The 144,179-nt window shown below is 35.8% G+C and overlaps 1 protein-coding gene across 1 annotated transcript; it reads left to right on the plus strand.

The window, feature by feature from the left end:
- Window positions 1-22,584: 22,584 nt before the first annotated feature.
- On the plus strand, window positions 22,585-85,283 carry LOC131079724 (purple acid phosphatase 2). Its single transcript, XM_059216071.1, has 8 exons — window positions 22,585-22,758; window positions 23,343-23,543; window positions 28,481-28,592; window positions 52,489-52,712; window positions 79,947-80,085; window positions 83,716-83,936; window positions 84,439-84,560; window positions 84,742-85,283. The coding sequence occupies exons 1-8, from the start codon at window positions 22,585-22,587 to the stop codon at window positions 84,935-84,937; spliced, it is 1,389 nt and encodes a 462-aa protein (XP_059072054.1). The 3' UTR covers window positions 84,938-85,283.
- Window positions 85,284-144,179: the final 58,896 nt, after the last annotated feature.

Raw genomic sequence — 144,179 nt, forward strand, 5'->3', positions numbered from 1 at the left:
AGAATCTTATCTTGGCAGACAATCCTCATACAATGGAGGACAAAGATGATGTTGTTGATCCTAAATATGTACAACGTAAGATTGTCGAGACTCCTCTTCCTAGGATCCAATGGTCTCAAAAGAAATCAACCTCCAACAAAGAAATATTCTAGTGCATTCTTGCCAATACTAACATTTGGTTACAAAATAGAGGGATCAAATTGAAGCCTTTCAAGATAGGATCAAAAGAAGACACTGTAGGACCTCTTGGAAAAAAGTTAGAGAGCTAAGGATTGAAAATGGAGAAGATCCCTCTACCCCATAGAAGGGACCTAAGCTCAAACTCATTGTGGGAAAAGACAAGAGGAAAGGAAAGGGTGAAACGTCTACTTAGGCATCCAAACAAGTTGAAGTGTAGGAAGTCGAGTAGAATATAGAGCAAGAATAATAGGGAGAATAATACCAAGAAGGAGATCTCTTAGAACCTCTTGCAATAATAGAAATAGAACCTACCAAGGAAATGGTTTTAGAGGCTTCAAATCCTCTTACTACAATCACTACTTCTTCTATGGTCAACGTGCAACATTTTCCCCCAATTTCTATTGTTTCTTCTTCTCTTGCCCCTTCTATTGTTGTGTCCAGTTCCATTATTCCTACAGTTTCAGGAGTCATTCCAATAATATCTTCCCACTCTTTGACTCCAAGTGAGTCAATCCTGGATACCCCTCAAGATAATGTGACAAATATTTTTTGTTCTCTTTCCTCTTTTCCTAGTTTATTAGAAGTCACTACTTATATGCTTGATGCAATTGTAGACACCTAAATTTGACTAAATAATTTAATCAAATTTAAATTCCTATTCTTCTAATTAATTAACCTAGTTAATTAACCCCCTTTCCCCTTTTGATTAATTATTTTAATTAATCAAATTCCCTTCTTCCAAAGTCCATGTATTAATTAATTAATTAATTTCAAATCCTATTTGAGCACATGGCTCCTACTTTTAACCTGCCATCTAACCCTTGTCCTAACCCTGGGATTCCAACCAACCCTATCCATCCAAACCTACCCTATCCTAGTCATCCTCGCTAACCAACCTTATCCTATCCCTTCTAACCTCCTCCCTTCTCACACATGTGTGCACATTCTAACTAATTTTTCTATTTATTAGGAAGATATTACTTTATTTGGGTGGTTATTCCCTAAAAAGACACGTGTCCTTGAGGACACATGTCATTCCTTCCCAAGAAATGTATCCCTCCTTTGTGACACTTGTCTTTTCCCTTTGAGTCGTGAGGACAAGTGTGGAATCTTCTTCCACTTGGCTCTCTTTGGCATGCCACTTGTCTTCTTTGAGTATAAGAGTTGCATTTTGAGATCACCTCTCCTTCCTTTCATCTCCTATTTAATCCCCCTCATTTTAGACAAAATCATCCACTTTCACTCAACCATATCATCACTCTACCAAAATTATCACTCAACTCACACTTCATATTTTATCACTCATCATTCATCATTTTGCATCAACATCATGGAGAAATATTGAGCATTTGAAGCTACGTCATGAGCACACATCCAATCACAGAATAATCAAATTAAAGCAAGAATTATGGTTTGTATTTGTTTATCATTTTGTTCTCCATTTTAGTTTTACCATTCTAATCTTGAGGTGTATGGTGTATTGTGTTTTCTTGATTAATTAGCTTTCTTTTTAGTCCTTAGTATTCGCACACACATTTTTTATCACACAACAACCTACATTGATTTTGATAAGTTCATGTTAGATGCCCTCCCAAGTACTTCAACTTCAGAGAATCCATCTGTAGTCATAACACACATTGAACCAATTGTAGCTATTATTGTATCACAATAAACCATGTGTATCTAGACTACAGGTGCCACAACAAACCATGTGTATCTAGACTATGGATGCCACGCTTCCTCCTTGGTTGCAATTAGTGGCATCTAAAAGGGAAAAGAAAGCCATCTCTCCAAATAACTTTAACTTTAGGCAACTAGTTCCTACAAAGCCAAAAGTGTTAAGAAGGACAAAACACTCTCAAGAGTGAGGGTGGATGAATCAAAGAACAAGTATGTAGAGGTGACAATTTCACCACAAGATAAACCTGCTGATGAAGTACAATTGATAGATTATCAAATATGTAGGATTGAGCTAGGGAAACAGACACATGAGAGCACCAAAGAAGATGCTTAGGTGACACTTGAGGATTTGATAGTATGATATGATAAAGATAAATCCATCAAGGACAATCTCAAACTACAAGTGGAGTAACTTACTTCAGTGTTAATCAATATTACTTAGACTTCTGGGGTAATTGAGCTAGTTGGTTCTTGTATTGATGAAGAAGTTGTTAAGAGGGCTAAAAAAATTGTAACACATGGGAGAGTTGTTACTGCATGGGTAGACCTAACGTTGTCACAAGTAACATACCTTGTGAGTTCTTTAGTCAAGTTGCTAAATAACTTGGACAATGTGTAGTCTAAACTAGACCAAACACTTGATCTATTAACACAAGAATTATAGTTACAAGAAAAAGACCTTGATTCTTAGCTCAAACTACAGGATTTTTAATTGGACATTCTTGTGGACAATGAAATTATTCCTACCCACAAGTTGTATATGGAGAAATATGAAGGATTTAAATGCAGGTTGGATTTTTTTGAACAATTAATTAAGGATTTTCGGAAATCCCATAAAGAATGCAATAATAAAAGGCTTAACATTGTTAAGAAAGTCTCCAAAATTCTATGCAAGTTGTAGGATGAGGAACAAAAGGTTATACATGTTGAATCCATTATCTAGGAATTCAGTCTGCTAGTTTGTTAATAAGATGAGAGGGGGGGGTGAATCATACAAACTTAATCTTCAATATATTCAACAGATTCAACCTCGGTAGCTTTAACCAAAACTGTAAAACATGTAAACTCATAAACAGATAACACCACAAAACACATAACACCAGATTTAACGTGGAAACCCAAATAGGGAAAAACCACTATGGGATTTCGGACCCACTAAGAAATATACTCTTCTAGAGTATGCTCGGTTAAAAGAAAATCCTGTTAAAGATTACAAACACATTGCTAGATGTGATCTGGTTAAGGGATTTCCCTCAGATCTGTTAGGATCTTCACTTTGTTAGAAGTGACCTTGTTAAAGGGTTTCAAACACTCAATCAGAATGTCACCTTGCTAGAGGGTTTACAAATAAGACTGTTAAGTCCACTCTGTTAAGAGATTTTCTGTCACTTACAAATAAACAACAGTAATGAGTATGTCTGCAACTTTGCATCTAAAATGCTAAAGCATATTCTTATTTTCTCAATACAATCTAGTCTTAGGACTTATCTTGTCCCTCTGCTGGGCTCCTTACTCTATTATTCAAATAGGTCTTCAAGCTTCTATGCTTGGTAATCACTATGTAGCATCTCTGTGCTTACACTTGCCCGCATACATTGTTTATCAACAGTTCCTTATTTATAAACAATTTGCTAACCGCTTAATCTCCTTGATCACATTTCCCATGATCAATCATAGCCATTAGATCTTCAATCTTGACCAGGTTCAATGTATCCTTCGATCTGAAATATTTTACCTCGCCTTGGAACTTGTGCTAGGGTATTGCGGTTCAATCTGAGCTGTAGATCTTCCTGTTGATCTTTCAATGCCATAGATCCTTAACAAACTTCATATACATTGTATTAATCATTTAATCATATCTAGCTCATCAGCTTCCATCATTAAATAATGCATGTATTCATCCAATGCATTCTGTTATTACTCGGTTGCAACTCGGTAAATACTAAACTTCACTCGGAAGACATTCTGCCTTCATTAACCGATAGCGATAACCTTAGGGTTTACCGACTAGGTTCTTTAGGGTTTACCGACTAGGTTCCTTGCTCGGTAACATAGTATAGTATTAACCTTACAAACAATAGTATATGTAGGATATCAAAACAATCTAAACAACATGATCTCATCATTGTCTAACTCGGTAATAGTTGCCCATTGAATAACTTATTCCTCCCCTTATTCATCACATTCTTTCTGTGTCTTTTACCGACATCTTAATTCTCTTCAAAACATACTTCTTAAGATATGGCAACATCATACTAAATCAGAAAATCAATTTCTTGACTTCAATGACAAAATAATATTGTTAAGATAGTAAAAATCCTTAATCAGTTATATCCATAATCATCAACAACCTTCTCAATATCCTTATTGAAAGGCCAACAATCTCCCCTTGTCTGTTATAATGCCAACAACATAGAAATGGATAAAGAAGAATTTATAGTTTCTTCTCTTGACAAACTAGTAGATTTTTAGGTAATCTTGGATAATTTAGAATCTCTTTTGAAGAAACATAAGAGAGGATGTGTCAACATAGGTGATTCAGTTACTTGGGTTCACGCTATTGTCAGGTACATTAATGGACCTGATGAATCACTGATGAGAGAAGCTATTCACAAATTTGAATAATTTTTGAAGAATAATTTTGATGAAGAAGTGTCCCCCGACACTAATAGGTTATTTTATATCTTTTTAGTTTGTAATTTTGTTTTTGTTTTCAACATTTTACATGACAATTTGTACATACGTAATTGCATGTATAGAAAGTACAAGTCCTAAATCAAATCGGATTGTACTTTGAATAAGTCAAATTGGTTGTAGAATCCCTAGATTTTCTGAAGGCTCTTCTCTATATAAAGGAGATACCTCATTGTAAATAATTATATTTTGGTTAATGCATCAAAACTCTACTAGATTGTAGAGCTATCAAAGAATTTATGCTTTTTTAAAAATTTGAAAATTCTATCAATAAAGGAGTAGAGTTGTTTTCCAATATTTGTCTTGGATTCACTTTATTATATGGTGAGAGTGTTCATATGTGATTCTTATCATATTTTCATTAAGGATTGAATTGTGCAGTGTGAGAATTTGTTAGATTAAGGGATATAATATTGTGGACTTTGTGTTATAGTATTTTATTGAGAACTATTTTCCTGTGATTGATAACAAGATGGAGACTTTGTGCTACATCAGGTTATCTATTTAGAGTAGTGAAAGCTGTGATATATGTGAAAGACTTGGAGATATCCACATATCATAATTTAATTTCAAGAATTAGTTAGAGAGACTATGCAAGACTTTGGGCTTAAAAAGGTTTCTTAGTTATTATAAATTTACTGTTACATCTTTGGGACATTATTATGTTTGGCTCAAAGTTATATCCTTTATTAATGTTTAAATTAGTATGTTTCTATTTGTGACTTGTTGTGAAAGATAAAATCCACTCTGTAGTAAGAGATTTGGATAAACACTTATTCTAAAAAAAGATAATATAGAGTAATTGTAACAGCTTTGAAAATAGTTTAGAAAACAAAAGTTAGGTAGATAATAGTTGGTAGAGTGCAATAAGAAGGCAACCTCCCCTTTGTGAGGAGAGATTCAATCTCATCATACTGTGGATGAAAGACACATTTTGTAATCATACTCTAATTACAAATTTTTTAACCAACACTATGGAGGGTCTTTTGTATTGTCTCTTCATGATGGATGTTGTTCTTGGGGGGTATTGATGAGCCATCCATACATTAATAATTCTATCACTTGTACATGATTTTTAATTTGCAATCTCTCTTTTGGAGAGGTTTTTATCCTTTATTCTATTTGTTAGAGATCTTTTGTTCATGGTTACCTGAAATGGCCTCATAGTTGAGATTAATTCTCGTATATTGCATCATTTGCATGATGATTCCTTCTCACTAAGTTGCACGAAAGGGGGGGGGGGGGGTGGTGTTTGTGTGAATAAGGCATTGTACCTAGTAAATTCCTAATGGGGACTTATTCACATGTTAACTTAGGTCCTAAGTGTTATTTTTAGAAGTCTTAACTCTCTAGATAAGCTCTTATCCATATCTTATTTTTTAAACTTGCATTTCTTTATTTTTCTAGGTCATTTAATATTTATGTCATGTTAGTTGATCATCCCACAACACACCTTGTCTATATAAACAAGGTCCCTGTACATTTTTAACATATCTCATATCTCAAAATTCAAGAAAGCTCATTTCTTGCATACTCTCTTATGGAAGGTATCTTTGTTCTTGTAGGTGATCCTAGAATTTGTAGCTCCTACAACACGAGCCTTACAAGGAGATATATTTATCAAGTAACAAGAAATACTCACTAAGTTGCACTGAAGGGGGGGGGGGGGTGTTCATTTGCATGATGATTCCAAAAAAAATTTTCCAATCATGCATCACTCAACATACTTTTGGTTCCTCCCATAGTAATTTAGTTCATCCTTTCTACAACACCATTTTGTTGTAGTCTATATCTTATAGTACTTACATACTTGTAGAACTCATCAAAATTTTTAGAGAAATATTCCCCTTCATTATCAAATCTTGATACTTTTATCTTAAGTCCTAATTATTTTTCTACCAAGACTTTAAATTCCTTAAACTTAGTGAAAACTTCATAATTTTTGTCTCATGAAGTAAAACCATGTAAATCTAACTTTTTATCAATGAAAGTAAAAAATAAAAATATTTTCTAATTGAATCATTATCCATTGGACCAAACACATCCGTATGAATATTTTCTAACTTATTCTTCACATTTTTTTCTTTCTAAAGAATATGATGCTATTATTTACCAAACACATAACTCTCATTAAAATAAGAGAAACTATTCAACACTTTTTATTTAAAATAGTTTTAAAAACTTATTTACTATTGTAACCTAGTCTATGGTCCCACAACATACAAGTATTTTCGACCTTCTCTGTCATATAGGTTGATTTACAAATAGTAGTGACATCAAGCCTAAATAGGGTTCCCATCCTTGTTTCCCTTGCTACCACCAAGCTTCCTCTCACTAATTTGCAACCATGCTTGTTAAATGTTATAAGCATAATTTAATCATTCAATTTTTAAACAAAAAAGATTTCTAGCAATCCAAGAATATGTAAAACACTAGGGAGGGTTTTAATCCTCCCATCTGTTGGAGTATAAAATACATCAGTTGAAGTGACAAACCTTGTCATTCAAAAGTTCACAAGTTAGTATGAATCCCATGTCATTGTGTCCATATAATTTTCCCACTACTATCCATATCAAGGGTTAATCGAAAACAAACAAAACCTCTTTGTGTTCATTTTCATTGATAACAACATTACTCATAGCCAATTTACCTTTTGTGTCATAATTCAATGTGTTTTCTAGCCTAAATTTTGAAAAATTAAACATTTTTGGTATGACACCAAATTGCTTGCAAAATAATGAATCATTCTTGAATATTGTAGTAATAGAAAATCACTAATAGAACATAAAACTTGATCAAAAGGTTAGTTTTGATATATCGAGAAGACATCATATTGTCTGCTAGATTTGACAGTAAGGAGTCCCATAGACAAGACACCGATGCCACGAGGAGACATTTTCAAAGTCTCCATGATCTAGTAAGTATGAACAGATTAATTTATATCGAACAAACATTGTAATGTCTATTAGATCACACAATTAAAATCTTCATCGATAAGAAATTTACAAGAATTTTTTGATGTCTCGGTGATCTTATAAGAATAAGATACATGAACTGCATCGAACAAAGAATAATAGGTCTCATCGATAAGACAAAAAGGGACTTAGCAAGAGTACATTGAGGAGATAATTGCCATCTAAGAGAGATTACAGAAGTATTTTCAAAATGATGGTGATGATATAAGAAGAAGTGCTCGATAGTGTGATCGAAGAGAATGAATTCAGGTTTCCTCGAAGTAGTATATTGTAGAACTCATCGAAGAGACATTTGATCTCGATGAGACTTTTTTAAGGTCTCTGTGAACTTACAAGGGTAGAGTGACTAGCTAGAGATACATTGAGTAAAGAGTGAAGAGTCTTCTCGATAGGTCACAAGATCAAATAAAGGGTTTCATTGAGGAGACATTCAATATCGATAAGAGAATCTTTTTGTCTCCTCGATAGGATATAAAGATACGAAAGAATTGTGAACAAGATGATTCCAAATAAGAGATAGCATGATTGAAGAAAGGTCATCCTTGTCTTGTCAATGAAAATTGTCACATCAGATGGACAATTAAAAAAAATGAATGCATTAATGACCGTCTACTGACATAAATGTTTGCATGAGTGAGAGATTATACACAAGTCTAGATTGAGGTAATTGAGACAATTTGAAAAACACAGAGAAATACATGGATCACTAAATATTAAGTGGGAGGAATCAAGTCGAGAACTGAGGTGATCATTTCAACATTGAAATCTCAAGTAAGTATCCATTGTGAAACTTTGGTAATTGAGGAGGATTCTGCTTTAGGGTTTATAATTCTGAGCTAAAAGGAGATAATAGAAATTCATTGAAGAAACTTTTGATAAACCTAGGGCCAAGAAGCAAAAGAAAGAAGGAAAGTAAGAAAAACGGGACTTAATATACCAATTATCTGGTGCAGGTCCTAAAATAAACAGGACCGCACAATTAAACCCTAGTGCAAAGAAACTAGAAGGTAAACAAATGCATTTAGGAAATGTATGGACACCTGAAAGAGGGTATGACCTATTCATGTTCCACTACAAAAGAATGTTCAAGCATGAACTTGTGTGCAATCCATGGCAATTAAATTTAGAGAAGTTGGTTGTGCCTAATGTATATGTAAATGTGGATTTGATGAAAGTAATTGCTAAGAATTACAACCCAAAGATCAAAAGAATCTGTGATTCTCAAGGAACACCACTTGTAGCAATAACCTAGGAATATATTTCCTTAGTCTTTGATTTAGATAGCTGTGATAAAGAAATCATTCTTGAAAACCTTGAGAAACAATACCATAGAATGGTTACTGCTTACAAGAGATGGAGATTTCCCTTATACAAACTTAGGTTAGAAGGAAACCAACAAGTAACAAGTTTGAATTTAATGACAAACATCCATTCTCTATGGAATTGTTTGAGTATTTTCAGTGTACCTATTATTCAATTTGCCAGGTCTTGGGCATAGATGCTCCTCCTCTCATGTCACTTGCACCAATGATTTTAGTAGAAGACATACAAAGTCATGGTGCTCGCCCATTTGACTATGCAACACACTTAACATATATATTTGACACAAGCTTATGTTCAATTTAAAGGAATAATAATTGTATATGTTTCAAACATTATTCTCTGCTTATGCATATGATTCTAAATGTTTTCCAAGAAATGGGCATATGGATATAACATTTCAAAATTGTAGATTATGATAAGACCAATAAATTAAATGCTATACAAATATGGATCGTAATATTGGATAACAGGTATACCTAGCCCCATTACTTATATTTTGAAGAATACTTTGTTAAGCCATTGTACAAAATTTTTGGCCATCCCTATGATTACACATTAACTTGAAATTCAAAAGTTTCTAACCACAATTAGGGAGATTGGTATCCTTTTGAGGATTGTACAAAGATTCTAGAGTATATGGGTTTGAGGATACTCCTTTCCTTCTACCTAGAAAAATGCCTAATTGAGTAGCATATTATGAGATTATAAGGCAATTATCTTATTCCACTTTTATGAATCTGAGATCATTTGGAAAATAGACTCTCATGCTAGGAACCCTCTACTTTGGGGATTTCACTATAGCTGCCATGAAAGGATATGATTTAATTGATAGAAAGCTGGCACACTATAGTTTGCCATGAGGTAAGAAAAGGGAAGAATTTGATCCTAAGGGTTTTATTAATTTGAAATCAAAATAAGGAAAAATTTGAGTGGGTATAAGCATAAGCCTTATGTGCATGATGTTCTTATCAAGAATCTAGATGAGTCTCGAGCTATTCAAAAGATTGAAACATATAAAAAAGTTATGCAAGCAGAGGCATGGAAGGAGAATCATGATTCATCCTATTATGGTTCTTTCTTGGAGATTGATGATCCCATTTCCAGGACCGAGGCACTTATCTCACATGTTGATGTGTTCCATCTTTTGTATTCAGGGCTAGAATAAATGAACCTAGAGGGGAAAGTATTCAAAGAACAGAGGCAGGGAGTGAATCCCCCATTCAACGTATTTCACCATAGTCCACTCTTGGAATTATCTTCTCCATGGAAGAAGATGCCCCACAAGAAGAAGATGTAGCAAATAGTGCTCAGTAAGAAAATTCTCAAAGCAGAAATTGGTGAGTATTGTGCCCCACTAGATCTGATGATGACAATGGACCAATCATTAGGAGATTTAATTGATGATGTGAGACAATTAGCTTGTAAACAATTTATCTCTGACAATGATTTTGTGAAGGCTTCATAATTCAAAGCCTTTTTGTATGAGTATAAAGGGAAGCAAGTTAGAAAATGAGTTGTTGATATAGTACCTATCAATGAGTCTCAATTATTATAGGAATTGTAGAAGAATATTGATTTAGAAATGAGTAAAATGACTCCAGAGAGGGGAAGAGAAATTTTGCAAGAAGCGGATGTTATGATCTTCCGAGGGTGGGATATAAGTTCTGCTCTTATTTTTGACAACTTTGTAAGAAGCCAAGACACACTGCTGAAATTGATCTCAGAATCTATGGATGAAATATGCAGTGGATCTTGTAATTTCAACTCGGATGAAAAGAGTTTTCTTACATGGCCACTAAATCCCTCGGATAAAACACCAAAAATCATTGATACTGGTATAGTTTTTGGACATCTGATGGTGCAACGAGTTGGAGAAATTGATCCAGTAGAAATTGCTGATCTGAACATCAATATAGAAAAAATCAATAAGGCTCAGGTTGAACAACTGATTAAGGAAAGAAACATGTACAAATCAAAGAATGAACTTCTTGGACATGAAAGTGCAAGGCTTAAAGACAAAGTAAAAGATATGTCCAAGGAGTTGACATATGAACCTGATAAAGTCCTTCTAGTAGCATAGGAAGAAGCATACCATTGTAAGAAAAAATCTCATGAGTCTCAAAGAGAAGGGCAACAACTTGATACACAAATTAAAGCTTCGAAGTATGAGATAGATTCAGAGCTTGTGAAAAGGATGTTCAATAAGTTGATAGTACACATAGATAGATTTTGGCTGGCTCACATGAGAAACTATAGTCCCCTCAAGGAACATACAAGATTAGAAGATAGGATCAAGGAGAAGCTTCAAGAGCCGCAAGGAACGAGGACTATTAATGAACAAATTTTGAAGGAGGGCAATACTTTACTGCAAAATCATTTAAATTTGTATCACATCCTTGAGGCCAAGGTAAATGAGTTTGGTGGAGTTGCAGGAACACGTCTACTTGCATTATTTAATGACACATGAGATATAAAGGATCAAGCTTAATGGAGGGATGAATGGAAGCTCACTCTCAGAGGCTCTTGATGATATCAATGATGAAGATTATGTAATAGACAACACATTTGCATGGCTGGAGAAGATGTATGACATTGAGTTCTTAGTGAGCAATATCATTGATGATGCTGATGAGTACACTACACTAGGTTATATTGAGCATATCTCATAGGTGCATCTTTTCCTTGTCAGAGCAACATAATGGTAGCCAATCACTGATATAAGGAGATAGTTCAATATCTTGTTTCTTATTGTTGTCAAAGACCTTAATTAGTATCATTAGTTTTATCAATTTTAGTTTAAATTGAAAAGACAATTTGAAAAGGCATGACCTTTTCACTATTATGTTATAAATTGGCATTTGATATGAATGAAGCAATAGAAGATAGATAAAAAAATAGACTTTCTAAGAAATGATTGTGCTTTCCTTACAAGCTATGAATAAATACAATTGAATATTTTTGAAATCTGGTTGCACCTGTTATATTGGTTAAATTAACCAAGGTTGTTTGATATCTCTATATGTGGAATTTAGGTGTTATATTGATTTGAATACCAAGAGTACCTCAACTTGATTGAAAATGTCTTTTTTTGTATGGTTTATTTGCTTGGTTCTCTCAATGAGGGATTAAATTCATTCAGAAAGGTTATAGTAACAAAAGACAACTCATTTCATTAAGGGAATCAAATAATTGATAGATTCATACAAGGCGTGAATATAAAAATTGTCTAACAGAGTGATACAAAACCATTGAGGAAGCAAAAATTGACTCCATTGCCTAGTGTAAGGAAGACACCAACCATAGAACTTTAAACTACACAAATACATTCACTTCATACATCAAAAACATTCTCTATATAGCTATAATTTGCTACAACTACCCTCAAGATATACCCACCTAGGCAAAGCAAAGCTTGAAGAGCAAGGGAATTCAACCATTTTGGTTAATCCCATTCGTTGGCTAAATTTAATTGTCAAACTTGACCATAGAGCCTGCCATACTCTTAGAGTTTGACAAACTTGCAATTTTGGGAACCAACACCATCATCAAAACTAAATTGTACCATTCTTTATCCAATAATTGGATATGTAGTGTTGTACCTACGGTAGACATTACCTCCATCATATTTTTTTATATGTGGAGAATTGCTCCTTATGAGGATTCATGTGATAAAAGCATCTTGAATCAACAAAATAATGCTTGTGCTCAATATAGTTTTACATACAAAATTAAAACCTCATCACCTACATTGGAATTTTTGTAGAGGAATCCAAGTATTTTTTTCCTACATTCCTTAACATGTCCCCTCTTTCCATAGTTCCAATACTTAACTCTGTTCTTCATTCTATGAGTCTTAGACTTACCATTTTGTTTGTCCTTAGGTACATTTTGATATCTATTTTATCCTCTTTCCTTTGAGCTACCCTTGACATTTAGAGCATTCATTGAAATATCAATAGCTTTCTTCCTCATTTTATGTGACAAGGGTTTCCAACTTTGGATCTTCAACGTTAGTGCTAATAGAAATTATAAAATTCTCTCATGGCTCAATAAAAGAACAAAGTACCATAATGATTTTTTCTTCTTCCTCAATATTAATATAAATTGAGGCTAATTGACTCACAATTAAATTAAAAGTATTTCAATGCTCAATAATAGATTTACCTTCCTTTATTTTAAGAGAAGATAGTTTTATTTTCAAATAGAGTTTGTTTACCAAACTTTTGGCTTGAAAAATTTCACCTAACCATCTCCATAAAGAAAATGTGAACTTTTATTCAAAGATATTTACTAGGATAGAATCTACAAGACAACCAAATTATACATCATTCCTTTTATCCATCTTGTCCCACTCATCTTGATTGATTGCATTGATTTTATTTTCTTTTATTGTAGTCAACCATTGATCTCTTTCTCTAAGAAGATTGTCCATTTTTAGCTTCCAGAAATTAGAATTTGTTTTATTATTTTTTCAATATCCAATTGAGATGTAGGTGTAGGCATGATTTCCACACTCACAAATATACAAAACCAAAACTCCCTTGTGGCACAAAAAACCTTCACACTTTCACTTAATAAAAAAGTTGGCTAGGATCTAATGCAAATGTTAGAAATGAAGGAAACTACTATAGTATGGAGATTTGAAATAAACATACAAACCTACAAAGTATACTATAGAATATTCATAGAAATTTACAAATAATATGAACTAGCAACAAAAAAATCAATAATACTTAAGAGTCATACAACAACATAAATATTTACATGGAGAAAACCCTTTTGGGTTAAAAAAAATTGACCAAAAATAATTAAAAATTTGTATTATTTGCAAAGAGATTACAATAAATTTGACTTCCTTCAATCTTGCATCAAATTTGATAGCATTTGTGCACCTATTAAACTTCTCATTATAAACTACTATCCTGTGCATCAAATATACATGTAAGGACAAAACAAGATATAAAAAATGAGATTGTAAACTGACTGCTAAAACCATGGGTCCAAACTAGGAGCTAGAAATGGCCATACAAACCCCAAAAATTTCACCAAATAATGGTGGTGAAAATTCTCGCACTCCTCACACATGTGGAGTCTCCATGATTAGTATATAAATCCTACCTTGTCATAATTTGTCATAAATAATCTATCAACACAGTTCTTATGTCCCAAGTGATCTTTCTTATTTTTAACCCTCGAAGTTGTTGTAGAATCTATCATAACATCCTTAAACATAGGATTTCCATTTCCATGTTAAGACCACTAAATGGGCATCTTTTGACAATTAATAACTTACTTTTCAAGGCATTGACATGTGGCAAAAGTGCCAACTCAAAATCTCACGTTCCTTTTTATAAAGATCAAATATTTAATTATATAACTACCAAATATCTAGGTGGGAAATTATTAAATAATAATAGATAATTAACTTAGGAATTGCCAAGGTTGAGATACCTCAATTTCTAAAAAAAGGTGGTCCACTTGATATTATTTGAAAGGTAACGGAAAAGTTGAAACATCTAACAAAATCCTTAAGCATATTGTCAATGACATTGGTCATGACTAACACTCAATCTCAACTTGCCCTATCGACCTATCACACAAGCATTTTCAACCCCATAGGAACCACCCTATATTCCCCGATCTTGGCATTGAATTCATCTTGATAATTGATATTAAGCTACCTTACTTGCACATCTATTTTTGTAACCTCGCCATGAATGAAGAATACATGGTGGCACAACCATATGAAATAAATCTTCTTGATGAACACCAACATAATGTGTTAAATCACCTCAAAGCATATCAAAATCAATTCCATTGTAGCTGAAAAAATAATATCAAAATTAATGAGTTTGAAGTTAGTGATCTTGTTCTCAAATAAAAGTATAAGAATAAAAATCAAGACCATGAGAAGAAAGGAAAATTTGAACCAAATTGGGTGGGTCCCTATGTCACCATTGTTAGATGTGGAATATAAGCACACAACCTATGGATAATCAAAGGTAAAGAGTTGAAGGAACCAATGATGACTGTGTACATCAAGTAGTTCTATACCTAATTTAGCAACATATTATCATAAAAATAACAAAATAAACAAATTAAAAATATAAAGTAAAAATAAATATTACTCTTTGATGAAAATTATGTTTATGAAACCTTAGGAAAGTACCATGATGAAATTCACTTGTAGGCATCATGTGTAAGTACCTAGTTTCCATTATCCATGAGCAACATTTTCCCTCGGGGGAAAGTTAAAGTACAATTCACCCTATTTCTTCTATATAGTTTCTCTCCTTTTCAACATCTCTCTTCCCACGTAACCTCTTTCCTTTGGTAAATATCTATCTTACATCTTGACTCTTTCTTTGAAAAATGATTATACCTAATAAAAATACTTGACATCATGACATGTACCCTTTTATTACCTAATCTTGAATCGACACAACACATGAACAAACACACCCTAAAAATCTCACCCTAAATTGGATTTTAGGAAAACAATCGCTTTTTAGACACATATTCACTCCACCTACATAGGTTATTTTCTTTCTCTCATGCATGATATCCTTGTTAAAAGTTACAAATATCATCAACTTGATGAGAAGTAAATCAAGTTATGTGTTTGTTCTTGTTTGTTTGCATTTTGATTACTATTATGTGTTTTTTATTTTCAACCCACAACATACTCAATTGAGCTCATCAAGGTCCATTATATCATGCTAAATGTCTTGATTATATGTCTATTGGGGCATATTTATTATTTACCATTTTTTTGTGTATGTACAAGTCAATCCTTCATGCATATGATAAAACATCATCAAGGTTTCTTATAACTTGACACATACCATCATATGCTATATAAAATTTAGGTTACTCAACATATTTGAGAATTTCTTCAAATTCATTAACATGTACCTATCTACAACCCGCACAATATTTCTTTAACTAGCTAGCCAAGGTGACTATCACCTATTCTTTACCCCTCTCCCATTTTTTCCCACCCTCCTTTCCCTTTTCATCTTGTCCTAGCCTATTTTTTATACTTTTCTCCTATCAAGATTCCAACCATATTATTTACACCTACTTACCCTCTTAAGAGGGCATTCCTCTCTAGATTATCTACAATTCATCCTTAAAGAACTTGGAGCATCTTAATTTCTCAACCCAACTCAATCAATCAATTAATCTAAAAAAATCTTATCCAAAAATCCTAAGCACAATTTTTTCATCATCGTCATCCTACCATGGTGTTTATTTGATTGTATTTTCTTTGAAATATTATTTTTATTAAATAAAATAAGCGTAGAAATTTATTAATAAAAAAAAATCAACAATATAATAAAGAAGCAATGCAACCACTTGGGACCAATCCCAACCAACCAATAGCATCATTACAGAGCCAATACCTAGCAAAAGAAAAACTACCCATACTATCCATGAAAATCCTTTGAAATCAACCCCTCCAACTTTTGGGATTCTCCCATTAAGGTGCTCCCAAAAATGAATATTTCGATTACCCATATTTTCAAAGGCCCATTCCAAATAATCAACAACCCTATTCCATTCCCTTGGGATATGAATGAAGAAAATAAAATCCAAAGAGTTGCATAGCTATCGAATCTGCTTAACCATCACTGCCAACTACCATCTCTCATCCCCACTATCCTACTTATTCAATATATTAACTAGAATTTGTGAATCTATCTCACATATAACTTTGTAGTAGCCAAGCTCATAGAACCTTTCCAAGGCGATAAGAATAACCAGCACTTTTATAAGGTTATTAGTTTGGAAGTCTTTATAGCTCGAAAAGAAGATTCAAATAAAACCCATACAATCCATTGCAACACTCAAACTCCAGCATGCCTAGGATTTCCCTTAGAGGACCCATTTGTATTGATCTTAAAAATCTCTATAGGTGGCAAAGTCCAATGACCAACTCTATGAGTTTTCCTAATTTGAGACTGCCTCCTTTTAGAAATGGAAGGTCCAACACTATTTCTAGATAAGTATCCCTTGCATCACCTCTATCTCATGAGGTTATGTAAGGGTCTCTCTATCACACTTAGCTTGAATAGTTTCTTGGATCATCCCAGTAATTATCTACCAAACTTGCTTAACCTTCATCCTCATGTCCTAAAAAATCCTACAGTTCCTTTCTAACCACATTTTCCTTAGGATGTTTGAGGGGCCAATATTCTAGGCTACCTAAAGAAATAATGCCTTAGCAGGAGGATGAACCAAATTCTTCTAAAGTTCATGAAGTGAGGAAGCATTAATACAAGCTTGCTTCCAAGTACCCTACCACAAATGCTAGATGGCTCTAGAAAAAAATGCACTGAAGAAACAAATGGGAAGAGGTTTCATCATCTTTTCCATAAAGGATATAGATAGAAGACCTTTGTATTACTCGCTTCCTTAGTTTATCCCAAGTAAGACATCTATTTTGAGTGGCTATCCAAAGGAAAAAAAACTGTATTTTGTCCAAGTGAACCTATTCGACACTTTCTACCAAGGAACTCATCCATCTCGTGAATTTGCTTATTTCAAAACCTGATACCCATTGGCCACTAAATACACCCCTTTAGAATGGGGAGTCCAAGACAAGATATATTTTCTCTTAATGGAATTGTAGGTACACCTTGCAATAATTCTAGAAAGCTCTTTGAGAACCTCCTTTGACCCCCCAGGTGGCCAATAAGAGGGATCCTTGCACTCAAACACCTCAACCTGACCCACTCAATGAGTGGTTTTGAAATCTTCAACCTTCATCCAACTAGCCTCCAATAAGTGATCATACAATTATTGTAAGTGTGGGTACATAGACTTGGCGGGAGAGAATCCATCCCATGAATCAAACCAGAAAAGTGCCTCTGAACCCTTATTGTAGATCCAAAACAAGCCTTGCTTGATTAAATTAACACCCCTTTTAAGAGTGTCCTAGATCATAGATCCCTTCCCCACTAGGCTAATTCTAGAAACATTAGCAGGATGTACTCCTCCCAAGTAAGGATATTTGCCTAGACCTAATCCTGGTTAGTGCACTAGTGCCAATGTAACTTGGCAGCCAAAACTTGGCTAGTAAGAGAAACTTGTTGCAAGCCAATAACGTCCGGTCTACAAATAGATTCCCATTTAACCAAAATCCACTTAGATGAAGCCAAATTACTAGCCCAAAAGAATTGACAAGAAAGAGTATTCAAATCCCAAATGAAACTTAAGGGGGCAATTTGGATGAAGCACCTATAAATGTGCAAAGTTGGAGCACTGATTTCAATAACCACAATCTTCTAGCATAAGAGAGCCAATTGAAGGTCCAATGGTTAACTTTCCTTTGAAACTTATCAAGTGCAATTTGCCAAGTCCCCCTCAGCACAGGCCTAGAAGAAAGAGGAATACCCAAGTACACAAAGGGATATCTCTTTCTTTGAAACATTGTTACTCCTTGCAGTCTCATTGAATTTTAGTTAGAGTGACACTTTGAAGAGGAATAAAATACAAACATCTAAAAGCATACCAATACCATTTTTATGTAAATCCATTCCATACTATTATTTTTATCATCATTAATTAATTAAATAATTATGTTATTTAATTAATCTATTCCACTTCTAATTAATTTAATAATTATACTATTTAATTAATCTAGTTCACCAAGTTAACTAATTAAATAAATATTATTTAATCATTCTACCCCAATGTCACTTCTAATAAAGTAATTTTATTATTTAATTAAACTTTAATTTCCATTTCAAATGGATAAATTAATTAGATAATATTTTATTATATTTAATTATCTATATCGCCTCCATCATTTTCAGAAATAAATGACCAACTAATTTCATTTCCTTCCCAATTTTTATTGCAACTAATTGTTTGTTGTACTTTCTATTTCTAGATAAATAATGTCATCCCTTCACCTCGAACAAACTTATTCATAGACATCCATCTTCTCCTTGATCCAAGGAAAACTTTGTCATTCAACCTCCACCATAGATCTCTTAGGAAAATCCCAATCATCCATCCTACTAGCCAAAATATTATAAATGGAGCTTCAAAGCTTCCAAAAAAAATGACTATCATTGATTAGTACATGCTAAAAAGATTTTGTACAAATCATTTGAGTCACCACAATCCATTATTTTCATTGGGATCTTATCCTCACAAACAATGGAGTTTTTATTTGACAGCATTTGTATTGTTCAAATTTTAATCAAAGTTCAACCTTGAGGAACTTGCAAGCTAAATTTGAATTAAGAAGCTGATTCATATTTGTTTCCTTCTATTTTGATTATTTTTAAATTTTACAAGTTATATATAATAAGCACCCATATTCACAATCCATTAAAATTGAACATTGTAGCATGTAACTTATTTTTATTATGGAAAGAAGAGATAAATAATATCCAATTTAATAGGCAAGTAAGTGAGCACTTTGTGCATCATACATGAACATAAGAACATTGAAGGACATCATCATGATGGTATATGCATTATTATAGTTTACATAAAATTTTATTGTAGTTGAACTATGCACATAGTTGTAGCATGAGAAGTTCCTTTTCATTGTAAATACACATGTCCTTCATTGTGCATCGATGCAATAAGAATAACCAAATTTACAATAGCTTCATAAGCATTTTAAAATGGCCTTTATTTGAAAAGAAGCATAATTGAAAATAATAAGATGTATTATAACTTGACAAACATTATTGGACAACTTTGTATCAATATATGAAGTTGTACCAAAGATGGAAATAGAAGTCACTGTAGGTGCAAGCTCATATGTATTACAAAAGGGGTTTTAGAATAAGCATGTAAAAGATAATCACTTTAGAATGTGAAAAGCATCATAGCAGGTTGAAGGATCAATGTTCAGAAGAATTGTAAGCATGTAATTGGTACTATTGAATTGTGTATAGAAGTTTTCTATTTGTATCCAATACTAGCCATTGTGGAATTCCTTGAGCAACCCAAGAAATTATAGCTATTGGAGTTGTAGAACAACACATGTTAAGTTATTACAAAGATGGAAAGATATTATCCTATATCCTAAATATAATATTTTGTGAAACCAAAAACTCCTTAATAATGTACATGTATAATTTGTATTAGATCAATGAGTAAATCTCATCTTACATTGAAGGACAATTCAACAAGTTGTTGGATTAAAAAACTATATTCTTGTAGACTCAAAAGTTGAATATAATTATATATTAATGTAACTTCTCTTGAAATTCTACATAATTTTTTTTAAAATGGCATCTTATTTTGAGTCTATATGCAAATGTTATGACCTCCAAATGAAGCAAGACTTAGAACTATTAATAACAGTTATTTTGCAATTGACACTAGTGGTTTTGTAATTGACAAGGTGATTTTGTAGTGAATGGGTGCTTTTGTCATTGACATTGAGAGTTCATAACCAATGGGGTTATTTCATAATTGAATCATGTTGAAAGGGGTGACTTTTTACTCAAGCCAAAAATATGTGGATTTGAAACAATCTGTTATTCAATGTCTTTAGTTCCCAAATTGAAGGTGTGGCAAATATAAAGGTTGTCCTCCAAGGCTTTATAGATACTATTAGGGGTCCAAACCAAGCAATGGAGGAGAATACTTGTATGTTTTATCTTTTTAGATATTAATAGCATAGGAAGGCAATTATGTGGTGCAACTTTCTAGATCTTAAGAGCATAGGAAGGAAATTATATGTCGTATCTTCCAGATTAAGAGGCACTTGATAGAGGAATTTAATATTTTTGTAGTTGTCTAATTATACTATAGGTAGAAAGAAATTTTTCACCCTCATAGGATTTTTTCAACTCATATCATTATGTTATGTTGTATATAACAATTTAGTATTTTCTTTTATTTGTTAAAAAACACTATAAGACCTCCATTTCCAACTAATATTTGGATTTCAAGTAGAAAAATAGTGTCTTACATTGATTTCCTAGTTTTTAACTCATTATGGAAGATTATGAACCGTAAGATTTCCATGAATGAAGTCAGTTTCTTAAAAAAATCTTGTATTAGAAATATTTCATTGATATGAGCTTAATAGATGAGGAATGTACATATAGACCCTTATGACAACCATCTCCATTACCACTTAAACCCTTAATCCATGGATTATCTTATATCGAAAGCACTATAAAATATAGGATACAAAATATCATGAGATATATGAACATTTTCAACATGATTATCAATATTATTTGTTACTTAACATGATCATCATGAATATCCATAGAATCAACATGAGATACACAAGAACTATCATCATAAATCACATCATCAGAATGCAAGGAATCACAATTTAAAATCTCATCATCTATTCATAAGACGATGTATCATCATGTATGTAAAAAGGTGAATCACAAATTAGATTCTTAGACTTCTCATAAGATGTACGATCACAAGAAAATGAACCTAAGGATATAGAAACAGGCCTATCATGACAAGTAAGAATAACAACATCACAAGAATCAAGAACATCCTAAATAAATAAGGTTAGTATAATCTCATCATATACAATATCATTCTTAAATGTGTTGTAAGAAAGTAAAACTAGTTGATCATCATCTATTTGACAAGAAATATAAATCATATAATGCATATGACACTAGTAATCATCAAATTGAAGGTATTATTTTCCCATAGTCCATGAATTGTTATAAAAGCTTTTGGGTAATTGACTGGGTATTTTTGCTTTTCGACATTTTAGATCACACTTTGTGGTCCTTCATCAGAAAAATGAAAACTTTTCATTTTCATTTTAATTTTAATTTTATAGATATACTTTCCTAATCATTTTCAATTTTCTAATAAAAGATCACATAATGTAATCTGGAACATTGAAAAGCAAAAATATATGAAACATTAAAAAGAAAAAAAATATGCATAATTATTATTCAAAAGATTTCATAACTATCATCAAATCATCATACACAAAAACATTATAATATATATGACACTAGTAATCATCATATACCTCATTAGTGGCCAATGAAGAAAAAGTGGTGAAAGGTAAAACATACTAGTGCGTATGACTCTCACTAGGCAAAGGAAGAGTGATAATAAGATTGAAATATAACAGGCCTTCATACTAACTTTTTGTATGTGTCCTTAGTTATGATGGTGACAAGGTTATTTTGTTGCTATTCATTATCGTTACATTCTTTCCATATGTCATGTCAAGCACAAAAAAAGTGGTTATAAACGACATACTTACAAATGTTTATTGAATCTCAATCGATGTAACCAACATAATTTAGTCTATTCGAAAAACTTAATTTTAACAAAATAGTGGTTATAATCGACAACTTTTAAAAGCTTTATTAAATGTTCATCGATGCAGCCAACATGATTTAATTTATTGGAAACCTTAATTTGAACAAAATTTATTTATCTATTTATCCATTCTTGTAATCCATGTTCACTGCATTCTCTTCTGTCTCCGAGAGCACTGGAAAATGATGTTTTTGGATCAGCTCGGGATAAAAAAATCACCCAAAAACAAACTCAAAAGACATATAGATTGACTTCTTCATTTAACATTTGATTATATGCAATTCTGTATTGAGAATATTCTTCACAATACCTCCAATTTCAGTGGGTCATCAATCTACACACAGCATTATTTATACAGGCAAAATTGGATATCTTTTATCTGTATTCACTAGAGCATATAAACTGAAGAAGTTGAAACTGTGGCTTTCATTAGAAAATGGAAGCAACATTGAAAGACTTCTTGTTTTTGTTGTTTTTGATGATATTCAGTGGTATGCCATGTTTTGGTGGAATAACCAGCACTTATGTGAGAAAAACTGAAGCATCTATGGACATGCCCATGGATAGTGATGTTTTCAGCATTCCACAAGGTTATAATGCTCCTCAACAGGTATTTCACATTCATGTCTTTTGACTGTTGAGAATGAGAAGTTTGACGATAATTTTTTTTTTTGTTGTTGTCTTTTTATATTTGAAGAGTTAAACATTTGTATATAAGAATGAGTGCAGATTATATATGAAAATGTGATCGATAAATTAAAGGTTAGATTGATATGTTGGAGATCATATCTCTATTTTTTTTCGTTTTTCTTACTTTTTTTTTGGATGCATATGCACCTCTATCTAGTTTTTAGCTTTAAAACATTAAGTGCATTGTTTTTAAGTTTTTGTTTTCTATCTGATGGCTGTACAGACCGTCTATAAAATCTGTATTTTGTATTAGAGAAACAGTAAATAAAGATATTGCCATGCTTTTTCGTGATGTAGTCTTTAATGATAAACCACATAATTCATTTTGTTATATATTTATTTCTGATTGTTTTTATTCTCGTTTTACTATTTGATATTATTCTATCTGCTCTTTAAACTCAACATTGACAGCATGTTTTCTTGACTGTAATAGGTCAAAAAATCAGATGCTTTGTCTACTGCATTCATTTGATTGTATTTATTTTATCTGTTTTGGGAATTCAGGTCCATATTACTCAAGGAGACCATGTTGGTAGGAGAGTAATTGTATCATGGGTCACAACCTCTGAGCCTGGGTCCAATACTGTTCTTTATGGTACTGAGCAGTCCAAGTACAAGTATTCAGCAGAGGGGATTGTTGCAAGCTACAAGTATTCTAACTATACATCAGGCTACATTCATCACTGTACAGTGAAGAATTTACAGGTGGAAGATTCTTTTTCCTTTTTCTTTTCATGTTAATTGGAAAATTGTTTCTATAAGTGTTTAGATTTGCAATGGTAGCAACCAGAAACTGAAACAAGAACATTGAAAGTTTTTACTTCTTGTTGGTCTAATCATGTAGCATTTAAATTTTGTTTATAGAGTGTATAATCATGTTAAGTCAGATGTTATAACAAAAGGAATGGAAGGCACATGATACATTAAGGAAGGTTTTGATCTAGAAGAAAATGTTAAGGTTGAGAGATATCTGTGAAATATATGAGAGCATTGCAGGTCATGCATTACTCAATGTTTCAAACTTGAGCAGTAGCTTCTGGTCCCAATTCATTTACAGTGCACATGATTGCATATGGTTAAAGAATGGGTTGACATCTTATACCCCTTCAAGGTGTTGATCAAGATTTCTCTAGAAAGACAATGATAAACCACTTCTCATAGGTCCACCAACATATTTGAGGTAAACTATAACCAAATACAGAATGAATAGAGACTTCATTTAATGGTGACAACCCTTTCAAGGTCCAAGTAAAATTTGACATTCCAACTTTTCGAGGGACAATTAATGTAGATGCTATCGATGATTAGATATCCCAGTTGGAAAAGTGTAAACCACTTCTTAAATTATAAGGAAATAGCATTCACCTTGTCAAAGATGAGTCTCACGTAGAACATTTGTAGGAGGCTATGTTGTTATCCTCGGAGAATTGAAGAGGAAACTTTGATGTTTGACATTTTGACGTAGTGATAATGAGAACCCCACATGGGGATAATTTGTGGACAATATAGAGGAGTATATCCTTGAAGACACATTTGAAGAGAATTATATGTGATAGTTAAATTTTAATTATTTTCATTAAAAAGAAAGTTAGTATGATGAGGTGTCTTTGAATTAACTATGAAGCTTTGAGCAATACAATTATAAAAAAATATGTATTTGATTTTCTACATTGAATTCTTTAGGATAAGCTCAAGAGACCAAAATTTTCACCAAATTTAGTTTAAGTCTAAGTACCATCAAATTTTAATTAAACCATTAGATTTGTGGAAAGCTACCTTTAATTCCAAAGAGGGCTTGATCAAGTGGTTAGTCATGCCCCTTTGGCTTGACCAATGCACTTTCCACCTATTGGAATCACTACTGACATTACGCCAAAAGCTTGAGCTATCAACGAATGCCACAGTGGCCAAAGACAAGGATCCACGGGAGGTGGTTAAGCACATGTCATGAATCTCGAAGGAGGTGTTGACCGACTAACCAACAATCCCCCCCTCAACACTGACTGAGGGTTCCACAAAATTCTTATAAGGAGACCACAAAGTGACCTCTAGAGATTCGAACCCATAACCCAACGCTCTGATACCAATTGTTGGAATCATTGATGTCATTACACCAAAAGCTCGAGCTGTCAACAAATGCCACAATGATAGAGACAAGGATCCATGGGAGGCAGTTAAGCACATGCCACGAATCCCAAAGGAAGTGTTCACCGACTAGCCAACACCACCTTCACGTGAATGATGGATGATATAAACAATCATTTCATTGATTTCATCATCATTGTCTATTTAGATGACATACTCATACTTGAGAAATGGGAGGATCATTTACAATATGTTCAATAGACAATTTTGTGACAACATAGGCTTTATGCTAATATAGAATAATATACCTCTGGTATAGAGAGGATACATCATGGACAAGAATGGTGTTCATCTTGACCTTGAAAAGATACAAGTTATCAAAGATTGACCAACTTCTAAAAATTTCATAAAACTTTCTTGTTTTTGGGATTGACTGATTTTTATCAAAGGGCCATGCTCAAATTCTCACAATTGACATGGCCAATAAATTAGGTAATCAAGGGATGTGTAAACATAAAATTAGTTTGGACAAAGATGCCACAATGAGAATTTACACAATTGAAGTAGAAACTCTATTTGGTATTGACAATGATTCTTCCTAATCTGCAATAGTCCTTTAAAATTGAGATAGATGACTCTAAATATGCACTGAGTAGTTGTCACTAAACATAGGCATCTAGTTACCTACCATAGTGAGACCCTCTCTAATATAGCACACAAGCACCCTTCATATGCTAGAGAGTTGTACACCATTATTTAGGCTTGTAAATAGTGGAATCACTATATCTTGTGGAAATAGATCTAATCATTCACACATACCACACGCCTCTCCAATTCAAGCAAACGTAAGGAAAGTTGCAGAATAATCAGAATAAATGGTTGTCACCTACTTCTATTTGTTTCAGCTCAAAATTTATAACAAGAAGGGAATCACTAATGCAGTTATAGATTGCTTGATTTGACCTGCAATCATATTCATGACAATAATGTTAAAAATTCTTCAATACATCAAACAACATATTAGCCTTAATCATATAGGATTGATCCTAATTTGGATGACATCTACCAAAGAATCACACAAGGAAAACAAATCCTTGATTAATACTTGCAATAAAAAATTCTAATTCAAATGGAGCACATTTGTATCCATATTGGGAAATATCAAAAGCTGATTTAGAAAGCACACTATAGTTGCGTTGTAGGAAACTTTGGGATAGAGAAGATAATTGTTGTATTATATAAGTACTTCGACTATGTAAAACTATACCACAATACTATTCTATACATTTGATCTTATGCATAACATGTACAATTGCAAGACCTACATATTGAAAACAAGTATTTTGCATAACTTTTCCAATTTCTAGTAAGCCTTGGTACTCTATCCCCATGGATTTCAAGTTAGGCCGTTCCATGACATAACATGGTGATGCTAGTGTGTACATGTTATTTGATAGATTCTTAAAAATGTTCCTCATGATAGCTTGCAAAAAGGTTTTTTTTGTAAAAGATGCAACCAAGATTTTTTTTGAGAATGTTTGGGTACATTTCAATCTACCATATCTAATATCATTTTTTATAGGGATAGTAGGTTCTTTAGCAAGTTTTGTTAACACTATGGGTTGTGATGAACACCATGTAATTGAAGTTGAATGCATTTCACCCCGAACTGATAGATAGATTGAGATGGTGAAATTTCTAATCATTCAAATAATTCATGCATATGTGATGAGATTTAACCCTATGTCCAACATAGATACAATTATGCATTACATAACTCCATTGGACATAGTCCATTTGGATTTTGCCTTTAGAACCAACCATTGATGTAGCCTTATTTTTCATGTTTAATGAGACATCATCACATGCTTAGAAGGAGGTGGTAAGGCATCCATATTTATTGAAAGAATACACTATATCCAATAATAGGTTCATGAGATACTACAACATACCAATCACAAGTACAAGGAAAGATATGATCAATTTCATAGACCTAATTATTTTCAAGTTGATGAAAAAGTTTGGCTTTATCTCTAGAAAGAGTGGATTTAAGGGTCACATAGAAACTTCATCCGAGCTATAATATGGACCCTAAACCATCCTTAAGTATAATGGTAACAATTCTTCCAAGCTTGTTCTACCTCATTTTCTTGGGTTGTATCTAGTTTTAAATGTAGAGTTTCTATGTCCATAATTTTCACCATTGTTGGAAGCCTTAGGATTTGTTGAACACCTTAATAATGCAAAACTAAATCCAAATGCTACCATTCCACTAAATATAGATTATGTGACCTATGTTTTTATCAAGAGATTAAAAAATAAACAGATTCCTCTCTATTCGTGACTAGGGAAAGTGTTAATCAAGGATCAAATTAACAAAAAAATCCTCATTTGTTACAAAGTTGGTGTGATTGGGTCCATTGTTGAGCAGGTAAAACTAGGTCTTTCTAACACATCTAGCTACTTTAATTTTTGTCCAACGGACTAGGAATAATGACCCCACAAAGTTAGAGTACATAAACTAAACACTTTATTAATACTTTTTAATTTTGTAATTAGTTTATCTTCATTGAGCTATTCATTTCAACTTCCAAGGAGGATACAAGTGTGGGGACTCTTTGGTTGCCAATGGGAACCATAGCTCACTAGTTTTAGTAAGTTTTCTAATTTGATTTGTAAATTATATAAATTGACTACATTTGAATCAATGAAATAGAGTAGACGGTATGCATCTCTTTCATAGAGTTTGCCAAATTTAAAAGAGTTCTCAATTTTGAATAGAAATATCTTATTTAGTTCTAGTAAAGTTGTTGCATATTTTCTTGCCTTAAAAATTACTAGTTACAATACATTCAATGCATTGTCCTTTTAATTCACAAAATAATTTTGTCAGCATTTTAATTTGTTCTTTTTATACTAGAATAGTGTGATGAAATATCTTCTTCAAATTCTGCTCCCTCATCTAATCTACACTTAAACTTTAAAATAAATAAATAAAACACTCTTACATTTTTGTTATCTTTAGAACACAAGACTGAAAGTTTACCACAAATATTTCTATTTGTACCACTAAACTATAACATGAATTGAACCGTACATATTATCCACTAATTAAAACAAAGATAAGTAAATTCACACTAACATAAAAGATTGTTTGAATACATAAAACAACATGAACAATAAGAATGAACTACTAGATTGAAGAGGAAAAACCTAGACAAAGTTACTCGAGAAGATATAAGATATATGCTATATAAAATTATACATAGATCTTTTTCATTGCTAACTTGTCAAATTCTCATTACTGCAACAAAATGATCCAACTTCTTGACTTCGAATGAAAACTTCTGTAATGTAAGTCTTAACACAAAATCTCATTACATTCTTTGTACTCTCAGACACTTTTTTATAAGCAAAATTATTTCTGTCAACTTTGATTTTTTGTCCTTATCTTTTTGCTCTTATTATTCACAGTTGCTGGTTTGGATATTTTATTGATGTTGAAAGACCATTGCTTACTCGTACTCTTCGTAACTCTGTTTTGGATGTGATTGCAGTATGATACTGAGTATTTTTACAAGATTGGATTGGGAAATACAACCCGCGAGTTCTCATTCTTTACACCCCCCAGAATTGGTCTGGACACACCGTATACATTCGGTATCATTGGTATGTCTATTAACATATCTACAGTCAATTATTTGAATTTTGTATTATTAATTACTTCAATTTTTTGGTACCATAATAGTTTTACAAAGAGCGTTCCAGGTTGTTACACGTATTGCGAGCACAATAACCCTAGGTTGTAAATTTACAAGAAGTGCGTACTGCATGAGTTCAAAGATTCAGTGATAAGAAACATGACTAGAAAAGCCTAAACAAAGTTATGGTGCATTGTACTATCCAACTGAAAATTAAAATTTTAAGCACAACAATTTGTTTTATATACATGGAGCTTAGTTATGATTTGGAAGCATGTTTGTTCTTTCACCATTTAAGAGAGTCGGGAAGATCCTGTGCAAATTCATATGTACAAAAACCTCAATAAAAAGTCATCCTGTGTGAGGAGGAACCTTGACAGAAAAGAATCACTGTTAGAGCTGGGAAGAGTGTGTTGATTGAGACAAAGCTCTTGTCTACAATAGGGTGAGGAGTATCTCAAAAGCAAAGCTTCAACTAAGAGGGTACTATTCCCTTTGGATTGAATAACACCCACGGCCAATAGTCCTTGAGAGTTGAGAACTAGAGAAGACAGCCCTGACTTTGAACATGAGGGTAGCTGAACCTCTACACTTGGAGTGAGAATTAGAAGTACTTGGTCCTTTAGTGGCCACTTATGAAGGGATAATTTGTCTTACAAATATGTAAACATATGTGCTACTATCTATGGTTAACCAATGGGTGTTTGGCATCCCCAATGGCTGAAATATGGTGAAAGGAGGAAGGATCAATGTGGTTGTCTTGGGAGTATCATGTAGATATTGATGTCCACAATTAATTACCTCCAAAAGGCAAAGGGCCAAATACATTTGGTTTGGGTAACAACAAAAGGTAGCAAGGCACACTCTTGATCTATTTGCAAGCAATGCCATCTCCTTTGGATCTTCATGGTAGACAGAAAAGTCACCTAAAAGTAAGGTGCACCTCCATCTCTATGTGCTAAATATATAAAGAGAACAAATCTTGTGGCCTTGCTGTATGTGGCGATCAATGCCTGTCCATTTGAGAACACACCCATAGTTGCTACGTACCATTCTCATGAAATGCTTAGCATAAGCAACTGTTATATGGCTATGAGGTTGCATGAGGGAGATCCAGTTAACATGAATATATTGTCAATATATCCTTGTTGATAGTTATATTAATATCCCCTTCATGATAGAGAGGATAAGAGGAGAGGCATAAGGAGTATTTAAAGGTAAGGGATATAGTCTCCAGACATTCCAATTGACTAAAGAAGCAAACTGGTCTTGGAATGAAATCTGCTGTTGTTGCCTAAGGGAACCAAAAGAGGCATCCCATCAAAAAAACATAGAATGGTAAGAGCAGAGGCATAAAGATTTAAAGGGAGTGATGGTCTATGTATCCCAATCGACTGAAGAAGAAAATTGTTCTTGGAATTAATACTACTGTTTCTGCCGGAGGAAACTAAAAGAGGAATGTTATCCAACGAACATTGAGCTATACACGGTTATCTCTCCCAATCAAAAGCTGTATCTCCAGGGGACTTGAGTCTACGAAGATACAAAATAGGCCGTAAGCCACTTTTAAGAAAAAGAAATTTGGGACTAAGTTCAACTTGGAGAATGCTGGGAGGGGCCATTTAATTTCACCAAATCATATTGAAGCTTAATGCTTTGCACTTTCTCAGCTTTTCCCCTCTCATTAGGCTCTGAATTAGTGATCCAAATATTTGAATCATATAGAATATGGTGGGTTTTATGATTGTGCACAAGGGACATGTCTTTGAAGAGATATTATAGCAATGCATGTTCAACTCTAATACACTAACTTGTATTCTTTCATTAAATTTGGAAGCCTTGGTTGCATCTGATCTGCATTATCTCTTGTGGTATCTTGTTGCCCATGTAGAACATCACAATTGATATTTGCGGAAAAGGGTCATAACTAGAGACTAGAGTTGCTAGATACTCCATTGCCCAAGTACATGTATCTGCATATCAGATACTGAATACCGATACAATAATCCCAGATAAGACATGAATATCATATCTGGATGGTATTAATATAAGAGGCCATATCTGGGTCCTATCTGATATATTTGAGAATGGTACCGTACCATTTATTGTTGGTTCTAGTTTAGGGTTATGACCAAACATTCAAAACTACAAAACAGTTAAAAACAATTTGTTCCCACATATTTTTTAAATTAGCAAAGACACTAATATAATATAACAAAATAAACATTCTAGACTAAAAATATAAAAACCAAAAATTATAGAAACTATTAAAAATAATTGAATATACATGTATTTTTATAATTGTTGTATCCATTTGTATGCATATTAGGGAGTTGTGAAAATTTTGTATTTGTATTTAGGGGAAAAAAAAATTCACCGTATCTGTATTTGATAGTATATCCTTTTCCATGTAACTTTGGCCATAAGATGTCTCAAATGGAAAAAATCAAGTAGAAGTGTGAACAACTTTGTTTTGTGAGAAGTGAATTTGGGCCAAATTTTCATCCCAATTCTTTTGATTCTTCTACTTATATTACCTTAATACTTACATTGGCATCTAGTTCACAACCTAGGTTTGACTATCTATTTGTGGATGGAATGCAATTAACACATCAGCTTAGTATCCATTTTTCCTCACAAAATGGTCCAAGGATTGGTCAAGTAGTTTTAATCCCCAATTGGCACTTTAGGTTTTAGAAACCCCAAGCATGCCCATACATTGGTGAAAAATTTAGGTGGCTTCTTAACTTGATAATGTCCTCTTGCATGGAATCAAAATACACACCTTGAGATTTTTCAAAAGAGGAGAGAGAACTTTGCCAGATTTCATCCACTCAGCCACCAAGAGTTTTCTTCCTTGGCCTGATTTCAAGTTGATGTTCAGACTTTCTAATCAAGACCAAGAGACTTACCAAACAGTTCTTGATGCCATACCCTCACAATCGCTTCACAAGTTTGGTGTGCGTTGCTTCAAACCTTGGTGGAAAGACTGGAAATTGTTTCTAGATGCTCCCTTTCGGATTTACAGGCCTTCCAAAGGTTATTCTTGTTGTTTTCTCACTTGCATATGGTGGATCACCTTTATTCCCATTGGAAGTTGCATTCCTCTTGTGGTGTGTGGGAAGAAAGATTCCCAGGCATGTGCTGCAGTGCTTGAGCCTAAACTAGCTCATTTTGCCTAGTGTTTGTTGTATCAAGGTCTTCCATTGGGGACTCATCTCGCTCACATGGTGTTTGTTTGGTATAAATTTGTTATACCAAGACTGACAACTTAGTCTATATACAATATCAAGTGGCCTTGGATCAAGTCAAACACAAAGAAACGGGACTCGGACTCGGCTTTGACTCGGACTCGGGACTCGGCGTCAAACTCGGCTCCAGACTCGGCTAGACTCGGAAAAGTGAAAAACTCAAGAAATTTAGAGATTTTTAAAGATTTAAAACTTGTTTCAGACACCCTTTATTGAATACACCTTAAAGACACAATAACATCATCAAACTCGGCTCATTTGATTACATACACAAGTATACATCAATCACATAAGCATAAACGCAAATTGTAGCTGAAGAGAATAACAAACATAGATATATAAATATTGTCAAATGTATACAATATTACAAAACTCATGGAATAAAAAATCCATGTCATCATATGATCATCATCAAATGTTTCATACAAATACCAAAGGTAAATACAACTACAAGCCTATGGCTCAAAGGAGCGTGCACCCTCTCGCCCTGGCCCCCTGCGAAGGCGTTTAAGGTAGGTCGTGGATGATTCAGTAGCCATAGTCGCTCCTCGTGACACCATGCCATGCTCACCAACATCAGGAACAACTGTGTCACTCTCAGTATTTCCTGTCTCTGCTCGTGCTCTTTGCTCCTCCTCTGCCATAGCTACAGCCTCAGCCTCTATATCTACCTGGTCGATCCAATCAGTGTCATCATCACTAAAGACAGCTGCAAGAATCTCAGGATCTGTCTGACTCTCATTGGCCCACTCTGCTTCAAGATCAACCTCATCTAGAATGATAGGAGAGATGTCAACTAATGCATTCTTTCTCATTCTCAGGCGGAGGTTGTAGTGAACAAAGACGAGATCATTCATCTTCTCCACAGATAATCTATTGTGCCTCTTGGAGTGTATGTGCTCAAATATACTCCAATTGCGCTCACAACCTGATGCGCTGCATGGTTGGCTCAAGATGCGAATGGCCAACTTTTGAATATTTGGAGTCGTTGGGCCAAAAAAGCTCCACCAATGATTTGAGTTTGAAATGAGAAAAATAAAAAAAATCAGTCTCACTCATGAACTCATTTAACAAGTTATAATATACAATAAAACTAAAATTAAGCCTTACAATTTATTTTTACGTGGCATCATAGTTGTCCTACCGTCTTTGGCAACAGGACGAGAGAAGGTCTCCCCTTGTGCATCTGAGAACAACTATAGCTCTCGAATAAGCTCTATCTGAGAAGTACCAGCAGGTCCCATCTTCTCCATGATTGAGTATAGCCCATTAAGGACCTCCACATCGGCCTTGAAAGAAGGGATAAAACGGAGTGCCGGATTCAGATAATTGGCTGTTGCATGGATGGGCCTATGAAGCTGATGATGCCATCTCCTATCAATGATCTCCCAAATGGGACCATACTTGCTCTCATCTCCTCCATAGACGAATTTGATGCCCTCCTTCGCCCTATCCATGCCCTCATATATATAGTCCATTGCGGGCTTATCTCCATCCGCAACTCGCAACAAAACCACCAAGGGCTTAACAAACTACAAAATTGAAAATATTGTGTAATTTAGAAAAATGAGCAAATAAGAGAATACATATAATAAGTTATAAAACATGAAGTTAAATTGTAGAATTTATAAAAAAATTACCTTCACTATCTCATTGCAAGAGACCCAAAAGTCTTGCTCATCAAAAATGCAATCTGCCATATCTTTCCCTGCAGGGGTGGTAGCATAGGATGAGGAAGACCACTCCTCACCAACAATCATACGTCTCAAGGCAGACTTAGACCTAAGCATGGACTACAATGTGAGGAAGTTTGTGGCAAATCTTGTGATTCCTGGATGATGCAACTCCTTCTGCTCTGTGTATTGTCTCATAAAAGCCAACACCCATGAATGATTATATACAAATTTGCACACATTTTTTGTCCTTTCTACACATCTCTTGACCCATGGGATTTTTCCAATATCCTCCAACATGAGGTCAATGCAATGAGCAGCACATGGAGTCCAAACTGTAGATGGGTGCCTCTCCATCAATAGTCTACCTGCAGCAACATAATTTGTTGCATTGTAAATTGTAATTAATGGAGGTACAAACTACAAGATAGTAATTAATTTGCAAACAAAATTAGTTTGTAATCAAAAGTTTACCCGCAGCAACATAATTTGTTGCATTGTCGGTCATCACTTGTATCACGTTCTCCTCACCCACCTCATCAATCACCTCCTCCATCTGCTCACATAGGTAGGTGGCATTCTTGCAATGGGTGGAGGCATCAATGGACTTGATGAAAACGGTGCCCCCAGAAATAACAAAATAAAGCTAGGTCAATGATCACTCAATAAACCATTAGATAAAAAAATAAAGAATTAAAGACTATATGAAACTAATATTAATCAATCACCTGGGGAAGTGTTGTGACCATTTCACACATCGCCCCATCGCAAATGGGGACCCCCTCTTTTTGCTTTTTTTTTTTCGCTTGTTTTCGCTTTCGTTTTTAGGGTTTTGTTAGTCAGTTAGTTGTCTGGATTTAGGGCCAAGCCTTAGGGTTTTAAATTTTGCCTTTTCAAGCCAAAATCCAGTCTTTTTTTGAGAGCTTTTGAGCTTCTTTTCTAGAATGCAAATTTTGAATGCAATGAATTCGCCAAAATGGTCTAATTTTCAATTGGAATGTTCATGCAGAGCTTAAACTTGTCTAAGTGTTGACCGTCAATATGAATTTTTGTCTGACTGAATATTTTGACCAAATTTTGACTTTTTTGAAGTTTGATCCTGGGCATTGGAATTGATTTGTTTTCGCCTCGTGAAGTGTTAAAATGTGAAAAATCTTGTTATTTTGGCCTGTAGGAGCAAAATCGCTCCTGTCCCTCAGTGAAGGACGGGAGCTCAATTTCAAATATCTCATCATCCTTGCAGAGTCCAGACAAATTTTACGTTTGAAGTGATGGAAAACGACAAGATCTTTCCATTGAATATAAATTGAAGATTTTCATGAGCACAGAAAGGCCTCCAGAAGGAAAATCGCTCCTGTCCCTCAGTGAAGGACCGGAGCTACGAATCAAATTTCACCTCGTCCTTGCAAGATTTTAATGACTTAGCAATTTGAGGACGTCCAAGGGAAGATGCTTTGCCAAATGAATATAATTTGAGATGCAAAAACGAAGGAAAATGACCTATATTGACTAAATCGCTCCTGTCCCTCTCCAAGGGACCAGGGCGAGGTACCTTGTAGCTCTCGTCCCTCTCCCAGGGACTAGAGCGATTTCCTCCATTTTGCAAAATCCAGACAAGGGTCAAGGCAAGTTTACGTTCAAAAACAAGGGAAAACATGAGATGAGCACATTGAATATAAATTGAAGATTTTTGGGACGTCCATACCAGTGTTAAATGCCTAGTTCGCTCCTGTCCCTCAGGAAGGGACCAGAGCGATTTTTGATATAATTGCTTTTCTTGCAAAGTTACAAATAATGTAAAGGCATGGGTGGATAGAGTGAAGAAGGACGATTCCGTTGAATATAAACTTGGAACTTGGCAAAGTAAGATAAAGGCCACAAAGGGAGGATCGCTCCTGTCCCTCTCCAAGGGACCAGGGCGATACAATGGTGATGATACGTCCCTCCAAAGTTCAAGGCTGATCCAAGTCAAGACGAAGGGTGGCGAGGACATTTCAAGGCATTTCCATCAAGCGCAACGTTGCAAAGGTCATCACATGGAAGGATTTGCACTCTAAAGACCTAGATCGCTCCTGTCCCTCTCCAAGGGACCAGAGCGATATCTACATAATGGCGTAAATTTCAAAAGGCAAACAAATTTCAAGTTACCAAAAGGATCGAAAGGACATCATTCCACGCAATGAAGATAATTGCAAGTTGGTACAAACAAGAACAAGCATGTTATGATGAACTTCGCTCCTGTCCCTCAGGAAGGGACTAGAGCGATATTGATATATTAGATTAATCCATGCAAGATTTACGTAAAGACAAAGATACACAAGGTTACATATGCTCCAGGACATCGTTTGAAGATAATTTGCAAGAGTTTTAAACGTCCAAACATTGCTAATCAAGGTAAAAGTCTCCCATCGCTCCTGTCCTTTGGACAAGGACCAAGGCGATACTATTAGAACACTCCCGTTCCTTCAAAGATCAAGGCGAAGCAAGGTTAGGAAGTGCGAAGGACAACGTTTGAAGGACATTGCAAAGGAGATCGAAGTTTAAAATCGCCAAGACCAAGGAGAAATGTGGATCGCTCCTGTCCCTCTCCAAGGGACAAGGGCGATGATCCTTATAACATCGAAGGTACCTTGCAAAAGCGAGTGGAAATAAGCGCAAAGGACACGAGCAATGATATTTCGAAGGTCAAAAATGCAAGGTGAACGCAAAAACATGGAGATCGCTCCTGTCCCTCTCCAAGGGACCAGGGCGATAATGATCATAAGATACATTTGCTCGCACAAGAAAGGCATTCTAATTCGAAGGACCACCAGATGATCGATTTGGGAGGTGAAAATGAAGGAGTTGAACGTCAAAAACGCAAGAATCTAGACCAAAATCATGGATCGCTCCTGTCCCTCTCCAAGGGACCAGAGCGATGAGGTACGTCCTTTTATTTTCATATCTTTGGCGCCAAATTTAAACAATTCGAATTTCATTAAATGCTAAATCAATTTAAAAATCGAAAATCCATTTTTTATTGGCATTTAATATGGCGTTAACATGTATTAATTATTTTTGCCTTATTTAAAATCGAAATTTGCAAATTTAAAAAACGCAAGGCATTAATAGTTAATTAATTAATAAAAAAAATAAAAATCGAATTGGAGCGCTCATTTAAGGAGGTCGGCCTTGTCATTTCATTGCAAATCATTTAAAAATGGTTTTATTTACCAAGTCGGCCTAAGGGGTGAAGGATGAATGCGCTATATAAGGAGGGTAGAATTATCATTTTCTACATCATTATTTTACCTTCCTTCATGCGAGTTGACAAGAGGCGAATATAGTGCGAGTTTCATTTATCCAAGGTGGCGAAGACACTCCAAAGGTGGTGCGAATTGCATTGAAGACCAAGGGTGGCGCGCTTAGACATTCCAAAGGTGGTGCGACTTCAAACCAAAGGTGGCGTAGACATTCCCAAGATAGTGTGAGGCGTGCGAAGTGTGTTTGAAGAGGTGCGAATTGCATTGAAGATCAAAGGTGGTGTGAATTCGAAGACCACACCAAGAGCGAATTTGAAGATCACATTCTCTCCAGAGGTGGCGAAATCAAATTTGAAGGGATCATATTGAAGATTATCTTTATACCTCAATTTTGCCTAGGCAAATTTTGTTTTTGCATTCTAGAGTTAGCTCTCTATCGAGGTATGGCGATTTAATTATTATTGTTTTATTCATTCATCGTCATATTTCAAATTTTGAATTTTAAATCTCTTAGCTCAATCGTTGTATTTTAGGAAATGATAACTCTAGAGACTTATCATAAGGTTTCCTAAAATTTATCTCTCTTATCTACGTTATTTATTGCAAAAATCTATTTCTCATAATGAAATGTTGTGTAGGTATGGCGACCCCAAAGGCGGGAGCATCCACCAGTCGCTCGGCTCTCATGAAAGAAGATCAGAAGACTGAAGAAGTGGAGACCAAGATCGTGTCCAAGTGGAGCAACATTGGAGATACAAACTTGGGGAACTTTAGCACGAAGAAGTTCCGAGAGGTCCCTTACATCGGCAAGCCATCACCTGTCGCCCGGAGAATAATAGAAAGTGGCATCATTAAGGCGGCCGGTTTTCCTCCAGCCATTCAGTGTCACGAGTTGATGATCGAGTGTGCCCGTCATTACAATCCACAGTCCAGGACAATTGTGTCCAATGAGGGAAACATTTTGGCGTACCTTTCAGAGGAGGCCATAAGTGAAGCCTTCCATCTTCCAGAGCACAGGGACATGATATACAAGAGCATTGAAGGAGCCAGATCAGTGTACGATGATGATCCAGATGCTTGCCTAAGCATAATCAACAAGAACTGGCTACTTAAGAGTCGTCCCCGTCTGAGCAAAGTACCGAACACACCACACCGGATTGATTTCCAAGAGGAGTACAGAGATTTGATTACCATGCTCAACAGAGTTACAGAAGCACCTCATGCCTTCTATTTTGAGAAATGGATGTTTTACTTCATCCAGGTGATTGTTCAAGGAAAGGGTACAATACATTGGGCTAGGATAATTAGCCATTGCTTAGACGTACAGTTGAGAAGACTCAGGGCTACTAAGTCCTTCCACATGAGTTCATACGTCATCTATGCCTTAATCAGGAGTGTTGAGTACGCAGGACTACCTCACAGAGGAGTGATTGGAAGAGGACCCGGCGAGGTCAGAGTTTGTGAATCCTATACCTACTTGCATCATCCACCAGGGAAGAACTACAAGTTAATCAATGATACTTTCACGATGAACATCACCAGGACGCTGCAAGGAGGGATTCACAACAGATTATCTCAGGATGCCCAGGAGTTAATCAAGAGGTACGGTGCTTGGTTCATTCAGTTTCCCAAGTTCACTTACATTACAGTGTATGGATGTCCTTTACCCCCATACATGTTGCCGAGATACCCGACAGACAGAATTGTGTTACTTGAAGTAACAAGGCAGTTGGCAGCATATGTGAAGGCATTCAGACACAGACATCAGAATGGAGTTCAGGTACCTATTATTTTGGGTAATTCAGTTGAGGTATGTCCCAATGTCTCAGCCATGGATGATGCAGAGAGGGAGTTAGCCTTGTATCCTTTTTCATCTTTTGCTTGGAGGAATAGTTTTGACCCTCATGGACATTTAGAGGAGACAGTCGGTAGAAGATTTAGACATGAATACCAAATTGAAGATTTTATGATGAATCTCCTAGATGATCTTGAAGTGAAACGTAAGATACATTCTAGATTGCCTTTGGATTTTATCAGGAAATGTAAGATTTACAGAGTAGCCGACCAAGCTCAGGACAACGGCAGGCACATCCAATCTTCATATGATAGAGAGAGCAAAACAATAAGTTTGAATTGGAATGAGCCCGAGGCCGTGGATTTAGATGATTTGATGGCACCAGTCTTGTCTTGTACTCGCAGATGGGTAGATGTTCAACATCAGAAGTTGAGAGAACAAGGCATAGCCATGTCTTTTACTTTGGAAGAAAAGCCAGCCGAAGGTGGAGCCAGTGTTAGTGAAGGCAATCCTAATCCTAGGAATTCAGGTGAAGGTAACCTTCGATGTGCCAGTGAGGGCAATCTCCATTCGAGAGGTTCAAAGAGAAAGGAAAGATCAGAAAAGAAAGAGCCTTCCAAGAAAAAGCAAGGTGCTAACAAAGATCAAACACCAGGTATTTCTTCCAGACCAGAAGATAGAGCAGTTCGATTGGAAGAATCCATGGAATCGATGGTACAGAATGACAGGCAGGAGGAAGGACAGGCACAGCATGTTTCATCCGATGGATCTCTCCAAGACTATGATTTAGATAATGATAATGAAGTAACATCTCCTCCCAGACAAAAAGAAATAGTACATAAAGAAATTCAAGTTCAAGAGACAAGATCGAATATCCCAGATTGGTTGAAGGAAAGATTGACTAAGGTGATCGTAGTTGAGGACGAGGACAGTGCAATTGATTTAGAGAGCCTTGTTGGACGTTCACATGTGATAACAGAGAAGAAGAAGGCTACAAAGATGTCCAAGATGATTCGAGATGAGACTGGATCTAGAAAACTGCAGATAGCTACACCGGCAGCAGACAAATATGAGGATGAGATCCTAGCAGAGGACTATCATATACAGACTATTGAGTTAGGACCATCCACAGCAGAGCAGACTTTAGATGATGCCACCGACACATTTGAGGCATTGAAGGATAAGTTTAGAGAGGAAGTAGAAAAGAATAGAAAGCTTGAGAAAGAGGTCGGTGCATGGAGGACATATTTCAGTCACATCAATGAACCTTTGGGACGTCAGGATCCAGTTAGATCACCATTGCAGGCATTGCCCCTTCAATCAATCAATGAAGCAGAAAGATTCAGGAATATGGTCCAGCGTACATGTAATTGGATGGATAGATCTCACACGGTGGCCATTGAGTTTATTACAAGGATGTCGAAGATCACCCACCAGGCTATCCAAGTTCTTGAGATAATCCACAGATTGATGGCAACAGTAGCTGCATTTGCCCATACCAAGGACGTTGTCATCCCTGTCTTGAAAGTTATAAGACATACATCTAGAAGAATTTTAGCACAAGAGAGGATCTTAGAAGGTGATTCTCACAGTTTGTTTCAGTGGTCAACCTTACTCCATATAAAGAGTGTTCTCTTTGAGGACATCAGTGTTAGATGTGGTCAAGTTGAGGAGGTGATCAATCCGATCCAGGACAGAGTATTTGAGGTACTTCGTACCATTCTTGGCAGAGGGATCGAGGTCGAGACAGATGTGGATTTACAAGAATTTGAGGATAGAATCAAGATCATCTTTCGCAAGGACGCAGATGTTACAGATGAGCAGTATGATCAAATGTATGCCACCATGCTCCTGATTGATAGAACAAAGGAACTTGAACCTACTTGGGACACAGCTCTTCTAGATGCATTTGATCAGGTTATCCACTTAGAAGAGAGTATCAAGAATCTTCCCGAGATTCCAATCACAGAAATCGAAGGAATCGTGACAAAATTCATTGCATATGCTAAGAAGGAAAATTGGAAAGGGAATAAGATTCTAGATGAAAGGTTGTTACAGATGACATGACATCTTATTTCTCATTGGTTGATACCTCCTAGATTTTTGTGCCAAATTTAATATTTGGCTATGTATTTAATATTGTTCAGTAAAAAGGAGGTCATTTGTAACAAACCCTAATTAGGGTTTAGGTGTCATGATCTTGTCCATTGATTTACTTTCAATCTGGACCTTTCATTGTAATTGGGGATGCTATTTATACCCCCATTTTTCATTTTATTTGGAGTCAGTTAATAGAGAATAGAGTTAAGAGTGAAATAGAGAGATTAGAATTGTAAGCAATTTTTATTTTGTAGCAAGATTGAGTCTTGAAGAGAGAAATTCAAGCAATTGTTGTATATGATGACTTGGAAATCAATAAAATATTGAAGTTATGGTGTTTTGTTGCAAATTTCATAAGTTATCTTCATGGTTGTTGGATGTACTTGAATCATGCTCAATCAAAGTAGTTTGTTAATTTGAAAGGCTAAGTGTGAGGTTTGATATTTGGTAGGATTCGCAATCCAAACCACTAGCTTCTTGCTGATTGTAGGAACGCCTTGCGTGGTCGACTGGAAAACATTTTGAGTCCTTAACCTTCAAGCATTTTCGCACCTAGGATATGTACCTTCGTAGTAGTGTCCTTGGTCTTTGATGCATTGAATACCATTATTACCTTAGAAGATCGCACTAATTTCAATTAAGTTGTTATCTTATGGCAAAATTGGAGTTGGTTGAGTCTTGCCAAATCTCATTCATGCTAAGTCGTTCATAGGGTTAGGCTAGATTAGACCTCTTAAGCCCTATCTTTTTCCTTTTTTTTGAAAGTTCCTTTTAGTTTAGTGAAATCTTCGAGCCTTTGGAATCCGTAAGACGCCTTGGAGGAAACAGCAAATCACATCATACCACTAAAAGCTTGTCCACACGTGGAGACCCCACTAAAAGAACCTTGGAGTCTATCTAACTGATCCTTTTTTGCAGATCTTCAGCAGTTAGAGACTATTTTCTCAAGAGAGGATAAGATGCCTAATGGTATTTTATTCTGTGTATGATCGTGTACAAAATACACGTCAACAGGAAGAAACAAGAAAATTAAGGAGACTTCTATTTCTCCTATCCGTCCAACCTTCAGTCATGATGGTGCAACCTTTAGTGCTCCATATCTGACGTTGTTCATCTAAATCTTTCTTCACATCATCCACCATTTGAGACAAAATGGGTCCCCTCAAATCACTCTCACTAGGGGCTTTGAACCCCACTCCGCATATGGTAAGGGCATCAACCATTTCTTGCCAATAAGGAGACCTATTGCAAATAAACTCAATAAGATAAGTTAAGTATAAAAATTCAATGAGATAAGTTAAGTATAAAAATTAAAACAATCAAACATAAAAGTTATAAAACATTCACCTGGCTACAAAGAATGGAATACTGCTGTAGGTCCAAAACCTGCCAACTGCCCTTTTAGCAGCATCATGGACCTCCTTGTTCCAACCCATGCCCTCAAGCGACTGTTGGGACCCAGGAGTAGTGTGAGGCACAAAGAAGGAATCCAACCTAGATTTACGAATCCTAGGTCCAATGCTAACACTCCCACTACAACTACTAGTGCTAGGAGCATGAGAAGTGGCGGTGGCACTGCCACTTATAGAAGTAGAAGCGGAAGCACCAGCAGTAGCAAACTGAGTGGGATGATATAAAGGTAAGGAAGAAGGGCCTCCAACACAACCTAACTGTGTCCCTCTTCCTAAATTTGCCTCTCTCCCAATTGCCGCTCAATCCTCCTTTTGTTTCTTTTTGCTTTCAATTTCCTCAACCATTACATAACATTCACGTACAGCCTCAAGGAGTGCTTTTAGGCATGGTTCAACATCATGTCCACGCACACCAGCAATATGGTATTTGAGTCTATATATACCTCCATGGAATATTGTTTTGCAAAATGTACATTTTGTTTGCCCCTTTCCTTGCCCTGGAAAATCCTCATGATATTTCCAAGCAGGGTCCTTTCTAATGGAGGGTCTAGAAGCTGAAGTAGACATTTTAGGATAGTTTTGTGAAACTTGAAGTTGAGGCAAATAATAAAGTGAAGTTTGCTGCAATAAAACATTACAAATACAAAATTAAATTAAATTCATACATTAAAAAAAACTAAAGTAGGGTTTGTCAAACCCTACTTTTAAAAAAAAGAAATTTACAAACCCTACATACAACCCTACATAGTACAACACTACAATTACATACTACATGCTACATACAAACATACAAAAGATTTTGGAAGAAAATGTAAAACTTTCAAAATAAATGAATAGAAAATGGAATTTTTCCATACAAGAAACAAAATAATCTTCAAAAAAACAATCTTACCTCTTACAACAAGCTTGAAATGAGCTGCAAACTCTTCCTATCCAACTCTTGATGCACCAAATCCAAACACAATGCAGCTCCAATGTGACAAATTGAAGAAAACTTGAGCTTCCTCCTTGCTGGTTTTTCTTCTACGCACCCTTGTTTTTCTTCCCAATTCACTTTACTCCTATTTTTGCAAGTGAATGAAATGAAGGTCACTTTTAGGGATAGGAGATAATTAACAAAAAAAAACGGATTTGAAAAAGCATTGAAAACTAATTTTTTTTTGGTCTTTTATGAAGCTACATGCCGGCCAAGTTTGGGGCTCAGGACTTGCCGAGTTTGGCGAGTTTGAGCAGGACTTGCCGAGTTTGGCGAGTTTGAGCCAAACTCGCCAACTTGGCGAGTCTGCTCGCCAGACTCAGACGAGTCCGAGTCCGAGTCCGAGTCCCAAAGACTCGCCAAGCATGGCTTGGACTCGGACTCGCCGAGTTCAGGCGATTCATGGCGATTCCCGTTTCTTTGGTCAAACAAGGCCTTGTAAGGGAACCTTTACTAAGTGCAAATTATAAAAGCAGCAGGGAGTGAAAGCTGTTTCATATAACATTGTAAGATTCTTTCAGTCATAATCAGTAAAAGACAAAACAACAAATTTTCCTAGCCTTTGCACCTGCCAACACCAATGATCCATACTGGATTCCATTTTTTACATGAAATTATCTACTAATGTGGTTATATAATATAAATGTAGTCATCAGAAATTGTAAGAATGGGGACAGGGACAAAGTCCATATTCCCATGATGGAGTTCCCTAGTAGCTGTTGAATTTTCAGATATTAAATTCTGAAATTAATACTGTAATAATTTCTTAATAAACCACTTTCTCTTTAGCAGTGCCCTATTCTTCTTGACAATAAGAACCCTTTGGTTAAGGACCCTCATTTTTCAACTTTTAAGACTTTATAAAAAGAAATAAAAACCATAAGGAAACTGTTTTCATTTTAGCTTGGAGATTGGATTCCCTGGTCTATGCTTAAAGCAAGTCTTCATCTTGTGACTTCTAACAAAAACAATTAACACCATATTTTATTTATGGAACACGTCTCAAAATATAATTATGTAGCATCAAGTACACAATGACCTTTCCATGACAGCCAAATCAGATGCACAAAATCCCATCATTGCATAGAACCTAATGTTTTTTGGGTGGCCTGGGATGCAGGTACATCCCTGGATTCACCCGGGTACTGCCCGGGTGCCCAGGCAGTACCCAGGCCAAGCCAGGACCAGAACCCATGCCTGCAGGGAAGAACCCGACAACATACTGAAATGGGTTCTTGGGCGTCAAGCAATCAGGTCTGGTTGAATTATCTTCCATAGTCACACAGAACATTCTACACAGTTATCCTGTAAAATAAGATTGATTCTGTTTTTATCTTCACTGGCAATAATTTGCAAAGCTTCTGCAAATATGTGAGAAAAATACTACCTTCCTCTGACACTTTGAAAAGTTTAGGTATTATTAAGTGGTCAAAAAAGTTAACTTTGAGAAGTTTGTTGGCCCTCATAAGATGATGTCTGTAATTTTTCCCAGAAATTTCAGACTCAAGCAAAATTCTTGTATCATTTGTAGCAATCAATTGTACATATAGAATCTAGAGCTAGCAGACAGTGAACAACTTAAACAGTTGGCACATTCTTTTTTCTACTTATATTGGAACCAAATGGCACAACTATAATATGTTGTGCATGCATGCACGTATAGCTGAGTTTGTAGGCTGGATGATAACTAATTAGAATTTTGTGGGTTTGAGTGGTGACCTCACCTTTTCAAATATCTGGTGCAGATCCCGTCAGCTGTTTATGCAACACAAGTGGAGAGATTTGTCTAGAAGACCTTTGCACAGATATAGTGTCATAGAAGTTACTAATGCGAATGCATAGTGCATTTTTTCAAACAACTTTGGAAAGATTTGGCAGCACAGTATCCAATTGGGACAATGAAATAGAAAGTAAAAGAATGAATAATTGTAAAACCTTATGAGTGTTTGGAAAGACTGTTTGACCATGCTTGAAATTTTAAGGGATCAATAGTTGAAGGGCTAGCTTGGACAAAATACAACTTGGACAACCTACCACTTGTATACTTTCTAATTATCCTACACACGAGTGAATGTTCATCTTAGGAAGTCTGCATCCCATGGAACTACCAATCAAATTACATTTTTTAACATTGTCAAAAGCTTGAAATTGATACCCACTATTGACTATGAAGTGCATTGTAAATGTTCATCACTTTAAATCCATTCTCTCTGTATCAAAATGTTAGAAATAGCCACGAAAACTATCTTTATTGAATAGCTTAGGCAACAATTTTCTTCTTTATATTTAAACAGATTTTATAAGGGTGCATCACCATAATTTTTTTTCTTAGAATTCTTTAGAAGATGTATGACCTAACTAACCATTAACTACATAAATACATTTTACAAATTACAATAAGACCTTATAACTCTTGAAATAATTATTTCAAAGAGGATAACATGCTTTGAACCCACTACCCACTTGGGTGCCTATCTATCCATAGTAGGTCTCATGGACCCTTTCCTTGTTATAGAATGGGTGGGAGGTGCAGGGGGTGGCTGTTGATTGATACCAATATTGGCAAAAACTGTATCTGACAGGGATTGGTTCCTCACCAACCTTGAATGAATCGGTTGAAACTAAGTAGCGATTGGGCAAGGTTTGTTTTCCAATGGGATAGTGCATGCACCAACTCATGATTGATGTTGATTGAGTGCCTACCATGGATAAAGCAAGCGAGCAAGGCTGAATCTTTCTCAAATGTAGTGGGGTGTTATCCATTGTTGAATGTTAACCCCCATATAAGATCTAGATAGTAGGGTCCCTACTATATATAGGCTCAATAATCAGAAGGGTTGAACCTTGTTGATTGCTTGCCAACAAAAAAAACTCTACCCATGAGTGGGCAGAGGGAGAACTATGGTACACTCAATGTGTTCAAATTATTCTCCCAAGCATTATTTGGGCCAACTTGCCTTATAAGGTATGGGATTCACAAGATCTAGCTTGCTATTAATTGCTCTAGTTATTCACAGGTAGTCATATTTGAACTAACTCACAATGAAAAGAAGTGCTTGTGGTGCAGGAGCACCCAAAGACACAAATGAAGCCTAAAGAGTCTAATATCACCCATGAGGTGAAAATGATCATATGTAGTAGGTCGATAGGTTTGTGAGTCAATAAGACCCAATTGATGTAAGGCATTGTCATGGTTGCATTTTATAAGCCACCATGGACAAATGACCATGTGGATTAGTAGGAGTCTAGGCATGAGTCAGGCAATAAATATTGGTCTTAGAAACATCAGACCAATCCTTGGAATAGGCCGAATACACCTTGGAGTTGCCAAATTTGAAAAGTTGCAAGTTGACAACTTTTGTTGTCATTACAAAATGTTGTAAAAAAGGGTAACTAATCCTTCAACGGTTCCAAAGTTTGAAAAGTGGTTAGAAACCGTTAGGGAGGCTATATTAGGCCCATTTGGATCGTTTCTAGGGTTGTTGTTGTTGAAGTTGTTGAAGTTGGTGATGTTTTGGAGTTTGGAACAATACAATATATTTGGAGTTTCCTGAAATTTTGCATATTTGATGTTCTTTTCTAACCGGTACAGATTGGTGGATGCTTGAAACCAATTGGATGAGTTAGGGAAGTCTCTCACCTTTCATTTGAATCAAGTTTGAGGTCTTGTAACAATCGGGTTGTAGAGATCCATCAAAACCTACCCAGACTGGTCACAAACCCTGCCAGCACCAAGGGTTTCACTGAAAAGATGCCCTTAGTCTAACATTTTCACCAGAGGACCAAACAACCTGTGGGAAAATGTTAGAGGGGCCATTGTACCATAAGATTTTGGTGTTGGTTTGCAGGGAAGCTCCAAGCCCGAAGCGATTGAATTGACCCTAGGCGGGCATCTCTATGTGACCGCTTGAACTATAGAAGTGAAAATCACTTGTAGTAGACAAAGGAGATGGGATCAAGTCTTGAAACCTTGGATTTGGTGGTTTGACACCTTACCCCACCTTGCAGAAGAGTTGGTTTAGTCGAGGGACCAATACAAGGGGTACTTGCTTTGTAAATTAGGCCTAATTGGCTTAATTAGGTCTGGAAGGACAGTAAGGATATAGATCTTTCAAACTTGGGGTTAGTGTCTAATCTTTTGGGGAATTGTGTAACTTGATAAAGGGTATCTAAATCTGCCCTTAGCTTGTCTTGTCCTTTGAAAGTTTATTAAGTTGTGTGTGGAGAACTCAACTGGTAGGGCTACTAGACAAATAGGATAGTTGTGACACAAGTATCCCCTAACACATTTGACAGTCAGATCTTATGGATGTTTTGTGTTGGTTGGACCACCAATAGACAAAATCCAATAGGTTTCCATCCCACCAGTATCGGAAGATTGTCTACCATTCACACAAGGTTAGAGTGTTTTCATCCCATCGGTATTGGAAGACACTAATCCTTTATGGATCCGGTCACACAAATTGTTGTGTGAGTTGAGAACTTGGTAGGTGTGTTGTTTGACACCTTGAACAAACAAAACAACTTGATTTGGACATAGTAGTTGTGGGTGAGATAAGGTTATCACCTAGTTTGTTGCCTGGCTCTGCATCAGCTTGGCTATGAGGTTTATAGGATTGTGAAGGTTGTATTTGGTGAATAATCAATCAATCTTTGTGATGACTGGCACTATTTCTTATGCTTGCTTTATTGAGGTATCGGTTATGGAAACAATTGCCATTATTGGTGGGCACCAAAACCACATCTTGCTACTCGGTGTCCATTTGTTTTCTTACCATTTCCTTTACTTCTGTCATAACCCCTCCTTGGACATTGGATTAAATAAATACGATAATTAAAACATTTATTAATTAATATTTAATAATATTGGAAAATCGTCTCATTTATGAGACTTCACGATTTTCCTCTAATATATAATTATTAATGTTTATTATTATTTGTTATGATTATTATTTATTATTATTTATATAATAACTACCAAACAATTATAATGGAATAAGGCAGCGGTCATCAAAGATATGAGGAAATAAACATTAATGATATTAATTAAGATTAATAAATTAGTAATTCGAATAAGACACATATAATAATTAAGACATAAGACATGGACAACATCCACGATAACTGGTGATAAGACACTTGTTTTATTTTATTTAATTATAATCCTCATTTATTGTTATAAACTCCTATTATAATTCATTAATATCTTTAATTATGTATCCTTCTTTATATCATCAAACACCATATGTAGACTCAAGGATATCGATAATGGGAAGGAGCGATGAGCATCATACACCGATCTATATTCAAGAAAAGTAATAAGGAGTGAGTACGATTGCATACATTCAAGATATCTAAATATTAGGGTTGACTAATAATTTCCCATATTGATCAAATCATAAGATAATCTGCTGTTAAGATAGCGATTGGGGTGATTAATACTAAACAACGAATATGATGAGACAAAACTGGTTGCTACGAATAGATGTGACTTGTTTATGGAAAGGCATAATTAAGAAGGGACATGTCTCTTAGAATGCCACCCTTTCCATTGTGCATAATACTTAAATGAGTTCGAACTCAGTCAATCAAGGGGGGAAAAAGGTAGGAAAAGGGGGAGAGTCACCAGCAAAAGGAGTCTGGAATAATTCCGAAGAAGGGCAATACAGAATACCCCAGCATGACTAAATCTAATGGTACGCATAATAATAATAATGCCACAAACAGTGGTAACAGAACTCGGTATATGATTCAATTAGATTCACATTCTGGATACCTGGTAGACAATCATATATGACATACAATTATAATGAAATTATGATCTGTTAATAAATACTTCTGGCACACTGTTAATACAACCTGTTAAAATACACAATAGTCTCCAGCAATATAATGAACACTGGAATAAATAATTAATAAATTGCAATACAGCAATTGGTGAAATTATCGTATAAATAACATCTGAACAAATGTAATAATCTGTAAATTTGGAAGGAAGGATGGTAGATAGGTAAGAGGGTTAAGGTTCACCGTCTTAGTAGACCACTTATTGATGACAAAGTCTGCAATAAGCCAGGAGGGCTGAGATTCGCTCCTGGGCTTAGATTGGTGGAACTGATTGCTCCACTATGCTAACCATACCGTTTCCACTTTAATAACTTATAAGGGTAAGAGTATGATCAGAAGAATAAGACCCACGCCATGTAAGTAGGCCAAGAGGGCTTAGCATGGGTTGGCTGGGCAACCCAATCATGACTCAATTCCCAAAACAAAAATCTGCAACGAATTCTTACAATTTAATCAAACCATAAATAACCAAACTTAATATGTAAATAAATTCTGTACTCTTATTTATGGTATGGGAGAGGAGGCTCTAACGTACATACATCAGCCAATGTGTCTATAAATTATAAAGAGAATAAATAATTCAAAGACAGATTTACAAAGGGGATACATATGATGGGGAACCACCGATCAGAACACATCAGAATAGTATTGACCTTGATGGTATGCGTGGGGATATACTTTTACTGTATGAAATAATGTTTCCATGCAGAGGTTAATATTAATGAAAATATTAACATAGAGTGCAATATATTTAATAAGGATATCAAGTCAGTGGCAGACCAGATCTGACATGCGTCAGATCTGTCTGCCAATATCAGCCCCTAAACACATTACTAATTAGGATTGTTTATGTGGTAATAGTACAGTAATAATATAAAAGGATACTAGTAAATCCATAAATAATTGGTAATACTATTTAGTTGTATAGTAATAATATAAAAGGATACTAGTAATCCATAAATAATTGATAATACTATTTAGTTCATATATATATTCAAATCAGAATAAGAGTAATATAATGATGTGTAAATATAGATATCGATAATAATAGATATTAATAAAATAGTTAAGGCTACATAATACTTTAGAAATTACTTTATATCATGCAATAATTTATACAAATAATAATTAATAGATGCGTAAAGGATTTATATGAATCAGAATAAGATTGGTTATTTAATATGGTAAGTTAGCCAGTACTTGATAGACTAAAGAAAGATCAAATATCATAGATTTGATTCGTGTAAGATAGATTTGATTCTTAATCAAGTTAGTTTAAGTCATTAGTATTTTGAAAATAGATTGATTATGGTTAAATTAGACCAAATCCGATTAGGGGACATTACAACTTCCCTAGGGGTAAGCTCCATATTTAAATAAAAAATAGAATGATGAGTATTTTCTTTAAGGTTCTCCTCACCCCCACCCTTTAATATCACAATTCATGCAAACCAAAAGACAACAAACCTTAAATTGCTCATAGCTTCTAAACTAAAAGACTAACCTTGAATCAAAATTATCATATCTATTCCAATGTTCCATTGTTAAAAAATAATGACATATCCTAGTATAGTATAACTTAATAATTTTCAAAGCCGATGGTACCCAACCTTAACAAAGAACATACCACAAATCACAATAGATTTTCTTTATGAACTTTATGAGAATTGAATTGAAGGATGGCCACAAAATAGTGAGATGTTTTAGGTTTAGGGTGCAGTAAAGAAAGGTTTGGAACTCAGGATGTTTGAAATCTTATTATAGATTTAATATTCTATCAAAAAAATTGTTTTGTGCAGTGGTAATTCTTAACAACGATAAAGAAAAGTGAAAAAATCATTGAATTAAAAATATTTGTGCATCTCTAATAGTTTCCTAGGAAGTATTTTTATAGAGAACTTGAGAACCTTGTGTATTTTTGTACGATCCATGCTGTTCGACAAGTAGATTTAGCATCATAATGCATAAATTTCTTTTCATTAAATACTAGAATGGAATGCAATACCATTAGTTTTGAATGGTAATATGAGCTGATTCAGTGCATATGCTTTGTATTTGTTTTTCAAAGAAATAGAACACACACGCACACATGCACACACTGCACGCGCATGCACACACACTGGTTAGTTAATCTTGGAATTTTTAGCTTGGCTTGAGCTAGGGAGGTCACATTCAAGGGACCTCTTTCCATGGCATTATTGCTGTTCAAATTCAAGAGCTCAATGACCCAATGGGGGTTTGTACCTTGGTTGCAACAACAATATTATCATTTACATACCACACCACCATGCCTTTATTGATGAAAGATGAAATTAAATATTGAAATGTAGTATGGAGACCCTTTTAAATCTTTGTTATTAGTATTAGGCTATTGTTATGTATAGACAATTACAATGTACTTCTGTTCATATAAACTGTCGCACCTATGATAATATGACATATATAATGTGAATGTGAGTTTCTGCTCGTACAATGGCCTGACCATATTTAGAAACCTTGTATGTTGCATCTAACAATAATGAAAGCATTCTCATAACTCAGATCTGTGTGCAATGTTTTTCGTTTGTAGAGAACGGGTTCTTTACTTCTCATATGAGTTGGTCTGTATTATGTGCCTTTGAAATAGGAGAAGAGTAAATTAGATATAGGAATCTATAGCATGCACCAAGTTCAACTAAGTGATTGTCACTGGGTCATAAGCATGAAAATGCTTCATAAGTTATATTTGTTGCTGTCTCATCATATTTTTTTAATAAATACTGACTCTGGAATCGTGCCTTCCGTTTAAATTTTTCTGTATTGACAATTTATTAAGATAAAATAAACATCTTAGAAGAGGAAGGAAAAGGAGGATGCCTTGGAAATTGATCTTTGGTAAAAAAATTGAAATTCAAGTTTATTTTTCTTTGGCCTTACAAATATTAAACTGTAGGATCTATTTTATTTGTTGGCTTCATATTTAAGTGTAGTATCATAGCTTGATTGTATTGTTTTATATGCTACAATTCAGAGACATGCTCTTTCACCAATTTTCTTTTTTAATGATACCATTCTCATTGGCTTTCAAAATATATATTTGTGATTATTGAACTCTGTAATGCTACTCTGAACTCTGGAGTCTGGACAAAATATTACCAAATCCCTCATTTTTTCTAGCAGATTGATTTCTATTCCAAAGATCATTGTCTAATTATTATTTAGTCCAATCCTTTTTTTGGTTATAACTTGGTTATAATAACCTATTTGAAGTTTTTGGATTTATTGTTGTAGTAACCATCCTCCAAGGTCCTGATTCCTTAGTTTTAGACTTGTCATAATATTTTTGCTGGGATTTTGAAGGTCTTCTAATTATAGAGTTTTTTTGATAATAAGGTTAGCAAGAATTGCTATGAAACTTTAGTTAATTGCTTTCTCATCATGAGATAGAAACTTATTCGTATGCAAGAAAATACAATTAGTAACAATCAAATTCTAACTTGGAAGGCTAATTAAGTCTTTGCTTTGAAATAAGATATAACACTAATTTTACTTTTTGGTTTGGCTGTTATAAGAGTTGTTGTATATGCAGGAGATCTTGGTCAAACATTTGACTCAAATAGGACCTTTCAGCATTATTTAAAGACAAATGGACAGGCAGTTTTGTACGTGGGAGATCTTTCTTATGCAGATAACTATCCATTGCATGACAATAGGAGATGGGACAGTTGGGGACAATTTATTGAAAAAAGTGCAGCTTACCAACCTTGGATATGGACAGCAGGAAATCACGATATTGATTTTGCTCCTGAAATTGTAAGTATATACATCTCTATAAAGAACTGGCATTATCATTTGAGTTGGCTCGGATATCTTAGCTAAGAGTAATCTACATGGATGAGCTTGATTGTTTTCTTAGGTATCATACTCATGTAGATGATGGTTGTTTATTACATAATGTTTTGACTTTGACTGCTATATCTATTTTTGTTGATGATGTGGTCCTCTTTTGCTCTTCTGATGATTTAAAGAGGCAAATTCAAGCCCTTCTTATTTTTGTGAGATTTTCCAAAACTGACCTCTATTGTCAAGTCTCTTAGGTAACTACATAGTTGAGCTTGAAGATTTTCTTTGGATCATACTAATGTAGATGATAGTTGTTTATTACATCATGCTTTGACTACTGTATATGTTTTTGTTGATGATGTGGTCCTCCTCTTTCACTCCTGATGGTTTACAAGGGAATTCGATGCCCTTGCTTTATTTTGTGAGCTTTACCAGCTCATGTTCAAAGACAGTTTTTTTCTATTAATTTTGTCCAAGACAAACATTTCAATGGGCACTGCCAAATCAACCACCTTGATGGACACATAATAATGATCACAGATTATGCAATGGAGTATGTAAGCATACTTCTTCAAGAAACATTTTTCTCAAAGGAATGACCATCCACATAAAGGACAGATCAATGAGATTCTAAATTTAATCCAAGATCGAGACAATGTCCAATTGCAAAAGGAATGGAGGAAGAAGAATTGAAGAGAATAGTCTTTTTCTTCAACAAGGACAAATCTTTACTTCCTAGAATCTTATTAGAACCATTGGAATTGTTCAAAGAATGTAGATGCAAAAATCAAAAGGTCACCCAAATGAATGCTGTGGAACTACCAATCTGCCTCATCCTCAATAAGCAAAGGCTGCCTCTTAGATCACTACCAACCTTTAGTCCCGCATGATATGCTCTACAAAATCATAGCTAACTTATAGCTTCTAGATTCAATAAAGATCTTCCCAGGATGATCTTAGAGAACCAATCAGCCTTTGTCTTAGGCAAGTTGATACTAACAATATTATAGCAGTATAGTAACTGATATATTCACGCAAAATCATACTGTGTGGGGAGTCTTCATAAAATTAGACATGTCCAAATCCTTCCATAGATGTAGTTGGACTTGTTGGCATTGTTGTCATTGATGTCAACAAGAGTTGCAAGGATGTCAAGAGGTTGCAGAGATGCAGGTGTAGTAGGTGTGCATAACACGAAGACAGGTGATGTACAAATGGGTTGAATTCATGAGCTTCAGTGTTGGAATCGTAGTTTACATCAACCTCTTGATGTGTTGGGTTCATCGGATTTGATCTCTACATGGTACAAGTCGTGAAATGTTAAAAATCCCTGTGTTTGGCAGTTTTCGGCATGACTGTGTTTCTGTCTCAGCGACATTCTCTATTTCAGTGTGAGGAGGTCTTTCGGTGAGACTCATTTCTTCTCTTTGTGGCCTTTGTATGCTACACCGAAACAGATCTCCCCTTGGTGGGGCCTTGGCCGGGCCCACCTTGCCCAGGTGTTCGCTATGTGCACGTGTCAGCAGCTGGCTGGTCTGCGTTGGTTGTGCAGGTCCCCTCTCCTATGTGCTCGATGGTGCCATGTGGCGGTTGTGGGTTGGATCCTCCCGTTTGTGTGGGGACCGTTGAGGAAAGGTAGCAAATGTTCTGTTGGCATGACCTTGCCCTTCGACAGGACCAACATCATATCGGGTCGACACTCCTTGGTCACAGCAAAATGCTTTCCCCTTTGGTGTGGGGTCTGCTCGGGGCCACTCTGTCGGAGTGTATGTGTGTGCCAGGTGGCGGCATCTTGGTGGTTTGTGTTGTCATTTTATGACACCCTTGGTCCATCAGTGAGAACCGATCGGAGATATGTTCCATGGACCAGCGCTGCCCAGTTGATCAAGGAGAAAAGCAGTGAAATCATGGTTTGAAGTGTTGTCTTGTCGGAAGTTCCTTGGCCCTCTCTTTCTCTAGCTCGAAACTTCGGAACCCCGAGGTTCTGAGTTTCTTTGCCTTAGCTTCTTTCTTTCCTGCTCCGGAACTCCAGAACTCCAAGTGTCCAAAGTTCCCTTCCTTCCCTTAGCTTTTCTGTCAGTCTTCAACCCCAGAACTCTGGAACCCCCAGGTTCCAAAGTTCCTTGTCCAACTACGGAGACCCCGGTCCCCGAAGTTCCCCAACTACGGAGACCCCGGTCTCCGAAGTTCCCCAAGTTCCTAAGTCTTCTACCCCGGAACTTCGGAACCCCCAGGTTCTGAAGTTCCTTGTCCAACTACGGAGACCCCGGTCCCCGAAGTTCCCCAAGTTCCTAAGTCTTCTACCCCGGAACTCCGGAACCCCCAGGTTCCGAAGTTCCTTAGTCTTCAACCCCGGAACTCCAGAACCCCCAGGTTTTGAAGTTCCTTGCCCAACTACGGAGACCCCGGTCCCCGAAGTTCCCCAAGTTCCTAAGTCTTCTACCCCGGAACTCCGGAACCCCCAGGTTCTGAAGTTCCTTGCCCAACTACGGAGACCCCGGTCTCCAAAGTTCCCCAACTATGGAGACCCCTGCCTCCGAAGTTCCCCAACTATGGAGACTTCCGACTTGCAACACTTTTGGATGGCGTGAGCGACACTCAAAGCTTTAAATGCTCTGATAGTTTTGGTGACTTATGCACTTTTTTTGTGGAGCCACAGGGGTGCATTTAATGTTTTTGGTAGGATTTCCATCAAGGGAGGTATGGGGCCATGCTAGGTGACTTATGTCATGCCTAACTTTGGAAGGTCAGTCAATCCACCTTCTCAGGATTGCTCTTTGTGGGTATGGCTAGGTTGCTTGCATGTACAAGTCAAGTGCATGCACTTCCCTACACCTCCAAACTGACATGCAGGGGCCATGATCACCATTGTAACCCATTTTTTCTATATAAGGTTGTTAAGCCTCATTGTAAGGGGTTCTCTCCCTGCTGCCTTGAGCTTTCTTATGCTCTTCTCTTCTCTTCAAGTCTTGTAATTTTTGCATTTCTGCAACTGTAAGACCGGCATTTGGCCTTATGATTAATTGAAGAACACTATTCTTGCCTTCTTTCAACCTATTTATGTTGTGTATGCTTTCTTAGCTTCATCATAGGTGCATGTTGTGGCTCTTTCTCTTCATATATGTTGTGTTAATTGGTTTTCTGAGTGTGACTTGTGGGAATCCTTCTCCCCTCTTGGCATTCAGTGGATTCTAACCTTCATCTATGCATTGGGGTTACTCATATAACTGAAAGTTGTGCATCTTCAGGGTGTTTCAGTTAATTACTTGTGTCATTTGGGTAGGGAGAGGAACTATCTCTTCTTGGTGCATCACCTCCCTTGTTTCAAGCAATTTCTCTCCTTTTTTCCTTTGCAAGTTGTTAGGGTAGGCTTAGGAGTTAGTTTTAAAGTGTTGAGTTGGTTCAACACCTGCACGTGGATAGAGAAGGAAGCCGGCCTTCTCTGGAGATTCAACCCCCTTGCGCAAGGTCCCACACTTCGGGGTTGTTTCCATGTTTCACAAGATTGCTGAGTTGATAGCTCAGCAAGGGTGCAAGCTTTTGTGATAACAGTTTTTGGCACGCCCGGTGGGACCTATTCAATTCACATGCTAAGGATTTAGTGCTATTCTTAGTGTCTTGGCCTTTAGAGGCAGTCATCTCTCAAGCACTTGGTGACTCTGCTCAAGGACCAATTCGTGCTCACACAAGGTTCATAACTCTGGGACCCCGAAACCCCCAGGTTCCCAGGTCTTCGTAACTCTGCTTACTCTAGAATCCCAGAACCCCCAGGTTCCGAAGTCAATGAAGCCATCTTACTTCGGAATCCCGGAACCCCCAGGTTCCAAGGTGCTTAGGTTCGGAATCCCGGACATCCGAGCTCTCGAGGTGCCGAAGTGGTCACACTCCGGACCTTCGAGCTCTCGAGGGCGGTTGCTGATTTCATGCCCAGAATTCATACAAGGGCATCTTCTAGGGGCAGTTTCCAATTCATAGAGCTTCCATCTGCAGGCTCTAGAAGGAGGAGAGGTAGACCTTCATTATCACCAGTCAGGGGTGACGAGGTTGTAAACACTCCATCTCCTAGGTCTCGTTCTACTCCTCCATTTACAAGACCTTTGCGATCAAGAGCTCCCACCACTCATATCAATAGACCATTGTTTCACATGGCAAGAAATCAAGTCGTTGTTACCTTCAATGGGGGGAGTCCCCTTGTTTTGACTCAATGGAATGACATACTGTTGATGTGTATTTTGTACACGACCAAACACAGAATAAAATACCTAAAGGTACCTTATCCTCTCTTGAATAAAGTCTCCGAATGCTGAAGATGTCGCGAAAAGGATCAATCGGGATGACTTCAAGGTTCTTTGCTGTAGGATCTCTACGTGTGGATAAGCTCTCTGTGGTATGATGTGATTTGCTGGAATCACAAGGGGACTTACACTTGTCGACCTAAACGTCTGATTTGCTTTGAATATTGCTGGAACACAAGATTTTATTGGCTTAGATTTGAAAAAAAAAGGAAAAAGGACGAGGTCGAGGAAAGGATCTAATTCTGACACTAAGAATGTAGGAGCAATGAATGATCTTTGATGAAATTCTAACTAAGTCTTGTTTTGACATTCTAGGACCATCTCGACAAGGCTAGTGTGATCTTCGGAGGAAAGCTTTATGATGTTCAGATCATCACTACAGGCATAGACACCATCAGGCTGATGCATATCAATGAAGAAGCGACAATTGAAGTTAAGCTTGAGCTGAATGATTCCAGTGGACTACACAAGGCAAGTCTGCAATCAACAAACTACTAGTAGTATGGATATACGAATTTCACCATCAATCAAACACATTTCTTCCACTCATCTAATAACATGAAATCAAAACTGAGAAGTATAGAGACCATGCAAATTGTTGAATCGACCCATAGATTTCACCATTTCTTCAATGAAGTTTTACAAGTCTTTTACAACATCTTGGCAACAATCTTTGCCTTCTCTCTCTACTCTACTCTAATTGCTATACTATCAACTGACTATCCACTAATAGCTAACTATTCACCTTCTAACTACTAACTAACTATTTTCTATTAGCCTTTTCAAATGAAGAGTCGGGGCTTATATAGTGCCCTTAATACAATTCAATGGCTAAGATCAATTTGAGATCAATGGCCAAGATTCTACAATGAAAACCCTAATTAGGGTTTGTTACAACAAACTTAATTCTGACCAATGAAATAATTGTATTAATTGGACACGTCTTCTTTGGAATATTCGACCAATGGATAGCTGGGGTAGGTACATCGAAGTTTGTGCCACCTTTAATGAGTCAGGTACATTGAATCTGGACATGCTGAGGTGGACCAATCCGACTGGAGGAGTGATGACTGGGATGCCACCTTGTCCAACACTTGGTTGATGCTCAATTTGGTGATGCTGAGAAGCTAGCTTTAATTCATCTGAAACTATCTGCTTCTTCAACGAACCCTTCCTCTAACTTCTTTTGTCTTTGATGTGCAGGATGATGATGTACCTCGCCTTGGAATGCTGGATTGGAAGAGGTTATTCCTGATGATGCTTGACTGAAGAAGGCTGTCCTTGTTGATGCTAGACTGGGGAGGTCGTCCTTGTCTTGACTTGATCTTCTTTCATGAGGGTCCTCCAAGTAGTTGATCCTCCGACTCTGGGGCCGCCATTTGATGCCTACACAAAAGATTTAAAGTTAGTCTTTGAGCATCAAACCTTAAAGCATGAAATTTAAGACCTTTCAAGGGTATACCTTAAGTTATTAATTTGAAAAAGACATGATAAATCAAGAATTATACATTTTCAAATTAATTATGAATGGAAATTGGATTTTCAAGACTTAGACTTTACAAAATTGCTATGAAATCACAATAAGTCTTGAATAAGAACTTCAAAAAATTCTTCATACCTCCTCCTTTGAAAGCCTAACTATACAAAACCTTGAAAAATGATGAAAGAAGGCCAGATTTTGATGGACAAGGCTTAGATTATAGTCCTCCCTTGGATGAATTACGCCTCCATTAGCCTTCAAAATGAATTTCACCTTCTTTAGTCTCTACACTTAGCAAAAAATCGCCTTCAAACACCTTCCAAAATCTGGAAATTATCCTCTAGCTTGCCCAATTTCGCACCTCCAAATATGCTCTTTAAATTCGCATGAGAGATAATGCAAGAATGATTTGAATTTGCTAAAGAACCTCTCCCATTATATAGAGTGCTCACCTTGATTCTTGTTGAGGCCGACTTGACAAAAAGGAAATGAAAATGAAATAAAACCCCCCTTTTTGAAGGATGGCCGACTTGGCAAATTAGCTTTAAAATAAGATAAAATCCCACTTAAAAGGAGGCCGACTTGCTTGTAAAAGCAAATAAATGTATTTGAGCGCTCACCTTGATTTAAAATTTGAAAATTAATTTCAAGGCTTCAAAGGTGGGTTTTTTCATTTGTTTTAAGGCTTAGAATTTAATTAATCAAATTATGAATGCCTTAATTTATGCAAACTTGCTTTAGTTTTCCAAATGTCTTGAAATAGGCAAATTTAATGAAAGGCTATAGGCTAGCTTAGGAATGTTAAAGCTTGATCAAGACCCCTTAAGCATCAAGATATCCACAGTGATGGTTTAAACCCCTTGTCTAGACTTGCTCACTAGATAAAATTGAAATTTTCCCAACCAATATTTGCAAATTTCCATGCCTTTGTATTCTCAATCTTGTAATTTGCCTTAGACTCAATCAAACAAGGTTGAAAAATAGATTTTTTGATATTTTCGCCCTGGACCCTCAGGAAGGGTCAGGAGTGATTTTCCTCCTTATCCTTAAAACTTTCATTCTTAACAATCCCTTTTCACTTTAAATCAATTCAAACATCATTTCAAGCTTATCCCTATGCCTAACTTCGCTCAATTCTGGAGGAAAAGTCCAATTTTAGGTTTTTCGCCCTGGGCCCTCAGCAAGGGTCAGGGGCGATTTTCCTTATTTAGCTTGATTGCTCCTTTGTTGGCCATCCAAATTGTCTTCACAGGATAAAACATACCTTTTCACCTCCATTCCAACCATAAAAATCATTTTGTCTTTACAAGAAAGAGGTGTTTTTGAGAATTTCGCTCTGGGCCTCTTAAGAGGGTCAGGAGCGAATTTTGCAATTTTAACCAAAATGTTCCACTTTTCACTTTGAAACCTCTTTGTCAAGTAAGATCTCACCCTGTGATACGCTATGAATATGATTTCATGTCCAAGAAAGGTAAAATACTGTGCTTATAAAGAATTTCACCCTGGACCCTCAAGAAGGGTCAGGAGCGAATTTCCTCTTCTGGGCAAAATTCCTTCATCTTCAACCGAATTAGGGGCTCTATTAAGTTCATCTCACTATTCATCATACCTTTGGCATTTCAATTCAACCAAAACTGAGGAAAAAACATCTCCCACAAGATTTTCGCCCTGGACCCTTAGCAAGGGTTAGGAGCGAATTTTAAGTTTTCAACAAAATCCTTCACTTTTTCAAATTGACACTTTCTCAGGTGGGTAAAGGGAGATATCCTTATTTCACTCATGTTTTAAGACTTGTTCTTTTTCACTACAAAATAAGGGAAATTCAAAATTTCACCCTGGGCCTTCAGCAAGGGTCAGGAGCGAATTTACCTTTGTTGCCCAAAATTCACCATTTTTCAAGCTTTCAAAACTCCAAATGCATCAAGTGACATCGAATCTTCCTTCCAGGAGACCCTACACATAAAAAATTTAGCCAAAATTAGTGACAAATAAGCTCAAATAAGATTTTCGCTCTGGACCCTCTAGAAGGGTCAGGGGCGAAATCTTCATCCCAGGCTAAACTGCTCAATGTTCAAGTTTCAAACCACTTCACAAGGCAAAATTAGATGGTTTTCCAAGTTAGGAACAAGTTTTCAAGCTCAAACAAGGTGGCAAATGAATTTTATAATGAATTTCGCTCTGGACCCTCTGGAAGGGTCAGGAGCGAAATTCGCTTTGGACCCTCTGGAAGGGTCAAGAGCGAAATTTGAGTTTTTAAACTCTCCGTCAGGATCATTTTATGGAATATAACATTTAAGTATCTTATACTTTAAGTTATATTCCATATATACTTTCAGGATATTTGAGAGTGGTTTCAGACCTCCAGGAGCTATATTGCAAAATCTAGTTTTTGGAGGATTCATCAGTTTTCTAGACTTAGTCAAATTCCAGGACATTCCAGACATCAGCACTCACCAACTTGACCTAGCTCAAGTAGAACCTGCTATCCAGGTGATCCCCTTGGCGACCCTCGAAAGTTAAAGGCTAGCAGACAAAACCCTAAAAGACCTAGAAAACAAACCCTAGAAAGCAAAAAGCAGGGGTCCCCATTTGCAATGGGGCAATGTGTGAAATGGTCACAACACATACTAGTGGCTGCGTTGAAGAGTATACCATACTTCACTGGTGAAACATCTACATCCTCCAATGAGCTCCATGAGGTCAAGGCTCTACTGCAAAACTTTGGCAATGAATTGGTGGCACTAAAAAGACAACAAACTCAGTATACAGACCTTACCAAGCACAAGGTTAGAATTATCAGCAGAACAGGCCACCCTTTCAAGGGCAAAACCAATGGAGCAATGCCAGGCCTTTGAATAGTGTGAACCCCACAAACGCAAGCAACTCAAAGGCAATAGTTCCAATGCAAAATAACCTTGCCCAAGAGCAAGATTGGTGTCAACCATGTAATCAACCACACAACCAAGGTGTATGCCAAAGTGGAGGGTTTGTTCAAACTTTAGTAGTGCAAGATGAGCTGACCACTTCTAGCCAGCAATATGACCCAAATCAGCCTAGTGTGGGTCCCTAGGCTCACTTGCAAGGGGATTCTACCTTTGTCAATTGGCAGGGGGCAGAATTTTGTGGTTTGAACAAAACAAATGGTGAGTCCATGCTGCAGTATGCAAGGTCAAAGAAGAGAGCCATAGAGGCTACCTCACCTTCAACATCAGTCCAAGCTCCAACACCTAATGTAGCCATCCATGATACAAGCCAAAGTACCATCCAAGGGAACAAGAGGCAGGAGGAGACCCAGGTCATCCAAAGAGCAAAGGCGGACCTTGTAGCCTCAAAGGGGCCTCGAAAACCAGCTGGTGTCCCTTTCAACATAGTTGATCAAATGAAGAAGGCCAACCTCAACGTCACTATGTGGGAGGCCCTTTCAATCCCATCTCAAAGGGATTTGCTTAAGGAGGCACTGAAGGAAATCAATCAGTCAGGTGAGGAGGCAACAATCAACGGAAAGACAGTCTCCACCAGTTTGGTGCAACCCAAGGAGGAAGAAGATTCAAGCAAGATCAGCAAGCCTCCCCCTTTTTATCTCTCCTTAATCATAGGAGACAACTTGGTTCACAACTGCATGATAGATTCAAGAGCTAGTAGCTCAGTCATGCCTAAGAAGGTAGCTGATCTTCTTGGCATAGAATATGAACCCGTGACCAAAGGGGTGGTCCAGTTAGATGGCACTTCTATTAAAACAGTAGGGGTGGTAAAAAATCTGAAGTTAACCTTGCATGCATGCCTTGGTTGCACTGTCTTGCAAGACGTATCAATCATCGACCTCCCTGCCTTCTTTGCCATCTACCTGTCTAGAGACTTCACCGCCAAGATAGGTGGGTACTTGTCTTCTGATTGGTCCCACATGTTATTTCGAACAAGGTATGGTACCAAGGTCACCATAAGGGCAGAGTCCATTGCCCAAAACCACATTGAACCCTACACCCCTAGCCCTATAAACATGAATTGCACTTTGCATGAAGAGGGAGAGGAGTGTGCTGTCCGTGAGCCTGCTACTCTCTTACAGGAGGTTCCTGATTGCTTGCTGGACGAATGGGCCAATGCTTTTCAGTTTGATCCATTAGCTGAGACTGAAGAGACTGGGCTTGGCACCTATTGTATCCATGAAGAGGATACTCCTATCCCTAACCTCATCAAGACGCAAGGAGATTCAGAGGGGTTATGGAGCATGTTTTTTGATGGTTCAAGAAACAAGAATGGTGCAGGCGTCGGGGTAATGCTTGTTTCTCCTGAGCAGGAAAAATATTTCTTCTCTTTTAGGCTTCAATTTGGTTGCACTAACAATGTCGCTGAGTATGAAGCCTTGATCCAAGGTCTCCAACTTGCACAAAGCAGAAAGATAAGATCTCTGCAAGTATTTGGAGATAGTGAGTTGGTTGTTAATCACATCCGAGCCCAAAGTGTAGCAAAAAACAACCTACTCAAATCATACAAACATGGGGTTTGGGACTTGATTGAAGGATTCAAGGCCTTCAATATCCAAAGCATTCCTAGGGGTCAAAACAAGCATGCTGATAGGCTTGCAGCAGTTGGTGCTCAATTCGACATACCAACGCATGTTGCACGAGAGGAAGAGCAACACATCAGACTTGTTGTGAGGCCCGCTGTCCCGGACAATCAAGTGAATTGGCAAGTGTTTGAAAGTGATCAGCAGATTGTCAACTTCTTGCAAAATGAAGTAGAATTTTCTGCTAAAAATCAGTCCAAGCTGCAAGACCAGTATGGAGATCAAATCATGCAGCTTGACTCCAACAAGTTTCCAAAAGGTCTAGTTACCTTGGAGGGCATTTTCAACTCGGATGATCAGTTGAAGAAGAGGATGAACTTGGTTGCAAAGAGGGGTGATTACAAGCCAGTTGTTGTTGCTGAGGGTAGGTCCTTGAACTTGGGCAAGGTGTGTTCCTCAACCGAACAAGAGGCCTTTGTTGAGCTTTGCCAACAATATGATGACATAGTTGCTTGGACCTATGAAGACTTGAAGGGTTTTGATCATAGCTTAGCCCAGCATACCATAGAACTAAACTCGGATGCAAAGCCAGTAAGACAAAAGCAAAGGCCAATAAATCCCAAAATTGAGCCACTAATGAGGAAGGAGTTGACCAAGCTCATAGAAGCCAATATCATCTTCCCTATCAAGCACTCCTCTTGGGTGGCCAACCTTGTCCCTGTAAGGAAGAAGAATGGGGAGATCAGACTATGTGTAGACTTTAGGGATCTCAATAGAGCCTCCCTTAAAGATCACTATCCCCTTCCCTCTATGGAGCAGATTCTCCAAAAGGTCAGTGGCTCAAAAAGATTTTCATTCTTGGATGGGTATTCAGGCTACAATCAAATCTTGGTCCAGGAATCAGACCAATACAAGACTGCATTTACTACTAAGTGGGGCACCTATGCTTATTGTAAAATGCCCTTTGGGCTAACCAATGCAGGTGCCACGTTCCAAAGAGCAATGGACATGGCCTTCAAGGGTGTATTAGCAAAGTTTGTACTTGTATACCTTGATGACATAACTGTTTATTCGAAGCATGTAGCTGACCATCTTGGTCATCTTGAGCAAGTGTTCATGAAATGTAGGGAGTATGGTGTGTCCTTGAACCCTAGCAAGTGTGTATTTGCTACTGATCAAGGAAGATTGCTAGGACACATCGTATCCAAAGAGGGTTTGACCATTGATCCAAAGCGAGTGGAGGCTAGTCTTTCTCTTCCACTCCCCAATCACAAGAAAGGATTGCAAAGTTTCCTTGGTAGGATCAACTTTGTGAGGAGGTTCATTCCCAACCTTGCCACAATGGTAAAACCCCTCACTTCCATGTTGAAGAAAAACTTGGTCTTCAGTTGGACCAAGGAAGGAAGGGCCGGTTTCGAAGAGATCAAACAAGCAATTGCTCAGGCCCCTACCCTCGTCAATCCTAATTATGAAAGGGATTTTATCCTCCATACCTTCGGAGGAGAATCCAGCATTTCAGCTGTCCTAACACAGCTGAATGATGACAAGTTGGAGCAACCTATCGCTTTCTTTAGTGAGGGGCTAAAGGACTATGAACTTAGATATGGCTATATAGAGAAGCAAGTCCTCACTGTTGTAAGGGCATTAAAAAAGTTCAGGCACATGTTGTCCAACAACAGGATCCAGCTCTTAGTTCCGCATGCAAGTGTCAAGGATTTCCTTCTAAACAAGGATATCAGTGAGAAGAGGGCTGGGTGGATAACCAAGGTCATGGAGTATGACATCAACATCAAGATCACAAAGCTTGTAAGAGGCAGGGGCCTATGTGAACAACTTGTCTCATCTTTTGAGACTACTTCAGAGGTCGCCCTTGTGTTACAAGAGGATCAACCAACTGACAACATCACTCAATTCAGTTGGGTAAGTGACATGACCACCTTCTTAATGGAAGGTAGATACCCCCAAGGTCTGGACAGGACCAAAAGAAGACATTTCAGGTTGCATTCCATTCCCTATGTCTTAGTGCATGGCACTCTTTTTCGAAAAAACTCTAATGGAGTCTTACTAAGACGTATTGAGCAAAACCAAGTCAGCAAATTGTTAGAGGAATTTCATGATGGCTCTTCAAGGGGCCACTTCTCTGCAAGGACTACGACTATCAAAATAATGAGGGCTGGTTATTACTGGCCATTCTTATTCAGTGACTCACATAGATGGGTGAAGAATTGCAAGAAATGTGCTCTCTTCTCTGGGAAGCAAAGACTAGCTGCCCTACCCCTTCATCCCATCCAAGCAAATCAACCATTCGCCCAATGGGGTTTAGACTTCATTGGCATGATAAACACACCTTCTAGTGCTGGCCATAAGTGGATATTGGCCGCAATAGATTACTTCACTAGGTGGACAGAGGCAGTTGCATTGAGGGATGCTACTGAGGCCTCAGTGTTAGAATTCCTTGAGAGAATTGTGACAAGATTCGGTGTCCCCTCCACCATCATATCAGACAATGCCAGGGCATTTGTTGGAACCCAAATCAGTTCTTGGGTAGTTAAGCATGGTGTATACTTGAAGACATCATCCAACTATTACCCTCAGGGTAACGGCTTGGCTGAATCTTCCAACAAGAACCTCATTAGGATAATTAAAAGGACAATTGAAGACAATCAGAGGGCATGGCACACTAAGTTGAGGACAGCCTTATGGGTTGAAAGGATCACACCCAAGAGGGCGATTGGCAACTCCCCTTTCATTCTAGTATATGGGGAAGAAGCAAGACTCCCAACTTCCCTAGAGTTACCCTCTCTTGAGCTAGCACATCAGCTGGAATTAATAGAGAATGATGCCATGACAGTAAGACTAGCTGAGCTGATGGAGCTGGAGGAGGTTAGAAGTCAGGCTATGCATACACTTCAGACTCATCAAGAGCAGGTTAAGAAGGTTTTTGACAAAAAGGCTACTAATAGGGTCTTCAAAGAGGGAGACCTAGTTCTCAAGTGGGATGCAAACAGAGCCAAAGCTGGGCGACACTCCAAATTTGATGCTATCTGGAGTGGTCCATATGTCATCACTAGTTGCAAGGAGGCCAATGCATTTCATCTCTCCAAGCTTGATGGTGAAGTTCTTCCAATCCCAGTGAATGGGATTCATCTCAAGCCTTGCTTCTAAAGAGGGTGTTGATGACTATGTAAATATTAGACTAGAGGTTGTTTTGCTTTCATAAGTGCTTATGCACGCACCACATTCTCCTTAAGAGGGTGTATGCTCTAGTTTTCAGTTTTCCTCCAAGTGATGGCACACATGTTTGGGTCTTCCATGACTCAGTGCCCAATGGATGCTTAAGGCTTCTGGACTTCATGCTTAGCAGGCAAGCATCTCGCAAAAATCGCCAAAAATGTTGTCATTTTATGACACCCTTGGTCCATCAGTGAGAACCGATCGGAGATATGTTCCATGGACCAGCGCTGTCCAGTTGATCAAGGAGAAAAGCAATGAAATCATGGTTTGAAGTGTTGTCTTGTCGGAAGTTCCTTGGCCCTCTCTTTCTCTAGCTCGAAACTTCGGAACCCCGAGGTTCCGAGTTTCTTTGCCTTAGCTTCTTTCTTTCCTACTCCGAAACTCTAAGTCTCCGAAGTTCCCTTCCTTCCCTTAGCTTTTCTTCATTCTTCAACCCCGGAATTCCGGAACCCCCAGGTTCTGAAGTTCCTTCCCCAACTACGGAGACCCTAGTCCCCAAAGTTCCCCAACTACGGAGACCCCGGTCTCTGAAGTTCCCCAAGTTCCTAAGTCTTCTACCCCGAAACTCCGAAACCCTCAGGTTCTGAAGTTCCTTAGTCTTCAACCCCGGAACTTTGGAACCCCCAAGTTCCGAAGTTTCTTGTCCAACTACGGAGACCCCAGTCCCCGAAATTCCCCAAGTTCCGAAGTCTTCTACCCCGGAACTCCGGAACCCCCAGGTTTTGAAGTTCCTTTTCCAACTACGGAGACCCTGGTCCCCGAAGTTCCCCAAGTTCCTAAGTCTTCTACCCCAGAACTCCAGAACTCCCAGGTTCCGAAGTTCCTTAGTCTTCAACCCCAAAACTCCGGAACCCCCAGGTTTTGAAGTTCCTTGTCTAACTATGGAGACCCCGGTCCCCAAAGTTCCCCAACTACGGAGACCCCAGTCCCCGAAGTTCCCCAAGTTCCTAAGTCTCCGAAGTTCCCCAACTACGGAGACCCCGACCTCCGAAGTTCCCCAACTACGGAGACCTCGGTCTCCGAAGTTTTTCAAACTACTTCCGACTTGCAACACTTTTGGATGGCGTGAGCGACACTCAAAGCTTTAAATGCTCCGACAGTTTTGGTGACTCATGCACTTTTTTTGTGGAGCCACAGGGGTGCATTTAATGTTTTTGGCAGGATTTCCATCAAAGGAGGTATGGGGCCATGCTAGGTGACTTATGTCATGCCTGACTTTGGAAGGTCAGTTAATCCACCTTCCCAGGATTGCTCTTTGTGGGTATGGCTAGGTTGCTTGCATGTACAAGTCAAGTGCATGCACTTCCCTGCACCTCCAAACTGACATGCAGGGGCCATGATCACCATTGTAACCCATTTTTTCTATATAAGGCTGTTAAGCCTCATTGTAAGGGGTTCTCTCCCTGCTGCCTTGAGCTTTCTTATGCTCTTCTCTTCTCTTGAAGACTTGTAATTTTTGCATTTCTGCAACTGTAAGACTGGCGTTTGGCCTTATGATTAATTGAAGAACACTATTCTTGCCTTCTTTCAACCTATTTATGTTGTGTATGCTTTCTTAGCTTCATCATAGGTGCATGTTGTGGCTCTTTCTCTTCATATATGCTGTGTTAACTGGTTTTCTAAGTGTGACTTGTGGGAATCCTTCTCCCCTCTTGGCATTCAGTGGATTCTAACCTTCATCTATGCATTGGGGTTACTCATATAACTGAAAGTTGTGCATCTTCAGGGTGTTTCAGTTAATTACTTGTGTCATTTGGGTAGGGAGAGGAATTGTCTCTTCTTGGTGCATCACCTCCCTTGTTTCAAGCAATTTCTCTCTTCTCTTTTCCTCTGCAAGTTGTTAGGGTAGGCTTAGGAGTTAGTTTTAAAGTGTTGAGTTGGTTCAACACCTACACCTAGAGAGAGAAGGAAGCCGGCCTTCTCCGGAGATTCAACCCCCTTGTGGAAGGTCCCACACTTCGGGGTTGTTTCCATGTTTCACAAGGTCGCTGAGTTGATAGCTCAACAAGGGTGCAAGCTTTTGTGATAACAGTTTGTGCATGCCAAGTTGTGAGCGTAGGGCCTCTTCTTCTATGTGGTTGACCGTGCTAGTTGGTGAGCTTTGATTGATTCTCTTGGGCTATGACTTGTCCATGTGGGCCCTGCAGTGGTGGGTTTGCAGAAAGGGCTTTTCGACAAGACTCCCTTTCGACAAGATCTTTTTTCGGACTATGTAGAGCCCCCAACTCTTGCCAACATGCTTTTTTCATGTGGGGTCTACTGCTTCTCCGCTAGTGGTTGTATATTGGTCCAGGTGTGCCATGATGTGTTCTTGCAGGACCCTCGATGGTATGATTGAATGTGTCCCTGCAGTGGGACCACCGTCGGATCCACTTCACCTCTTCGTGTCCGCTGTTCTTTAGTTGGCTCGCATTCCTTGGTCCACCCGTGCAGTGATGTGTTTGTGTGAGGGCCGCTTGTCTTTTCGACATAACCTCACAGTTCGACAAGAGCTTTATTTCCTTCCACTGGCAACTTGTAGTCATAGCGATAAAGAGATTTCGATGTGACACGACACTTGTCATATTGAAATAGAGATAACCACGGTGACAAAGTGTTAGTCATCTCAAACTTGTTTTTCAGTGAGACATGGCATTTCATCATGATGTCAATTTTGGTCTTGCAGTGCCTTGGACCTATAGCGACATGAGATTACTTCGTTGTAACGATTGATGGGTCTGAGAAAAATTCTTCAAACGACAGAATTTGACCGAATCAAAGGGTTTCGATGACATGGTTGCAGCATGATATGTAAATTGTTCATGTGGGCTGTTTGACCAGCAATGACTAGATGATGTGGAATGTTAATCGATGATCTGGAGTGTGTAGAACGATTGAAGGTGAATCAGAATGACAGATGACTCTCGCGCACAGATGTAGAATTTAAATAAGGTAGATTTCTATCTAATCTGGCAGGCCAAGAGGAGATGAAGAGCATTTATGGCGACCCAGTTGCAGAACATCTTTTTGAAGCTCGAGGAAGAAAATCAGATCCAGGACTACTAAACATAGTAACCTAGTATCAGAGATGTATCTGATTGGAGAAGACTCCCAAGGGGATATATTTATGACTGGCGGCCATCAAGTACAGATTATTCGATCTGTCTGTGGGAAGATTTCTTTGGAGCCCGAGAAGATATTTTTTGAACTCTTTCTGGAGGAAAATGTAATGTGTACAGAGATGAATGAAAGGAGATAGCCTTGATGTGATATGACTAAAGTGGTTGAGTTGAGCTGGTTGAGTTATAGACACGTAGCTTATGATCAAAATTGTTATGTGTGTGTTTAATTTTGTGGTGATGATGCTGCCAAGTGAGAAAGAGTGTGTGAAAAGTCGCAGTACAGTAAGTCGAGAGTTGTGAGAAGACAGAAAAATATAGAGGTAGAGATTAGAGAGTGGAGAAGACAGAGAGTTGAAGAGAAGAAGTGAACCAGGGTGCAGAGAGTTCAAAATTGCAGAAGAGGAGGACAAACAGAGTGTTACAAAAACATATTTGTAACATGGCAACAAAATTTGTAATCCTTTCTTTCATTGTTCTTTCTCTGAGTGGGTGCTCAGAGCCGGGGTAGGTGCTCCTTGATTAGGTGCTCTAAATTAGGGGTTGGTGCTCCTTGGTTTGGTGCCCTAAACATATTGTACAAGTGATTTTCTTTATGAGGCTGGATTGGAGTAGTAGACTCCAGCAGCTATTCTCACTAGGGTTTTTCCCACATTGGGTTTTCCTCGTAAATCTTTGTGTTATGTGGCTATCTCTTATGTGTGTGTGTTTTTAATCAAATTGCTTATTAGAGTTTTCACATATGTTTTAAAGGTTTAAATTTCTGACTATCACTGATTCACACCCCTCTCAGTGATCACTTGTGTTCTTCAGTACTCTTATTCTTGAAACTATGAAAGCCTTTTGGTTTCAGCAACAAAGTCTTGCCATGGGCAAGGTGTTGCATTGTTGCTTCCGTATTACAGGCTACCATGAATGGCTATCCTAAACATTGGTTTTAGTTCTCTTGTGAATTGGGATGAAGAGAACTTCTAAGCCATTATATCTTCATCATCAAAAGTGAAATTTTGTGCTTTACCTATTGGATGGTACCAAAACAGAAGGAAAATTATACATATTACTTGTGCTTGAAGGAGGACATAGATACTTAGGATAAAAAAATTTGTGGATGGTATCATCCTCTGCTCAATGCTCATGCTAAGCAAGATGAATTAGTGACTAGTTGGTTTCAAAGAAGGAAAAATGCTTCACTTACATGGGTTTCCCCATTCTCTCCAAATATCAAGCATCTCTATGGGAATCATTTAAGAGGAAGATTACAACTACTTTGAATTAGTGTGTTGAGACTTAGTGAGGACACATTGATCCAAGTATGAGTTAGGTTCAGCGAGTGATCCGTAATCTATAAGGATAGTCTTGATCAGCTTGTAAACAATAGATATCAATTCTTAGTTTAAGAGAACGCCCATTATTGAAATTAATTGTAATAACACCTGCAGGGTGTTAATTCAAATCCACATGAAAATTTTGCAATCAGTCAAATCCTAGCTCTTTTTGATCACCAAGTTCTTGGTGCGGGCAAGGTGAGAGCATGCAGGGACTAGAATGAGGACAGTGGAATTAAACTGAAAGATATTGGTGGCTAGTCATCCAATTTACAGTGTGCTTAGATTCACCCAATTCTAATACACACTAAGCATGGTGGATAAAATAGTGAAAATTAAAGAAAGGATCAAGTGGATAATTAGATTCATGGAAATGATCAAGCCAACATGATTAATAGTGAAATGCAAATTCTGATCGAGCCAAACTAGCTAAATACAAGTGGAATTGTGTTAGTGCCAAAATGGCAGCCTAAATTACCCAATTCTAATACACACTAAGCATGGTGGATAAAATAGTGAAAATTAAAGAAAGGATCAAGCGGATAAATTGACTAAGATTTATTACAATGAAGAACAAGGATCTGGCAGTAAATCATCCAGGATCTTCGAAATATCAAATATTGGTGGAAAATCATTCAGTTATTACATTTTTTGGATTTTTACAAGAAAATGTAAAACAATGTTTATTTTGTAAATCCATTGAATAAAATCAATGCTTTGAAATAATGGAAATTATTTTATACGTTTGCGAAATATGTGGAACCCCAGAATGACTAATGATAAATTACCTGGATATATTCAGAAGCCAAATTAGAACCCAAACTGAAAACAGAAGATTAATTGCTGCTGATAAATATTAAATATGAAAGATCTGTTACAATGGTATGGACACCCTTCCAAAATAGTATGGAGTGAAGGGTTTGCTATAGCATACTGAACAAGGAGAATAAATGCAGTGTTCAACTAATGTAATGTCCCCTTTTCTCCGAGTGATCAGTTAGAGGAGATTATTAGCCTATTTTATTCCCATAGGCTAATTGGATTTATTTAAGGGAATAAATTAATTAATTAAATGTTAAATGGTATTAAGTCCTATGGGATTATTTAAATTTAATTAATTAGCAGTTGGACATACTTTATTTAATAAAGTCAATTTATAATAATGTCAATGACAAGTTATAAAATAAAGTCACTTTCGAGGGGAAAAGTAATTTAAAAGAGAAATAAAATAAAGTACTAATTTTGAAAAGGAAAAGTATTATAAAAGGAGGAAAAAGTGCAACGAAGATTCATTCTTGAGTTGTTATTTTCAAAGAAACTTTTCCTTGAGAGCTTGAGAGCTTTAGCTTGTAGGTTTAGTAAACCCAAGGACGGAAACCCTAGAGGTTTTGGCTATTTGGATGGAAACCCAGATCAGCCCACTTGGTGAATTCATCTCAGGATTCACAGTTGCACAACATTGATCAGTTTTCATGGAGATTCGATGATCTATCTTGAAAATTTTCAGAGGGTTTGTTATTTTATGCATGGAGGCATTCCAGGGTATGTCTTACTTGATGGCATTAGGCATTTTCTGATTTGTAAACAGCAGCATGTGTTTGCAAAAAGAAATGCATTTCTATATCAAAAGAATTCCAGAATTCCATTGGCTTATTTAGATTCTCTATATTTCATTGAGTGATATCCTTGAAAATCTATATTGTTCATCTTGCATGTTCAATCTGCATGTTTGCATGTTGCAATATTACATTATGATGAAACAAAACATGAATAAAAACAAAAACCCAAATAAGATTTGAAGCATTATCCGAGACCAGATATTTCAACTAATATAGTGATGCAATCAGAATAATAACAGTATGATGGCATGGAAAGAGGGTACGGCCCAACAAGGGCAAGTACAACAGCCTTAGAAGGTGGTTGACACCTTTTAGAATTTAAAGGACATACCAGCACAAATAGTATTTAAGAAAAAGGTGTGATTACGAATGAACTTCAAATATTTGTAGTGTTTCAGCAACTATAAACAAAAAAAAAAGTCATTAGCACTTATTATGAATTCCTTGCAGATTACATAATGCCCAATCATAGAGGGTCAATATCATTAGTATGGCCTAACTCAAAAACAATCTATAAGGCCAGGAATATGCAACAGGACAACCTGTATTAGACTTCTGTGATAGGAAATACAAATGATTAGTATGGCTGGATGCTAAGGAATAACCCCAAAAGCTCATTTCCCAAACTCACATATTTTTTGTTTCATATATTTTGTATGGCTTGCATATATCATAAACTCTCCAAATATTGATTAATAAGAAATGACAACAACAATAATAACCCTCAACCCAAAACTGAAATCATCCACTTGAAGCAATAATAGAAAACTTAAATGTCATGGAAAATCTAACATCAAAATTTGGAAATGATCAAAACCACACTCAAACTGGATACTAAAAACTTATCAGCTAAAGCACATTGTCAATCTTTGTATGGAACTGCACTGAAAACTATGATGGTTTTCATCTTCGAAGCCAACAAATCCAAAGGATTTTTCATCCTCAAAATGAAAAAACACATGCTCATTATTGAGAAATGAATTCATTTAAAAAAGAAAGACCTTTTTCAAAAACATTCCTCCCTTTTATAACTTTTTTGAGGAAATAAAATAATATTATTTTCTTTTTGACATTTATTCCCTCGAGGTTATAAAAATATAATAAAGTGTCCTTTTTTACTCTCCTTTTTGACAACTTAAATTAATTATTTAATTATTTTCATAATTTCAAAAAAGGGGCCATGACATTAATTAACAAGAAATGAACAAGAAAATAGGAAGGACAAAGTTAGAGAACCAACATCATAAGAAGACAAGTTTACCTTAGAGACCTTGTGTGTAAAAGATCTAACATATGTGAGTATATACTCAGCGCTTCAAAATAGTATTACAATAAATTGGTACAGCTTATTTGGGTGTGGACATGTTGCTTAGTTTCAATTTTATTGAATTCATATTTGTCTGAGTTAACAAGATTGAATTAATATTGTAGTTTATGCCTGATTTTAATAGGAACATGCATTTGGGAACCTGATCAGCCTTTTTTGAGTCATGGGTTTATTTCTGTTAAATCGATTGTCTTACAACATGCCTGTTTTAGCTTTTAACCGAGACTAATGAGAACTTTTTGCTGGTATTGGGTGACCGTGTGTGAAAATTGTTGTGTTAGGGCATTGATTTCGGATTCATTACTTGTAAGGTGATCTTAGATAGATTGTTAATTTATATTGTAGTTTAGGGCTGGTTTTTATCGGGATTTCTGTTTGGGGATTTGGTAAGATTTTTTAATCATGTATATTAAGAATTAATGAGAGGGCCTCCAAACAATAGAGAACTCCCAATGACTTCCTCAAGCTTTTTATACCACTTCTTTGCTACTTTTAGTGTGACAGCTAAGTTACCAGGTTCTCCCCTTAAGGATTCTGATCTTGTACTCAATTGGGCCGAGTACTAGTCTGGCAATAGGTTTCTGTTGAGAGCGGCCAAAGCGTGTCCCTACTGCCCGAAGTTGGGGTGTGGTAGGGATGTGCCTTGGCTGCTCTTGGCTGCTCTCATGTGCTCCTGCACCTCCAAGTGTAGATATTTAGAAAATGTCAAACAAAAATTAAAAAATATTATTTTTAATTTTTTTTATTTGTAATGATCTTCATGATATTTAACCAAGCAATGACCTCAATCTAGATGCCTTTGATGAAGATTGAATACCAAGATACAAATTTTTTATTATATTATTTTTCAAATTTTGTAATTGTAATTATTTTCATGTATGATATATGTATGTATGTATGTGTATATATATATACACACACATATTGTTGGAAATGTTGTCATTGATGTCAAAGGTACATAGACATAGTTGTCATTAATGTTGAAGTCATGCCAAGAAGGGTTCCGTTGTCTACGCATATTATCATTGATGTATGGATGAGATTGTTTGAAGTTTGTCATTGATATAAAAGAAGAGATCCAAGTATGTGGTGCCACAATGTCATCAAAATTATAGTAGAAGACCAGCAACTCCTTTATAAGGCAGAAGATATATTCATGCAAAGAAGCATCTAATTATTATGTAGACAACAATTTATAATGAAGGAGCAACAACTACCCTTGTTAAGATGAAGCATTTTATGGTGGCAGCATATGAATTTGTGAATTAAAGAATATTAAATAATAAAATGATTTAAATTGTGTTGACCCCTTAATTTGATGCATCCATACCAATGACAAATTGATGTTATGAAGAGGCACCTCTTCATAAGCTATGTCTTTTAATAAAGCCTCCAACCATGTATTAATAGATGTGTAGGACATAAAGAAGGCAAGTTTCTAATTGGAACATCATATGAAATAAAAGGCAGTGGTTGATTAGAATGAAGAAAAGATTTGGGATTTAGTTTTTAAAAAAAGGACATATCCTTTTAGAAAGATCTCTCTTCTAAAAGATGCATCCTTTCATGTGAAAAAAGAAGATATATGGAAGGTATTAAAAGAGATGAGTGGGAAAAAGATAAATGAATAGATTTAAAAAGGTAATATCTTTTTAGTTGCAAGCAGATTTTAGAAGGAGAAATAATTGAGTTTCTTATGTGAAGATCATCATACAAACCATAGAAATGGGACTCAGACTCGACAAGGGTGACTCGACTTGGGATTCAACAAAAAAACGTAGCGAAGATTCGGCAAGACTCAGCAAAGTGAAAAACCCAAGAAATTTAGAGATTTTTAAGTTTCTAAAACTTGTTTCATGCACCCTTTATTAAATAAAATTTGAATACACAATAACATCATCAAATAGAAGCTAATTTGATCACATACACAAGTATACATCAATCACATTAGTATAAACACAAATTGTAGCTGAATGAAATAACAAACATAGATATATAAATTATAAATATTGTCAAAATGTATACAAAACTAATGGAATATGAAATCCATGACATCAAATGTTCCACAAAAATATCAAAACAACTACAAGTCTATGGCTTAGAGGAGCCTGCATCCTTCCTAGGAAAGCGTCTAAGGTAGGTCCTGGATGATTCAGTAGTCATAGTCTTTGCCCGTGACTCCATTTGACCCTCACCAACATCAGTTGTGTTTGTGTCTAGCTTTGCTCGTGCTATAACCCCCTCCTCTGCCATGGCTACAACCGCAACCTTAGCCTCTGTATATGCTTGGTCTATCCAATCAAGCTCCTCATCACTAATGACATGATCTGTAGCCTTAGTGATCCAATCAAATTCTGGATTGATCTCCTCTAGTGTGATTGTGGTGGAGTCATGGTCCAAAACCTGACTCTGTCTAAGACGGAGGTTGTAATGAACAAAGACTAGATCATTCAACCTCTCCACAAATAGTCTATTGCACCTCTTGGAGTGTATGTGCTCAAACATACTCCAATTGCACTCACAACCAGAAGCATTGCATGGTTGGCTCAAAATATGAATGGCTATCCGCTGAGGATATGGTGTTTTAGGACCAAACATCTACCACCATCTATCTGAGACGAGAAAACAAAAAAAAATCAATCTCATCTGATAATAAATTGAATAATTTATAATTAAAATTATGCTCTTAAAATATATTTTTACCTAGATGCATTTTTGTCCAATCTCTTTGCAAAGTCGATGAGAGAAGACCTCCCCTTCTACATTAGAAAAGCTCTCTATCTCGTGGATTATAGTGCTACTATGACCAGACGACATTCACTCTATCACTGAGTAGAGCCCATTAAGAACCTCCTCATCAGCCTTCAAATCAGGGCAGAAATGGAATGCCAAATTGAGGAAATAAGCGATTACACGGAGGCGCTTGTGAAGCTGAACTTGCCATCTCTTATCAATGATATCCCAAATGGGACGATACTTACTCTCATCTCCTCTGTAGACAGATCTAATGGCCTCCTTGGCCCTATCCATACCCTCGTATATGTAGCCCAATGCGGGCTTCTTCCCATCAGTAACTCGTAGGAGAACTACCAAGGGCTCAATGAACTGCAAATATTGTGAAACATTATCTAATATCAGTTAACTTCAGTTTGAATGAAAATAAGCAAATAAAAGAAAAGTATGAATAAAAATTAAAACATAATGTAGAATTTATAAAAAATTTACCTTCACAATCTCAGCATAAGGGGCCCAACAGCCTGGCTCATCCAAAATGCAATCTATCACATCAATCTCTGCAGCGGTCGTAGCATAGGATGAGAAGTCCACTCCTCACCAACAAACTTACGCCTCAAAGTTGCCTTACATTGAATCAAGAATTGCAATGTGATGAAATTGGTGGCAAATCTAGTGATTCGAGGATGAGCCAACTCCTACCTCTTGTATTGCCTCATTAGGCAAAGGACCCATGAATGATTGTATACAAATTTGCAAATATTTTTTGCCTTCTCTACACATGTCCTAATCCATGGAAGCTTGCCAATATCCTCCAACATGAGGTCAAGGCAATGGGCGGCACATGGAGACCAAAATATAGGTGGATTCCTCTCCACCAAAAGTATACCTGCAACAACATAATTTGCTGCATTATCGGTCACCACTTGTACTACATTCTCCTCACCCACCTTATGTATGACCTCCTCTATAGCCTCACATAGGAATGTGACATTTTTTGAATGTGCAGAAGCATCAATGGACTTCAGGAACATGGTGCCACTTGAAATTTGAAAATAAAGCAAAATCAATGATCATTCAATAAATTTTAAATTAAAATACTAATCACTAACTCAAATTCAAATTATTCAATGCATTGAGAGAAGTAGAATGATCAATCACTTGCAGAAGAAACAAGAAAATTCAGGAGCGTCATGTTTCTCCTATCAGTCCAACCATCGGTCATGATGATGCAACCCTTCTTGCTCCATATCTTGCACTAGTCCTCTAATGTGGATTTTACATCAGCCATTGACTCTGTCAAAATTGGGCCACTTAAGTCAGATTTAGAAAGGGCTTTGAACCCTGCCCCACAAATAGTGATGGCATCAACCATGCTCTGCCAATAAGGAGATTTGTCACAAATAAATTAAATAAGATAGTATGTCCAATAAAAATTCATTAGAGAAAGCAAACTGTAAATATTAAAAATTTAAAACAATCAAATAAAAAGGAATTACCTGGCTGCAAAGAATGAAATGGTGCAATAGTACCAAAATCTCCCAATTGCACATCTAGCTGCATCATGTACTTCCTTGTTCCAACCCATGCTTTCAAGCAACGGCTGGGCACCAGGAGTAGTGCATGGCTCAAATTATGAATCCATCCTAGATTTACGAACTCTAGGACCAATGCTAATACTCCCACTACCATTGGCACTAGCACTAGTAGAAGCACTAGCACTCGCACTAGGACGATATGGTGGCATGTAAGAAGCCTCTCCAACACAACCAATGCTAGCCAACTCCTCCCTTTGCCTCTTCATTTCTTTTTGCACTTAAAATGTTTCTAGTTGCACTTGGCACTTACGAATAGCCTCGGGAGGTGCTTCAATGCAAGGCTCAGCATCATGGCCACATATATGGCAAGGTGGTATTTCAATCTATTTATGCCTCCATGAAAAATTGTTTTGCAATATTTACATTTTTCCTCTCCCTTTTTTTGCCTAGGAAAATATTCAGTATGTTTTCAAGCAGGATCTCTTCTACCTAGGGTTGTTCTAAGAGCAGGAGTAGACATTGTGAAAAATATGGTTTTCAAAAGTTGAAGGTTGCTAGAATAAGACACAATTACATAAAAATGAACATTTGTGCATTGTGAAATTATAATCTAATACAAAAAAACAATGTAATAGAAATGTTTTGAAAAAAAGCAATGTAATAGAATTTCTATTCATTTTCTTTCAAAGAAAGAGCAAACCCTACAATGTACATTGTTTTTTTTCCAGAAAATTTCTATAATACTTTCTTTGAAAGAAAACGAATAGAAATGTTTTTGTTTTTTTTAAACATATAATTTTTGCTTTGAGAACACCAAAAAAACCAAAAAAATTCAATCTTACCTCTTAGAACAAAGTTGAAATGAAATGCAACCTCTTTCCAATCCTTTCTAACAAGCTCTTGATGTGCCAAATGCAAGTATTATGCTGCCCCAAGTGATTTGTTGAAGAAATTTTGCTCTTCCTTCTTGCTGGTTGCCCTACTATGCACTCTTGTTTTTCCTCACAACTCACCCTTCTCCTATTTTTCTAATACAATGAAATGAGTTCACTTTTAGGGTTAAGGAGGCAAAATAAGTAAAAAACAATTAACTAAAACAATTATTTGAAAGGTTTTTTTATGTTTTATTTTTTGTTTGACGCTGCTTGAGTCCAGGCATCGGGACTCACTAGGTTCGGGCTGAGTCTGCAAGTCCCTGGACTTGCCAGAATTTGCCCAGGACTCAGACGATTTTGAGTCCAGGCCCTTGGGACTTTCCTAGGGTCACCTGGCTCAGGACTCGTAGAGTCTTGGTGAGTCTAGGATCTTTGATACCAGTATTTGCTTATCCAGGTTGCAAGATGTGCAAATTTTTCAAGGGCCACACTATGCGAATATAACAGGATTGCAATTCCACCACTTCCTCAATGCTACTAAGAATTTTTCTTTTGGCCACTTTTTGGAAAACCCTTGGGAAAATCTTTCTAACAGTGCACAAATTGTTTGAATCAAATAATATGACAAGGAAAACTAAGCTGCCAACATTTAAAAGGTCATTGGAAGATTTTTCATCAAAGATGCTAATTTAGTTCATGAGGGTGGCACCGACATTTGATTGAGGTCAAATTACAAGATTACTCATTAATTATATTAGCTTCACAAGGCTTGGGATGTAAACAGTAATATATACAATTATGGACTTGAAATTTGGAATTCCACAACAGGCAAAAATAAACTTGTAAATAGTTTCATTTGATGAGGGAAACATACAGCGAGTCTTTGAAGTTTTAGCTCTATTGTACATTACTAATATCAGCCATTTTGATCATCCTTATATACATCATTTCAACCTGTTGTTTGTGTTAGCCAAAATAAAGAAACATGGCAAGATAAATATTATAATTTTAATCCCCATTTTTCTGGCTCTATCTAATAATCTAAATTATTGGGGTGTATGTGTTTCTTGAGTGGATATTAATTAACATAAGTGAAGCACTTTAGTGCTCCCCTGTTTCCTTTACAAATGCTTCTTTTAGTTTCTTTAATTTATTTTGGTGTCTTGTATATATCAGGGAGAAATACAACCTTTCAAACCATACATGCATAGATATCATGTCCCATATCGGTACTCAGAAAGCACAGCTCCACTTTGGTACTCAATCAAGCGTGCATCAGCTTACATCATTGTTCTCTCCTCATACTCAGCATATGGTGGGCCTTCTTCAAATTCTTTTTAAATGCTTTTAGTATTGTTCCTTTTCTTTTCCAACTTAAGATTTGTAGATTTAAAGCTGCATGATTTGCTTAACAAACAGTAGACATTTACACAAATTTTCTTTTATCCAACGGACTTCCTTTACATAAAATGTATGGACATTCAGGAAAAGAAAAAATACAATTAAAGTGGGTGTGTATGGACATAGCCTATTTGGAAAACCAATTTCTTAGAAATAGAGCATACTAGTCCATTCTCAAACAAAATTTTCCCTACATTTTGTTAATTTCCATAAGGATTTCTTGACAGGGGTTGAATCATATTGACTCTCTGCAGTTACACAGAGAATTGAGGAGTCATAGTTTACTTCATTATAAGAGCATCGAAACTTTTTGTATTTGGAAATTTTGATTCTGTTCATAGTCTTTATTGACTATCTAAACATGCTCTTCGCCTAACTCAAATCAAGTTATCAAACTTAAAATCATACATTAAGAATTAATTATTAAGGGCCAATATTAGTGACCAAATCTATTATCTGTGTCCTAAAAACTAGTTTGTCAATACAACATTGGCTAAAAGTATTAGAAAGCTTGGATAAATCTGATCACAGCCTCTACAAATTATTTAGGGCAAATGAACTGTTACATGATCTCTACAGAATCAAATTTACTTAAGAACATAGTTTCAACATTTGAGAAAATTTTAAGAGTGAAAATTTCAGACAATTGCTTGTTAAATAAATCCAATAATGCAAACATAAAAGTGACATGGGATGTTTTTAAAGAATCCGAGCATGCTTGTACTAATTTGTAAATTGAGATCTATACAACTTACAAAAATATACAATCTCTAATTAGGATGTCACATTGATAATGATTCATGGAAGTGGAAACAACTCTACACTTTATTTGTGGACTCGACATGAATCCACAGGATATAAGGACCCTGAACTGCTGTAGTTGGGTCAAACTTTTAAAATTCTTATAGAAGTTGACATGATATAATATCAATAAATGACACCGCATAAGATAAATTTTAAACACTAACCAGCATTTCTAGTATTTTGAATCTTGAAATCATCTCTTTTTGAAAGGAAAAGATATCAATGGTGCCAAATATTGATTTGCTTTTATTATTTCAGAAACAAATTACTGCAAAAAAATTCAAGATTTATCATTATATGCATGATTCATGCAAAACTAATAACTTATAAATTTGGAAATAATTAGGAATGTTATTCAATAAATATAAACTGAATGGATTTTAATTTTTTTAACTAACATTTATGTTGACTACGATTTATTCCTAAGACCAATCAAAATGTAAAAAGACACTATCTTTACAACTGCTGCCATGGTATCATATGATTTGTTTTTGTATTTTGGAGGTTTAGAATTTTTACTTATCTTAAATTAATTCATAAAGGCAGAGTTAAACAAGTCATTTAAAAACTGAATCACTGTAAGGAAAGACACCACTTTATGTCAATGAGTCAATGACAATACATTTTTCTACACCAATTTGTTGAACGCAACATTGTGATAACGGGAAAACTCAACTTCCTGGATATTCAAAAGTTCAACATATAAATTCTTATTTTTGGTATGCTTCCTTTTGAAATTCATGCTATAAAATTCCATTATAGTACAAGGGTTCTTCTCTCAAATACTCGTTATATGTAATAAATTAGTTAGATACTTTTGTAGGTGTGAATAGGGATATTACCTAACTAGTTCCACTATTAGGCCCCTTTCACATCTTATCACTTAAGCTTCCTTAGGGTACACTCAGGAGTCTTTTTAGAAATCTCTAGGTGTCATGTGATCTTATCTTATCTTCTCACTTCATGTAACATATCATAAGATTAAGACACTTGTCATAATCTTATGTTATCCTATGTCTCACCTTGGCCTGTATAACCAAGGGTCTCTCATACATTGTACATCCATTCTATTTGCATTCTTTGACAGGAATACAGTTTATTCTTATCATATTGATCTTTTGAGTATCTTGTACTTTCCATTTGGCCTCTAGATCTTGGGTCGCTGTAATGTTCCCTTTCTAGGTGACAAGAGATGAGCAGAGGGTTGACCTTTCATTCGAGTTCCGGTAGGTCAACTAGATGGTTAGGGGACTCATTCTGAGGAGCATAGAGCTTTGCGGGGGCTCTATGAGCCATTTTGAGCTTTCAGACGACAATTCCTACATTTTAGGGAGGTCTCCTATTTTTTAGGGAGAACTAGCAATTAATAGGTTGACCACCCAAGGGACCACGGAGCTGAGCAAGAACCTCTTGGACAGTTTCTGGCAATTTGAGCGAGGTTCCTATTTTTTAGGAGGAACTGCCAATCAGCCTACAGGGGTTCAGTTGTCAGCAGTGATTATAGCACTTCAGACAGAATTCCAATCTGAGCTCCCAATCTCATTTTATTAATAAATAAGGAAATATTAAAGTTTGGACACTTACAGCAGCAATTGAATATGAGAATCAGATCCAAGCAGTTAGAGGGCAGATTTTGGCCAGTCATGCCTTCCCCAGCCTAGCCGTACACTTCTAGCTTGCCTGGGAGTTTACAGAAAATAATTTGGAGGGTTTACATCTGGTTTTTTTGTGCAAATTTCATTGTCAGCATAAGGAATAAAAAATAAAATTATTCTTTCAGGTTTATGATGTCCTTGAAGTGAGTTATGAGCAAATTAGTGGGAAAATTTGATCATTTTCAGGGAAGTCTCCTGGGAGCCTGAAGGAAATAGCAGCAGCTTCATCTATTCATGCAAGACTTGTTTTTGATAATTATTAGTTAGGAGAGTAAAACTCATTGGAGCAGTTAGGACTCATTGGAAGCTCCTGTAGCAGCATCTGGATTCATTCAAGTCAATAAAGCAGCCCTCCAGGCAAGGCGTTGGACTCCTGGTAGGCCAATTTGGCATATCATTGTTGAATTCCACTATTTATTGGCATTTGTTAATTGCTGTTATAAAATCTGTCAATCTGAAATTTATTTCCAGTCATTAGTTTATGTTTTATCATTGTTACAATTTCATTGTCAAGTTTCCAAGGCATACGTATTGCAAAAACACAAAAAAAAGCATAAAACCACAAAATTCAAACATATGAAATCAAATTCTCCTACCGCTAGCCAAAGAAATCAAGATCAGAAAATTAAATCAGATTGCTACATTCAGTAGTTGGCATCTTTCAGTCGCTATCTCCATAGCCAAATCTTATAGCTTCTGTAGAAGAGTTGAAACATTTCGCTTGTGTAACTAAACATCACCAAAACTAAGACCAGTGATTAAATATGCAGTTATATATATGTTGTAAAATTTGGCTTTATAGGTCATGTTATTATATAAGGAAGCCAAACCATACTCTTAGTAAAATTTGGATCAATTCTATAGAGCATATGGTACGATGGAAATCGTGTTTTCTGCATTACCATCTTCTATGTCTTATGTGTTGTTCTAAGAGCTTTACCAAAATATTGTTAGACATTCTGCATTGAAATTGATTGTAAATGCAAGTTGAATTCAAATACTAGAGGAAACTGTACTGTTTTGAACAATAGATGCAAATATCTTTTCATAATGACATTAGACTTACATAGTTGTTTAATGTGCAGGAAAATATACTCCCCAGTATGAGTGGCTTAAGGAAGAGCTTCCAAAGGTTAACAGATCAGAAACTCCATGGTTGATTGTTCTCATGCACGGCCCATGGTACAGTAGCAATAGTTACCACTACATGGAAGGAGAGACTATGCGAGTTCAATTTGAATTATGGTTTACACAATATCGAGTTGACATTGTTTTTGCAGGTCATGTTCATGCCTATGAGAGATCAGTAAGTTTTAGCTTTCAATTGTTCTGACATTTCTGAATGATCTTCATTTGAAGAGCATATAATTCATGCTTTTTATAGAACTTGTGTTTTTCTCCCTGTATTTTTCTGTTTTTCTATATCTCTCTAATCTGAGGCAGTTTGCTCATCGCAAACATTGGTGAGGGAATCTGTAGCCAGAAAGCTACTTTTAATTCTTTATGTTAATTCAGAACTAGAATCAATAGCAAAGGCTACCATTAAATCAAAAGGGACTTTCTGTTTTCCAATTCATAAAGAAACATTTAGGATAAAGAAACTTATAGGAATTTATTAATTCATGACATTTAACCTTGGACTTACAATCTCCAGAAATATAATACCTAAGAAGCATTAATCTCTTTTTTGCTTAAGCCTTTATGCTTGCAGTCATTAACAGAAATTAAGGTTGAATGTGGACATGTATTTTAGAAGACATCTCCTTCCTCCCCACTTTGAGTTACATCTCTGATATTTGCCTTTGCAGAAGCGGGTATCAAATGTGGCTTATAACATAACGAATGGGGAGTGCACACCTGTGTTTAATTCATCTTCTCCAGTGTACATTACTATAGGTGATGGAGGAAATATAGAAGGCCTTGCATCAGTGTAAGTTGGAAAAGTGGTTGACATCATAGGTCAAATACTGCTTAATGTAACAGAACAAATTTCATTCATACTGCTATTAGCTTTTAATTATTTCAGAACTCTTAGTTTGTCCATCACGAGCTTTGATTTCATTAATCAGCTAATGAAAATCACACATGGTTCGCATGGTAACTGACTGCAGGTATACAGAACCTCAACCTGAATACTCAGCATACAGAGAAGCAAGTTTTGGCCATGCAATCTTAGACCTAAAAAATCGAACTCATGCTTACTACTACTGGCACCGTAATCAAGATGGAGATGCTGTAGTGGGTGATTCCCAATGGTTCTACAATAGGTATTGGTATCCTCAGAGAGAACCTACATCAGAAATCTAAAAGCTAATATTCTTTTCTAATTCCAAGAGCATCTCCACAAATAAGATGTCCTACCAGGCATGGTGGGTACCTGGTCTTCATGGTTGTCACTGGTCATTAACGTCTGCAGAAAATAATGAAACATCAATGATGACTTCATGACTTGTGTTACTTTGATTTACTCTTTGTTTTATCCCTTCCTTGAATGCCAATCTGATGACAAAACAGAGCTATAACTAGTTATTTTTAGTTAATTTAAACTATGGAGGTACATGATGTGCATATGAAGAATCAATATTTAAAGTCATATTGTTTGAACTGAGGAAATTTTGATTTAACCTTGTAATATGCTTTTTTTTAAAGATTCACAAGAATCCTTTTTAGTGTAACCTATGGTCATACTAAACCAAGACGTTTTTGTTTGTGTTTATATGGATATCCTTTATATTTCTCTTGAATAATCTTATTTCTCCTTTAATCATGTGGTATCCATTGTGTTGTAGTCACCAACCACTGACTCTATCTTGATATCCACTGCCCAGAAATATTTTAAAACTAATGTTAGCTTCTACTTAAACCTTCTATATTTAACAAAACCATGAATTCTGCTAATGTGCTAATGCATTCAGTTGTGCAATTTAATAATTTATGATTTAGAAAGCACTAAATTTATAAATCATTCATTCACAGGAAGTTCAATTATGAGAACTTGATATAAGTTTTCTTCATCAGTTTGAATTTATAGAAATACCAGTTTGCATTTTAGTAGTTTTCTTCTAGGTGATATATTTCAGAGCTTGCAGCCATAAAGATGTTCAAATTTCATTGGATTTTCCTTAGCTGTTGGTTGATAAAATTTTACCCGTAAGTGAACTCTTCTTGCAATTTATTCCCTGTAGTGATTTTTAAATATTTGTTTTATTTTGCTTCTAACAGCTTGGCGTATATTAAAAATAAAATTTGGATCTTTTATAAATTATGGAAATTGAAAATATCAGACTATTTTGAATTTGTGAATCTTTGTATTAATTACCATATTTAATTTGCAGTGAAGGTTGAAATGAATTGCTGTCACTAACAATGCTATGGATATTTTTGAAGGGGTTTCCAGCAAGAATGATAAAGGAGGTCATATTTCCTAGCTAAAGAAGGAAGATGCACATTAATACACTACCATTTGTAAAGCGATGACAATCAAAGAGAAATGCAAGATTATAACCTAGGAGTTGACTAACAATGCCCTATTAGTATCCATAAGGACACCTACTAGACCTTACATTAGTATCCATAAGGACACCTACTAGACCTTACATTAAGCATATGTTAACATTATCCTATAGATATTTGATTAGTTGTATCCTCTCTAACTATTTAATACAAGTGAAATCATTAAATCATGAAAGAGCGAAGGATTGAAACTATAACTAAAATTAAAGATAAATGAAGGATAAGTTTTAATGATTAAAATAGTGTGGCAAAGGAACAAGCTCTTGAATATTGGTGTGTTTATCACATGGGAACTAAGTCAAACACAACCCTCAACACTACTATATTACTATATTTGTAAGACTGACATATGAGAACTAGATGTATAATTAAATCCTATAAGCATGAATATATGGTTAACAAATTCATGACCATACGTGGACTAGAAAGATCCATGCAATAATGTACTTTAAAGTCCACAATCAAACAAGATACGGCTGTATGTTGTACTAAAAACGTTTTTACATATACACTTTTACATAATTCATAATTTCTTGTGAGGATCAACTAATTACTAACTCAATAGATCATCTAGTGTTATATCAAAAATACTTGTAGCATAGTTATCCCTTGAACAAATCTAAAAATTTGAGGAGACATTCATAAATGAAGAGATCTTTATATTTAATTCTTTACCCAAATTTACAAAACGTGAAAACATGAGAAAAATTGAATTTGACATGTAATAGTTAATGAATTAGAATTTCATGATCAATGAATAAAAAACATTTACAACAAAGCAAGCCCCAAATTGACCAACCACTTTTATAATCAAAATATTTTATATAACAAGTAGAAAAAAATGTATTCCCTACAACAAAACCCACACAAGGCCCATATAGTTAATATATTTGATAGAATAATCCCCAAGATTTTTTAGGGAAAAATCAAGTTGCATATCATATTTGTAGTCAATTATGAAATGCTATTGGTCAATAACAAGATAATTTGGGTTGCACTCTAGTTTAAAAACACCAAACAATAAGCTCCTGAGTGACTCCAAGTACCCCAAGCTACAAACTTATGTAAAGTAACACCAAAATATTTTGATTTGAATCCATCATAGTAGACATTTATTGATGCCATTAAATCCATCCACTCATCTACTTGCCTTCATAGGTAAACTTTGAGCTCCACAATTAGTGCACATTAAATTCATAGCTACCTATATAGCTTGATCTCATAACATAATTTAATTATGTCATTCAAATTTAAAATCATCCTAGACAATTTTTATTGAGCACAATATCATTATATCATGCAATGTGCTAAAAGAGAATAATCTTTCCCCCCAAAATAACACAATACACTCATTTGACCATATGATATCCACACTAATTGCTCAATCCGATTCCATACCATGACTAATGTGAAGGCATTTTTCCTTTGTTTTCCATTTTATTACTAAATTTTCCTTTCTATGATATTTTTTCATAAATTTTACTGACACATTTTTCTATGGTGTCAAATTGTAATTGTAACTTCTTGCTACTCCCATATTTCTAATTACAACTATTACATCTATATTCTATAGGAGGCTCATCTCTATTTTCTTTTTTTGATCATTTAATGAATGGGTGTTTGGCACCCAATCAATGTAATGCCCTTTTTGTTTACATACATGAGATGTGTATTGATCTCAGCGTTGGTTTGACTATACATCTAAGGATGCTTAGGTGGTGGTGCCTTTATATTGTATGGTGCATTTGGGCCACCTACAAGTTTGAGATGGTGTTCCTCAACATGTTTGCCCTCGATAAATTATTTGCATGGAGATGTGTGCATGATATTGTGCCAAGTTCCTTGTGAGGACTTGACATATTATTTTGTGATATTTCATGTAATGTATGTGAGATGGTATTATGCGTAATTTTTATTATGCTTAATTTAATGATGTGAGAGATATTGGTTAATTATGGATTCAATGTGATTGTGACCTTATGAGGTTTGAGATACTAATATTGATGTTGAAATTAAATGTTGACATGATTTAGATCAATTAAATGCAATAAAGTTATATATGTGATATTTGACCTCATTAGGTGATTTTATTATGCTTCAACTATTATGAACATTCATAGGTACACTTGACGTTTGTAGAGGTTACAGGTATAGGGTATTGACTTCACTTGGCTCCATAGGTCTACTAAGCATACCCTAATGGTGGTTATATAGGAGATGTCACACTGGCCATAATTGTTTAGCCTTACTTATCATACTCAGTTAGAGTATAGTTTCTCATTATTTTATTAAAAAATTATCCCAAATACCAATGGTTGGTAGCATTCTAAAAACCCTAAACCTTTGTGGATGCCTAGTAAATGAGTGTCTAATTATTTTATACAATTTCATATTTTTATAAATTTAAATTGAAAATGCTCTATAATTTGAAATCATCATTTAATTGTGAAAATTGAAATGGGGCATGTATGTGCATGTTTATTATGTGTTTGGAAAATTAGAACAAATGAATGAGTTAGATATTGAAAAGAATTTATTTTATTTATTTTATTTAAAATTCTCAAAAGAGTTTTGGGGGTTAAAAGCAAAATGTAGTTCATTTTTACATTAAGCATATTTTTGTGAGTTGAAAAGAGGATTTTTTAAAAAATCCTTCATTATACTACTTTGTTGTAAAAGTTTCCAATTGCATGCATTCTTTCCCTTCATTTCATTTGATTTGCTAGTGTAGGAATTTATTTATGATTTTTTTTTAACTTTATGAAATATGGGGTGTAACTATGCCCAAATTTTTAGGTAATCATCAAAATGTGAATTTGAGGGGTGTTGGGAACTTTTAGAACCAAAGTTATCTTTTTAAAATTTTATGAATTTTAAAGGTATTTTAGTGTAGTTTGAAGAAAATTATCAGAGAAAAATAGGGAAATGTGAATTTGATGAAATTTATGATGGATTATTATATAGAGGTATTGGCATACTTTGGAAAATGTGAAATTGGATTCGTTTTGATCTTGTTGTTTGTGGTTTTTGTGAAGTGAAAATTTGTAAATGTGATGTGAAAACTTGAGAAAATTTGGTAATTTGCAATATTTGATTTTAATTTCACATTTGTTAGTGAATGTGATGAGCTTAGGACATAGGTACAGTGGAGGGTTATGGGAGTGGCTTCTAACATGACTCCAACCCAAAGTATTCATCTGTGGTAATCATGTGTGAGTTGATTCATCAAGAGAAAACTAATGAAACATAGGTAATTAATTAACCAAGATATTGGTTGCCCCTTGCATGCCTTGAGTGCTTGTAAAAAGACAACGGATGATTTGGGAAGACAAGCCCACTCTAGGGGCATGGTACTTGTATGATGAAATATCCTCATCCGTGTGAAGGGGTATTTGGTTCCACGTGGCAACTATGTGTTGTGCTCCATGTTGACACTCCCCAACTAGCTCTCTAGCATCTAGTCCTAGTGTAGTTTGAGTAGCACCCAAAAGATATATTTTTCTTTCCCAATGGTGTTGACTCCACTTTTGCATTCATGAATGCCATGTATTCTTCTTGCTTGGATGTTCTTATGCTTTATCCGCATGTGTCTTGTGTGCGTGTGTTTGGTTTGTGCAATTGGTGGTCATGCCTAAAGATGATGTATTGCTTTCATCCATTGGTGAGCGTGCCCAATGTGAGTGTTTGGTTTTGGGCCATAATTTGTGTCCATGCCCAATGAGGAATTGTACTCATTCCTTGCTGCTATTTATATTTTCTTTGCATCATGTGTGTATGTATATTTTTTGTATGATGTGTGTGCAAGACCTCTCCCTATGTGTTTTATGTGTGAGTTCTTGTGGCCAATGTGACCATCTCCTAGCACAATGGAAGTGGATCTTTTGATTCCATGAGGTTGGGTGGCATGGAAACCATTGTTGGGGATGCAAGACCATGATGAATACTAAAGATGTTGCTATCAATGGTAATAGTGCATTTATGTTTCATTTTCTTATTTAATATAAATTGTATATGGAAGGACAATAAGTCCTCATGTTATGTAATTTGTATTAATATTCATTCATTAGACCTATCTCTCGAGATGGATGTAATTGGATAGATCATATAGGTATTTATGAATTGGATTATGTAACTTGGTGTTGGAACCGAGCATGATTGTATAATGCTTTGAACAAGATGTTTTTATGCTTTATGGTAAAATTGATAAAATGTACTTGGGCACTTTTTAATTTGTAAAAAATGAATGTAGGAACTTGTATTTTGGATTTAAATGAACCTCTTTGTTACAACAATTAATCTTCCCTAAATCCTAAATCCTAGTCAAAATTGTAGAAGAATTCTAAGTGTTTCGAGCTTTGTTGATCAAAATTTCAGTTTATGATCTTTGTTAAGTATGTGAAAAAGGAAAGGCTTAATTTGAAACCTGTTGGGTGAAAATTTTGTAAACTTGTAAAGGGTTACAAAAAGAGTGTTTCACGACAGCACTCGGGATAATATCTCTCAGAAGGCAAGATACGCTCCCTCCTAATTATAAGGGAAGACTCCCCCTTTCTACTACAATTATTCTACTTTCTTCTACTTGCTAACTTTACACTAATCAAAGGTACAACAACAACTTAGTTCTCTTTTTTCAGAACTAGGTCCATCTAATTCTCTTTCAAGAACAAAATTTTCCATTAATTTAAATAACTTGAAAACTTGCAATAATACTTAAACTAATTATTTTGGAAAGTAAAGTGTCCATGAAAGAACAAAGTTTCCTGTTACTTCTTTTCTGAAAATGACCCAAGGACGGGAACTTACACACTTAAGAACTCAAAGATTCTTTTTATGTATTATAATTCCTATCAACCACTATAACCCAAATATATCGTTAGCTCAAAGACTGACAAATATATTGGAAGATATTATACTCTAACTAAATAGTTTGCACAACACAAAGACTTCACTTTCTATCTTTTTAAATTTAACTCGAGGGATCATTTGCAAAATCACAAAGACTTAAAACAATATTAGCTTAACTAGATCTCAATTATTGAATCTTCAAAGTAACTCAAAGATTACTTGTAAAAATCCAAAGTTCTTCAATATCTATCACCTATAACTTTCACCAACTTTAATCAATTGAGAGCATATGATACTAAATGGCATAAGAACATCAATATCACACAAAGATTGAATTCAAAACAAAGTTTGAATGCCAAGTTTCAATCCTTCTTGATTATATTGTAAATTCACAAAAAGAACATAAAGTCTCAATTTGTTCTTCACTTGGGCAGAGTTTTGTTGCATAAAATAAAGATGGAAAAAGATTATTATTACAATAAAAATCCTCATATTTATAGAAGAGGGGTGCAACGTGAAAATAGGAAAGTATAACTAATTATATGACTAAGTCAAAAGAAGAGTTCGATTTGACTTAGGACTTGTGCACTCAGCAGATGCATAAGAGAAATTACAAAAAGACACTTGAAGTGTCATTGGATAAAACAAAAAGCTAGTGGAGAATCATGAAAATGACTAAGTGTCACTTTCCTTAGGTAATTCCTCAAACTTATGGAAAGCATGCTTCAACTGAACTCCATCAAGTCCCTGGGTATTACTGGCGATGATCTTGACTCTAGTAATGGAATCCTCTAAATCAGTATAGCATTTCTTATGCTTCCTCAAATAGTATCTAAGAAATCCAGGACAATTGAAGGTTAACCAATTTATCAATTGAGGATAAAGATAAATCCTCTCTGTCAACTTCAGTGGTTACAAGTAAACTAAATTCTTTAATGATCTCATCTACTGGTAGAACTTTCCCATCCTGATCAAGGAAGACACAAGAGATTTCAGAAACCTTTGTAACAATCTCTTCCTTCTTGTCAACACATTCTTTTAAAGTCTTCCTCATATACTTGACTAGACGCTCAAGAATATTCATTTTATGGTCTAAGGCTTCTCGTTGCTCCACGCACATGCATCATGAAGGAATAATATTATTATGTATGAGTTCATCAGAATCATAATCTTCAAATTTCAACCAAGTCTCAAAGTCTCTTTCTTGCTTTTCAAGCTCCTGGGAGAAGACCTCTATAGTGCTATCTATCTTTGTCCTGACAGTATCAAGGTTATTGACGATGGTATTAGCTGAACCTATGAGTCATGTGCCTTGACTCAAAATACAATCCATCCATTCTGCCATATCTCTACTACGAGATGTCGCTTGCTCATCTCTTTTAACATCCTGCTCATCCAAGGAAAAAGTTATTGATTCAACAGTTTCATAAGACTTATTTACCTTGATCAAGATCGAAGTGAGTTGCTCAATCCTTGTTTTGAGTTGATCTTTCTTAACCTTGTCTTCATCATATCTGGCAACAAGATCTTCCAAAGTCAATATTGCATCCCCTGAAGCAGAATCATGAGTCTATTTTCCCAACTCAACCCTCTAAATAGTATAATCAGTATCTTGTACTTGACCAATAATTGCACCTTGGGGAGGAATAGCTACCTCAACATATTTGTTCTTATCCTTATCGACCTTAACTCTTTGCATAGTCTTAGCCTTCTTGGTAGTTTTGGATTTGACAGGAACAAGTTGACTGAAATCGAAATCTTTAGGGCAAACCACTTGCTTCTTCCTTTTCAAGGCATTAGAAAACAACCAAGGTGGCAAAGTAGAATCATCTTCCCCACTAAATACCACATCCTGGGAATGATTGATAGAATCCTAAACAATTGTAGTCACAAAAGGAGAGGCTATGGTGATCACATTGGTGGGATTTTCTAATGAAGATTCATTTGACCTAGGAGCCAACTCATTGATAAACTTATCAAAATCCTCTAATATAGATGTAGACACTCCAGAAAACGTGGGAAAAGTCGAAAAAACATTCTCAATATTATCGCGGGGTGTGTCTAGGGCTGACTCACTAGAACTTGTGGAAGATACACGAATAATACTTGATGAAACAACACTTGCAAATATTGAAGGCATGAGATCATAAGTAGAGACAAGAACTTGCAATGTAGATGCAGGAGAATATACCTGGAGTAAAGGTTCATCTATTTGTGGCAACTCTTCTACATTCAACTCATCTTGTTCCTGATCACCCCCTTGTTCATTAACTAACTCTTTATTGGGAAGTTCACCCTCCTCCTAATCATTTGGTGCATCCAATTTTGATATCTTCTGAACATTAGAACTTGAAGGCTCTCCCTACGATTTACCTTTCTTGGATCTGACTATGAATTTCAATTTAGGATCTTTTGCTAGAATTGCAATATCCTGTTTGCTCTTGGTTCTTATCTTAGACCTCTTTCCCATTGGGCCAACAGTGTCATCATCAGAAACAAAGGAGAAAGGTTTTAGGGGAACACCATGCAAAGATAACCAAATATAAGTATTTGTGAGAATACTTCGAAAAAATGCTCTAATGGAAATACACTCTTTTTGTGACAATTGAATAAGAAGCAAAGGAATAGAAGAAAAACTGCTCTTTTCGTATAAAAGGATCCAAGATATCACAATCCTCTTCCAGATCATTAGGAACATCAACAATACAAAAGTTCTCAATTTTCTCAATTGTCAAGTGACAATAATCAAGTTTCCTTATATCATGCTCAGATCTACAATCAGCCCAAACATCTTCGATCCGATGGACATGCACATAGGCCTTCTTCAGTTTGTTTCCCATACCCCTATAGTCAAAATCCTTCTTGGATTTGAAGAATCTCATAGTGACTCTTCTCATCTCATCCTCCATGGCTCCGACCTTGAAAATAGAATTGATAGAATATCTCCCAATAGAGATAGAGAATTTCAAACCTATCTTATAAGAACCAGATTGGGACTCATGTACTGCATTCATTTGTCAAGCAAGCTCCATTAGCACAATCTTTTCAGAAGGATATCTAGGGAGCATGAAGGGCTCGCCATTGAAACATCCAACCCTAATATAGGTAAAAGTTGGAAATTGAAGAAGCATGCATCCATATTGATTAACAACTTCCCATGCGTGATCAGACACCCTCTTATTATATAGATTTGTATCCATCATGACCATATAATAGCCAAAGAAGGCATCCTTGACTTTTCGGAAATGACTATAACTTTCTTTCAAGACCAACTGGGTATAGTATTCATGTACCTCAACTTGCCTTCTATCACCAGTAGTAGTTAAGCCAGAAAAGTGTCTCATTGAAGCCACAACGTACACCAAATAAGAAGTCATATTGAACTTAAGAGTAGTAGGAACCTTGGCAAGTTGCTCACAGATGGTATCATTGATTTGATTTCCCCAAAATATCTTCTCTTTATTTTCTTTGATCACATGGATGTATTGATACGTCCACTTGTAGAAAGTATTAGAAGTGGGAAGTCCTTTAACTCTACTCAAAAGAGTTATCGTCATTTACTTCTTCAATGAAGTCACACCTAGGAAGATTTTTCGGCCATCTGACAATATTTGGCCATGGAGTTTTAAGCCAATGGTCATTAATATTAAGCCTACACTTGTCAAAATTCCTATCAAAGTAGGCTACAACTGACTACATAGTGATATCTGAATATCTCTCAATACTCGGATATTTGAACACTAAATAAAAGAACTCTTCATCAAGCTTGATTAATTTCTTTCCAGATTCATCTTTCATGCTTCTGCTTTCAGGATAAAAAATGCTTTCCCACTACCATCACAAACTCAAGATCCTATGCTGACATGGGAAAAGTTGCAACTAAGTGTATACCACTATTGATAACTGTTTCCATATCCCAATATGAAGGTGGTTTCTTGATTCTTTTGAGAAATTCTTCTAGGTCAACATGACCTATCTCTGTCTCTCTAATATGATCAATATTAGAAGTAACTTAAGAAGAAGGGAAAATTGGATGTAGGTCTTGCTTCTTGAATTTCATCCCTCCTTTGTTTGGAGATACCTCTGTCACTATAAAATACTGAGAGAAAGAGAAATTCATTAGTATCAACATGATACATCTGATCAATTCATTTTTTATCATATAATTTGAACACACTTTGACAATAGTACATTTGAGATAATTAGGTTTTCCAAAAAGTTACTTAATATTTCCAAAGTAAATGGAATAAAAAATGACCATTTACGTGTGTGCAAATAAATGAATTTCAAATAAAAATATTCAAAAAAATCCATTTATAAAAAATGTATAACAAAAAAAGTAATCAGAATTTATTTTAAAAATAATCTAATTAAACTTAAAAAAATCCCCCAAAACAAGCATAATTTGGACCCATAGATCTGAAATACACATATTAAAGAAAAAGAACCAAAGTGTTGGTTGGGTCTATAGACCCTCCATACACTTAAAAATTGCATGAAAGCCATATAACATAGGGCAGGTTTATAAGCCCACACTACGTTTTTTTAAAAAAAAATTGAAATGGTGTCGCGCAGGGTAGTAGACCCGACATACACCATTTTCTGCTGTATGGTGGGCCTACAGCCCCGCCAAACACCATGAAAGCATTTCAAGAAAATTAGGGCACAACGAGGTATTGGTAGGGTCTTCGACCTATCATACACCATATCGTGGTATATGGCAGGCCAAAGGCCCTGCCAACACCACAAAAGAACTGCGAGATAGAAACAATGTGGCAGGTCAATGAACCGCCACACACCACACACCACACTGTGGTATGTCTCAAGTCGTCGGCCCTCCACAACTCCTTAGTGATACAAATACAATGCATTAGTAAAAATTGGTGGCATGGCGAGGTCGCAAACACACCACAAACCAATTAATGGTGCGTGGTGGGCCTGCGACGCCGTCACAACACCACTATGTTATAAATCATTGAATCAAATAAAACCCGACTTGGATCAAAGATCCGATCGGGTAAAAAGTTACGAAGAACGATTTGATAACATATGAATTCAGAAAAAAGTAAAATGAAAAGGGTTATAAAAACCCTAAATTGAAGGGAAGAAATTTATACCCGAAAAATGGAAGTTTGAGAATCCTTCTCCTTCCAGCCATAAAATCGATCTCAGAAGGATTAAAATGAAGATTAAGGAGAAAAATTAGCCTTTAAAAGAGTACAATAGACTCCTAATCCAAGACTTCAAAAATTCCACAAATAACTCAAAGTGTATTAAATAAGTGCAATTCGGGTCTATGAACCCGATTTGCACCTATGAAGTGTAATTTGGGTCTATAGACCCGAATTGCACCTAAAAGGTGAAATTATCCAAAAGAGGTGTAAATCGGGTCTACAAGATGAAAGTTGGTGTAAATTGGGTTTACAAACCCTAATTACACCTAAAAGATGAAACTTGGTGTAAATCGGGTTTACGGACCCGAATTACACCTAAATTATGAAACTTTCACAATTAATGAAAAAGGGGTAAAACAAGGAAAAACACTCTTTCGACTACACAAAACATCTCAAAAAGTGAACGATAGAGCAAGAAAAACCACAAACGAGTGAAATTTTGTGGGGTACCCTCATTTTTGGTAACACTAAAAATATGGATAACATTGGTTGTGACTGGGGAACATCCTTTTTAAGCATTCCATTAAGGATGAGTAAAGGATGTAGAATCCCAGTGCTCTATGTGCCTTTATCCATTCTTCGAGGGTAGAGTCAGGTGAGGGGAAGAAGTAAAACAAAAAGAAAAAAGGGGAAGATCCAAACCAATATGGTGAAACTTCATTGAACAAATAATTTGAGATGTTGACCAAATTGAATGGAGTTCCATCATTGTATGAGAGAAGATAACTTCGTTCACCACAAATCTGATGAATAGCGAAAGGTCTTGTCCACAAGGAATCACATTTGTCATGCATTCCCTTAGGCTCATGCCTCGCATCCCAGAGAAAAACAAGGTCACCAACTTGGAAAATTCTTTGTTTATCTTTCTTGTCAAAAAGAGTTTTGACCTGCTTTTGATGTTCCAAAATATGATCCACTACCTGAACTCGCTTCTCCTGAAGCTCGGTAAGGAACATGATGCACTTGTCTAGAGAATTCTCATATGTCTGATCTTCAATTGTCTTCACCAACTTTAAAGCTGGTAATTCTAAAGTAACTGGAGTCTCAGCAATAATACCATAAAGAAGTTGAAAAGATGATAACCCAATGACCCTCTTTGGAGTAATCCTATATACCCACAATGCATCAATCAACACTTTATGCCACATATGTTGATTTTCATCAACTAGTTTCTTGATAATTGTAATCAAATTGTTGTTACTTGATTCTGCTTGACCATTACCTTGTGGATAATAATTTGAAGAATGAGCTAGGGTGATATGATACTCAAAACAAAATTGAGTAATCTCATAAGATGAGAAGTAAGTAGCATTATCTGCTACTATCTTGTTTGGAACACCAAATCTACTAACAATATTCTCTTTGGTGAAATCACACACTAATTTTGATGTAGCATGCTTGACAGAAATAGCCTCCACCCATTTTGTGAAATAATCTCTTGCAGTTAGCACATAGTGATGTCCTACAGTAGATGATGGATTGATCAAACCAATGAAGTCAATACCCCACTGCTAAAATGGTTCTTCAATAACCACAAGCTTGAGAGGGAAAGCCACAAGTTTTGATTTACCAACAAATTGTTGACATAAATCACACTTTTTAACCCAATCATATGCATCTTGAAAAAGGGTAGGCCAATAATACCTAGCTTTTAAAATCTTATGAGCAGTCATCGAAGCTGAAAAATAACCATGACAAGCTAAGTTATGAAATGATTCCAGCAACTTAACCTATTGAGCTTTGTCTATGCACTTCAAGAAAGTGGCATCCAAACTTTTTTTAAATAAACCATTTTCCCAAAGAACATAACTTGAGAGTTCTTTCCTCTTTATATGAAAGGTGTGAAGGACATTCACCATAGGTTAGAAAATAAACAATATTATAATACCATTCATCCACAGTACTTACAAACAACACTATAGGGATGTTACCTTGAGAATCCTTTTCAAGGGGCATGCTTCCCTCATCGAGCTTATTTTCTGCCACGAGCTAACACAATCCTTTACCACGAACCAATTTGGTAGATCGAATCTACAGATCATATTCCTGGATTTTAGCAATCCGGTTACCTCTCTTAGTCCCAAAATCTTGTTGTGTCAAAATTGACTTGACCCCAATATCTAGAACTAGACATATGACATGTGAGTTCAAAATATAGAACCTAAAATGCTTGACCACTTTAACCAAAGTGTAGGCATATTTACCCATTTGAGAATATTTAAATTCATGATTTTTAAGGGGACAACTCATAAACGCTATAGGAGATTCAATATCTTTTGAATTCTTCTGAACCAAAATTGCAGAAAGTGTATGATTTGAAGCATAGCAATACATGAGAAAATATTTTGAATAATCAGGACATACCAATACTAGGGCATGAGCTATTGCTTCTTTAATTTCATCAAAAGTTGTTTTCCCTTCTAAGGTCGAGTGAAAAGCCAACTTCCCTTTCATCATATTAACAATATTGTTGGTGTAATTATTTATTCTTATAGGGTATAATTACACTTTACTTAAGATGACTTACAATAATGCATCTCATCGTATTTTGGATATGAGACACTTAGGGAAGTGTGCACATAGGGATGATGCTTGTAGGATAAATTCCACCTTTTGTGGTCTTATCTTGTTGTTACATTCCACATTTGGTGGGTGATTCACCACTTGTGAAATATTATATCATTTATCCTACCTACCCCTACATATTCTTACCTACCCTTGTTTCTCATTGAGCCACATGTCATGATTGTGTGCTCACATATCCATTTGGCCTTGCCTATATAATGATGTAGTCAAGGTAGGGAGATCCAATCAAGGAAAGTCCATCCTTGTAGCTGAACACAAACACCATGCTACATATACCGTTAACCGATAACACAACACCAGAAATAGCAGAAAGAACAACTGGTAACATCACATAACACATAACCGGTGAACAATATTAAAAAATATTATTACAGTCTGAAGCATTGCTTATGCCACATGCTGGACTGCAACCCAGGATTACAAAACAACTCTTACAACTTAGATCTATGATCCGCAAATCATCTTCTCAACAATTCATCATCCGGTAACAACTTCCATTGTTCTGCACTGATTCAAACCTGAGCAATCCCGACTTCAGTCTCCCCGGACCAGAATATCTTCAGAATCAATATACAAATCTAAGATCCACATATTTTCTGCTCAACGAATGGGTCTCCGGTAACAGTCTGTACTGTTCTGCACTGATCCAGACTTCAACCATCCCAACTTTTGTCTCCCTAGACCAGATTCTCTCCAGTAACTACATCTTCGCTTGATCTCGAACATCAGTCTTCTATCTTCTATTTTATCAAATGATTCATATACTTCCATTTATACCATCCGCAAATAATAACAACTTAATCAAGTCGGCCCAAAGACCAATTGGTTCATGAAACGTGCTAACACTAACATGTCAACTCAAATCATTAAGAACAACTTCTGAAATGCATAAAACAATGCGCGGTCCTCCAGGAACATCGGACATGGCACAAGAAATATAAATCGATGATCCGCAAGTCATGAATATTAACCGCAACCCGATCCAAGTTTTCTCAACACACTGCTAGACTAACTCGTAAGAACATATCAACTGGGCCAATACCAGAATCCATATCTCATCGGAAACAAATCCAAATGCCACGAAACTCGAACACAACAAAGATCATGAACACAAGGGAATAAATCCAAATCCACAACGCTAAACTCTCAAACATGAAGAAATGCCACGATCTCAAGCAATTCCTATTGGAAAGTGCCTCAACTAGTAAGAACTACACCGGTGCTCCTGCATCATATAAGTAGGATCATCTCTCTTGTATTAGTTAATCTAGTTGATCATTTTTGCATATTGATCAAAATACAATTTGTTCTTGTCAAACTATTGTCTCTCTTATTTGTGCTCTTCATTGTGCCCTTGATCTTGGCAAATTCTCACGTGGTATCAAAGCCATTGGGGCTTCATTGATTGGTCTTTGGGAGACATTTTAGAAGGCTTCTTTTTTGGATTTGAGGTGTTACTCATTTTGGAGGCAAAAAACAATGATTTTGACCTCATTGTTGAGTCTCGGAGGCCACTTCCATAAAAAACAAGTATAAATTCGCCTATATTTGGTGAAAGTGCATTTTTGGGCATCAGAGGAATTTTTTAACCAATTTGGCTAAGTACAGTATTGATTTGCAAAAATATATATATTATTATATTTTCTATGATTTTTTTAATTTCCTTTTCTAAAACATTTCGCAGTTTTGTAAAAGTTATTTTTAAATTAAAAAAAATCAAATTCGTTTATTGTGGGGGGGTTGTTTTTCCCCCCACCACTATACCCCTATGTTAGTTTTGTAGGGTACTGTCTGCACCTATCATCCGAGCCCAATGCCTCCAGCTATTGTCCTATCAGCTTCCCCATATTTTTTGGCATCGTTGGTTCACGCCACCCATACGCCAGCCACTGCCTGCCCCAATCACTTCTCCTTTTCGGCAACACATATGCACTGACATCACAACCCACACTGCTTGCAGTCACCCTCTGGTCGCTTTGCCCATGCCTTGACCGACACCCACGGCCTAACCACCGACACTCTGGTTCCTTGGCCTGCTTCGACAGCTCCATGTGGTGTCCATTGACTCATCATCGCCTGCTCTATCAACGCCCACTCCAAAGGCCACGTGTCTATCACCTTGTCTGCCTGGCCGCTGCCTCCTGCCACATAGACAGAGGACTCCAACATGTGCCACCACCAGGTTCATCCATGTGGCGCCACAATGCACAATCTTTGCCACGTCATCTGACACGTAGACCAGTCATACTGTGCCACATCATTTGGCAACTCAGTGATCGTATTGTGCCACATCGTCATTTGTACTACCACGTAGGCATTCTAGTCAACAATTACATATAGTGACACGTCATCATCTATATAGTTCCACGTCTGCATCTGTACGGTCAGCAAGGGGGTGCAACGATTTGGCGATGGTCATACGACCGTCAAATTTAACATAGTGCTTTAGTGACGTTAGCACTGCGTCAGCACTCTTTGAAAAATTTAGACCCCCTCTCCATTTGAGTTTTTGAATTTAAAGTTCAACTTTGAAGGCTCATATCTTGGTCATTTAAGGCCTTTTTCAGTGCATTTTTTTTTTATTTGGGCTAATTTTTCATGCTCTCCATGGTGGTGTGGCTTTTTCTAATTTTGGTGGACATATTTTTCATAATTTCCAGTTTCTCACAACTATATCTGTCCAATCCTTAGTTTTGCAACTTCAAAGGCTTCGTTCGGGTTCATACGACCTCCTTTTCAGGTGTCATTTCTTTTTTAAAGTGCATAATTTTTTGCCTACTTTCACATGATGCTATCAAATTTTCACCAAATTGGGTTGAAATTGGTCTTTTTTGGCCTACTTGGTACTTGTAATTTTCTTGGGTCTTAGTTTAGATCTCTTGCATTATTAGTTTGAGTCTCTTTTGGCCTATTTGAGAAAATTGAAATCAATCCACTTTGCCATCTTTTGCAAGTGGCCCATTGTACACACACTAAGTATAAAGTGCCAAATTATCATTTTTGGGGGGGGTAGGTTGGGGGGGGGGGGGGGGGGGGGGGGGGTGTTCTTTGATTGAGTGAATTTTGGGGGGTGTATGTGTGATTGTGCCTCTCTTTCCTTGTGCTTTTTCATTTTGGTTGTTATGGGTCCTCATAAATTTCCACCTTTAACTCCACATAATTATGCACAATGGAAAATTAAAGCATGCAGTAAAGTAATGGAAAAAGGACTCACACATTACATAGATGGAACGATAACAACACCAACAGATCCTAAGGCTGATCCTAATACTCAATTATAATGGATCACTAAAAATTGCATGGCTCTTGGAACTTTGAGAAAGTATTATCAGATGACCTCATTTTTCACATTGATAAGTGTACTACAATCAAAGAGGCTTGGGATGTATTTCAAAAATTGTATGGTCAATTTGATGAAATCAGAGGTTACAAGATTGACAATGAGCTCACCAACTTGGATCCGAATAATTTGATACGATCCAAGATTATGTCACTAAGGCAAATGAGATATGAGAAAAGCTTAAGGATTGTGGCATTGACAAGAAGGATGCTCAATTGATATTCAACTTGTTGGACAAGCTTCCATCCGAATATGCAGCATTTATTTCTAGCTTCCAAATCCATCACTTGACAGTGGGAATTTCGTACACTATGCCTACATTTTATGATTTCACAAAAATATAGATGTTGGAACAATCTAATTTGTTGAACATGGGGATTCTCAAGTCTTCAAAATCCAAGGCTTTGGTGGCTAATCAAGGAAATCAAGGCAAAGGTTCCAATAAGAAGCAGAAGCAATCTAAGTCAAAGACATAATAGGAAAAAGGACAATACTCCTCTCCATCACAAGGCGATTCTTCATCCTCTTCCAAAAAGGGGAATACACCTAAGAAGGATAAACCAACTTGTGCTTATTGCAAGAAGTATGGTCATGATGAGCATTGTTGCCATGCCAAGAAGGTTGATGAGTTGACAAATCTCCTTAAGAAGAACAACATCAATTTTTCATCCACCTACACGAAGAAGGAATCATCTCCTTCCACTTCCTCACAATAGTGGATACTTGACTCGGGTGCCTCTTATCACATGGTTTCAACAAAGGAGCAATTTTCTTCATTTGAGCCATCTAAGGTACCATAAATTTACATAGGTGATGATACACAAGTTGAAGTAGAAGGGAAAGGTTTAGTTGCCATGGATGATGGAACATTTGAAAATTTTATTTATGTTCCTAACTTGACCACCAATATTCTCTCTATCTACCAAATCACTCACTATGGGAATGGGAAAAAGGTTGAGTTTACACCTGATTCAGTTGTGGTAAAAGAAATTGATAATGATGCCTTGGTAGCAGTGGGACAAGTCAATCACCATTCATGACTTTATTCATTCTCCCACTTTGTGCCAAGATCCCCTTCTATGGCCTTACTTACTCATTCAAATTCAGAAATTAAGTTATGGCATGATCGGTTTGGTCACCTCAACTACAACTATCTTCAGTAGCTTAGCACTAAAGACATGGTCATAGGTCTACCTCAAATAATTTTTTCAGAGGGTGTATGTTCATGGTGTTCCATGGGCAAGCATCCTGAAGAGAAGTTTGATAAGGGGAAATCTCAGAGAGCTTTGGAAGTTATTCAACTTGTTCACATTGATGTAGTAGGTCCATTTCCATCACCTTCATTTGGGAAGGCCCGCTATGTCCTCGCCTTCATTGATGAATACTCCCACTTCACTTGGGTCTATTTTCTTGTTCACAAGAGTGAAGTGTTTGACATATTTCTAGCATTCAAGGATCATGTGGAGAAGTAATCAGGGAAAGTGGTCAAGATCCTTCGCACAGATAATGGAAGAGAATATGTGAACAATAGACTTGAGGAGTATTGTACACTTGAGGGTATTGATCTTCGGCATTTAGTTGCCTACACTCAGCAACAGAATGGAGTCATAGAAAGGAAGAATAGAACCCTCAAGGAAATGGCTAGTTGTATGCTACATGCACTCTTGATATCGCCTTTTGGGAGAAGGCTATTAGTTGTGCCACACACATCCAAAATCAGGTTCCTCACAAAGATTTGAAGGGTATCACTGATAGTTCTGATACTTAATATAAGTACAAATCCAATAGCCAACAAGATGAGAGGGGGGGGGGGTGAATCATACAAACTTAATCATCCATAAAAACATCAGATTCAACCTCAGTAACATATACTTTAGTCATATAACCAAAATTGTTAAACATGCAAACTCAAAAGCATATAAACATCATAAACCTCATAACACCAGATTTAACGTGGAAACCCAAATAGGGAAAAACCACTATGGGATTTCAGACCCACTAAGAAATATACTCTTCTAGAGTATGCTCGGTTAAAAGCAAATCATGTTAAAGATTACAACCACATTGCTAGATGTGACCCAGTTAAGGGATTTCCCTCAGATCTGTTAGGATCTTCACCTTGTTAGAAGTGACCTTGTTAAAGGATTTCAAACACTCAATCAAAATGTCAACTTGCTAGAGGGTTTTACAAATAAGACTATTAAGTCCACTCGGTTAAGAGATTTTCTGTCACTTTCACAAAATAACAGTAATAAAATCTATCTGCAACTTCACATCTAAAATGCTAAAGCAAATTCCTATTTATTCAATACAATCTAGACATAGAACTAATCTTGTCTATCTGTTGGGCTTCTATACTCTGTTATTCTAACAGGTCTTCAAGCTTATGTGCTCGGTAATCACTATGTAGCATCCCTGTGCATACACTTGCCCACATACATTGTTTATCAATAGTTTTCTATTTATAAACAATTAGGTAACCGCTTAATCTCCTTGATCACATTTCCCATGATCAATCATATGCATTAGATCTTCGATCTTGTCTAGGTTCAATGCATCTTTTGATCTGAAAATGTTTTACCCCGCCTAGGAACTTGCATATTAGTCTTGGAACTTGTGCCAAGGTATTGCGGTTCAATCTGCACTATAGATCTTCATGCTGACTTTCCTTTTCCATAGATTCATTAACAAACTTCATGCACGACATACCAATCATTTAATCAGTTCCAGCTCATCAGCTTCCTTCATTTAATAACGTATGCAAACATTTAATGCATTTTGTTATAGCTCGGTTACAACTCGATAAATACTAAACTTCACTCGGTAGACATTCTGCCTTCATTAACCGATAGCGATAACCTTAGGGTTTACCGACTAGGTTCCTTGCTTGATAACATAGTATAGTATTAACCTTTACAATTTACAACATATGTATGATGTTAAAACAATCTAAAACATCATGATCTCATCATTGTCTTACTCGGTACTAGTTGCCCATTGAATACCTTATTCATCCCCTTATTCATCATATTCTTTCCTGTGTCTTTTACCGACATCGTTATAATCTTCAAATCATACTTCTCAAGATATGGCAACATCATACTGAATTAGAAAATCAATTTCTTGACATCAATGACAAAATAATAATATCAAGATAGTAAACATCTTTAATCAATTATATCCATAATCATCAACAACCTTCTCAATATCCTTATGAAATGCCAACAATCTTTCATTGTCTGTTATAATGCAATATTGCCAACAATCTCCCCCTTTGGCATTGATGGCAAAACTAATTTATTTGACCTTAAAAGATTTGGATTGCTATGATTCTAAAATGCTGAAATGCTCTCCCCCATACATTAGACTTCTCCTGTTTTCTTCAGTCTTCTTTCCAATCTGTAGTCTTCTTAGTCTTCTCCCCTTTATAGTAGTCTTCTCCCCCTTTATAGTAGTCTTCTCCCCCTTTGACAACAATGCCAAAAAGTAAAGAACTAAAACATAATTTCTTCCTATATGAAGTGATTTCCTGCTGTTGTGTATCAATTCAGTCTCGGTCAGAGCATTTTGTCTTTAATTCCTGTTCCCTATAATATGTTCTGTAATAATTCATGTAAACCTTTAGAAAACATCCTAAAGTGTATAAATCAGCATCAACTCCCAAAACATATTCGATAGAGTCATCGGATTGATGCTTTCACCGAACTCGGTCAGTGAGTAGAAGATAGGGGTAGGACCCCTAACTTACTTCTAAGATATTCAAAAGTATCCCTTGGTAGTGGCTTGGTGAAGATATCTGCTATTTGTTCCTTTGTGCTAACATACTCCAACACCACTTTCTTCTCTTGAGCTTCTTCTCTAAGATAATGATATTTGATAGAGATGTGCTTTGTCTTAGAGTGCATAACAAGATTCTTTGAAATATTAATGGCACTAGTATTGTCACAGAATATAGTTACTAGCTCGGTAACTTTCTCATTTATACCTTCCAACAGTTGTTTGATCCATGCAATGTTGGTAAAATTCAGTGCTGCAGCTACGTATTCAGCTTCTGTTGTTGACTATGAAACACATCCTTGTTTCTTGCTAAGCCAACTCACTAGTCTTTCTCCTAAAAAGAAAGCTCCTCCACTTGTGCTTTTTCTGTCATCAATGTTGTCTGCCCAATCAGCATCAGTATAAACTTTTAAATCAAAGTCATTTCCTTTCTGATATACTAAGCCATAATCCTCAGTGCCTTTCAAGTATCTAAAGATTCTTTTGATTGTTGTCATGTGTGTTTCCTTAGGATCTGTAGAGAATCTTGCAACTATACCCACTGCATGTGCTATGTCTGGTCTGCTGTGAACAACATATTGTAGCTTTCCAATCATGGATCGGTAAAGTGTCTCATCAACAAATGCAGATTCATCATTCTTTGATAATTTACAATTGGTAGTCATAGGAGTACTTACTGGTTTTGAATCCTCCATTCCAAATTTTATGTACTTGGATTGAGTAATGAAAATCTCATTTTTCATTTGTAGTATCTGTAAACCTATAAAATACTTTATCTCATCGATTAATGACATCTCAAATTCTTTGCTCATTTCATTGCTCATTTCATTGCCAAAGTTCTTGCATAAAGAGTCATTTCCACAAAATATAATATCATCAACAAATATGGTTGAGATCAGTATTCCATTTTCATCATTCTTCATGTACATGTTGTTCTCACTTGTCCTTATAAAACCAATCTTAATCAAATAAGAGTGCAATCTTTCATACCATGCTCTAGGTGCTTGTTTCAAACCATATAAAGCTTTGTTCAATTTACATACCTGATCTTTATTATTGTCTTCAACAAATCCTTCAGGTTGTTCAATAAAAACTTCTTCTTCTAATATTCCATTCAGAAATGTAGATTTGACATCCATTTGATATACCTTGAAATTCTTGAAAGCAACATAGGCCAACAATGTTCTTACTCCTTCAATTCTAGCAACAGGTGCAAAAGTTTCACCATAATCAATTCCTTCTTCTTGAGCATGACCTTTGCAAACTAGTCTTGCTTTGTTTCAAATGACCTCTCCTTTTTCATTTAGCTTGTTTCTGAAAATCCACTTTGTACCGATTACATTTTTGTCCTTCGGTCTTGGAATTAGTGTCCATGTGTCATTCTTCTTGATTTGATCAATCTCTTCTGTCATAGCATTTATCCAATCTTCACTGTTAAATTCCTCTTTCACTATTCTCTATTCAAATTCAGATATCAAACATGTGTTATGTCTCAGTTTGTTCCTTGTCATCACTGGATCATCCTTATCTCCTATAATCTGACTTGGTGCATGATGTCTTCTGACATACTTGGCTAATATAGGCTTGGTAGGCTATGTATGATCTTCTTCATCACTCGGTAACTGGATATTCTCTTCATTTTCTTCAACAGTCTTCTCGGTAAGACTTCTCGGTTGAACATAGATGAATTCATCATAGTCTTTTGGTTCCTTGGAGTTTCCTTCATCATTTCTTTCTGCAAATTCATTAATTTTCACATTTGCACTTTCTACTATTTTGTTAGATGATTTGATTAGACATTTAAATGCTTTGCTTCTAGAAGAATAACCTAGAAATGTTCCTTCTTCACTCTTCTGATCAAACTTGTCATTTCTATCATCTTTATGAACATAGCATCTACATCCAAAGATTTTAAAATAACTAACATTAGGTTTCTTATCATACCAGATTTCATATGGTGTCTTCAAAGTACCTTTCTTCAATTGTACTTGGTTCAAGGTTTAAACTGTTGTGCTTATTGCTTCTCTCCAAAATGTTTGTGGAACCATCTTTTCAATTATCAGTGTTCTAGCACAATCCATAATAGATCTGTTTCTTCTTTCAGCTATTCCATTCTGTTGTGGAGTTCTCGGTGTAGAGACTTGTCTTTTAATACCATGATCATTGCAAAATAGGTTGAACTCATCAGATGTGTACTCTCCTCCTCTATCTGATCTAAGACATTTCAGTTGTCTTCATGTTTCATTTTCAACTCTTGCCTTGTACCATTTAAACATTTGAAAAGCTTTTGATTTTTCTTTTAAAAGCATTACCGACATCATCCTTGAATAATCATCCACAAATAATATGAAATATTTATCACCATAATAACTTTGAACTTTCATAGGACCACAAAGATCAGTGTGCACTAGATCTAAAATTCCCTTAGAAGTGTAAGACTTACTTGTAAAGCTTGATCTTGTCATCTTACCCATCTGGCATCCTCGGCACATAGCATTCTAAGGTTTTTCAAGACTCAGTAGACCTCTTACTGGGTGATTCTTACTTATTTTGATCAGATTATCAAAATTTACATGACCAAACCTTTTATGCCATAACTAGGTATCATCTATCTTTGCATGCAAACACTTATTCCGTGTTGAGTCAAGGTGAAATGTGTTACCTTTTGTTTATGTCTCGGTAGCAGCTAACTTTCCATTCTTGTCATGAACTTTGACAATTCCTTTCCGAAATTCTATTCGGTAACCTGTGTTGTTTAACTGTGCTACACTCAACAAATTGTATTTCAAACCTTCAACCCAATAAACATCATTGCATCTTGCATTATCAAGAAGTGTTATAGATCCTTTACCTCTCACCGGACATGGTGCATCATTACCAAATCTAACATAGCCTCCATCATAATCTTCTAATATAACAAACTTGTGTTTATCTCATGTCATATGATGTGAGCATCCACTATCTATAATCCAAGAATCATTAGTATTTATGTGAGATATTAGGGCTTTTTCTTCATACCTTTCTTCATCTGATCCATCTTTGATAGCCACATAAACTACTTCCTCTGTATCAGTCTCATCTGATTTATCATTGTTAGATTCTTCATCAGCTATTAAACATGTCTTTCTATCTCTTCTTCTGAACTCTCGGTGTCCTCTGTAATGATTATCTTTCTATCTGTCATCTCGGTAATCTCTCTTTTCAGTAGAATCTTTGTCAAGACAGTTAGAAGCCATATTTCCTATCTTATCACAATTGAAACATTTCAAAGGTAGCTTTCCTTTATACTTACCTTTGCCTCTCGGTAACCTTTTGGCTAATAGTGCTTCAAACTCTTCTTGCTTTCTGATTTCCTCATACAATTTGTGTACTACCTCCATGTTCTTACGAAATCTTTCACTTGCTCCACTGTGATCTCCTTCAGAGTACCTATACTTTCTTTCATTGAAATCATTAGATTCATCAAGATGAAAAGAACTAAATGCAGATTCAAATGCATGTAGCTTACCAATAGTAGCATCTAAAGAAACAGGCATATTAGGTACAGACCTCAATTCATTGATTGCAGAGACTCGGATTGCATAAGCCGGTAGAAGGGTTCTTAGCAACTTACTTGTTATATCCTTTTCTTCAATAGTTCCACCTGCTCCTTTGATTTGATTGACAATCTCCTTTAATCTTGTATTGTACTGAGTTATGTTCTCACCTTCATTCATCCTCATAGATTCAAGTTGTCCTCTTAGACTATCTACTTTTTCTCTTTGAACATGTTCATCTCCTCCATATACTAATATGAGCTTATCCCACATAGCCTTTGCATCATTGCAGCCTTCTAGATCATTAAACTCTAAATTGGTCAATGCAGATGTTATTTCAATCATTGCTTGAATATGTTCTTGCTTTGCCTTTATCTCTTTCATAGTCAATGGATAGGTGCTCAGTGTAACAAAATCATTCTCCAGATAGTATACAGCATATTCTCCAACTCCTGATAGATGTAGCTTCATCCTTTTCTGCCATGTAGAGAAACTTGACTTGTTCAGCTTCGGTGCATCCCTCTTATACATCTTTGGATCTTTAACTCAAGTGCCTTTAAACTTTCCTTCCGGAGTCCAAAGCTCTGATACCAATTGATAGTTCTGATACTTAATATAAGTATAGATCCAATAGCCAACAAGATGAGAGGGGGGGGGGGGTGAATCATACAAACTTAATCATCCATATAAACATCAGATTCAACCTTGGTAACATATACTTTAGTAATATAACCAAAATTGTTAAACATGCAAACTCAAAAGCATATAAACATCATAAACCTCATAACAGCAGATTCAACGTGGAAACCCAAATAGGGAAAAACCACTGTGGGATTTCGGACCCACTAAGAAATATACTCTTCTAGAGTATGCTCGGTTAAAAACAAATCCTGTTAAAGATTACAAACACATTGCTAGATGTGACCCGGTTAAGGGATTTCCCTCAGATCTGTTAGGATCTTCACCTTGTTAGAAGTGACCTTGTTAAAGGATTTCAAACACTCAATTAGAATGTCACCTTGCTAAAGGGTTTTACAAATAAGACTATTAAGTCCACTCGGTTAAGAGATTTTCTGTCACTTTCACAAAATAACAGTAATAAAATCTATCTGCAACTTCACATCTAAAATGCTAAAGCAGATTCCTATTTATTCAATACAATCTAAACATAGAACTAATCTTGTCTATCTGCTGGGCTTCTATACTCTGTTATTCTAACAAGTCTTCAAGCTTCTGTGCTCGGTAATCACTATGTAGCATCCATGTGCATACACTTGCCCGCATACATTGTTTATCAACAGTTTCCTATTTATAAACAATTAGGTAACTGCTTAATCTCCTTGATCACATTTTCCATGATCAATCATAGCCATCAGATCTTTGATCTTGTCTAGGTTCAATGCATCTTTGATCTGAAAACATTTTACCCTACCTAGGAACTTGCATATTAGTCTTGGAACTTGTGCCAGGGTATTGCGATTCAATCTGCGTTGTAGATCTTCATGCCAACTTTCCTTTGCCATAGATTCATTAACAAACTTCATGCATGACATACCAATCATTTAATCAGTTCCAGCTCATCAACTTCCTTCATTAAATAACGTATGCAAACATTTAATGCATTCTATTATAGCTAGGTTACAACTCGGTAGCAACTCAGTAAATACTAAACTTCACTCAGTAGACATTCCGCCTTCATTAACCAATAGCGATAACCTTAGGGTTTACCAACTAGGTTCCTTGCTTGATAACATAGTATAGTATTAACCTTTACAATTTACAACATATGTATGATGTTAAAACAATCTAAAACATCATGATCTCATCATTGTCTTACTCGGTACTAGTTGCCCATTGAATACCTTATTCATCCCCTTATTCATCATATTCTTTCCTGTGTCTTTTACCGACATCGTTATAATCTTCAAATCATACTTCTCAAGATATGGCAACATCATACTGAATTAGAAAATCAATTTCTTGACATCAATGACAAAATAATAATATCAAGACAGTAAACATCTTTAATCAGTTATATCCATAATCATCAACAACCTTCTCAATATCCTTATGAAATGCCAACAATCTTTCATTGTCTGTTATAATTCAATATTGATCTTTAGCATTCAGTTGCCTACACTCAACAACAGAATGGAATAATAGAACGGAAGAATAGAACCCTCAAGGAAATGGCTAGTTGTATGCTACATGCACTCTTGATACCGCCTTTTGGGAGAAGGCTATTAGTTGTGCCACACACATCCAAAATCGGGTTCCTCACAAAGATTTAAAGGGTATCACTCCTTTTGAGGCTTGGGTTGGTAGGAAACTGGTTGTCAGACATTTCAGAGTCTTTGGGTGTCCATAATGGGCTCGCATTCCTCCATAGAAACACAAGGCATTGGAAACTCATAGTAGGGCTTGCATATTAGTTGGATATCCCAAGGGTGTTAAGAAATATCGATTGATGGATCTAGAGACACATGAGGTGTTTATTGAGAGGAGTGTTCACTTTGAGGTAGGATCTCCTAGCTTAGCATCACTTCCTCCTCCACCTTCCTCCATTGTGGATAGTGATGAGAGTGATTCAGATGATGAGACTCCTTCAACTCCAACTCATAGGGTCACACCTCCATAGGGTCTACTTGCAGTTGAGGAGGCTCGTCCTCCACCTCCACCTAGACCTCGTTGGGCTTGACAGACACTTGAGTCAGTGGGTTCTCTTGTTGGGGATCCTTCAAGAACATGGAAGACTCAATCACAACATCAGGAGATTCCACATGCATACATTGCTATCACTTCTGATCCATAGACATTTCAAGAAGCATTAGGGGTTACCGAGTGGGACCAAGCTATGTAGGAAGAGTATAGTTCCTTGATGAGGAACAATACTTGGGAGTTAGTCCCTCTCCCTAAGGGGATAAATATGGTTCGATGTAAGTGGATCTATCATTCCAAGTTTGTAGTGGATGGTAGTGTGGATAAGTATAAGGTTATACTCGTTGTGAAATATTTCTCACAGGTTCCAAGTGTTGATTATACTAAGACCTTTGCACCCATAGCCAAGATGAACTCCATTTGCTTGACACTTGCTATTGTTGTAGCTCCTAGTTGGGTTGTACATCAGATGGATGTGAAGAGTTATTTTCTTCATGGGGATCTTGTTGAGGAGATTTATATGGAGCAACCACATGGTTTCATCCATGATTCTCCATTGGTTTGCCGATTGAGGAAATCTATCTATGGCTTTAAGCAGGCCCTTAGGGCTTGGTATGCCAAGATGGATTCCTTCCTTCTCTTAGCAGGGTTCACCAGGTGTCATTTTGATCTAAATACCTAAATTTTGCAATAGGATGACTCATGCTTGATACTTGTGCTCTATGTTGATGACTTGATCATTACAGGGAGCACCTCATCCATCATTAGCAGTGTCAAATTTGCTTTGCATGACATATTTTCTATGACTGACTTGGGTCTTTTGCACTATTTACTTGGGATAGAGATTTCACAATCACCTTTTGGGATTACACTTTTGTATCCCAAGTATGCTCTTGATCTACTTGCACACTTCTGCATGGTTGATTGTAAGCCTGTTCGTTGAGAGTCTTTTTGCACATATATCTCTTTTTTGGGTGGGAGTTTTTTCCCACTAGGTTTTCTCCCTTTCTCCATTTGTGAGAGATTGTATTGCATAGGTTTGCTTTCATTTTCATATTGTACATGGGTACCTATCATGGCCTCGTAGCTGAGACCCATCTTGCATTGTTGACTTGAGTCTTCATTCCCCTAAGTTGCACTTAAGGGGGGGTGTTGGTGTAATTATTTATTCTTATAGGATATAATTACACTTTATTTAAGCTGACTTAGGATAATGCATCTCATTGTAGTTTGGATATGAGACACTTAAGGAAGTGTGCACATAGGGATGATGCTTGTAGGAAAAATTCCACCTTTTGTGGTCTTATCTTGTTGTTACATTCCACATTAAATTGGTGATCCACCTCTTGTGGAATATTATATTATTTCTCCTACCTATCCCTACATTACATTTCCTTAGGCTTGAAATAGTTCAAATCATCATAAGAATAGGGTAGTATATCAATGTATTGTCGTAACAATTGTAAAAAACTACCCTCTTTCAGCAGAGTACAACTATTACCAATATTGACAATATTTGGATCAACATCTGACCCAATATTGTATTTTTCATAACCCATAGCATCATTGGATGACAGTTGTTGTTGCCAGATATACCTTTCATGTTTATCAAACAAATTTTCCAAAGACACTAGGCCTTTTAGAATCGTGTTTCCTTTTAACTATGAGAAACCTTCATCATGAGAAGATACATCACTTGTCACTGAATCAAAACAATTGCTCCCTTCAAAATATAAATTAATGAAACCATCATTGGTCTCTAAGAAGTTCACAATTTGCTTATCATCATTAAAAACTTGCCAATGATCCCAATTATTTGGAACACTTGGCCTACAAATTAATTCAATAGAATAACCTTCCTAGGAAAAATCATTATGAGGGATTAACAAAGTAGTTGATTGAGCAAGTGAATCAACTCTAGAGTTGAATTCATGATATACTACTGAAATATTGAAAGAATTAAAATTTTCAATATTTTCCCAAACCAGATTTCGATAATGTTTCAACCAATCATTTCGTGCTTGGTAAATATTCCTGGCTTGGAAAACCATCAACTCAGCATTTCCTTGCACATGTAGATTTCTTATGCCTCTTTTTCTAGCAACCCCCATACCCAGCATCAATGATTCATACTCAGTTGTATTATTAGTATTGGAGAAATAAAGTTTGAAAGAGTGAGGAGTAATTTCACCTTGAGAAGAAATAAGAACTATACTTACACCAGAACTATCAGCAGTACAACTACCATCAAATTCCATTAAGTGCACTTGATCATCAGTGTTTGAGACAGAAGACTGTGTTAGAAACTTCCTCACAGGAAGGGACCGACATAGATTCTGAATTCCCATCAGAAGATGAGATAGACATAAAATCTTTAGATAGTACATCATCATCATTACTAGAAGAAACAAATGAGGAACATTTTGGGACTTCAACCCAATCTTCGATGAACTCAAAAACTTCATCAATGTGTAAGTAGTAATTACCCATTCTAGATGACTCGAACAAGATTTGAGCTTTGTGATAATTTGAATTAACCACTGAATACTTAACTTCTTTTTCTGAAAGCAACTTTTTCATTTATCCTTTAACAAGAATCCTAGCTTTTGACCAATCCATATTGATCTCACCTCCAACATCCGTACAAAAATTTCTTCCCAAAAGCATATCGTATGAGGCAGGGATATCAACTACTAGGATAGTCATCATAATCGTCTTATTAGGATATTCAACAAAAGAAAATTGAGCATATTTAATTTTCCCAATTAAAGGTACTTGTTTATTTTCCATGGTAAAGAACTTACCAAAAGTCTTAGTAAGGGTAAGACCTAAAGCATTGGCCACTTTGGCAGACATTACATTATCAGAGGCTCCTAAGTCTATAACACAATTACTTAGTTTATAACCATTTATGAGAAGAGAAATATAAAAAAGGTTCAATCCTACTAGATACGTAAGATGGGACAACAACTAAGTTATTTTGAGACACCATAGGAGCATCATGGTTTTCCTTCTCTTTGACAAATTTAACCACCTTATCAAACTGTTCAGGGTTAGCCTAAGGCACTCAACTTCTGACATTTGAATTTTGGTTTTTTTAGCATGATCAATAATATCAAAAGGTTGGTATTGTAAGCTAAGCAAAGGGTTAGGTACATCACTTAGAGACTTCAGACTAATTGACGTATTCTTTGACAAATTAGACAAAGAAGATTCAGAAGTACTTACTTGATGATTAGCAGCTATATTTTTGGGAAAGGTGGGCAAAGGTAATCCTCTTTTTGCAAGAGTAACAGGCAATTGAGGTACATCTTTTGTTTTGGTATTGTCACTAGCTGCGAATCAAGTTGGTTTATAACTTGTGAATGAGTAAAAACTACATATGCTTCACTTTCACATTCAACTTCGGCTTCCTAGTACTACAAAAACCAAATACTAGAGTCGCTCGATAATTATTCTTCATCTTTCTGAAAGGAATTAACTATCTTCAAGTGGAAGATCTTCAACAATATTGTCTCCTTGCACGGCTTCATAATAACCCACCAAATAATTAACTAAAGGTGCTTCAAGAGCCAATCTTTTGGGAGGAGGAGGCAAATTATTCTGATTTCTAGCTGTATAGCTAGAAGCATTATTTGGGTAGGTTCTTTGTGGAACATCTTTATGAGGAGCAAGAAAAGATGTTTGAGAGATTTGCTTTTTCAAAGCAAGAACTTCATTAGCTAGCCTCTGCACCATGGAGTCAGTAGTATTTAAAAAGGAATAACAACTTTTGGAACTGAAAAACTTACTTTCACCTTGTTAGGATCTTTTTTAGTCTTTCAAGCTAAGATTAAATGATCCTCCATTTCCACAACCTGAGATTGAGCTATTGTCAAATTTTTTGCTGGTGTTCTTCTTAATAAGAAATTGACTTTTGGTAGCTGAGCATTTATAAAGAAGCACTTTAAATTCTCTTTGGTAGGCTCAGAATTAGTGGGAATCCTATTTTTCAATTTATTGAACTTAGCCACGAAATCCCTCATGGGTTCATGTGGCTCTTTCCTCATGGAAGTGAGTTGAGATAAAAGAGTATGTTCATCTTCAGCCAGCTTGAAACATGCTTCAAATTGAGTTTTAAGCACATCCCAATTTGTAATAGTTTGAAGTGCTAAATGATAAAACCAATTAGCAGCAACACCTTGTAAAGTTTCAACAAAAAGACGAATTGCTATATCTTCATATTCTACTCCAAGAATTCCACATGCAATATGTTCATCTGGGTGTTGCTTTCTATCCCCAAAGAATTTGGGAATATTTTTCCTCAACCCTTGAGGAAGAGGATGAAGTGGTGGAGTCAAAGTTAGAGGACCAAAATTTTGTCCCCATGGTCCTAATGCAGCCAATGCAACAGGAGGAATTGGTAAAAATAGAGGAATAAAAAACCTCAGTACTTGTGGGATTACCAAATCTCTTGGTGCACTAGAGGCTTCACTTGGAATAGGAGATTTCTAACTTGTAGGTGGAAACCTCCTTGTCCTTTGAAGAGAAGAACTTGCATGCATGGTAAGTAATCAAAATGATGTTTCTGTAAAAGTTCGAAGATAGGATCAACAACACCTTCATTTCTTCGTCCTCAAGTATAACTTTGTCCAGCCAGAGTAGAAACTAGTTGAAGCTCGTATCCCCAACAAAGTCACCAAAAAACTATTGGGTGAAAAATTGGTAAACTTTTAAAGGGTTACAAAAAGAGTGTTTCATGACAACACTCGGCATAATATCTCTCATAAGGCAAGATACGCTTCCTCCTAATTATAAGGGAAGGCTCCCCCTTTCTAATATCTCTCAGAATGAAAGATACACTTCCTCCTAATTATAAGGGAAGGCGCCCCCTTTCTACTACTATTATTCTACTTTTTTCTACTCGCTAACTTTACACTAATCAAAGGTACAACAACAACTTAGTTCTCTTTTTTCAGAACCAGTTCCATCTAACTCTCTTTTAAGAATAAACTTTTCCCTTAATTTAAATAACTTGAAAACTTGCAGTAATACTTAAACTAATTATTTTGGAAAGTAAAGTGTCCATGAAAGAACAAAGTTTGCCTTACTTTCTTTTTCTCAAAATGACCTAGGGATGGGAACTCACACACTTAATAACTCAAAGATTCTTTTTATGTATTATAACTCCTATCAACCACTATAACCCAAATATACCGTTAGCTCAAAGAATAACAAATAGATTGAAAGATGTTCTACTCTAACTAGATAGTCAATGCAACACAAAGAATTCACTTTCTATCTTTTTAAATTTAACTCGAGGGATAATTTGCAAAAGCACAAAGACTTAAAACAATATTATCTTAACTAGATCCCAATTATTGAATCTTCAAAGTAACTCAAAGATTACTTCTAAATATCCAAAGTTCTTCAATATCTATCACCAATAACTTTCATCAACTTTAATCAATTGAGAGCATATGATAATAAATGACATAAGAACATCAATATCACACAAAGATTGAATTCAAAACAAATTTTGAATGCCAAGCTTCAATCCTTCTTGATTAAATTGTAAATTAACAAAAAGAACACAAAGTCTCAATTTGTTCTTCATTTGGGCAGAGTTTTGTTGCATAAAATAAAGATGGAAAAAGATTATTATTACAATAAAACCCTCATATATATGCAAGAGGGGTGTAGCATAAAAATAGGAAAATATAAATAATTCTATGACTAAGGCAAAAGAAGAGTTCAATTTGACTTAGGACTTGTGCACTCAATAGGTGCACAAGAGCAATTACAAAAAGACACTTGAAGTGTCGTTGGATAAAACAAAAAGCCACTGGAGAATCATGAAAATGACTAAGTGTCACTTTCCTTAGGTAGAATTCTTCTTCTGAAATTCCTCAAACTTCTAGAAAACATGCTTCAATTGAACTCCATTAGGTCCCTGGTTATTACTGGTTATGATCTTGACTCTAGTAAAAGAATCCTCTAAATCAATACAACATTTCTTATGCTTCCTTAGAATAGTATCTAAGAAATCCAGGACAAATTGAAGGTCAACCAATTCATCAATCAAAGATAAAGAGGAATCCTCTTTGTCAACTTCAATAGTTACAAGTAAACTAAATTCTTTAATGATCTCATCTACTGATAGCACTTTCCCATCCCGATAAAGGAAGACATAAGGGATTTCAAAAACCTTTGTAACAATCTCTTCCTTCTTGTCAACACATTCCTTTAAATCCTTCCTCATATCCTTGACTAGATGCTCAAGAATATTCATTTTGTGTTCTAAGGCTTCTCATTGCTCCATGTACATGCATCGTGAAGGAATAACATTATTCTGTATGATCTCATCAAGACCATAATCTTACAAAATTTTCACCCAACAAAACCTTGATCACCGATAACCTCTTCTTCCTCACCAAAATTCTCTAAGTTTGTTGGTCATCAAGCATCAACCTTTTGCCTTATTGCATAATCTTTTCTTGTGGTATGAGGAAAGGCTCATCCCTAATCCCTGATCCTTGATGTTTGAACTTAAGACCTTCTTCTTTATTAGTTATCAAGCATTTCGCATTAGGCTTATGCCCTTTTAATTTCAATCAATTGGGAAAAAGAGTAAGCCATAACCACGATCCCTAATCTCTGAAGTGTGACTTAAAAGTCCTTTTTCAATTGGGTTTATCAAGCCTCGGGCATAGGGATTTCACCTTACAAACTTCATCAAATTCATGTGAGGTAAGTTGAAACCCTAAAAATTGATCCCTGATAATTATCCTTTCGGTCTTGTATCGTTGATGTTTATCGAACATCAAGTGTCGAGATGTCACATTAAATTTCATCAACAAATGGGTAAGTTGGAACCTCAACCCTTGATACCCGATGGATGCTTTGTTGGATGTCAGCCTTTTGAGTTCCCAATTCGTCAGCTTCAAACTTTAGGATTCCTCTCTTAAAATTTCTTTCATTTTGTGAAAGATGTGAGTCGAAACCTTGATCTCTGAACCTCAATATAGTTTGTCAATCTTCAAACTTTGACTTTCATCCTTTTCTTAGTATATTCTTTCATAGGAGGTAAGTTGTAACCTTTATTATTGTCCCTCAAGTATTTTTTTTTCATTATAGAGGATCATCCATTGGGCCTTAGACCACCTTCTTTTCTTGGGTTTCTCATTTCATGTATGAGCTGAGGTGAACACTGAACCCCTAAACTCTGAAGCCAACATGGTTGAGAGGGAGTAGGGCCTCCCAATCAAGCAACCTCTTGCAAAGGTTGGACTTTTAGAGTGTGTTTTTATTGTGTGACTATCCAGCCTTCTCTTAGTACCACCTTGTATATATGCAATGGTGAGGTTATTCTAGTTTTCATTTCCTTCGTGTCATAATGTTCCATATGACACTTGTGTGAACGTTGAAGTGCGAGAGAGACATGTTGTCTTATCTGTTAGGATTTCAAGCAGATCCGAAGTAAATATGAACTAACAATTATATGCAGATTTAAATACAAAAGATAAAGAAATAAAATAGGACACAGATAACACAGAGATTTAACGTGGTTCACCCAAAATGGGTTATGTCCACCATACACAGTCGTCCAATCTTTCTTATTATCCAGCAAAAACAGTACATCAACCTTGCAATGCCTTAAGCATCCCAGCCACTTATAACATGCATTTTTGGGCAACAAACAAAGTTGGCCTTTTTAGGGTTTTATTATAATGTCGGTTTTCATCAACAAAAATGGCAAAAAAAAAATTCTTGGGGGCTCCCACCCCCGAACCCCCGCTTTTCTCGGGGGCTGCCGCCCCAAAACCCCTATTCGAGGCCCAACCTGGCCCCGGAACCCGGCAAGGATTCATGCTAAGTGTACAGTACTTTGCTAATTAGTCACCACATTTTAACAATCTCCCACTTGGAGACTGATCAGGCTCCACACCGAACAATCTCCCACTTGGAGACTGATACTACACAACACCACTGTGCATGTAACATCTGCTGGATAAAACACTAGGACTCGACTGGTATAAATTCCACAATTATCAATCAAGAAGACCAATAGAAACTGATGAAGAAATCCGCTTCTCCTATGGAACTACCTTTGTGAACATATCGGCTGGATTTTCACTTGTGTGAATCTTCTCAAGCAGTAACTGACTCTCCTCCAAAACAGTCCGGATGAAGTGGTACCTGAGCTGAATGTGCTTTGTCCTTAAATGAAAAGCAAAGTTCTTCGCAAGATGAATGGCACTCTAGCTATCAGTATACAATGGGCTATCCTCTTGTGTCTGACCCAATTCCTCTAGAAAACAATGCAACCAAATCATCTCCTTGCTAGCTTCTGTAGCAGCAACATACTCAGCTTCAGTGGTTGAAAGTGCAACAACCTTTTGCAGCCTAGAAATCCAACTGACTGTAGTTCCCCCTATAGTAAAAACATACCCTGTAGTACTCCTCTGTGAATCAATATCACCCGCCAAATCAGAGTCAACAAATCCACTTAGAGCAGCATTAGATCCTTTGAAACATAATGCCTTCGTAGTAGTTCCTTTCAAATACCGAAGAATCCATTTCACAGCATTCCAATGTTCCATACCTGGATTACTCATAAACCTGCTCACAACTCCCACTGCATGTGCAATATCTGGCCTTGTGCATATCATTGCATACATCAAACTACCAACAGCTAATGAATATGGGATGTTAGACATTTTATTAACCTCTTCCTATGCCTTTGGGCACATCTCCTTAGTCAATTTGAAATGACTAGCCAAAGGTGTACTAACTGCTTTTGCATCCTGTATGTTAAATCTTTTCAACACCTTCTTTATATACTCACTTTGGGACAAATTCAAGGTTCTATTTTTCCTGTCCCATGTAATTCTCATACCGAGAATTTGCTTAGCTGCACCCAAATCCTTCATAGCAAATGACCTGGCTAATTTCTGTTTAAGATCATTTATATGTTGCATGTTAGACCCAGCAACAAGTATGTCATCAACATAAAGCAACATGATAATATAACTACCATTATCAAATCTCTTAAAATATACACAATGATTAGAATGACATCTATGATAACCGTGTTCAACCATGAAACTATCAAATTTTAAATACCATTGTCGAGGTGCTTGCTTTAGGCCATACAGACTTTTCTTCAACCTGCCCACCAAGTTCTCCTTACCTTTGACCTCATATCCCTATGGTTGCAACATGTAAATTTCCTCCTCCAAATCTCTATGGAGAAAAGCTATTTTGACATCTAATTGTTCAAGATGTAAATCATTTGCAGCCACAAGACTAAGTACAGTTCTAATTGAAGTCATTTTTACAACTGGAGAAAATATTTCATCATAATCTATACCCTTTTTCTATGCAAAACCTTTTACCACAAGTCTGGCCTTATATCTTTTTTGACCTCCTTCCTCCTCCTTCAGCCGATAAACCCATTTGTTAGGAAAGGCTCTTTTTTTTGCAGGTAAAGGGACTAAGTCCCAAGTCTTATTTTTCATCAGGGAGTCCATCTCCTCTTTCATGCCTAGCTCCCACTATTGTTTGGCATCTACCTGCATTGCTTCTTCATATTCTTCTGGTTCACCAGTATTCGTTAATAAAATAGAATACAAAGAAGGAGAAAATCTTTCAGGGGGTCTACTTGTCCTCGTAGAACGTCTAACACTTGCAGGAGTTTGTGGGACAATCTATTGTTGTAGAGCATCAGGTACCTGTGGCATTTCATTTTCAAGAATCTCATCCAACACCACATATTCTTGTTTGTCCTGTTCATGCTTCTTTTCCTGCATCTGTTCTTTATACATAACCTTCTCATTTAATATAACATCTCTACTTCTAATTATTTTCTTATTTTCAAAATCCCATAACCGATAGCCATATTCATCTATCCCATATCCAATGAAGGTACATTTCTGAGATTTAGCATCAAGCTTGGTTCTGTTTTCTTTATCAACATGGACAAAAGCTTCGCAACCAAAAGTTTTTAGAAAATAATAATTTACCTTTTTACCAGTCCATGCCTCCTCTGGAATACCACCATCCAAAGGGGTTGAAGGTCCTCTATTTATCAAATAGACAGTAGTATGTACAGCATCTGCCCAAAAATGTAAGAGCAATCCAGCATGCAATCTCATGCTCCTTGCGTGTTCCATGATTGTCCTATTCATTCTCTCTAACACACCATTTTCCTGTGGAGTTCCTAGAACTGTCTTCTGATTTCGAATCTCATTTAAGGAGCAGTAATCTTCAAATGTTTTGCTACAATACTCACCTCCATTATCCGATCTAAGACACTTCAACTTTTTTCCTGTCTCATTCTCAACCAAAGCTTTCCATTTCTTAAAAGTTTCAAAAACATCTGATTATTGTTTTAGGAAATATACCCATGTTTTTCTAGTTGAGTCATCCATAAAAATAACATAATAACAAGAGCCACCAAGAGATGATACCTGAGCCGATCCCCATACATCTGAATGTACAAGCTCTAACTTCTCACTCTTCTTCTCTTTCCCAACCTTGAGAAATCTGACTCTTTTCTGTTTACCATAAACACAGTTTTCACAGAACTCTAAATCAATCTTCTTTAGTCCTGGCAATAGATTTTTGGAGTGAAGGGTTTTCATCCCTTTCTCACTCATGTGCCCAAGCCTATGGTGCCACATTATCGAATCTGTTCTTGCAACATTTATTGTTGTTGTCCCTGCAATAACTTTATCTGTAGCAGCTAAGGTAGAGTAAGTGTTACCAGTACATAGATATAATGTGCCTACCTTCGCACCTTTAGCTACTACTAATGATCCTTTAGTGACCTTCCACATACTGTCTGAGAAGGTAACTATGCAACCTTCACTACCTAGTTGCCCTGCAGAAATTAAATTTCTTCTTAAATTAGGAACATGTCTTACCTCCTGCAGAAACCAGTCATTACCATTCTACAACTTGATCTTTATCTTTCCTTTTCCAACAATTTGACAGGGCTCATCATCACCCAAATATACCTGTCCAAAATCACCTTGAACATAATCTAGAAAATATTTTCTATGGGGTGTAGCATGAAATGAAGCCCCAGAATCTATTACCTAGGAATTATTAACATTATCCAAACATAAGATTAAAGCATCTTGTAAAGTATTACTTGCAATATTAGCTTCCTTACTGTCATTTTCATTTTTGTCTCCTTCTTTGTTTTTTCGAGACCAACAGTCTTTCTTTAGATGACCAAGATTTCCGCAGTACTAGCAATCTTTCTTTTCTCTAGATTGAGAGCGTCCTTTCTTTGACTTTTCTCGTGACTTCTCATTCCTAGGGCCTTTTCCTCTTTCCTTTGATCTTCCTCTGTTCTCCACATTCAAAACACTACCCGATGATGTTGGAGTCTCACCTGTGCTTTTCCTTCGCATTTCCTCGCTTAGGATAACACCAACAATATCATCAAATACCAAAGTATTTTTACTAGAGACAGAGTTACTTACAACCATAACCAAGCTATTCCAGCTTTCTGGCAAAGAACATAAAATCAAGAGAGCCCTAACCTCTTCTACAAAGGTAATTTTTACCGAAGACAATTGATTGGTAATTGTATTAAATTCATTTAAGTGCTCCGCTACAGATCCTCCCTCACTCATTTTCAAATTAAACAAATGCTTCAGAAGAAATACCTTATTCAAAGCCGAGGGTTTCTCATACAACTTAGCCAATGTTGCCAACAAATCTACAGTCGTTTTTGCTTCTGTTATATTGAATGCTACAGACGGTGCAAGGCACAATTGAATGGATCCCAGTGCCTTTCTATCTAAAATGTCCCACTCTTCATCTGACATTGTGGTCGCTTTCTTTGCCTTTCCTTCCAATGGCCGCCACAAATCCTTTTGATACAGATAATCTTCCATCTGCATTTTCCATAACTAATAATTCTGGCCGTTAAACTTTTCGACCTTGAATTTGGAATCCTCCATTGCTCCCACTCAAATCTAAAAGTCCTGCCAATTTACAGAAAACCTCGCTCTGATACCAATTGTTAGGATTTCAAGTAGATCTGAAGCAAATATGAACTAACATTTATATGCAGATTTAAATACAAAAGATAAAGAAATAAAATAAGACATAGATAACACAGAGATTTAACGTGGTTCACCCAGAATGGGTTACGTCCACCATACACAGTCGTCCAATCTTTCTTATTATCCAGCAAAAACAGTACATCAACCTTGCAATGCCTTAAGCATCCCAGCTGCTTATAACATGCGTTTTTAGGGCAACAAACAAAGTCGGCCTTTTTTAGGGTTTTATTACAATGTCGGTTTTCATCAACGAAAAATGGCAAAAAAAATAATTTCGGGGGCTCCCACCCCCGAACCCCTGCCCAGGGCCCAGCCCGGCCCGACCCCGGACCCCGGTGAGGATACGTGCTGAGTGTACAGTACTTTGCTGATCAATCGCCACATTTTAACATTATCTTTGTTGTTGTTTCACAAAAAAAGTTGTTATGTCAAGTTTTGCCTTGGTCCTTTAGATGGGGCATTACAATCAATCTAAAAATTCCTTCATAGATCCCATTTATCTTAATTTTTCTTTTACCCTTCAACATAAGATCTATATTTTATTATTGAGCTGGATTTATGAATATTAACATTCCCATCACCTTGAGGCTCTTATGGAACATCATCTTTACCATTCTCATGCAATTCATTATAATCTTCCTATGAGGTATTCCAATGTAATAGATATTACAAATCCTAATTTTAAAGGTTGGCCTTATGGAACACAAACATTGCAATGTATAATATGTTATATTTTTATATTCTAATGAGTTTCATTTATTACTTTGAATAAATTGGCTCCTACTCAACATCTCTCACAAATTTGAAATTATAAAAACATGTCCTCGTTTTTAAGGTCACAAGTCATTGTTAAAAATCTAACTAACCATTTTTTATATCATCTATATAAGATAACAATGAATCTAAATATATAAAATCAACAAAAATAAATCATATAATATAGATACCTGGTGCCTAGATGTCTCACTACTTAATATCACCCGCAACAATGATCTAACCCATGTTATATAAAAATAAGAAATCTTATATTATAAAATAATAAAAAAATTATCACGTTTATTTCATTAACTCGTTAATGTTTGTAGCTATCTATGAATCACTACAAATAGAATTAAAGGTACCAAGTAGGCATTGGACATAGAAGAAACCACATAAAAAATTCTAAAATAAAATTCTTTAAAGGATGTATGGATTGAACAATTGAGTCAATTTAAATTGAGAGAAGAACAAAATGGTAATTATTGATTCAAAGTTTTTATTGTATTATATGATTTTACATTTGGAAAATCTCTCATGATTGAAAAATGACAAAGTAAAAGTTTGGAAAATCCCACTTGATTGCAAAATATTCCAAGTAAATGTTAGATGAATTGAACCACAAAAAAAAAAAAATATATATATATATATATATATATATATTATGATTTTAAGGTGATTATGGTCCTATGGTTAGAATAGCATTATAGTGGTATTATAGAAATTGGTCTTGATAAATGGTAAAAAAAATTAATGTTATTAGTGAATATGCTAGTACATTTAAATCTCTAAAACTTTAGGAGATTCCTCATTATAAACATGTAGTTTATGGTGGACAAAATATTAGCTATAAATGTCTTATAAAAAAATTGGTGGTAATTTAACATGCACACAATTGATAAATAAAAACATCTAGGTGATTTGTTCCCATAATATTTGTCATTATACTTTCCAAAATTGAATTGGTTGATATGAACTATTCACTAACTGGCAAATATCTTCCACTTTAAAATCATTGAATTAGAACAAAAACATTTCTAGATATGAACTATTCACTAACTAACAAATATTAACCCTAACCCTAAATGAAATTGAGGCATTGACCTAACACTAAAGCAAACCCTGCCACTTACACTAAACCAAATTGAACCCTAACCCTTATCCATCCCTCCACCCTAATTCATCCCTAACTTGAACCCTAATGATAAACCTAATTAAATTGTAATCATTATTGAACCCTAATTCTAACCATAATTAAAAAAATTACAATTGAATTATAATCCTAACCTAGTCATAACCCTAATTGAATAGTAACGAAACTCTAATTCTAACTCTAAACCTACACCCAATTGAATCCTAAACTTATTTAAACATTAACCCTAACTATAAAAAAAATGAACCCTAATACTAAACCAATTTAAACCCTAGCCCTAAAACTAATTTAACAGTAAACCAAATTAAACCCTAACCCTACACTTAATTGAACCCAAATCCTAAACCAAATTAAATTGTAACCCTAAATCAAATTGAACCATAATCGAACCCTAATCATAAACCTAAATAAATATTAAACCAAATTGTACCCAAATCCTGACACTAAACCAAACTAAATCCTAACCCTAAATCATATCAAGTCTTCATCTCAAAACTAGACCAAATTGAAACTTAAACCTTAACCTATTTGAACATTAAACAAAATTGAACACTAAATCTATCTCTAAAACAAATTGAACCATAACCTAAACCAAATAGAATCCTAACCCTAACACTAAACCTAATTGGGCATTAAACCAAATTGAACCCTAACCCTAAATCTAATTGAACCATAACCTAAACCAAATAGAATCTTAACCCTAACACTAAACCTAATTAGGCATTAAACCAAATTGAACCCTAACCCTAAATCTAATTGAACATTAAAACAAATTGAACTCTAACCCTAAACCTAATTGAATGCTAAACCAAATTGAACCTTTACCCCCACTTTTTTCTTCTTTCTAGGATAGTTGTAGAATATTTTAGCTGTTAGGCTTGCATTTGGAAGAAGTTTAGTATCTCGGTTGGCTAAGATGTGATCGGGACAAGTCTCTCTCTCTTCAAGATGAAGCCAAGCGAAGCACCTCCTTTGCCCAACCAAGTTGTCAACCTGCCTCTCCCAGCATTGATAGTGGGTGTCCAAGCCCGATCTCTTCCCATACATCTCCCTTTTCATTCCACCCCACCTTCTCCCATTTTCCATCCATCCTACATTTCATACTTGTCTCTCCTTCAGACCTTCTACCCCTTCCCTCATATCACCTCTTCCATTTACCTTTCCTACCCTTCGCTACTTTCACTTATCATTTCCATCTCACCTATCTTCACCATCTCTTCACCTCCCACTTCCCTCAACCTCCTACCCACTTACCTATCTTCTATTCACCCTACCTTCATCTTACCCCACTTCATATCTATCTTCCACTTCATAATACTTATCTTATACCTACCACTCCCTACCTTCTTATCCTCCATCTACATCCACCCTATCTCCTACCCCTATCATATCCTACATCTACATCCACCCTATCTCCTACCCCTATCATATCCTAATTGAAATTTCTTGTTGCCATTCATAACCTGATCTTATCCTAACCCACAACTTATTCCCTTTATTTCCCTTAGCATACCCCTCATAACCCTCCTTGCTAACCTATCATAACATTAACCTACCCCTATCCTACCCATCCATCACCCACACCACCTTACTCCCCTAATCTTACCTATTGTAACCATGTCCTAACTTTTCCTACACCCTTACCTTTCCTTACTCCTTACAACTCCCACCCCAACACTCCTTCCATCCACCACATTTCCTTTTAACTCCCACTCCCTCCTTCTTATCTCATGACTTCCCCTTATAACTCCCTCCTTGCCACAGTGTCGCCTCTCATCCCACCCCCTTTCAAACTCTTTACCTTTAGCTCTTCATCCCTCCTACCACGTAGCATACTTGGGCCCCACCATAAAATTTTACATGGAGAATTATAAAGTTTTTTAAAAACATGGCATTGCTGAGACCCACCAAAGTGGAGAGTTAAAAGTTTTTTTAGGAATTTTTTTATGTGGTATGCTAGCTCCACCAATTTCAGAATAGGGAGCAAAAATGTTTTCTAAGGCATTAATAATGCCACTACAACAGAGGTGTTGAATTAGCATCAACACTACTTTTGGGTCAGGAAGTATGAATTTAGCCTTGCAAATTTGAGATTGAGTGATTGATCATATTTAAAATTTGAAAAATCAAAATTTGGCTAAGGCATGGAAAAGGTTGAGGTGTTTTAGTACATGAACCCCATCCTTTGATCAAGACCCCCGTCCTTTGAACATGAACCCTATCCTTTGAACGAGACCCTTGTCCTTTGGCTTAGTGATCTGTCTAAGGCTAGGCATTCTAAGTTGAGATGCTACTCATTTAAGGCTAGAACACTAGTGATTCTAATACAAACCTCATCCTTTGAGTAAAATACCCATCATTTGACTTTGATGATCAATCAAATGATCAATTTCTAAGATCAGTACACGATGAAAGGTGGTCAGCCTTAAACAACACACACTAAGCGTTGACCGCTTAGAGTGGGGTCATTGAAGCCGTTACTTTACTGGCTATTGTTTCTATTTCTGACTGTTGTTTTCATTTTCCCCAAACAGTTGTGTAAACCGTAAGAGTCATCAATCACCCACACAATTCCTGCCCTTAACACAAACCAAACCATATTCAAATTGTGGTTGTCGCACTACAGTAGTTAAATGAATTAAAAGGAAAAGATAGCTATGCATTGATGTAGTTAACTAAATTAAATTGTGGTCAGACGCAAGCTGTCCAAAATAATTTAAAATAAGTGGATTTAAATGAGCTTAAGTGGACTTTAATTTAAAAATATAAATTATTGTATACTATAGTATCAATAAAACTATAAAAATAATTAAAAGTTTATTAAAAAATATTTTAAAAAATTGATTTGAAATGAATATAACAAATTATATTTTTCAAAACATATAAAACTATTTTTTATCTTACATATCAAATTTGTGAGCTAATTTAAAAAAATAATTAAACAAAATAGTCAATATATGATAAGAATAAAATTATCTATTTAGAAATAGTTTAATAGTTTCCTTAAAATATTTATTAGTTTGATTAATTTAGAAACTAGACAATTTAATTTTTTAATTATAATAAGTATAATTACAATAAAAATTAATATAATACCAATATTGATATTTTATAAATAATTAATGTAATAACAGTATTGATATGTTAAGTTTTTTATTTGATAATTTGTAAATAAAATTATACTTACTTAATTTTGAATAATAATATTAACATTACCTTATATTAATTATAACATACATGTACTGATTTTTAATAAATCAAACAATTTTATATTAGATTTTTGATGAGGAAAATAAAATCTTATTCTTTTCTATACTTGAAAAAGAACATATGTATTAAAAAATCTATGTATTATTCAAGTTCATTTTCATGACAATCTAATTGATTTTGGCACATGCAGATTTGATGGTTCCAAACCTTTAACATGAAATTATATTTATTGAATTTGATTCATAGCATCTATTCATCTTGATGCTTAGAACTTGTGTTTGAAAGGGTTAGTCAAAAGACATCAATTGGGATGTTGCTAGTTTATGAGTGTTCTCTTTTGGTAAACCCCTTGTTATGAACTAAATGGTATGAAACAAATGATCAAATATGTATTGATTTCTAAGAATATGATATAATCTAATGCTGAAATATGGTTTCTTTTTTATACTCTCTGGATGTGATTCCCAAATGTCTCTTTAGTGATTTAATGAGTTAATGTTTGTCACTATATACAATACTTTAGCATATAATTAAACATGTTTCATTCTTGAAATTCTACCCATAATATCTAGTTGAAGGGATTTGTCTTGGGATTACGTTCTAAATTTAAAATTTGAAACTTTAAGGTCATTCTCACACTCATGAAACTAAATTGGGTTAGTTTTGTTGTCACAAATTTGATTTGAGATAATGAATAGATGTAATGAGTATTAGGAAAATCATCAGGGATTTATGTAGGTGAAATTAGGTGAGGTTTAGGTTATATGAAATTTTTTATATTGAAGCTTGTAACTTTTGTAATATTCATTGAACCAATGATCTCCTAGTCAAATTGAGTCCAAAAAGGAGGAGAAAAGTGCAGGGTATTCAATTTTTTACCATTATATTTTACTGAATTAGAAGGTAGAAAATTGTAATCGAACCAATTTTTTTAGCTCTATCTCATTGAATCTCTCCAAAAAAATAAATTAGAAACTCCCAAGTATTTCATTTTAAATTATAAACAAACCTGAAATTTCAAGTCTAATCATACAATTATTACTACAAAATGATAGCATGTCATCAATATATAAGGTGATAAGAATAAATTAATCACCATATTATTTATATAAACATAATGATAAAATTTAGACCTAATAGATCTTAATATAAAATATATATGAATGAATCTTTTGGTATTACAACCTAAGAGACTATTTGAGACCATGCATAGATTTATTTAACTAAAAAAGGTTTTCCTTATCTTTCTAAGTGCAATGATTTATAAGTGACATATAGTTATATTCCCTCGAGTAATTGTGCATGAAATCTATCTTCACAACCATATGATTAAACTCAAAGTCAAATATAGTAGCATAAGATAGTAATAGTCTAGTGGGTATTAGATCAACAACATGAGAAAAGAGACATAACAGTAGCTAGAGATATATCGATAGCCTCTTGTTTCTTTTGAATTCTTAGTTTTTACCTAATAGGTCTCCACTACCCTAAATCTAGTAGTGGTTTTGGGTTTAATGGGGAAGAGGACTTCAACCCTAGTTGCATCCTCAGGCCCTAGTTGTAGCTACAGGGTTTCCACGGGGGCTTCACTAAATAGGCAATACCATATCACATGCGTTCATATTGGGGGGTTTAATGTCCCAAAAATGAGGGTGCAATATATTTCCCATCGGTGAAAATAGGGGGGTTTTTAATTTGGGCTATGAAAAATGCAATATTTTGTGCAAATAGGGGGGCTTTTTATTCTAGTCGTGTATTGGGAAGGGGTGGAAAAAAAGGAGTTTAGGGCAATATTTTTTAAAAATAGGGGGATTCTTTAGTATGCCATGAACGTAGGTGATATAACCCAGGTTCACTAAGTGAAGCCCCCGTGAGGGTTTCTAGCTCTACTAGTGTGATGGTTACTCTACCTCCTAGCTCAGTTGGGACTATTATTAGAGTGAAATTGGTGGGTTCTGTTAGTTCCCTAATTGGTGTTTTCATGCCAAGAACTTCTTTGGCTCATGTGGTGCATGCCTCTACTACTTCTAGTGCTTTTATGAAGGTGAAGGACTATATCAAGAGGATTGTTCCCTATGATTCTATTACTCTTGTGAATTCTTTGGGAAGAGAAGCGATTGAATGCAAATATTTTTCATTGGGAAGGTTTAATCTATAGATCTTATCATTTTTGGCCTTCTCTTCTTGATTTGCATTGTTGGGTTTCAAAGTCATGGCCTTGTTTAGTTGAGGGAAAATAGAGATTTACCCTCTACCAGAGGTTCTTTCATGATTTTCTTCAATTCAATGGAGGTTCTTTCATGGTTTTCTTCAATTATGGGGATACAGAACCACCCATTCATGAATCTTCTCCTCTTGGCTCAATTGATGTGTCTATGGATTTGGAGTTACTCGCTTCTTCGGCAATTACTTCCTAGTCACTCTTAGGTAAGACTCCTTTTATTTTTTCTTTTTTTCATGTTATGTATACCCCTCTAAGATGGGGAAAGGGTCCCACATGAAAAGTTAACATAACAAAATATAGATGTTCAAATGCAAAACTAGGTGCTACACTAATGCAGCCCCAAAATAATCAAATACAAATAGAATAGCTAGAGAGAAGGACAAAAAAACACAACATTCTAATTAGACTTCATATTTTGGAGACTCATTAGATAATTCAACTCATTCACAACCAAGTTCAATCATTGATTCTATTTTGTTGTAAAACAAGGTGAAAAAAGTTGTAATACGAACTTAAACCAAATGTAACTGCAAATATAAAATCAAATATTAACCCTTAATATATGTGATTAAAGAATCAAGAATAGAGAAAGAAAATCATAACACATATAATGGTAGATATACGTGGAGAAACCCTTTTGACAAAAAAACTCCACCACGGAAAGAGAGGAAAGTATACTACTAATCCAATGAAGATGACAACATCAATACACTTATTTGTAGACCTCTATAAAATCTCATAGAACCCTATTACCTACATAGTTGAGCCAAACTTGATGGAAAACACAAGATTAAGGCCCTAATTTATAGCAATTTTGAGAGTGAAAACCACTATGCTATCAATAAACAAAAGGTAGAAAAAACATGTGGAAAAACCCATTCTACCCTCCTAAAATAACCTTTTATAGATGCTTCTTACAACTATCATATTGCATTTAGCCAATTTGGGTGCACATGGACCAAGATAGTAGCCTTTGTCATAAATTATTGTCATAGGGACTCATAATGACTATCATAACTATCATACATACACTTACAACTCCTGAAAAGTGTCCAAGAACCTCAAAATAGGAGATTCTAAAGGGGTCACCTAGCTATTTTGTCCTTTTCCTAGAAGACAAATGGTAACTAAAACTTCTCATTTACATTAGTCCTTTCACCATCATTACTTAAACGATTTCACATTTTATAGGTAAATTATAAATAACATTAGGTGAATAATTAATTAAAGGATTTACAAGGTTAATGGCACCTAAATACTAACACATTTAACAAACACCGTTCTCTCATTGCACTTTTTGAGGGATGTATAGAGTTGTCTTACATTGCATAATTTTATTATTTTTGTCAAATTAATCAAGATTCTTTAAGAAGTATCATCCATTGTCATTCATTTTCAACACATTGATCTTTATATCCTTCTAATTCTTTATAAGTCTTAAAATTTTCAAACTAAATTAATATTTCATATTTATGCTTTACAAAATAGATCAATATTTTTATAGATAAATCATAAATGAAATAAATATCATACAAATATTCTTCCAAGTGAAAGTACACCTACTAGAACAACAAGATCACTATGGATTGAATCTGATGCACTTTCAAATCTAAAAGATCCTAGATAAAATTAAAAAGAATTTTATTTTTTGTAAATATAGTGCTCACAAAAATCAAATTTCAAAGAACAATTAGTTAATTTCACTCTATAAAAACTTTTATTTTTCAAGGTTATATGTCATTTCTCGTCAACATGGCCCAATATCTCATGACGCAACATAGTCTTCACACCAGTTAGATTATATCTTTCAGTTAAGATCAATCTTGGGAGCTCCCACAACTCATCTAGGTGACTTGTGCAAATAATTCTCTTTGATATAGGTTCTAAAGAAAAGACCTAAATGTATTGTATATCTCTTTTTTGTAGGTACAAATAAGTATTACACTAAATATAAGATCATGATAGCTAATTTGCACCACATGGACTTGACATATTGCACAACCTTGGCCACATGAGAAGCACACCATATACAAATGACATAGTTATATTCTCTCAAATCTCATACCTTTGCATTGTCATTTATTTCTTTATTTCTCTCTACAAATATAGTATAATAAGGAAAATAATATAAGTAATAATAAGAACACATAATGGATGACATAATTTATAACATGGGAAAACAATTTTGAGAAAAGAAAAACCTTGCCTCAAAATCTTGAACTATTATATTATTATTAAACTTAGTTACAATATGATTAGGCACAATATTTCATAAGGATTGCAAAATTATACAATTATAGAGATATTTCAATACGATAATAGTACCTACAATTATAAATCAAAAGATTCGCAACCCATCCTCTATAGAGAAGAACAAGATTCTCGAAGATTATCCACTAGGTAACCTATAAAGTAGAGCTTCTCAAAATTTGTAGCCTAGAACAATTGTAAAAACTAATGATTAGATGTTCTCTATAATAGTAAAGTGTAAAAAATATAAATATAAGAGTGTGAACCAATATCAAATATATGGAGGATATCCTCATAAAGTTGTATGTAAGTGTAGCATGCTCCTTCAAATCTTATTTATAGATATGACATCCAAAAACAAGTCGACCATATCACTTTGACAAATTTTTTTATTTTTTTTATTTTTTTGAAAATGTGATCATGTTGTATAAATGATGACAAACAAAATATCATTGAAAAAATCGATATCGCATATCATGATGAACAAGATAATTCATGATGAAAAACAATATCTACACAATTAGTTAGACCAAAAAGTTATAATGAATTTACTATATATTTAAGAAGAAACTAAATACAAACTATATACAGATCGTACCCATTATTCAAATTTTTAAATCAGCTTGTTTAAAATTTTAACTAAAATGATTCATAAATATTAATTAGTTTAAAAAACATATTAAATTCGTATGCTTGAATCTTATTACCATAAATTCTATCAATTTTTTCGTAATAAAATAATTTTATTCATTGTTATTTTTATTCTTTATAAAAAGTCCCCTATAGGTAACTTTAACTTACATAAATTTTAAAATATGATTATAATATTAAATTTTATACAAAATAATACTAATTTGTTAAAAAAGTATAGGAAATGTAAAGAGAACGTTGAGATACTAAACCCAAAATGCAATGAATATAAATGGATTAAAATCTCTGGTCTCCATTGAAAAACTTCACACAGAAGCAAAGCAGAAGACTATCAATGACCATGAATAAAAAATGCAACATTGGGCACGGACATAATTTCTTCACCATACGGAACTACCAAAGCCCGCCAAAATAAAGTTATAGTTTACAGGACTATTTGGAGGAAACAGGAAACATAAACAGCAGCAATGTGGTTTTGACAATGAAGTTGATCAGAAGAAAATGTGAATTTTTTTTTTTTAAGTTTAGTTTGTCTATATGTTAGTATTTTACATTTTTGAAGGTCTTAAGAGCATTTTTAGCCCCTGCAACCAACAAAAGAGCATGGCTAGCGCATGCTTTTTCAAATTCTCGTCTACATCTCTTGGAGACCTTTCCAACCCGAACATTTGAAAAAGCATGCGCTAGCCATGCTCTTTCACAGGTTGCAGGAGCTAAAAATGCCTTTAAGACCTTCAAAAATGCAAAATACTAACCTATAGACAAACTAAACTTTAAAAAAATATAATTAACATTTTCTTCTGATCAGAAATAGCATACACCGGTCTTCTTCTAATCAGCAATGGCACAAGCTTGAATGATTTAGCTATGCAGCGAATGCACCAGGCAATTACATCCTAAAAGCTAGTGAATTCATCTGTGTATGCAGCGAATTTGTCAGAAAATCCTAAAGGCGGCTGATGAGATCATTATCAAGACATCAAGGCAGGGACAACATACTTGTCAACATTCAGTGATCCCGTCATCTGTTCAAGGGTAAATCCATTTGGAGACACATCAAATTCATTAGCCATACAGTGAATTGGATAAGACTGTCAAAATCTGCACCATAGATTCACAAAATCCAGTGAATTAATCAAAAGCGTATTCATCTAAGGGTAGGCAACTTCGACCAAATGGGCAATCAAATTAATATAATCAGTCTATTTTGAAGCACTTGCAGGTCTGAAATAAAGTACATTTCATCATTAATTAGACCTCATTTCGCGACCGATCCGGCTTCTTATTCATTATATTCATAAGGTTTTTGTGTTCACAACTATGATTAAGGTGTTTTCATTGTCTTCCAGGTTCGATACAAGGAGTCATCATGAAGAATAAGGAGGAGATCAACATTTGAAAATTGGATTTGGCAATTTGTAACATAGAAGGGAGAAATCATCAAATCAATTTTGCCTAAAATCCTTTACATTCAAAAGAGGGAAATGAATACACTAGATCTAGTCACAAATGAGATTAAAGACTGGATACTGAATGGATTGATTAATTGTTGTGGAGTTTTCCCTCTCTTTTGTAAGTTGAAATGCTGAAAAATGAAGGTAAAATTGAGAAAACAGTGAGTTGCAAATGTGAGATCGAGTTGGGCACCTGGAATTGAGTAGCATAAACCGAGTTGGATCTAACCCTCGAAAAAACTCCCAAAAAGTCGGGACCAGGACGCAGCACCATAATCCTCTGAACTTTCCGCGGGACGAAAAGGGTTGATTTGTTTATGTGAATGAAGCCTATTCTGAGAAATACAACTCTATACCTATATTTTGCACACAGAAAAAAAAGGGAAATAGGTTGGAAATAGGGGCTTGCCTTAGGTCAAACCCCGATTTTGGAATTAACCATGAAATTGAAATTAATGTAATTGAAATGACTGAAAGGAAATGATCTCCTTTTGAGGGAGATGTTGAATTATGATTGAAAATTAAATGATTATACCTCCTTGTGAAGTTTTATTTTTCTCCACATGGAATTAGGGTTTCATGAAATAGGATGTACATCTCCACTTCAATGCTTGATCTTTGAATTTATTGCTACTTCAAGGCTTGAAGGAAGACTGAAAATGCTCAATTGCTCTTGAATGCTTGATCTCATGTGTGCTTGAAATTGCTCTTGGATGTCATAGATGTTCAAATGAGAGGGAAATCCTCTTTATATACTTGCTTGTTGAGAAAACTGATTAATTTTCTGACATGAACTGACACAGAGAGGGAATTCCCACTCAAATTTGAAATCTGAACATGGGTTAAAAGGGGCCCAAAAATGAGGGAGACCATGGTGTGGCGCCATGGTCTTATTGAGGACCAGGGCGCCACCCTGGTCCTGTCCTATTTTGGGGCAAGGATCAAGTGCAAAATGAATGCCAAGTGATGTAACATGGAAGGGGCATGAGAATAATCAGGTCCCAAGCAGGCCAAGGGGCACAAATGCTAAGGTAAGGACCCAATGTAGTCGAAATAGCAAAGGAGTGCAATTTTAGGATGCTACATTTAGCCCCCACTTTAGTGGGAGTATGAAGTCAATCATACTCTTGGTAAAGTACAAAGGGTTCATATTGAAAGACTTTCACCAAGTCACCAAAGAGGCAAGATACACCAAGCTCCTAGTGGACTTTAGGATCTTACAACTTCAATGATAAGATAAAAGGGAAGATCATGAGAGAGAGAGAAAGAGAGAGAACCATGACTACAAACTAGTAAAGTTATCTTGCTATGAGTTATGAAAAGAAAAATACGAAAAAATTACAAAGCAAAAGACAAATCTTGCTAAATAACTTTAAGTATCAAAATATGCAAAAGAGAGAATCATTGAGCAAATTGTATGCCCCCATGTTAAAACAATTGCACACACTTATTGGGAGCAATTGCTTTAAGGTATGATGAACCCAAAAGGACAAGCACGTTATCACAATAATTTAGCCCCCAAGAGAGGACAAATCAAAGGATAATGATCACAAAACACAAAACATGAGGTGGTTTCACTTAACTCTAGAGTTAGTATGCTTTTTATGATAACCAATGTATATCATGTGTATATATATGCATAGAATTATCCTCATCCTCCAAAGAAAGGAAACCACCATGGAAGAAGGGCACATGTGAGAGATCAAAAGAGATCTCAACGCTTTGCATCGTCCTCAAGTAGACAACACTAGGGACAACAAATAGAAGAACGGAGAGACAAATAGAAGAAGGTCACAAGCAAGCAAGAGAGGAGGAAGAGAGAATCTACAGCACTAATGAAGCTAATCAAGCATCTCATCTTCCCCCCAATCTTGTTCATCATTTTTCAAGAAGGTGGACAACATGCAAGAGAAGTGACATTGAGAACAGTATATGGAGCTATCACAAGTTCCAAACAAGGACCATGCTCTAATGATGAATCACTTTTCTTGTTACAAGAAGCTAGGATTAATCATTGTCAACATCAAAATATTCATATTCATCATCAAAAATATTAGGATCAACATTTTTGTCATTAACAACATTCTCACCAATTTATTCATCCAGATTAACAAAAATAGGAGCTCTAATAGGAATAGAACTTGAACCATCATTTGTCTTAAGCATTTTCCATCTCAGAGAATTAGGTTGAGCATCTTGGTTAGGAGAAGGTTGATCAAATGGAATTATATCAATGGTTGGTGTTTTGTGAGCAGAAATGGTTTGAGAAGTAAGTTTATGAGCTCTCACACGATGTCTCCATCAAGGTTCCCTCGTAGAATGGTTTCTTTTGGTTTTAGCGGAAGGTTGTGAAGGTTTAGATTCTTCAGGTATAGGCTTCTTTTCTTCTTTGAAGGAAGGATGCATAGGAGAAGGTCTTTTAGGTTGAATAATAGGAGAGGTCATTTGCTTCCCTTTTTAAGATGTAGGAGGCTGAACCACACCATATAAAGGAGGAATGGGAGGTGTGGGAAGGAGACTAGGTCCATCATGAGGAGGAATAGGTCTACCCTTAGGAGGAATATATTGATGCTTAGGACGAAGAGCATTTCTACCTTTGGAAGGAAGAATAAACTCATCCTTAAGAGAAGGAATGGATCCTTCCTTAGGAAAAAGAATATCGCTTTCCTTAGGAGGAAGGATAGTATTATCTTTAGGAGGAGAAATAGGTTCCTCTTTAGGAAGAAGATTATTTCTTTACTTCAAAGGAAGAATTTAATCTTGTCCTCAAGAAGAGGTATATGATCATCAAGAGGAAGGATAAGGAAGGCTAAGTGTTAGATTTCTAGGTTTACTCAAGGATAAAATCATCTCATTTTTTTTAAATTTTTGATATGATTTAAAGAGAGCATCACTTCTAGATTGAAGAGGTTGGAATTGTTTAGACCAAAAAAAAACAAGACAAACATCTCCATGAGTCACCATAGGTTGATATATACTATGATTAACAGTTACGATTTTATCATCATAAGGAAATTTCAAACACTTATTAACAATAGAAGGGATCACTTTCATGGAAGAGAGCCAAGGATGTCCCAACTTCACACAAAATTGATAGGATGTATGAATGATAGCGAAGACAACATCTAAACATTTAGTGCCAACATCAATAGGAAGTGTGATAGAACCAATAGCAGAACAAGAGAATCCATAAAAAAATCAAACTATCACATTATTGTCATCATATGTCACTTGATACAATTGCAAAGTATAAATAAATTCTTTGGTTATCACATTAACCATGCAAGATGGATCAATAAGCACTCCTTGAGAAGGTATGCCTTTGATTTTTGCAATTATGTAAAGTGGGCCATTGGGTGCTTTAATAGTCTCACTAGGATCAAATGTAATACATAAGTCCTTAGGAGGTTTAATTTGATCTACAAGATTCGCCACATTATTAGACTCAAGGCCAACATCATTGGGAGAGAAGGCAATACAATCAATCTCAATCACATTATTGCAATGGGAAGGTAAAGGATCAGTGAAAATTTGAAGGTTTTGATTAGGAGGAGCTACAAATTTGTTTCCTTTATCATTCACACCAACCACGTATATTTTATTATTATCAATCAAGTCTTGAATCTTACTCCTTAAGGAATAACATGTTTTAGTGTCATGACGGGGTTGATGATGCTATTGGAAAAAGGCTTTGGCATCATAAGAAATTGGCAAAGGCTTGGTTGTACCAATTGGTTTAATAGGGGGAAGTTTCAACACATTATTTTGTAACAATTGCAACATTATACTATGCAAAGATTCATTAATAGGAGTGAATTATTTTCTAAAGTACTTGGACAAAGGAGGCGCACCTGTTGTAGCTACTATGTGAGTGTTGTTGTCATCACTGAATTTGATGAATCTCTTATTCAATTTGAACTTCACAAAAGGTTGTTGAACACTTTCACTTTTATCACTTGGAGCCATTGAAGAGGATTATTTTGACTCGCAGTAAGCTGATAATTGGGAAGTACTGTGCACAACTGCATAAAGGAAGTAAACCTAGAAAAAGAGAAGTATATTCCTAATATTTTTTTGCAAATTAAAATAAAAATCCTTTGAATATATTGATCAGGCACAGGAAAAGAAATTTGAAAATACAAATGCATAAAACTACCAATAAAATCAATCACTTTTTCTTTAACACCTTGCTTACAATGCATCAAATCTATCAAAATAATTTTAGGACCAATGTTATTGTGACATTGTTGAATAAAAATATTATCCAATTGTTGAAAATCTAAGTAATAGAGTAAGGAGGCAAAGAACAATACCATTGCAAATTTTTATCACTTAATGTTCTACTAAACAATTTAGCCAACAATCTTTGGTCGTGAGCAAAGTCATTACACAAAGCTTGAAATGTTTTAACATGAGTCAAGGGATCACCTTTTCCATTATAAAGTTCCAATTGAGGAAATTCCACATGTTTAGGAGGGACAACTCAGACAATGTCATTGGATAATGGGCTTGCTACATCAAATGTAGGCACATTATACTTAGATTGATTCAAAGAAGCTATTTTTTGTTGTAAGGAATACATTGTTTGGGCTAGACTATTGATTGTAGCTTCGATAGAAGGATTGAAATTGGACATGTTGGATTGAGGAGGAAGGGTAACATTGTTGAATGAAGGAAGGGGTTGAGAATAAGGAGGGATATTATTATATAAAGGCAGGGGAACACTATGACAAGTAGGTATGGGAGATGACTGGGTAACAAATGGAAGACTCACTTGAGGAGGGATGAGAGAATTATGATTAGAGGATTTTCCCCCTTGACTAACACTTGTAGGTATGACATTTTGAGTAGAGGTATCCACGATGCTAGATGTAAATATAAGAACACTAGCCATAGGGGTAGTCAAATGGATGGAATGATTAACTTGACTAGGAGGTTGTGTATAACCAAGGACTTCAACATAACTCTTCATAGGCATAATATTGGAGTCAACAATATGAGAAATACCACAAAAGATATAAACACCAAGTTTATCACTTTGAACCATTCTTTTCAAGTCTTCAATCAATGAGATAGATTCACTTTCCGGGTATTGTTGACTCATCCATTGTTGAAGATTTTCAAATTGACTGTCAATCTTCTCAAATTGGTCAACGAAAATCTTAGTTAGTGATTCATCCACATCATGAGAATTATGAAAAGAATGAGGATAAATGGGGACATTTGAAGGATTGTTAGAACCACCAACATCCTCATGGAATAAGTTATCCAAATTAGGCTCCATCTCCTCGGTAATTAAACTTTGGGAAGATTTAATTCTACAGTTTCTTCTCATAAGGATATTATAGGTTGGACTATTAGTAGTAAAACTCATGCACTAAGGGAGGGAAATTTGGAATTTGGAATTTGGAATTTGAAATTTGAAGTTTGAAGTTTGAAATTTGCAAAATAATTGAATAATGCAAAACTTTAGAAAAATGATTATTCAAATAAATAAGCAAATTGATTGAAAAGATAAATTATGGAATCCCCTAGGAAATTGAAATTTAAAATTAGGGCTTTGTTAAAATAACATCTTACCTTAAAATTAAAATTGCCCTAAAAATAACCTCTTAATTTTAAAAATTTAAATTGAAAATGATCTAAAGGAAATTTAAAATTGGGGTCTTGTAAAAAGAACTTCTTAATTTTGAAATTTAAATAATATTCAATTTAAATCTAAAAAATTAGGGCTCTTTTAATTAACCATTTAATTTTAAAATTTAAATTTAAAATTTGAAATTTGATCCAAGATTGCAAATTTGAATTTGAAACCACTCTAAAATGATAAATTCAAAATTTAAACAACCCACAAGCTCAATTTTTAAATTTTTTTGAAAAAGTAGGGTTTTTGCAATTAACCACTTAATTTTAAAATTTAAATATGAAATTTGAGTTGCAAGTGAAAATTTGAATTTTGAAATTGGAAAACACTCATATCTTAAACAATCAACCCAAATTATGCAATTCGCAAGCTTAATTTTGAAATTTAAAATTAGGGTTTTAGTGAAATTAACATCTACATTTTCTAAATTTGCAAGGAAATCAAACTTGTAAATGAAAATTTAAATTTTAAATTGCATACACACTCAAATATGAAAAAAAAATCAGAAGTAAGCATAGGACATGTTGGGTTCACCAAAATGTAATGGTGAAAATTAAATTTGGCAATTTACAACATAGAAGGGAGAAATCACTAAATCATTTGTTCTTAAAAACCCTTACATTCAAAAGAGGGAAGGGAATCCACTAGATTCAATCACAAATCAAATTAAGGACTAAATATTGAATGGATTGATTAATTGCTATGGGGTTTTCCCTCTCTTTTGTAAGTTGAAATGTTGATTTAAGGTAGAGTGTTGAAAAATAAAAGTAAAACAAAGAAAACAGTGATCTACATATGTGGGATCGATTTGGGCACCTGGAATTGAGAAATATAGGTTGAGTCAGATCTAACCCTTGAAAAATCTCCCAAAAAGCAGGGACCAAGGCTCGACACCACAATCCTCGGAACTTTCTATGAGATGAAAAGGGTTGATTTGTCTTTGTGAATGAAGCTTATTCTGAGAAGTACAACTCTGTAACTTTTTCCTACACACAGAAAGGGAAATAGGTTGGGAATAGGGGCTTGCCTTAAGTCAAATCCTGGTTTTATAATTAACCATGAAATTGAAATAAATGTAATTGAAATGACTAAAAGGAAAGGATCTCCTTTTGAGGGAGATGATGAATTATGATTGAAAATTGAATGATTATACCTCCTTGTGAAGTTTTGCTTGTCTCCATGTGGAATTGGGGTTTCATGAAATAAGATGTAGATCTCCACTTCAATGCTTGATCTTTGACTTTATTTCTTCTCTAAGGCTTGAAGGAAGACAAAATGCTCAATTTCTCTTGAATGCTTGATTTCTTGATCTCATGTGTGCTTGAATTTTCTCCTGGGCGTCATAGATGTTCAAATGAGAGGGTAAATCCTCTTTATATACTTGCATGTTGAGAAAACTAATTAATTTTCTAACATGAATTGACACGAAGAGGGAATTCCCACTCAAATTTGAAATGTGAAAATGGTTTAAAAGAGGTCCAAAAATGAGGGGGACCATGGCGTGGCACCATGGTCCAATTGAGGACCAAGCGCCATGCCCTAGCCCTACCCTATTTTGGGGCAAGGATCAAGTGCCTAATGAATGCTAAGTGATGCAATATGGAAGGGGCATGGGCATAATTAGGTCCCAAGAAGGCCAAGGGGCGCAAATACTAAGGTAAGGACCCAATGTGGTCGAAATTGCAAAGGGGTGCAATTTTAGGACACTAAATATTGAATCAATGTACTTCAAGGCATGATGAGAATCAAGCATAGGCAAGACAAGATCTACATCAAATACAACATTAAGGAAAAAGATAAGCGTCAACATCAAGTACGGATAAAACTTTCACAATCTTGAATTTCCAAGAATCCTTACCAATATGCCCAGATGAAAGCTCCAGATTGCAAATGATCAAGACAAGAGATAGTTTTAGAAGAGTTAATCAAAGTTATAAGGTCAACTTGAAAATTCATTCATTGATTGAGCTTGGACATGCTGAGTATCAAGAGATATGCCTCATTCATTCACACTTGTGATGAGTTACAAAGAGTGAGATGAGGTGGTGCCTAGTCATCATTTAACCAATTACATCATTCCAAACTAATGCGTCCAGATTCAATGAACTTGAATCATCCTACAAAGAATATAGCTACTACATGTTGGCAGAAAGTTCAAAGTGCCTACCCTCATCATTTATTGCTCAAATTTTTAAAGGACATGTGTCCCATCAAATATAAATTTATCATTGGTCAAGTATTAAATGCTTTGTAATGGGTGTAACAAACCCTAATTAGAGTTTCTATCTATTGATCTTAGCCATTGATTTTAAATTGATCTGAGCCACTGAATGTAATGAAAGCACTATATAAGGTCCCACTTCTTCATTTGTAAGGTTAATAGTTGGTAGCTCAATAGTAGATAATTAGAGTAGAGTAGAAAGAGAAGGAAAAGATCATTACTAAGAAATTGTTGCAAAAGGTATGTAAACTTCATTGAAGATATTGTGAATTATATATGTTGATTCAATAATTCGCATGGTCTCTACTTCTCAATTTGATTTCATGTTGTTAGATGAATGGAAGACTTTGTGCATCATTAATGGTGAAATTCATATATCCATACTACTAACACCTTTTTGATGGTAAAGTTCCTTTCATAGTCAACTGGGTCTATCTAGCCAAGCTTAACTTCAATTATCATTCCTTCATTGATATGCATCAACTTGATGGTGTC

This window comes from Cryptomeria japonica, chromosome 1 (assembly GCF_030272615.1).
Source record: "Cryptomeria japonica chromosome 1, Sugi_1.0, whole genome shotgun sequence".
Taxonomy (NCBI): Eukaryota; Viridiplantae; Streptophyta; class Pinopsida; order Cupressales; family Cupressaceae; genus Cryptomeria; species Cryptomeria japonica.

Coding starts and splice junctions, on each gene's coding strand:
- LOC131079724 (XM_059216071.1), top strand. CDS start 22,585: ATGGAAGCAACATTGAAAGACTTCTTGTTTTTGTTGTTTTTGATGATA. Junction 80,086..83,715: donor CTCCTCATACTCAGCATATG/GTGGGCCTTCTT, acceptor TTTAATGTGCAG/GAAAATATACTCCCCAGTAT. Junction 84,561..84,741: donor ATAGAAGGCCTTGCATCAGT/GTAAGTTGGAAA, acceptor AACTGACTGCAG/GTATACAGAACCTCAACCTG.